We start from the raw sequence: 112,037 nt of genomic DNA, 5'->3' as shown, positions 1-112,037 counted from the left end.
GTGTGTTTACAGGAGATGGACAAACTGTGCGTGCGACCATGGAACGGGAGACTGGAGGAACCTATGGTGGCCAACCATGAGCCCGGTCCCTCCGGTACGAGCCATGAGCCAGCTGAGCCTGAGTGCAAAGATGGAGAGAGGGCCGATAGGAGTCACGACACAGCTCTAATGCTACATTTTCTGTAAAATTCGATGGACCACCAATTGGATAGTAAGAGCTGCCCAGCCTGGACTTACATTCTTTCAATTAATACATAAAACAAAAAGGGGGATATGCAGGGAGCCGAAGGCCCGTGGGACGTGACCAGCTCAGCATTTCGCTGGAGGCTATATGATCAAACAGCAAACTGTTTATCATGAATGCAGGATGTGGGCAAACTCACATTGTCCTGCCACCAAAACGTTTGCTGAGGGACATCATTCCCTGATGGCTCCTTGAAGTTATCTACGGAGAAAATTAGCGCCTATTGTTCAAAGCATGTAGTTCAAAGCCTGCTGTGAACCAAACAGCTGACTGACAATTACCCGACAATCACCGCCCCCAACCCCGCTTTTTCGCTATCTCTTTTGCCTAATAAATATGGAGGGCTGTGTAAACCAGGGCCCTTGTCCACTAGAGGCAAGGTTCCCCCTGACCCCTTCTTCCAAATATACTCTTTTGCCTCTTGTCTTTTATTCCTGCGTTCGCCCCCCTTTGTTCAATCCAAACGTGGAAGGCAAACTATTTATAGCTCAGTATATATGTGCTTAAGTCTGTGTGAACAGAGAAATGCCTCCCGCAGTGTTTGAAAGTGTTAAGCTGATAATGTAACTAACAATTGCAGAGAGAACAAACGTTCAACTTGCCATACACCTCAAATTTGGAGAAACAGAGTTAATTTGGGCAAATCTACAAGTTCTGTTTTCGTTCCTATATTATCATTGTTGTTTAATACTCACTGTACTTGTAGTTGAGACAAATAGGTGCTACTGAATTTTATACTCTATTTTCTTTTTCATTAAAACATTGGCATCTTAGTGATATAGAAATTTAAGGTATAAAATTAAATGTAAAAATTTCAGCTTCGTTTCATATATATATGTATATATATTTTTTGAGACGGAGTCTTGCCCTGTCGCCCAGGCTGGAGTGCAGTGGAACGATCTCAGCTCACTGCAAGCTCTGCCTCCCAGGTTCACGCCATTCTCCTGCCTCAGCCTCCTGAGTAGCTGGCACTACAGGCGCCTGCCACCATGCCCGGCTAATTTTTTGTATTTTTAGTAGAGACGGGGTTTCACCGTGTTAGCCAGGATAGTCTTGATCTCCTGACCTCGTGATCCACCCGCTTCGACCTGCCAAAGTGGTGGGATTACAGACGTGAGCCTCCGTGCCCGGCCTCATTTCATATTTTGAAGCAATCTAGACTGCTGTAATGAGTCTGAACCTATAAGTCTTAAAGATTTCTTAATCTTCTAGAAGAAAAAATCTCCAAAGATCTCTCTCTTCGTCCAGAATAGCTGGCCATTATGCTTCTTTGAAAGGACAGGGCAGTGGGACCAGGATGGTTTTTTGGAGTACCAAGCTATGGAAATGGAGCACTTTAAGGGTGCCTCTTAGTAACATGAATTAGGAAATCTGTGTTGAGTACCTCAGTCTAAACAGTAAAACAAGCTGCCTGGAGAACAGCTGTACCTAATGTACATTAGGCAGGCTGGTCTCTTTAGCTCAAATGATCTGCCTGCCTCGGCCTCCTCAATTTCAGGCAGGTTCCTTTCTACCAGATTTAATTATTTTTATAGAAATATAAACTGCAGAAAGAAACTGCAGGTTCTTCTTAAAAAGTAATCTATACTTTTGAACTGATATTTGTTTTATACATGAATTTTTTTTAGATGTGATAAAGCTAAACTTGGCCAAAGTGTGTGCCTGAATTATGAGACTTTTTTATTAGTCTACCTATGAAGGCTGAAATGGGATATATTGGTTTTCAAGGGGATGGGGGTGGGGTTCCAGCATAGTATCAAATCTCAGGAAAAACTATGCTTTCATCTGTGATTCCGGGATTTCTAATCGTGTTGTCCACAATGAAGATAAATGCAGCAAATAAATCTAGCTTTCAGTATTCCTTAATTAAGTTTTACCTAAGCTAATTGCTCTAGGTTTTGATTACCTAAAATAAGCTTGGGTAAAACTGAACCGACTTCAAGAATGCAGCACTTCTTAATCTTTAGCTCTTTCTTGGGAGAAGCTATACTTTATTGTTCATTATATTGCTATCACAACTTTGCTCTTTCATAATACAGGATAAATTGTTTACATGTTTGGAGCCTCAGAGTCTGTTAACCAAGATTGCAGAGTGTGTCAAGGAAAAATACACTTTCTTAATGGCATTTGTGTTTTCTTTGTGAAAAATCAGTCACATAGTGTTAAGAAAGGGTCAAAGGTTTATAAGTTGCCCCCAATGGCCATACTTAGAATTATGATTCTCATGGGTTTAAAGATGTAATTTTTTAAAGTCAGTGTTTTACCACCTAGTTATTTGATCTTGTCCAATTTTGTGTTTTTTAAAAAGTGTAAAACTGGAAGGCAAAGAAAAAAGACTATTTTCAGTAAATATGTTGTTTTGTCATTATTAATAGAATGTAATGGGCCTTTGAGATCTTAAGTACTTATGTTACCTTTGTTATTCAAATGCTGAACTTAAGCAGTGAAATAATAGAAATTATTTGAAGGAAGTTATTAAGGGGTTTAACTATTTTAAGTCAATATTTAGCTTATTCATATTGGTTTCCTGAAGATGTCAGAATTTATTTTCAGTGTAAGACAAATATTCAAAAGTAATAGATCAAGTTTAAAATGTAAATCCACTGTACGTATTATATTGATACCATCATTTTCAGGATATACATAAGAGGACTGTGATACACAATTAGTAATCTCAGGGTTTTTCCCCATATATCTAAAAATTTAGACTGTACTTATTTCTCTTTTAGTTCATCAATTTCTCTTAGCAAAATAAATTTAGTTTGGTATTTGATGTTCTATTAAAAAAACTATTTCCAGGCTTGAGCCAGTTTAGAGACCTATAACACCTTGAATGAAGGGGAGACTGAGTCTTCCTTAAGAACTTCAGAAAACTATCTAAAATCTATACTGTATCTTTCAGCCTTCACCATAGGGACCTACAGCCTTTAACTAGAATAACTGCATTGAGGAAAAGGAAATATAGACCTTTTGGGAATTACTGGACACGGGCTTTGACATTTACTCCAGGAGACCCAAAATATCACTGTGATCATGTCAGAATAGTGGCTTATGGAGGTCACAGAATCAATGGAAATTTAGGTCATGTCCATTTCACAGTGGACCAAGTGGATACCCAAGCCCATGCTGTGGTTATTTCCCCAGTTCTAAATTGTGTAATTGAAATCGATATACTCAGCAGCTGACAGAATCCCACACTGGTTCTCTGACCTGTGGAGTGAGGGCTATTGTGGTGAGAAAGGCCAAGTGGAAGTCAATAGAACTGCCTCTACCTAGGAAAATCATATATCAAAAGCAATACCATGTTCCTAGGGGACTGCAGAAATTAGTACCAACATTAAGGACTTCAAAGATACAGGGGTGGTTGACAGAGCAAGAGTACTGCCATCTTGAACAACTACTGTCATTTTTAAATTCACCTTAATAAAAAACTGCCTAAATCCAAAGGGCATCAGTGTAATGGCTAAGGCAGCACGACTGTAAACCACAAACAACATCTCCAACCAGAAACATCCCGAACTCCTCCTCAACCAGAGACATGCTAGCCCTGAGATAAACCCCCTCTGGGTGGGAAGATGCCAGCCTCGAGATAAACCTCTTCTGGCCGGAAAGATGTCAGCCCCAAGATAACCTCCCCTCTGCCCAGAGACATTTTAACTCCACCGTAAAACTTCTCCCCCACAAAGAAACATTCCAAGCTTGTAATAAGCCCCTTCACCCTAAAACCAATATATACTCTTAGTCTGTAAGAGAAAGTGCTCCTGACTGAAATCGGCCAGAAGCCCCTCTCAGGTTTATTTTCTCTACAATAAATCTGTCTTTAACTGTTAAGCCACATTTTGTGTTTCTTTCCTCTTTAACTCTTACATTGGGGATTCCCACCACATCCCCATTGAACCATCCTGTTTGTCCTGTGCGGAAGACAGATGGATCTTGGAGGATGACACTAGATTAAGTTTAACCTGGTGGTGTCTCTAATTGCAGACATTGTGCCAGATGTGGTTTCACTGCTTGAGCTGTTGGTATACAGCTATTGATCCGGCAAATGCCTTTTTCTCCATCCCTGTCCATAAAACCCATCAGAAGTAGTTTGCTTTCATTTGGAAAGGCCAGAAATACACCATCCCTGCCTACATTAGGGGTACATCAACTCTCCAACACTATGTCATAATTTAGTTCACAGGGATCTTTTTTTTTTTTTTTTTTTTTTTTTTTTTTTTTTTTTTTTTGAGACAGGGTCTCATTCTCTTGCCCAGGCTGAAGTGCAGTGGCACGATCAGAGCACATTGCAGCCCCAACGTCCCACGCTCAAACAATCTTCCCACTTCAGCTTCCCGAGTAGCTAGGACTCCAGGCATGTATCACCACATGTGGCTAATTTTTAAAAATTTTTTTGTAGAAACAGGGTCTCAATACATTACCCAGGCTGGTTTTAAACTCCTGGGCTCAAGCAATCCTCCCGCACTGGCCTCCCAAAGTGCTGGGATTACAGGCATGAGCCACTGCACCCAGTGGGATCTTGATCATTTTTCCCTTTCAAGAGATATCACACTGGTCCATGACATCAATGAGATTATGGTGATTGGATTTAGTGAGAGAGAAATAGTACCTACTGTAGACATTGGTAAGATAGTTGCATGACAGAAAGTGGAGAATAAATCCGAAAAAAACTCCAGGGGCCTTCTACCTCAGTGAAATTTCTAGGGCATATTGAGATACTCCTTCTATTTGATATTTTTTTTGTTGTTTGCTTTTTTTGAGATGGAGTCTCACTCTTGTCGCCCAGGCTGGAGTGCAGTGGCACAATCTAGGCTCACTGCAACCTCTGCCTCTCGGGTTCAAGTGATTCTCCTGCCTCAGCCTCCCAAGTAGCTGGAACTACAGGTGCATACCACCATTGCCCAGATAATTTTTGTATTTTTAGTAGAGACAGGGTTTCACCATGTTGGTCAGGCTGATCTCGAACTCCTGACCTCAAGTGATCTGCCTGCCTCGGCCTCCCAAAGTGCTGGGATTACAGGCATGAGCCACCATGCCCAGCCTCAATTTTTAATTTTTTTGAGACAGAGTCTCAGTATGTTGTGCAGGCTGGTCTCAAACTCTTAAGGTCAAGTGATCTGCCTGACTTGGCCTCCCAAAGTGCTAAGATTACCGGCATGAACCACTGTGCCTGGCCAGAGATATTCCCTCTAAAATGAAGGGTAAGTTGTTGCATCTGGGCCCTCCTAAAACCAAAAAATGAGGCACAACACCTAGTAGGGTAACATGGTTTGGCTGTGTCCCCATCCAAATCTCACTTTGAATTGTAATCATCCCCACGTGTAAAGGATGGGGCTAGGTGGAGCTAACTGAATCATGGGGGCAGTTTCCCCCATACTGTTCTGTGGTAGCAAATAAGTCTCACGAGATCTGATGGTTTTATCAATGGGAGTTCTCCTGCAGAAGCTCTCTTGCCTGCCACTATGTAAGATGTGACTTTGCTCCTCATTCTCCTTTCACTGTGATTGTGAGGCCTCCCCAGCCATGTGGAACTGGGAGTCAATTAAATCTCTTTTCTTTATAAATTACCCAGTCTCAGGTATATCTTCATTAGCAGTGTGAGAACAGACTAATACATAGGACCTCCTTGGATTTTGGAGGCAACATATTCCTCATATGGCTTTGTTACTCTGGCCTATTTATGAAGCGACCTGAGAAGCTGCTAGTTTTGAGTGGGGTCCAGAATAAGAAAATGCTCTGCAACAGCTCCAGGCTGCTCTGCAAGCTGCTCTGCCACTTGGGGCATATGATCCAGCAGATCCAATGACAGTGGTGCTTGAAATGACAGTGGCATTTAGGGATGTTGTTTGGAGCTCTTGGCAGGCTCCCATAGGTGAACCACAGCTCAGGCCCTTAGGATTTTAGAGCAAAGACTTGCCATCTCCTGCAGATAACCACTCTCCTATTGAGAACAGCTCTTGATCTGCTACTGGGTTTTAGTAGAAACAACACTTGACCATAGGCCACCAAGTTACCATTTGACCTGAGCTGCCCATCATGATCTGGGTGTTATCTGACCCACCAAGCCATAAAGTTGGGTGTGCACACCAGTGCTCCATCACCAAATGGAAGTGGTAAATATGTGATGGGGCCTGAGCAGGCCCTGAAGGCACAAGCTACATGAAGAAGTGGCCCAAATGCTCATGGTCTCCACTCCTGATACACAGTCTTCTCTCTCCCAGTCTGCACCTGTGGCCTCATGGGGAGTTCCCTACAGTCAGCTGACAGAGGAAGAGAAGACTTGGGCCTGGTTTACAGATGGTTCTGCATGGTATGTAGGCACCACCCCAAAGTGGACAGCTGCAGCACTATCACCTCTTCCTAGGACATCCCTGAAGGACAGTGAAAGGAAATCCTCCCAGTGGGTAGAACTCCCAAGCAGTGCACCTAGTTGTTCACTTTGCTTGGGAGGAGAAATGGATAGATATGCAATCATATACTGATTTGTGGGGTGTGATGAATGGTTTGGTTAGATGGTCAGGAACTTGGGAGGAACATGTTAGAAAACTAGTGACAAGGAAATTTGAGGAAAAGGTAGATGGATAGACTTCCTTATGTGGGTCAAAAAAAGTGAAGACATTTATGTCCTGTGTGAATCCTCACCAAAGGTGACCTCAGCAGAGGAGGATTTTAATAGTCAAGTGGACAGAATAATAGTTTCTGTGGATACCAGTTAGCCTCTTTCCCCAGCTATCCTCTCATTGCCCAATGGGTTCATGAACAAAGTGGCCATGGTACCAGGGATGGAGGTTATGCATGGGAACAGCAACATGCACCCCCACTCACAAAAGCCAACCTGACTATGACCACTGCCGAGTGTCTAATCTACAACCAGCAGAGACTATCACTGAGTTTCCAATATGGCATCATTCCCGGGGAGATCAGTTATCTGGTTGATTACTCTGGATTGCTTCCATCAGGGAAGAAGCAATGTTTTGTCCTTACTGGAACAGACACTCTAGATACTGGTCTGGCTTCCATGCACACAAAGCTTCCGCCTAAACTACCATCCATGGTCTTACAGAATTCCTTATCCACCATCATAATATTCCATATAGCATTGCTTCTGGTTAAGGAACTAACGTTACAGCCAAAGAAGTGCAGCAATGGGCCCATGCTCATGGAATTCACTGCTCTCACCATGTTCCCCACCACCCTGAAATAGCTGGCTTGAAAGAATGGTGGAATGGCCTTTGGAAGATTCAGTTACAGTGCCAACTAGGTTACAATACCTTGCAGGGCTAGGGTAAGATTCTCCAGGAGTCTGTATATACTCTGAATCTGTATCTAATATATGGTGCTGTTTCTCCCACAGCCAGGATTCACAGATCCATGAATCAATGGGTGGAAATCAATGGGTCCCTATCAACCCTAGTGACCCACTAGCAAAATTTCTCCTCCTGTTACAGAGATCTTTTGGTCTGCTAGCCTAGAGGTTTCAGTTCCAAAGGGAGGAATGCTTCCGCCAGGAGACACAACGATTCCATTGAGCTAGAAGTTAAGGCAAAGAAGGGAGTTGTGGTGTTGGTTGGAGTGATTGATCCTGTCTACCAAGAGGAAACTGGAATACTACTCTACAATGGAGGGAAGGAAGAGTATTCTAGAATACAGGAAATACTCTAGAGAATCTCTTAGTGTTACCATCCCTTATGATTAAGGTCAATGGAAAACGACAACAACCCAACCCAGGCAGGACTACTAATGGCCCAGATTCTACAACAATGAAGCTTTGGGTTACCCTACCAGTAAAGAACTATGACTAGTTGAGTTGCTTGCTGAAGGCAAACAGAATATGGAATGGGTAGTGGAAGAAGGTAGTTATAAATATCAGTTATCATGTGACCAGTTAGAGAAACAAGGGCTGTAATTGTCATATTTCCTGCTTATTTTGTTATGAATATATTTGTTTGTATGTATCAAATACTTTTGTTTTCTTCCCTCTCTTATCCCCTTATCATGTAACATAAGATGTATTGGCTTTAAATAATAGTATTTAAGAATTGTTAACTTTACATCATAGTATTTAAGTTACAGGATATCAAAGAAAAGAGTTAACATCAGTGAAGGACTTTACCTCTTTTTCTGGGGAAAAGGTTAGTGCGTTTTCGGTTGTAGGTAGAACAGTTGTATCATGTTAGATGGAATTATGACCTTGTTATGGTCTTCATTTGAAGATTAAATGTGGTTTAAGGAGGTGTATATGGGTGCCAAGTTCACAAGGCATGGATTTGTGATGGTTAATTGTGTCAACTTGACTGGGTCTTGGGGTACCCAGATATTTAGTCAAACATTATTCTGGGGTTTCTTTGGGGGTGTTCCTGGGTGGCAGGAACATTGAAATTGGTAGACTGAGTAAAGCAGATTGCCCTTCCTGATGTGGGTAGGCCTCACCCAATCAGTTGAAGGCCTGAATAGAACAAAAAGGATTACCCTCCCCGAAGTAAGAGTGAATTATCCTGCCTGACTGCCTTCAAACTAGAACATCAGCTTTTTCTTCCCTTCAGACTTAAACGGAAACATCAGCTCTTCCTGGGTCTTGAGTCTGCCAGCCTTTAAACTGGAACTACACCATTGGTACTCCTGGGTCTTCCTCCTGACAACTCAACTAGCAGATATTAAGACTTGTCAACCTACACAATCATGTGAGCCGACTCCCTACAATGAATCTTTGTCTTTCTTGCTCTCTGTCTCATATATATCCTATTGATTCTGTTTCCCTGGAGAAACCTAATACAGATTTGAAAATAAATATTTGTATAAATTAAATCTATTTACATGTTAGGTTCTAAAAAATTATTATTACTTAGAGATGGGGTCTAGTTATATTGCCCGGGCTTGAGTACAATGGCTATTCATAGGCACAATCATCGTATGCCACAAACTCAAACTCCTGGGCTCAAGCAATCCTCTTGCCTCAGCCTCCTGAGTAACTGGGACTACAGGTGTGGGCCACTGTGTTGGGCTCAAAAATTAATTTTGGCCAGGCATAGTGGCTTGTGCCTGTATCCCAGCACTTTGGGAGGCTGAGGCGGGAGGATCTCTTGAGGCCAGGAGTTCAAGACTAGCTCTGGCAACATAGACACAGTATCTACCAAACAGAAAAATTAATTTTAATTGTTAAAAAATTAATGTTTTAAATGTTAAAAAATTTAAATTTTAATGCATTTAAAAATAAAATTTAAATGCATTAAGAGTGCTTTAAAATAAATTGCACTGAAACATTAAAAAAAAACCCAGGTGTAATCCTGAAATCTATAAATTCACCTATAGATCTTTTTTTTTTCACTTTTTTAAAAATTATACTTTAAGTTTTAGGGTACATGTGCACAATGTGCAGGTTAGTTACGTATGTATACATGTGCCATGCTGGTGTGCTGCACCCATTAACTCGTCATTTAACATTAGGTATATCTCCTAATGCTATCCCTCCCACCTCCCCCCACCCCACAACAGGCCCCGGTGTGTGATGTTCCCCTTCCTGTGTCCATGTGTTCTCATTGTTCAGTTCCCACCTATGAGTGAGAACATGCGGTGTTTGGTTTTTTGTCCTTGTGATAGTTTGCTGAGAATGATGGTTTCCAGCTTCATCCATGTCCCTACAAAGGACATGAACTCATCATTTTTTATGGCTGCATAATATTCCATGGTGTATATGTGCCACATTTTCTTAATCCAGTCTATCATTGTTGGACATTTGGCTTGGTTCCAAGTCTTTGCTATTGTGAATAGTGCTGCAATAAACATATGTGTGCATGTGTCTTTATAGCAGCATGATTTATATAATCCTTTGGGTATATATATACCCAGTAATGGGATTGCTGGGTCAAATGGTATTTCTACTTCTAGATCCCTGAGGAATCGCCACACTGACTTCCACAATGGTTGAACTAGTTTACAGTCCCACCAACAGTGTAAAAGTGTTCCTATTTCTCCACATCCTCTCCAACACCTGTTGTTTCCTGACTTTTTCATGATCGCCGTTCTAACTGGTGTGAGATGGTATCTCATTGTGGTTTTGATTTGCATTTCTCTGATGGCCAGTGATGATGAGCATTTTTTCATGTGTCTTTTGGCTGCATAAATGTCTTCTTTTGAGAAGTGTCTGTTCATATCCTTTGCCCACTTTTTGATGGGGTTGTTTTTTTCTTGTAAATTTGTTGGAGTTCCTTGTAGATTCTGGATATTAGCCCTTTATCAGATGAGTAGATTGTGAAAATTGTCTCCCATTCTGTAGGTTTCCTGTTCACTCTGATGGTAGTTTCTTTTGCTGTGCAGAAGCTCTTTAGTTTAATTAGATCCCATTTGTCAATTTTGGCTTTTGTTGCCATTGCTTTTGGTGTTTTAGACATGAAGTCCTTGCCCATGCCTATGTCCTGAATGGTATTGCCTAGGTTTTCTTCTAGGGTTTTTATGGTTTTAGGTCTAACATTTAAGTCTTTCATCCATCTTGAATTAATTTTTGTATAAGGTGTAAGGAAGGGATCCAGTTTCAGCTTTCTGCATATGGCTAGCCAGTTTTCCCAGCACCATTTATTCAATAGGGAATCCTTTCCTCATTGCTTGTTTTTCTCAGGTTTGTCAAAGATCAGATGGTTGTAGATACGTGGCATTATTTCTGAGGGCTCTGTTCTGTTCCATTGGTCTATATCTCTGTTTTGGTACCAGTACCATGCTGTTTTGGTTACTATAGCCTTGTAGTATAGTTTGAAGTCAGGTAGCGTGATGCCTCCAGCTTTGTTCTTTTGGCTTAGGATTGACTTGGCCATGCAGGCTCTTTTTTGGTTCCATATGAACTTTAAAGAAGTTTTTTCCAATTCTGTGAAGAAAGTCATTGGTAGCTTGATGGGGATGGCATTGAATCTATAAATTACCTTGGGCAGTATGGCATTTTCACGATATTGACTCTTCCTATCCATGAGCATGGAATGTTCTTCCATTTGTTTGCATCCTCTTTTATTTTGTTGAGCAGTGGTTTGTAGTTCTCCTTGAAGAGGTCCTTCACATCCCTTGTAAGTTGGATTCCTAGGTATTTTATTCTCTTTGAAGCGTCATCCTGCATTTAATTATTGCCTCAATTTCAGAGCCTGTTATTGGTCTATTCAGAAATTCAACTTCTTCCTGGTTTAGTCTTGGGAGAGTGTATGTGTCGAGGAATTCATCCATTTCTTCTCGATTTTCTAGTTTATTTGCATAGAGGTGTTTATAGTATTCTCTGATGGTAGTTTGTATTTCTGTGGGATCGGTGGTGATATCCCCTTTATCATTTTTTATTGCGTCTATTTGATTCTTCTCTCTTTTCTTCTTTATTAGTCTTGCTAGCGGTCTATCAATTTTGTTGATCTTTTCAAAAAACCAGCTCCTGGATTCATTGATTTTTTGAAGGGTTTTTTGTGTCTCTATTTCCTTCAGTTCTGCTCTGATCTTAGTTATTTCTTGCCTTCTGATAGCTTTTGAATGTGTTTGCTCTTGCTTCTCTAGTTCTTTTCATTGTGATGTTAGGGTGTCAATTTTAGAACTTTCCTGCTTTCTCTTGTGGGCATTTAGTGCTATAAATTTCCCTCTACACACTGCTTTGAATGTGTCCCAGAGATTCTGGTATGTTATGTCTTTGTTCTCGTTGGTTTCAAAGAACATCTTTATTTCTGCCTTCATTTCGTTATGTACCCAGTAGTCTTTCAGGAGCCAGTTGTTCAGTTTCCATGTAGTTGAGCGGTTTTGAGTGAGTTTCTTAATCCTGAGTTCTAGTTTGATTGCACTGTGGTCTGAGAGACAGTTTGTTATAATTTCTGTTCTTTTACATTTGCTGAGGAGTGCTTTACTTCCAACTATGTGGTCAATTTTGGAATAGGTGTGGTGTGGTGCTGAAAAGAATGTATATTCTGTTGATTTGGGGTGGAGAGTTCTGTAGATGTCTATTAGGTACACTTGGTGCAGAGCTGAGTTCAATTCCTGGATATCCTTGTTAACTTCTGTCTCGTTGATCTGTCTAATGTTGACAGTGGGGTGTTAAAGTCTCCCATTATTATTGTGTGGGAGTCTAAGTCTCTTTGTAGGTCTCTAAGGACTTGCTTTATGAATCTAGGTGCTCTTGTATTGGGTGCATATATATTTAGGATAGTTAGCTCTTCTTGTTGAACTGATCCCTTCACCATTATGTAATGGCCTTCTTTGTCTCCTTTGATCTTTGTTCGTTTAAAGTCTGTTTTATATGAGACTAGGATTGCAACCCCTGCCTTTTTTTGTTTTCCATTTGCTTCGTAGGTCTTCCTCCATCCCTTTATTTTGAGCCTATGTGTGTCTCTGCAGGTGAGATGGGTTTCCTGAATACAGCACACTGATGGGTCTTGACTCTTTATCCAATTTGCCAGTCTGTGTCTTTTAATTGGAGCATTTAGCCCAGTTACATTTAAGGTTAGTATTGTTATGTGTGAATTCGATCCTGTCATTATGATGTTAGCTGGTTATTTTGCTCGTTGGTTGATGCAGGTTCTTCCTAGCCTCAATGGTCTTTACAATTTGGCATGTTTTTGCAGTGGCTGGTACCAGTTGTTCCTTTCCATGTTTAGTGCTTCCTTCAGGAGCTCTTTTAGGGCAGGCTTGGTGGTGACAAAATCTCTCAGCATTTGCTTGTCTGTAAAGGATTTTATTTCTCCTTCACTTCTGAAGCTTAGTTTGGCTGAATATGAAATTCTGGGTTGAAAATTCTTTTAAGAATGTTGAATGTTGGCCCCCACTCTCTTCTGGCTTGTAGAGTTTCTGCCAAGAGATCAGCTGTTAGTCTGATGGGCTTCCCTTTGTGGGTAACCCGACCTTTCTCTCTGGCTGCCCTTAACATCTTTTCCTTCATTTCAACTTTGGTGAATCTGACAATTATGTGTCTTGGAGTTGCTCTTCTCGAGGAGTACCTTTGTGGTGTTTGAATGTTGGCCTGCCTTGCTAGATTGGGGAAGTTCTCCTGGATAATATCCTGCAGAGTGTTTTCCAACTTGGTTCCATTCTCCCCGTCACTTTCAGGTACACCAATCAGACGTAGATTTGGTCTTTTCACATAGTCCCATATTTCTTGGAGGCTTTGTTTCTTTTTATTCTTTTTTCTCTAAACTTCTCTTCTCGCTTCATTTCATTCATTTGATCTTCCATCACTGATACCCTTTCTTCCAGTTGATCGAATCGGCTACTGAGGCTTGTGCATTCATCAGATAGTTCTTGTGCTGTGGTTTTCAGCTCCATCAGGTCCTTTAAGGACTTCTCTGCATTGGTTATTCTAGTTAGTGATTTGTCTAATCTTTTTTCAAGGTTTTTAACTTCTTTGCCATTGGTTCGAACTTCCTCCTTTAGCTTGGAGTAGTTTGATTGTCTGAAGCCTTCTTCTCTCAACTCGTCATTCTCCATCCAGCTTTGTTCCATTGCTGGTGAGGAGCTGTGTTCCTTTGGAGGAGGATAGGCACTCTGATTTTTAGAATTTCCGTTTTTTCTGCTCTGTTTTTTCCCCATCTTTGTGGTTTTATCTACCTTTGGTCTTTGATGATGGTGACATACAGATGGGGTTTTGGTGTGGATGTCCTTTCTGTTTGTTAGTTTTCCTTCTAACAATCAGGACCCTCAGCTGTAGGAATGTTGGAGTTTGCTGGAGGTCCACTCCAGACCCTGTTTGCCTGGGTATCAGCAGCAGAGGCTGCAGAACAGCAGATATTGGTGAACAGCAAATGTTGCTGCCTGATCATTCCTCTGGAAGTTTTGTCTCAGAGAAGTACCCGGCCGTGTGAGGTGTCTGTCTGCCCCTACTGGGGGGTGCCTCCCAGTTAGGCTACTCGGGGGTCAGGGACCCACTTGAGGAGGCAGTCTGTCCATTCTCAGATCTCCAGCTGCGTGCTGGGAGAACCACTACTCTCTTCAAAGCTGTCAGACAGGGACATTTAAGTCTGCAGAGGATTCTGCTGCCTTTTGTTTGGCAATGCCCTGCCCCCAGAGGTGGAGTCTACAGAGACAGGCAGGCCTCCTTGAGCTGCAGTGGGCTCCACCCAGTTCGAGCTTCCGGGCCGCTTTACCTACTCAAGCCTCAGCAATGGCGGGTGCCCCTCCCCCAGCCTCGCTGCCACCTTGCAGTTTGAGCTCAGACTGCTGTGCTAGCAATGAGCGAGAATCTGTGGGCGTAGGACCCTCCGAGCCAGGGGCGGGATATAATCTCCTGGTGAGCTATTTGCTAAGACTGTTGGAAAAGCGCAGTATTAGGGTGGGAGTGACCCGATTTTCCAGATGCCATCTGTCACCCCTTTCTTTGACTAGGAAAGGGAATTCCCTGACCCCTTGTGCTTCCCGAGTGAGGCAATGCCTCGCCCTGCTTTGGCTCACGCTCAGTGCACTGTACCCACTGTCCTGCACCCACTGTCAGACACTCCCCAGTGAGATGAACCTGGTACCTCAGTTGGAAGTTCAGAAATCACCCGTCTTCTGCATCGCTCATGCTGGGAGCTGCAGACTGGAGCTGTTCCTATTCGGCCATCTTGGCTCCACCCCAAATTCACCTATAGATCTATAGAATTTATAGATCTTGAAATCTATAAATTCACCTTACTGTACAATATGGATTAAAAGTACTTGAGACACAGAACGACTAAGGCAGCTGCCTGGAGACTTGGATCCACTAAGTGGCTGAACTGAGATTTACATGGGAAAGATGAAAATTACATGAAATAAATTGTGTAAGGGACACTGGCTGATCATATGCAAAACGGTCTACTTATTTCAGAATAAGAACAGTATTCTTTAAAAAACACCCAGGTGTAGTAAATATTCTCTGGTGGTTAATAAAAAGTCTAAAAATTCACAAAGTATTCCCTACACTCATGTATGGACTTTTTTTTTTCTTTTCTTTACAGTGGTGCAATCTAAGCTGACTGCGACCTCCGCCTCTCAGGTTCAAGCCACTCTCCTGCCTCAGCCTCCCAAGTAGCTGGGATTATAGGCATGTACCACCATGCCCGGCTAATTTTTGTATTTTTAGGAGAGACGGGGTTTCACCATGTTGGCCAGGTTGGTCTCAAACTCCTGACCTCTGGTGATCCACTTGCCTCAGCCTCCCAAAGTGCTGGGATTACAAGCGTGAGCCACCATGCCCAGCCTAGACAGATTTTTTGTTTTTGAGACAGGGTCTGGTTCTACTGCCAGGCTGGAGTGCAGTGGCACAATCTCGGCTCACTGCAATCTCTGCCTCCTAAGCTCAGGCAATTCTCATGCCTCAGCCTCCTGGGTAGCTGGGACTACAGGCACGCACCACCATGCTTGGCTGATTTTTGAATTTTTAGTAGAAATGGGGTTTCGCCATGTTTCCCAAGCTGGTCTCGAACTCCTGGCCTCAACTAATCCACCCTCCTCGGCCTCATAAAGTGCTAGGATTACAGGCGTAGCCACCCAGCCAAGGAATCAATTTAATTAAGTAATTCTATTGTTATATGTTTTCCTATTTTTTTCTAAAAGAAAATAATTAAGAATAAATTTCCATCAAAAATCAGTATTTGGCTAATTGTTAACTTCAAAATCCAGTAATACAGTCACTTGCTGCCACCAGCCCCCACACCGTGTCTTCCCATGGCTCCACCGCCCTGCTCTTCCACAGGTTGCAATGGAAATAGAGATCGCCGCGCTCATCATTGACAATGGCTCTGGCATGTGCAAAGCTGGCTTTGCTGGGGATGGATGGCCCCTGAGCTGTGTTCCCCTCCATCATCAGGTGACCCCGGCACCAGGGTGTGATGGTGGGCATGGGCCAGAAGGACTCCTACATGGGCCATGAGGCCCAGAGCAAGCACGACATCCTGACCCTGAAGTACCCTATCGAGCATGGCATCATCACCATCTGGGATGACATGGAGAAGATCTGGCACCACACCTTCTACAACGAGCTGTGCATGACCCCAGAGAAGCACCCGGTGCTGTTGGCCGAGGCCCCTCGAACCCCAAGGCCAACAGAGAAAAGATGACTCAGATCATGTTTGAGACCTTCAACACCCCAGCCATGTATGTGGCCATCCAGGCCGTGTTGTCCCTCTAAGCCTCTGGGCGCATCACTGGCACTGTCATGGACTCTGGAGACAGGGCCACCTACATGGTACCCATCTACGAGGGCCATGCCCTCCCACCACGCCATCCTGCGTCTGGACCTGGCTGGCCAGGACCTGACCAACTACCTCATGAAGATCCTCACCAAGCTTCACCATCACGGCCAAGCAGGAGATTGTGCGCGACATCAACGAGAAGGTGTGCTACATCGCCCTGGACTTCGAGCAGGAGATGGCCACTGCCACATCCTCCTCCTCCCTGGAGAAGAGCTATGAGCTGCCTGATGGCCAGGTCAGGTCATCACCATCGGCAACAAGTGGTTCTGGTGTCTGCAGGTGCTGTTCCAGCCTTCCTTCTTGGGCATGGAATCCTGCGGCATCCACAAGACCACCTTCAACTCCATCATGAAGTGTGACGTGGACATCCGCAAAGACCTGTACGCCAACACAGTGCTGTCCAGCAGCACCACCATGTGCCCTGGCATCACCACGCTGGCATCCAGCACCATGAAGATCAAGTTCATCATGCCCCCAGAGCACAAGTACTCGGTGTGGATTGGTGGTTCCATCCTGGCCTCACTGTCCACCTTCCAGCAGATGTGGATTAGCAATTAGGTATGTGGCCCCTCCATCATCCACTGCAAATGCCTCTAAATGGACTGCAAGCATGTGGGTTAGCCATCAGGTATGTATGATGAGTCTGGCCCCTCCATTGTCTACCGCAAATGCCTCTAAATGGACTGCGAGCAGATGTGCAGCATTTGTTGCATGGGTTAATTCAGCAGTATAAATTTGCCCCTGGCAAATGCATACACCTCATGCTAGCCTCACAAAACTGGAATAAGCCTTCAAAAAGAAATTTGTGGCCAGAAGTGGTGGCTCACGCCTATAATCCCAGCACTTTGGGAGGCCGAGACGGGTGGATCACAAGGTCAGGAGTTTGAGACCGGCCTGGCCAACATGCTGAAACCCCGTCTCTACTAAAAATACAAAAATTAGCCAGGCATGGTGGCATTCGCCTATAATCCCAGCTACTGGGGAGGCTGAGGCAGGAGAATCACTTGAACCTGGGAGGCAGAGGTTGTGGTGAGCCGAGATTGCACCACTGCACTCCAGCCTGGGCAACAGGGCGAGACTACGTCTCAAAAAAAAAAAAAAAAACATACACAGAAAGTTGTCCTTGAAGCTTGTATCTGATATCAGCACTGGATTGTAGACTTGTTGCTGATTTTGACTTTCTATTCAAGCTATATTCAAGTTAACTGTTCCCCTTGGTATCTGTTTAATACCCTGTACATGTCTCTGATTTCAACCTTTAGTACATGTGGCTTGGGCACTTTGTGGCTGAGGTAAGAACGTGCTTGTGGAAGACAAGTCTGTGGCTTGGTGAGTATGCGTGGTCAGCAGTCTCCAATATGTGCAGGGTATTAATGTGTCATCAGGGCTGAGTGTTCTGGGATTTCTCTAGAGGCTGGCAAGGGCTCCTGAACCAGTTGTTTCTGTCCTGCCGGTCTGTCAGAGTTGGAAAGTCCAAGCCATAGGACCCAGTTTCCTTTCTTAGCTGATGTTTTCCTGCCAGAACACCGTGGGCTGTTACTTGCCTTGAGTTGGAAGCGGTTTGGATTTACACCTGTAAATATATTCATCCTTTTAATTTATGTAAGGTTTTTTTCTACATAATTCTAAATTCTTTAAAGAGATGACAACAAATTTTGGTTTTCTACCGTCATGTGAGAACATTAGGCCCCAGCAACACGTCATTGTGTAAGGAAAAATAAAAGTGCTGCCGTTAAAAAAAAATCCAATAATAGAGAGTGGGAGAAGGAGCAACTGGAGAGGGAGAGTGAGAGCAAGAAAGAATGAGGGACAGAGAGAAAGAAAAAAGGAAAGAGGAAGGGAGGGAGGGAAGGTAAAACAATGGGGGAATAACAACTAAGAAAATGAAATCAGTTATGTTCCTTTAAAGCAGCACCTAATAATAGATGCTGATTCTGATAATAAAAGATATAGCTTCCATGTTACCAGAAAAAATTGTGAAAAGAGCAGATTGAATCTAATAAAGTATTTAAATACTACACATATGCACACCAACAAAGTATCATGATGAGCAGGAGGAAGGCAAAAATCAGGTTAAGTCGAATGATTCCCACAGAAGGTCAGAGAAGTGCTGTATACTGCAGCCCCCACACAGCCCCTCTCTGGTAGTAGGAGCCATGCACTAGATCTTGCACTGGACCAAGACGTTCAAAGAGGGAACTGTGTGAAACACCACACTGTTCAAATATAATTTCAAAATAATTTTATTTTACTTATTTTGAGATGGAGTTTCGCTTTTGTTGCCCAGGCTAGAGTGCAATGGCACGATCTCGGCTCACTGCAACCTCTGGCTCCTGGGTTCGAGTGATTCTCCTGCCTCAGCTTCCTGAGTAGCTAGGATTATAGGCATGCACTACCACATCTGGCTAATTTCGTATTTTTAGTAGAGACGGGGCTTCATCATGTTGGTCAGGCTGGTCTCGAACTCCTAACCTCAAGTGATCCACCTGCCTCAGCCTCCCAAAGCACTGGGATTACAGGCGTGAGCCACCACGCCTGGCCTTCAAAATAATTTTAAACTAGAAAAACACAGTTACAAATGTTAGAGATACTTTAAAAACATTTATCATTATTTTAAAAATTATAACTATTGATAACTCTCACCCCTGGAACTGAAATGCAGCACTGTCAGGTACCTGGGCACACAGACTAGGAATCTCTACTTTAATGAGAGAAGGCTTGCACTTTTTTTGCCCTTGGAAACTTCTAATTTGGAGGGACATACATTTTGTTTTTGGCCTTTTTGTGCTTAATGTGTGATGAACACCCTTGCATATGGCCCCTTATATATCTGTGTACTTCCCTGGGATTTATTGTACCCAGGAACAGAATTGTTGGGTCATACAGTAAATGCATATACTTTTTTTTTTTTTTTTTTTTTGAGACAGAGTCTCACTCCGTTACCCAGGCTGGAGGGCAGTAGTGTGATCTTGGCTCACTGCAACCTCTGCCTCCTGGGTTCAAGCGATTCTCCTGCCTCAGCCTCCTGAGTAGCTGGGATTACAGAAGTCCACCACCACATCCAGCTAAGTTTTGCATTTTTGGTAGGGACGGGGTTTCGCCATGATGGCCAGGCTGGTCTGGAACTCCTGAGTGACCTCAGGTGCTCCACTTGCCTCGGCCTTCCAAAGTGCTGGGATTGCAGGCGTGAGCCACCGCACCTGGCCCAGTAAATGCATATCTAATTTGACAAGGTACTTCCAGACAGCTCTTCGGAACAGCTGCCCTAGTCCACACTCCCATCAGCCATGCAGGAGGGTTTGTAGGTCCTTACACCCCCACCGCCACTTGGCATTATCCTGCTTCTTAAATTTGTCGGGCTGATAAACTGGTATCTCACTGTTATTTTAATTCCTCATACTTGCAATGATCTTGAACACCTCATCATATACTGCTGGCTTTTCAAATTTCTTCCTCTGCAAATTGACTATTGTATGCTTTGGCTAATTTTCTATTGGCGTTGCTGTCTTCTTTTTCTTTCTTCCTTCTTCTTTTGTCCTTCCCCTTCCTCCTCCCCCTTCCTCCTGCCTCCTCCTCCTTCTTTTGTTTTGTTTTTAAAAACAGGGTCTTGCTTGTCACCCAGGCTGCAGTGCAGTGGCATGACCACAGCTCACTGTAACCTCAAACTACTGGGCTCATGTGATCCTCCCACCTTAGCCTCCCAAAGTAGCTAGGATGACTGGCATGTGCCACCACAACCAGGTAATTTAAAAAAAAATTATTTTTTCTAGAGACAGGGTCATGTTGTATTGTCTGGCTGGTCTCAAACTCCTGGCCTCAAGCAATCCTCCTGCTTCAGCCTCCCAAAGTACTGGGATTACAGGTATAAATCACTACACCCAACCTCTCTTCTTGATGATTCACAGGAAATCTTTTTATATTCTAGGTATCAAATCCCTTGTTGGTTTATGCATTGCAAATATCCTCTCCCAATCTGCACATTATCTCTTACTTTTGTCCATAGTGTCTTTCATTGAGCACAAATCCTTAATTTTGCTATAATCCAATCATCTCTTCAGCATATGGATTATAGTCTTGAAGTTTTGTCCAAGCCCCTAGGTCACAGACATCTCCCTACAATTTCTATTAACATTACAGTTTTATTTTCACATTTAGGTCCTCAATCTACCTAGAATTCCTTTTTTTTTTTTTTTTTTTTTTGAGACGGAGTCTCGCTCTGTCACCCAGGCTGGAGAGCAGTGGCACCATCTTGGCTCACTGCAACCTCTGCCTTCCGAGTTCAAGCGATTCTTCTGCCTCAGCCTCCTGAGTAGCTGGGACTACAGGCACACACCACCACACCCGGCTAATTTTTTGTATTTTTAGTAGACATGGTGTTTCACCATGTCTGGTTGACCAGGCCAGTCTTGAACTCCTGACCTCAAGTGATCCGCCCACCACAACCTCCCAAAGCGCTGAGATTACAGGCGTTGAGACACTGTGCCTGGCCCCTAGAATCCATTTTTGTACATGTCATGAGGAAGGGATCCAGTTTTATTGTTCTCTGTCATGAGCCAGTTTTCTCAACACCTTTAACTAAGCAACTGTCCTTTCTCCCTTGATTTGTTATACAATAGGTTTTTATATACAGGTGTCTGTATCTATGCTGTTGTATTGGTCTACTTGTCTGTTTCTGTGCCAATGACACATTGTTTATATTTCTTTTTTTTTTTTTTAAGACAGAATTTCGCTCTTGTTGCCCAAGCTGGAGTGCAATGGCGCAATCTTAGCTCACCGCAACCTCCACCTCCTGGGTTCAAGCGATTCTCCTGCCTCAGCCTCCCGAGGAGCTGGGATTACAGGCATGCGCCACCACACCCAGCTAATTTTGTACTTTTAATACAGGCATGTGCCACCACGCCCAGCTAATTCTGTATTTTTAGTAGAGATGGGGTTTCTCCATGTTGGTCAGGCTGGTCTTGAACTCTCGACCTCAGGTGATCCACCCGCCTCAGCCTCCCAAAGTGCTGGGATTACAGGCGTGAACCACAGCGCCCAGCCTATATTTCTAAATTCAAAGAAACAAAGGCCGGGCGTGGTGACTCGCGCCTGTTGGGAGGCTGAGGCGGGCGGATCACCTGAGGTCGGGATTTCAAGACCAGCCTGACCAACGTGGAGAAACCTTGTCTCTACTAAAAATACAAAATTAGCTGTGCGTCGTGGCGCATGCCTGTAATCCCAGCTACTCGGGAGGCTGAGGCAGGAGAATCACTTGAACCTGGGAGGCGGAGGTTGTGGTTAGCCGAGATCACGCTGTTGAACTAAAGCCTGGGCAACAAGAGTGAAACTCCATCTCAAAAAAATAAATAAATAAAAATAAATTCAAAGAAACAAGAAAGAAATAAGGCAGAAATAAATAAAATAGAGAACAAAAGATAACAGTGAAAATTAAGCAAACCAAAGCAGATTCTTTGAAAAGACCAATAAAAGAGACAGACTTCTGACCAGTGATCAAGAAAAAAACAAAAAGAAAATTAAAAAACCAAGATATAGGCCAGGCACGGTGGCGAAACTCTGTCAAAACAAAAAAACAAAAAAACAAAACAAAAAACAAGATATAGAATGATAAGGGGGGCAATAACTAGGGAAAAACAGATTTTTTTTTTTTTTTTGAGATGGAGTTTCGCTCTTGTTGCCCAGGCTGGAGTGCAATGGCACGATCTCAGCTCACCGCAACCTCCGCCTCCAGGGTTCAAGTGATTCTCCTGCCTCAGCCTCCCGAGTAGCTGGGATTACAGGCATGTGCCACCATGTCTGGCTAATTTTGTATTTTTTTTTTAGTAGAGACGGGCTTTCTCCATGTTGGTTAGGCTGGTCTCGAACTCCCAGCCTCGGGTGATCTGCTCGCCTCAGCCTCCCAAAGTGCCGGGATTACAGGCGTGAGCCACTGATCAGCCTCCCAAAGTGCTGGGATTACAGGCGTGAGCCACTGAGCCTGACCAGAAAAATAGATTTTTTAACAGTGAAGAATTATGAATGACATGCCAATGAATTAAAAAACCTAGATGAAAATAAATGATACATTCTTAGAAAAATACACCATGCTAAAAATGGCACAAATAGAAAGGCCTTGAATAGTCCAGTAAGTATTAAAGAAGTAAAAATGGTAGTCAAAGAACTGTTCTCTCTCAAAACCCCAGTGGGTTTTGTAGGTGAGCTGCAGCAAACCTTCAAGGTATAGTTAATTCCAATCATATGCACAATAACAAAAGTAAAACCTATTTATTCCACTTTTTGAGGTTAGTATAACCTAAATTATAAAACTGGATGGGAGAACCCAAGAAAAGAAAATCCTAGGGCCACTTAGAATGTTATGGTTCAACATCAACAGTATACTAATGTGGCCAGGTGCAGTGGCTCATGTTTATAATCCCAACAATTTGGAAGGCTGAAGCAGGAGGATTGCTGGAGCCCAGGAGTTTGAGACCAGCCTGGGCAACATAGTGAGATGTCTCTACTAAAAATACAAAATTAGCCGGGTGTGGTGGCACATGCCTGTAATCCTAGCTACTCGGGAGGCTGAGCCAGGAGAATTGTTTGAACCTAGGAGAGGGAGGTTGCGGTAAGCCGAGATTGTGCCATTGCACTCCAGCCTGGGCAACAAGAGCAAAACTCCATCTCAAAGACAAACAAACAAACAAACAAACAAAATATATATATATATATATATATATATATATATATATATGCCGGGCGTGGTAGATCTTGCCTGTAATCCCAGCTACTCGGGAGGCTGAGCCTCAAGCCCAGGAGTCTGAGGCTGCAGTGAGCCATGATCACGCCACTGCACTCCAGCCTGAGTGACAGAGTGAGACCCTGCCTAAAAATGAAAAAAAAAAAAAAAAGCCGGGAACGGTGGTTCACGCCTGTAATCCCAGCACTTTGGGAGGCCGAGGCAGGCAGGTCACCTGAGGTGAGGAGTTCAAGACCAGCCTGGCCAACATGGTGAAACCCCATCTCTAGTAAAAATACAAAATCAGCCAGGCGTGGTAGTTTACACCTGTAGTCCTAGCTACTCGGGAGGCTGAGGCAGGAGAACCGCTTGAACCCAGGAGGTGGAGGTTGCAGTGAGCTGAGATCGCATCATTGCACTCCAGCCTGGGCGACAAGAGCAAAGACTCCGTCTCAAACAAACAAACAAACAAAAAGAAACAAACTCTCTGTTGCTGATGGTGGGTGAAAACAGAGTTTTAGGGAATTGGGATGTCCTGAGACAGAGAAATAGTGTTGGTTAGGTCAACCCCAAAGAAGCCTGAACTGGATTCACAGAGAGGATGATGGTGGATTCAGAAGTCTGGGATGAACAGGGGTGACATATGTTCGCTAATGTGGTGTGGGTCCTGATCATGATGACAGACCCATCTGCTCTCAGACATAAATTTTGCTGACTTTCTTACCAGGAGGATAGGGCTGTTGTATAGACTGTGGTTGGCATTAAGACACCCAGTTTGAGGAGGACATTGATGATAGGCTCATTTCCCTCTTCTGCCAGTATGGAAAGTGGACACTAGGGCTAGAAGATGGCAACAGGTGCTGTGTGATTTTGATTTTAATGGGAGCATCCTAAGCAGCTGCCCTCCCTTGTTAAAGTCAGCTGTCCACAAGTTGGCTGGGACTTCTGCAAGGGCTCAACTCATAAAGACAGTTATTGTGGGTCAGACCCAGGTGATACAAATGGCATGGGGAGGTCTGGTTATACTCCAACTGGCCTGCAGCGCATTACTATGTTTAGTTTGCAAGGAACATGTCTACCTGATATGTCAGTAGACGTACAAGGTTAGGCAGGAAGGCACATACCTCAATGAAGCATCCTATGGTAACAGAAAGCCATTTCATACAATAAGAGCTAACTAACATGATCTCAACTAAAACTGCAGCCCACAGCAGATCTGGCAAGGCAACCTGAGTGCAGAGACAAGGCAGAATTCGTGACCTCAGTGTTGAGGGGAAATGTCCATTTGTCCATCAGTGGAGATAGGGACACTAGGACTGGGGGACAAAAGGAGGGAGAGTGTGGCTAGGGGTGATCCAAGCAGACTCAATATAACCCCCACGATTCTTTTCTAGTCTAAGGATGGCTGAGGTTAAATCAAGCACACATTTTTCCAACAGCCAGGTTTTTGTTTGTGTTGAAGCTACAGAGGCAATTTCCAAGACATGGTTCAACATGGGACTGTACTTCCAAGGTATGAAGGTTTGGTCTTTTGCTCTTGTAGGGACATGAGTTCAGCCCCCTGCTTTCTCCACTAGCTTTTGAGTTTTACTGTGAAATGGGCTAATGAACCGAGGGATGCATCTGAATCCTTTAGGAATGCTGGGAAGCAATCCCGACAAAACTTTGGAGAAATGACCAACTTTTGAAGGAGCTTTCAAAATCCTTCACCTCAGAAAACTCTCTGTTGCAATGATTTACTTGATTATAATAATCTTTTGAGTACTCAGGTGATTTAAGTTTGTACCTGTTGGTTTGGATCAATCAGATTTATTAGGGACCAGTTTCTTGATCACGCTCAGTATTTATTTTTCCTTTGAATCTCAGGTGCAGGTGGAGGAAGCTATACTCCACTGGTCATGTTACATTATTATCTTTGATCAGTAAAATGCTTACCTTTTTATTTACTTATTCATTTATTGACTCCACTTTACCTTCATTCCTCACTCCCGTTTCCAACACCCACCCCCTCATAGGCAGATATTCCAATGTGATTATTGTCATTCTCTTTTATTCTATGTGTTCTGATAAATGCAAATGTTATCGGGTTTGAAATCTCTTTGTGTTCCTTTCAAACTTTTAAATGTATTCAACATAGAGAAAAGTTTTGAAAACTTCCATGTACAGTTGAAAGACATGTAAGAAGACACCCATCTACCCACCAGCTGGCTTAAGAACTAGAACATTATAGAGTTTGAGAAGCCAACTGTGGATCCCTCATCTCCTTCCCCTGCCCAGAAGAAACCACTACCTTGACCTTTATGTTCTCATTTCCTCGATTTTTGCGGAAAAATTTTTTTTTTTTTTGAGACAGAGTTTCACTTTTGTTGCCCAGGCTGGAGTGCAGTGGCACGATCTCAGCTCATTGCAACCCCCACCTCCTGGGTTCAAGTGATTCTCCTGCCTCAGTCTCCCGAGCAGCTGACATTACAGGCACATGCCACCACGTCCGGCTAATTTTTGTATTTTTAGTAGATACGGGATTTCTCCATGTTGGCCAGGCTGGTCTCGAACTCCTGACCTCAGGTGATCCACTCACCTCGGCCTCCCAAAGTGCTGGGATTATAGGCGTGAGTCACTGTGCCTGGCCTGCTTTTGAGAAAATTTCACCTCCCATGTATGTATCACTGAACAAGGTATTGTTTTGTTTTGCTGGTTATGGAAGCTAAGCTGGTTATGGAAGGAGCAGTATTGCTACAATTAGGTGAAGAGTTCCAGGAGAGGATAAGCTGGAGAGAATCTCTCAGTCATAGTGAGTCTGGCTTCAGTTTCCCTAAGAGTTTACAAGAGCTGCTTCTGGGGAAGTCAGAGGGTACGGTTATAAATGAGGCCAGGAAAATACACCCATGTCTCAGCATAGTCAGGGCACTGGCAGGGCTGTTATGTGGACCAGAAATTAGTTACCATATGGTCTGGTTACCATATGGTTTGACAGGGAATGGGCCGCTCTAACTCTTCACTTCCAAACTCTGTGACCAGCCCCCACCCTCAATAGTAGATCACAGCAGGCAACTTCTGTGTGGTGAAATGCATGTCCACACCTGCTCCAGGCAGCTGCAGTGCTGGTGAGAGGGTGTGCAGGAGCCGCACCAGCACATACTCAAAACCAGCCAAGTACAGACCGTCTGCGCCAGGCTCACCTGGGCATTCTGGCCTCAGGTTAGCAGAGTGTAGGTGTGGCTGTTTCCTCCTCAGTGAAGAGCAGACTCTAAAGGATGATGCCATGGGGAGTGGGTGACTAGGCCAAGGGAACAGACACTTTCTGCTTGTTTTTTCTCCTCCCCCTTTCTTTCTTTTTTTTTTTTGACAAGGTCTCACTCTGTCACCCAGGCTGGAGTGCAGCGGTACAATCTCGGTTCACTGCAGTCTCAGACTCCTGGGCTCAAGCAATCCTCCCACCTCAGCCTCTCTGGTAGCTGGGACCACAGGCACACACCACCACATTTGGCTAATTTTGTATTTCTTGTAGAGATGAGGACTCACTATGTTGCTCGGGCTGGAACTGAACTCCTAGGCTCAAGCAATCTTCCCGCCTCGGCCTTTCGAAGTGCTGGGATTACAGGTGTGAGCCACCGTGACTGGCAATTCCACCGCTTTCTTGTTTTATGTATTCCCTGTCATCCATGCTCCCATTCCTCCCGACTCCCCGACACAGGCATTTTTCAAATGTGTTTAACTTACATCCTTTTGTGTGCATTTCTGTAAGGTGTGTATTTGGTGTATATGTGCATATATTTGTAACTTGTGAGTAGTATTGTTATACAGTTCATTCTTTTTCACTCAGTGCTACGTGTTGAAGATCATCGTGTTGCCCTGTGTACATCTAACTCACTGGTCTAAAGGTTAAGAGGTCCTCTGTGGAGTGCACCCATCACTATTTCCCTGTGTATGCCCCTGGTGATGGACACCCAGCATGCCTTCAACTTCCCACTGTTGCAAACTACACCATAATGCACATTCTTCTACATGACCCTTTATGGACCTGTATGAGAATTTCTTTGGAGGGCCCATGGGGATAGTGCCACATTCATCTCTGGGATGGCGGCCAAAGTCCCCAATCCCAATGCAAGAGGGTCCCTATGCCCCCATATCCCCACTAAAGGACTTGGCATGATCCAGCTTTTTAAAATTTTGTCTGTTTGTGAAACCTAAAGTAAAATCTCACTGTAGTTTTATTTTAGACTTTTCTGTTAATACATCTGAACATCTTTTATTAGGCCTGTTAGCTTTTTGGGTTTTCCACTTCAGGAAATTGCTTGTTCATATTCTTTGTAGACCTGTTTGCAACTGGAGGCCCTGTCACTGTTTTTCCTCTCTACATGTGCTCCACTGATAGTCCTAATCCTGTGGGAAAGCTGAACCCTACCCAGGGTTTCTACACACTGTACCAGGCTCTGTAGTGCCTTTCCATATGAATTTTAGGATCAGTTTGTAAATTTCGGCAAAAAGCCTGCTGAGATTTTTATAGGAATTACATTTAATCTATGGATCAATTTGGGGAGAATTGACATCATAACAATACTAAGTTTTCCAACCTATGAATGTTTTTCATTGATTTGGCTCCTCTTTCTCTCAGCAATACAAGTGTATAGGTCTTCCACATCTTTTGTCAGATTTATTCCTAAGTCATATTTTTAGATGTTATTGTAAATGGTATTTTAAAACTTTCTGTATCCAATTGTTCATTGCTAGTATATAGATATACAACTAATTTTTGTATATTGATCTTATAACCTGCAACTTGTTAGACTCACTTATTAGTTCTAGTAGGGTTTTATTTTTGGTGGACTCAGTTGGATTTTCTATATAGATGATCACATTTTCTGTAAATACAGTTTTACTTCTTCCTTTCCAATTTGGATGCCTTTTGCTTCTTTTTCTTGCCTGACTGCACTGCCTAGAACCTTCAGTATAATGCTGAATAGAAGTGGTGAGAGTGGACATCTCTGTTTGATTTCTGATCTTGTGGGGGAAAGCACTCAGTTTTCACCACTAAATATAATGTTAGCTGTGGGTTATTTTGCAGATGCCCTATATCAGGTTGAAGAAGTTCCCTTCTACTTCTAGTTTGCCAAGAGGTTTTTGTTTTTTAAACTCAGGAATGGATGTTAGATGTTGTCAAATGCTTTTTCTGCATTTATTGCAATAATCATATGGGTTTTCCTTTTTGGTTTGTTAATATGTTGAACTGCATGATTGATTTTCTAATGCCAAGCCAATCCTGCATTCCTGGGATAAAATCCATTTTGTTATGATTCATTATCCTTTTAATACATTATTGGATTTGATTTGATAAAGTTTTGTTTATAATTTTTGTATCTCTTGAACTTTCCATTTTAATACTAATGGCTCCTCAAATTGGCCTCCCCACCACGCGCCTGTTTTCCACATGACCCACTCTGCCTGTTCATATCCTCTAGACTGTGTCTGGGATGGTTACTGAGGTGGTTACTGAGGCTGGGACTTTCCCCAAACTTACGGAGGGTCAAAGAAAATTTAGAACAAAGACTTGAAAGCATTTTTTTTGTGTGGTCAATCCTACCTCTGAGTATGTGAATCAACTCCTGGCAGCAGTCTTGCCCCTTAATAAAGGTGTGTCCCCAACCTGAAGAGCCATCTTCAAAGCCTCTCAGTACCTGACAGGTTAGTTCCTAAGAGAAAAAGCATTATTAACTGCTTAAGAAATCCCCTGACCCTAGATTATCCCTCTGTCACTGTTCCCCCATATGGTACTGCTCTGCTCCAAAAAGGAAATATCCAATACTTCCCACTGAAGAATTCTATCCCATTCTGACTGCCTACTTGATATCCCACACTCTAAGATGCCCAAATAACACCTTCAAATTCCTGACCCTGTGTTTTTTGTGGATGGCTTTTATATCCAAGATATTAGGGGAACACACAGGGCAGGATATACTCCTTTCCCCATTGCAGCATAGAAGCTCTTCTTCCTTCAATCCCCTCGTCGCAAAAGTAATAATGGTAGTAACAGCAAACACATATACAGTGCTTACTACATGCCATGTATTATTCTAAATACTTTATGTAGATTAACTCATTTAATACCCTCAATAATCCTATGAAGTGCATATTACTACTATCCCCAGTTTTGTTTTATTTATTTTTAAGGGGGCTTTCAGCAAAAACCAGAATGCCTGCTAGACAAATTCTAAAACAGCTGTAACACTACTATCCCCATTTTTACGAAGAAACTACAGAAAATTGAGGTCAAGTGACTTGACCAGCTCTGGGATTTGAATCCAGGCAGTCTGTCTCAAGTCCACTGCACTACCATACTCGCAAGTGACAGAACTGTGGCACTGACCCATGTTTGCACACAGTAGAGGGCCCCCCTGGCCCACTATTCATACAAATTCTTTCTAAGGCTTCAGAATATGTCATGCCTGTGTTATCTGTGGTGCCTTTGGCCAAATCTGGTGTCAGTGAGTTTCTCACTACTGCTGACAACGAAATATATATGTTTGGAAACAAAAATTATGTAGGGTCAGGCGCGGTGGCTCACGCCTGTAATCCCAGCACTTTGGGAGGCCAAGGTGTATGGATCACTTCAGGCCCGGAGCTTGAGACCAGCCTGACCGACATGGTGAAATCCTGTCTCTACTAAAAATACAAAAATTATCCGTGTGTGACGGTGGGCACCTGTAATCCCAGCTACTTGGGAGGCTGAGGCAGAAGAATCACTTAAACCCAGGAGGCGAAGGTTGAAGTGAGATGAGATCGCGCCACTGCACTCCAGCCTGGGTGACAGAGTGAGCCTCTGTCTCAGTAAATAAATAAATAAATAAATAAATAAATAAATTTGTAAGGAGAACACTTTTTAAAAAGACATTATTATTTAATGTCATCAGAGCGACAAGAAGAAAACACTGCATTCATAGGGAAAGATTAGGAAGCTATAAAAAGGAACATTTGCAAGACAACACCAACTAAAAAGATCTTATAGAGTCAAGCAATAATTAAAGGACCTTCAAAGCAGCCAGAGAAAAAGAACACCTACGAAAAAAATTAGAGTGACAGTAGACTTTGCAACAGTAATAATAGAAACCAGACGAGTGTCCTAATGTCCTCTTAGTGTCAGTGTTTAATATCCTTCTAAAAAAGGCAATTTAGAAGTAGGTACCTAGCAAACCTATCTTTTAAGAAGAATAAAGGGAAAAAAAGGCATTTATAGATAAACACAGACTAAGAGTTTCCAATTAAGTGATCTATGCTAAAGGATTTTCTAAAGTTCTGTATGTATTTCAAGAAGAAGAAAAATCAGGCTGGGCGCAGTGGCTCATGCCTGTTATCCCAGCACTTTGGGAGGTCAAGGCAGGCGGATCACGAGGTCAGGAGATCGAGACCATCCTGGCTAACACAGTGAAACCCCGTCTCTACTAAACACACACACACACACACACACACACACACACAAATAGCCAGGCATGGTGACAGGCGCCTGTAGTCCCAGCTACTTGGGAGGCGGAGGCAGGAGAATGGTGTGAACCCAGGAGGCAGAGCTTGCAGTGAGCCCAGATAGCGCCACTGCACTCCAGCCTGGGTGACAGAGTGAGACTCCATCTCAAAAAAAAAAAAAAAAAAAAGAAGAAGAAGAAAAATCATCCCAAAAACGACATCTGAGGTAAAAGAAGAAAGATGGGCAAATAAAAGGTAAATGAGTATTTAAGCAAACAATGTTTGCATAAAATGATATTGTTAGTGTCATCCTTAATAAGGGAGGAACAAAAATAGTAGACATAATAACATGTAAATTGGGAGACATTAAAGATTTATAAAGTCTGAATTCTTTGGGTGGGGAGTATGTTTAACTTTGGACTTTAGGTTAAATATGTATGGTAAGCTTTCAAGGCCAATCGCTAAAAAAAAATCTTTGGAGAGACTAACAAGAAAAAATAGAAAAGGCACAAATAATATGAACAACATAAAAGATATAGTAAAAATTTAAAAATAAGAGAATATAATTAATTTGAAAACTTACATGAATTGGACCAATTCCTAGAAAACTGATTTATTTATTGGATAAGATCACTATAACCTTAACCAGACAAATACAGATGGCTAAAGATGCAAAAATCCTAAACAGTTTATTAGCAAACCACATCCAGAATGAGTAAGATTTAATACAACACAAAAATGTTGAGTTTAATCCCAGAAATGCAAGAGCAGTTTAACATTAGAAAGTTAAACTAAATCTTTTAAGATTTAGTTCATATGCCATCTCTTCCAAGAAAGCTTCCTTGGTCCCCTGAGCTGGGTTGTGTATTCCTTAGGGGCTCTCACAGTCTATTCTTCCTACCAGTGTTACTGCACTGACCACACTGCCCTGAAATTACGGTTCTGTGTCTAGGAACACACCTCGTTCATCTCTGTGTCTTCAGTGTACAGCAGGAGGCCTGACACACAGTAAGTGGTCAAATTTTGCTCAACTGAACTTATAGATGGCATTCTGTATAATTCTGATGGCATGCTGATGAAATTAGTGGGTGACCAAAACAGGAGAGTAGGTCACACATTAGACAACAGAATTAGTATCCGGAGTCATGGGCAGGCAGAAACACTGGAGCCAGACTAGGCCCCAGTAGGGTTAGGGGCAAAGTCAGGACTAAAACCCCACACAGCCTGTTCTCACTTTGACAATGAAATAAACTCTTTTTGAGCTGTAACTTACCCTCCTATGGGTATCTCCCATTATAATAACACTTACTATGAGCCCAGCATCATGCCAGCTTCCACGCTATCCCCTGCAGCCCCCCTACCACCACCAAGTACCACAGGTAAAGTATAATGAGAGTGGTCTGCTTGGCCTGGGGACCAGGAAACAGTTCCTCACCGTGCAAGAGAAAGGGGGATGATAGCTGGGATCAGAAAGCCCAATGAGAGTTGGGGTTTTGTTTTTCACCAGGTAACAGGCAGCACGACAACACAGCAGTTTGAGGGCTATTTGAGTAAGAGGCAGGCCTGCCTTCAGGAGCCCTAGGGCGTACAGCCAGTCAGAAAATATGGGGCTTTGCCACAACCCTACCAACTGAGAACTTGCTTCCCAAAAGAACCCAGGAGCTATCCTCACTGCTTCTTCACAGCCCCCACCCTTATGAAAAATGATATCCAAGTTCCTTAGCATGGCATTAAAGGCCTTTGTGCCTAGCCTACTCCTCAAGGCCTTTATTTCTCTATCCTCCACATTAATCAATTAAGTCATTCATCCATTCATTCAGTTTATTCCACAAATATTTATTGAGTATCTACTATGCACTGTTGTTTTTGGCACTGGGGATACAGCAGTGAACAAAACAGAAGTCCCTGCTTTATGGAGCTTACAGTCTACTGAAGAGAGACGAACACTAACCACAATAAATAAATATAAAATATACCAGGTGGTGATCAGTGCTTTGTAGAAAAACATACATAAAATAGGATAAAGGGATATAAAATGCATGTGATGGGGCGATTTTAGATATGTTGATCAGGAAACACTTCTCTAGGGAGGTGACATTTGAGCACACTGGAAGTACTAGGGCAACTCATCAGATTATTTAGGAGGAAGGGTGTTTCAGGCAGTGAGAAGAACAAGTACAAAGGCCCTGAAAAGGAAGGGTATCTAGCACACTTGGGGAACAGCAAGGAGGCCAGTGTAGCTGGAGAAGAGTGAGTGATATTGAGAGTGATAGGAGACAAGGTAAGAGAGGTAAAGGGAACCAGATTATGTAGGGACTTTGGGCCATGGTGAGGGCTTTGGCTTTTGTTGAGGGAGGTGGGAGCCATGGGAGAATTCTGAATAGTGGAAGGACATGATCTGATTTGGATTGTATAAAGAATTTCAGAGAAGAATAGTATAGGTACTAGAACACTAAGCAAAAGAAAACAAAATACACAATTATTAGCTCCAAGGAAAACGAAAGGGTATACAACGAAGGATATGTAATCAGAATATACTATGTAGTTTTGATGTGAACAATATTTACAATGTCATACTCATGCAAACAGTGACTACTGGTTGAACAAAAATTATATAAAATGTTTTAAAGAAGTAATAACAGATGTAATCACTAAGATGACCAAGCAATAAGAGACTATTAGGGATGACTAGGCAGATTAGCAAGTAAAATATATGAGGTTTGTACAAATGAAAAATATAACTTTTGAAATAAAAAACTCAATGGGCAGATTAGAGCAGATTAAACATAGTTGAAAAGAGAATCAGTAAGCTGAAAGATATACCTAAAGAAATTATCCAGAATGAAGTGCAGAAAGACAAGGAGATAGAAAATCTCAGAGATGTTATGAGATACGGAAGATAGAATGAGGAGGTCCAAAATATGACTAACTGTATTCCAAGAAAGAAAAACTAGAAAAAATGAAAGGCAATATTTGAAGAGATAATGGTTGAGAATTTCCCAGAAATTATGAAAAGCATGAATTCACTGAGCCACGAAGCATGACATTCCCAAAGTAGAATTAAAAAAAAATACATATGTAAACATGTTAGAGTAAAACTGCAGGACCCCCTGCACATTCCACTACTACTACTACCACTACTACCACTACTACTACTACTACTACACACACACACAAAACCAGCAATTAGTCTGATAGTCGACTTCTTAATAGCAACAGACATCTCAAAGCCAAAAGAGAATGGAACCATATATTCTAAGTGTTGAGTAAAAATACCTGTAACAAACTATCTTTTAAGAATGAGGATAAAATAAAGACATTTACATATAAGAAAGACTGGAAGAATTTAACATCAAGAGACCTGTACTAAAAAAAAAAAAAACTCACTTAAACACTATATTCATAATGAAAGAAAATGATCCCAAAGGATGATGTGTGATACAAGAATGTATGCATGTAAGTCCAAACAAACACTGTCTATATAAAATAACACTGACAATGATGTAAAATTGTGAGGTTTATAAAAAGGAACAAACTAACATATTTGAAAACAACAGTATGTGATCAGGAGAGGAATGACTAGAGTTGAAGGTTTCTAAGCTTCCTGCATTCTTTAAGAAGGGGGCTAAAATATTGTTTAACTTTAGACTTTATAAGTTAAACACATATGGAAAACATCAAGGATAACCACAGAAAGAATAGAAAAAAATTTAAAAATAGGGAGGAAAAAAATTGAATAAGAAAACAAATCTCAAAACTAAAAAAGCAGGCGAGAAAAGAGAAAATGAAGCACAGAAAAGGTAGTGATGGTAAACAGAAATAAAAAAGTATGATGGTAGAAACAAGCCCAAATACATCACAGTAAATGTAAACAGACTAAACTTGCCAACCAAAAGAGATAATCAGATTAGATTTTTTAAAAGGTCCAGTTATATGTTGTTTCCAAGAGATATAATTAAACATAATGGCATGAAAATGCTCAAAAGTAAAAGGATGGAAAATTATATACCACACAAATCCCAACAAGAAAAGTTTGTGTTACTACATTAATATAAGATAAAATAGGTTTCAAAGAAAAATGCATTATCAGGAATAGAGAGGGTCATTACATATTTATCAGGAATATATAACAATTTTTAATTTGAATATTCCTAATGAACACCCTCAAAATATATAAAGCAAGAAACGAGATAGAATTACAAGGAGAAATTGCCAAATCCACCATTACAGTTGAACATTAACGCACCTCTTTCAATTATCAGTAGATAATGACCAAAAAAATCAGTATAGGTAAGTAAAAATTGAACAATAGTTCACAAACTTGATAATAGACATATGTAGATCTCTGTATTCAACAATTAGAGAACACACATTCTTATAAATTAGCACACAGGAAGCATTCAAAAATATTGGTCACATACTAAGCCATAAAACAAGTCTAAAAAATTTCAGAGTTGTTGTCACACAAACCACATCCTCTGACCATAATGCAATTAAGACAGATTTCAATAACAAAGAGATAAAATTTTAAATCCCCAAACATTTGGAAATCTAAAAACACATTTCTATATAACTTACAGGTCAAAGAAGTAACCTTGATAGAAATGAAGTACTTATAACTGAGCAATAATGAAAATACTACATATCTAAACTTATGGAGAAGCAGGAGTTAGAGGGAAATTATATCCTTAAATGCACAAATTAGAAAATGGGAAAGAATGAAAACTAATGAGCTCAATGTCCAGTTAAATTAGAAAAAGAACAACAGAATAAACCCAAAAAATGTGGAAGGAAGGAGATCAAAAAAGATAAGAGCAGAAATTAAAGAAATAGAAAACAAAGATACAATAGAGAGGAGCAACAAAGCCAAAAGTTGGTTCTTTGAAAAGACTAATAAAATAGATAAACCTCTGGTGAGATTGATCAAGAAAAAAAGTGAGAAGGCACAAATAACCAATATCAGTAATGAAAAAGGAGACATTGTTACAGTTCATACACAGCACAGAATAAAAAGGAAACTTTATGCCAATGAATTTGAAAATGCAGACAAAATGGACCAACTCCTAGAAAACTGTTATCTTACCAAAATCGACTCAAGAAGAAAAAGAAATCCTCAACAGTTCCATAGCTACTAAAGGAGTTACAGCAGTAGTTAAAACTCTTCCCGCCAAAACAAACAAACAAACAAAAAATAGCAGGCAGATTCTTCCACTTGGTATGTGGATTACAGGCAGGTGAAGAGATACTGATCCCCTCAGCCCTAGAGGTGTCCGGGTAGGACCTGAGGAAGTGGAGACCCTAGGCAGGCCACTTCTCTCTATGGGCAGCCTCTTCTGGAGATCCTTAGAGGGTGGCCCTTAGTGAAGTAGGGTCTGACAAATCTCTCTGCAGTCCCTGAAGGTGGTGAGCACAAATAAGTAGCATCCAGCTCTGCAGTAAATGTGCTAAGCAGGGCCAAGAAGGTGCTCTATTACTTGGACAGCCTCTTCAGTAGCCAGCTCCTGTAGTCTTCTGCTCATTGAGGACAAGGGACCTGTGGAGCTGCTGGAGGAGTCTGTGTTCCAGTTTCCAAGAAACACCACGCACAGCCCAAGATGTGACTGGTTGGGATGGGACTGGGTGCAGGGAGGCCAAGGAGGGGCTTCCTGAGGGTGTAGCTCCAGGTAGAAACCCTGAAACTCTGTCTTCCCGAGTATCAGATACTTTAATCCGTTTGCAGCTGATGAGCCCTTTTAATGGTATCCAAGCTAGCTGCAGGGTGATGGTTCTAATAATGATGCATGTTCTGCAAATAAGAGCTTCATCATTATTTTGAAATTGTTAATATGAAAGCGTTCAACTGGATTTGAAATCTACTCACATCATCATGAGAAGTTTTAACAATATACTTGTCAGTGAAACAAAAAGAAAAGCTGTTAGATATAATTCCAATTGTTAAATATCTTTGAAACATTTAAAAATTGGCTTTAAATATTTTATCACCTACTTGTACAAAAAAAGACATTTATGGATGGCGACTGTTAAGAATTTGAAGAATGCATCATTAAAAAGTCTTGCTCAGAAAAAAAAAAAAAAGTCTTGCTCAGGATTTGTGTGTAGCCATTTCAAGCATAAAGCTTATAAAATAAACATGGAAGCAAATTTCAACCTTCTTATTTACAATTTTGAAAATATTTTAATTTATAAGTTTAACACTAATTCAATATTAAAAAGGAAAACACTAGACAAGATGGTTTTGCAGAAGTTCTACCAAACCAATCATTCCAAACTTATACAGCATCTTCCAGAATATTATAAAAGAGGGAACACTCTGAGTCATTCTATACCAGCAGAACCTTACTGCCAAAAGCCAATAAGAACAGCCTGAGAAAGGAAAAGACCAATTTTACTCATGGACACAGTTGCAAAATTCCAAACTTTTGTTCACCAACCTGTATAAAAAATGAAAGACCATGACCAAGTTGTGTTTATACAAGAAATGCAAAGATGGTCTAACATGAGGAAAATCTATAAATGTCATTTACCACATATCAGATTATTGGAGAAAAAACATATAATTATCATAAGAAACAGAAAAGGCATTTGGTAAAAATTCAACACCCTTTCATTATTAAAAAAATAAAAGCCTCTTAGTATAGAGTAATAGGATGGAACTTGCTTAACCTGATAAAACCCGTAGGAAATCTATAGCAAATACAGTATCATTCTTAATAGGGAAAAGTTAGTGGTGTTTCCTCTAAAATACACAACAAGACACAGATGCATGCTGTCATCATTGTACTAGATGTCCTGGTCATCTCAGTACGACAAGAAAAATAAAGGCATAAAGATTGGAAAGGAAAAGACAAAACTGTCATTATTTATAGCTGATATGGTTGTCACCATAGAAAACATAAAAGAATATACAGACACCTTAAAAGGAACCAGGGTTCCTTGGAGAAATGGCTGATTCCAGGACTAAGAGAGGAAAATACAAGACGAGTCTGGAGCATTTCCTAGTGCTGGCAAGTAAAGCAGTGCTCAAAACCAAAGGATGGGAGCATGTGAAAGGGACACAGGAGCCAACTGGCAAGAGTCCCCAGTGGCCAAAACTGGACTGATTTGACCAACAAAACAAAGAACACAGTATTAGATTTATAACTCAAATTATTAAATAAAAATGCATGAGTTCATACTGATATAAGTGACTGAATAAATAAATAAGGGATAAGAGACAAATCTTTACAGAAGAATTTCAAATGATATACAGAGATACACCCTCTCCTTCCAGGAGCTATAGCTCAATTCTTCCCACCTACTTGAGGGTGGGCTAGAGTCTTCCAAAGAACAGACTATGAAAAGGGAAAGGCAGCAACTTGCCAGGGGGAAAACCTGGCAAACATCACCTTAACCAAGGGATGAAGGTTCACAAAACCAGGGATGCCAATGGATACCAGGTACCTCTGATATGATCTGATAAGAAAGGCATTTAAACTCTGGTGTTCTTTCCAAAAACAACTCCACTCTAAATATAAGCAAAACTTCAGACAAATACAAACTGAGGAACATTCAACAGTATTCCTTAAAACTGTTAGGTCATAAAAAACAAGGTCATTCTCGGCTTAATGGACTTCTGGGAAAAAAAAACCAAAAACAAACAAACAAAAAAAAAAAACAAGAACAGACTGAGAAACTGTCATAGACCAGAGGACACTATGGAGACACGACAACTGAATGAAATGCGATATTTTGAATTGGATCCTGGAACAAAAAAAGGACACCAGTGAAAAAAACTGATAAAGCCATGTAAAGTCTGATGTTTAGGTAGTAGTAATATAGCAATGTTGCTTTCTTATTTTTGATAAATGTACTACAGTGAGGAATATACAGAAACTCTCTGTACTATCTCTTAACTAACTTTTCTGTAAATCTAAAACTATTCCAGAATAAAAACCTATTTAAAAATAAGTTTAGGGCCGGGCATGGTGGCTCACTCCTATAATCCCAGCACTTTGGGAGGCCGAGGCAGGCAGATCACCTGAGGTCAGGAGTTCGAGAGACCAGCCTGGCCAACATGGTGAAACCCCGTCTTTACTAAAAATACAAAAACTACCTGGGCATGGTGGTGGGAGCCTGTAATCCCAACTACTCAGGAGGCTGAGGCAGGAGAATTGCTTGAACCTGGGAGGTGGGGGTGGCAGTGAGCCGAGATGGCGCCACTGCACTCCAGACTAGGAGACAGAGCGAGACTCCATCTCAAAAAACAAAAACAAACAAAAAAAAACAACACCTTGGGAGGCTGAAGCGGGTGGATCATTTGAGGTCAGGAGTTCAAGATCAGCCTGGCCAACATGGTGAAACCCCATCTCTACTAAAAATACAAAAAATTAGCTGAGCGTGGTGGCACACGCTTGTAATCCCAGCTACTGGGAAGGCTGAGTAGGAGAATTGCTTGAACCTGGGAGGCGGAGGTTGCAGTGAGCCGAGATCACGCCACTGCACTCCAGCCTGGGCAACTGAGCGAGATGCGAACTCAAAAATAAATAAATAATAAATAAATAAAATAAATAATAAAAAGTGTAATAAGGCAAATGGTTATAATACTAATATACAAAAGCCAACTTCATTTCTATATACCTGCAAAAGAGATAAAAAATACAATAAAAGATCCCACTTATAATAGCAGAAAACCCATAAAGTACCAATAAATAAATCGAACACAAGATATGTAGACCTTATGCAGAAAAACATAAAGCTCTGCCAGAAGACATTCAATAATTTATTTACAATAGAGAGCTATGTCAGGCTCTTAGGGAGGGAGGCTCAACACCATAAACATCAATTCTCTTCAAAATGATCTACAGATTCACTGCAATTCCAACATTTTTACAGAACATGACAAGCTGATTCTGAAATGTGTTTAAAAAAACACAAAGGGGGGCCGAGCGTGGTAACCCCCACCTGTAATCCCAGCACTTTGGGAGGCCAAGGCAGGAGGATCACTTGAGGCCAAGAGTTCGAGACCAGCTGGGGGAACATGGCGAAACCCTGTCTCTACAAAAAAATACCAACATTAGCTGGGTGTGGTGGCATGCCCCTGTAGTCCCAGCTACTTGAAAGGCTGAGGTGGGAGAACTGCTTGAGCCCTGGAGGTTGAGGCTGCAGTGAACTTACTGTACCACTGCACTCCAGCCTGCATGACACAGCAAGACCCTGTCTCAAATAACTAAATTAATACAATAAAATAACAAAGGGGGGCTGGTCAAGGTAGCTCATGCCTGTCATCTCAGCACTTTGGGAGGCCAAGGTGGGTGGATTGCTTGAGCGCAGGCGTTCGAGAACAGCCTGGTTAACATGGGGGGAACCCTGTCTCTACAAAAAATACAAAAATTAGCTGGGCATTATGGCATGATGGTAGTCTCAGCTACCCAGGAAGCTGAGGTGGGAGGACCGCTTGAGCCCAGAAGGTCAAGGCTGCTATGAGCCAAGATCACACCACTGCACTCCAGCCTGGGTGACAGAGCAAGAACCTATCTCAAAATAAATAAATAAATAAATAAAATAACAAAGGGCTAAAAATACATGATACTTCTGAAGAAAAATAAGATGGGAAGATTTTGCTTTATCAAATATCAAGATTTATTATGAAGGCAAGGTAATTAAGGCAGTGTAGTACTGGTTCAGGGACAAAAAGCTAACCAACAGCAAAGAGAGGCCAGAAACAGATCTATATGGATATGGAATGTTGATGCTCCAGCCAGAGGTGGTTTCTCAGATTATTATGTTATTCATATGGAAAATAATGAAACCAGCTCCCTACCTTATACCACACAAAAACCAATTCCATTTGGACTTAAATGTGAAAGGTAAACTTTTAAAACTTTTATTGGAAGAAAATAAAGAAAATGTTTATAACTATAGGTTAGAGAAGACAAGACAAAAAATTGCTGGCTATAATACAGAAAAGATGGATTTGTTCAACTCAAAAATAAGACTAGCCTGGGCAACAGGGAGACCCTGTCTCTACAAAAAATAAAAAATAACAATTAGCCAGGTATGGCTAATTTACAGGCATGGCACACGCCTGTAGTCCCAGCTACTCAGTAAGCTGAGGTGGGAGGATCACCTGAGCCCAGGGAGGTCAAGGCTGCAGTGAGCTGTGATCCCACCACTGCACTCCAGCCTGGGTGAAAGAGTGAGACCCCGTCTCACAAAAAAAAAAAAAAAAAAGAAAGAAAAATAAGAATTTCTACTCATGCAAAGATACCATTAAAAAAGCTTCAAAATTACAGAAGCTATTCAACACATACAACTGACCAATGATGAGGATCCACATAAAGAACACCTACAAATCAATAAAAAATGATTTAGCCAGGCATGGTGATGCACATCTATAATTCTAGCTACTTGGGAAATGGAGGTAGGAGGATCCTTTGAGCACAGGAGTTCACGACCAGTCTTGACAACGTAGTGAGAACCCATCTAAACAAAAAAGATCTTTTTTTTTTTTTTTTGAGACAGAGTCTAGTTCTGCCGCCTAGGCTCAAATGCAGTAGTGTGATCTCAGCTCACTGTAGCCACCGCCTCCCAGGCTCAAGCCATCCTCCCACCTCAGCCTCCCAAGTAGCTGGGGCCACAGGCATGCACCACCACACCCGGGTAATTTTTGTATTTTTTGTAGAGATGCGGTTTCATCATGTTGCCCAGTCTGGTCTCGAACTCCTGGGCTCAAGTGATCTGCCTTCCTTGGCCTCCCTAAGTGCTGAGATTACAGGCATGAGCCATTGTACCCAGAAAAATTTTAATGGGCTAAAGATATTAACAGTCCTTTCACAGAAGAGGAAACATGTGGCTAAGGACCATGAAAAGATGCTTGATCACATTAATGACTAAGAAAATGCTAATATGTCCCCAGTGAAATACCATTTTACACTCAGTGTAATAACAAAAAATAAGAAGGAGGACAATATCAAGTGTATGAGGATGTGGATCAACGGGATCTCATACATTTCTGAAAGTAGTGTAAATTGGTTACCACCAGTTTGGCATAATCCTGTCAAGCCGAACTTTTGGATGACCTATTAATCAACAATCACATTCCTAGGTCTATATACCTTAGAAAAATGGGTGTGCATATGTTCCAGGAGATACACCTAAGAATGCTCATGGTAGCACTGTCCATAAGAGCAAAAAGCTGGAAATGACCCAAATGTCCAACAACGGATGAATGGATAATTTGTCTTATGGTCACCCAAGGGAATATTGTAAACAAACTCTAGCTACATGTAACAACATAGGTGAATCTTAGAAACATAATATTGAATGAAAAAAGTTAAGTCTCAGAAGACCACACAGGGCCGGGCATGGTGGCTCACGCCTGTAATCCCAGCACTTTGGGAGGCCGAAGCAGGTGGATCACCTGAGGTCAGGAGTTCAAGACCAGCCTGGCCAACACGGTGAAACCCCAACTCTACTAAAAATACAAAATTAGCTGGGTGTGGTGGTGCACACCTGTAATCCCAGCTACTCGGGAGGCTGAGGCAGAAGAATCACTTGAACCCAGGAGGCGGAGGTTACAGTGAGCCGAGATCACACCATTGCACTGCACTACAGCCTGGGCGACAAGTGAAACTCCGTCTCAAAAAAAAAAAAAAAAAAAAAAAAACACACACACACACACACACAGTATGATACTATTTTTACAAGGCTCACAACTGAGTCAAATAAACAATGTATTGGTTAAGCATCCCCACAAATATGAAAAAAAATCCCATATATCAAAAAGGGCAAGTGAATGTTAAGCACAAGACTTAGCAGAGCAGGAATTTCAGGAGTGGAGTGGTGGGGAGGGTGAGGAATGGGATAGAAAATGACACACAGGTAGATGATATCATTAATGTTCTTGGGTGGGGTTGTGAGTTCTTGGGTTTTCATATTATTATACTTATAACTTGTGTATATAATGTATATATTGTTTTTTTGTTTGTTTGTTTTTTGAGATGGAATCTCGCTCTGTCCCCCAAGCTGGAGTGCAGTGGCGTGACCTTGGCTCCCTGCAACCTCCTCTTGGGTTCAAGCGATTCTCCTACCTCAGCCTTCCAAGTAGCTGGGATTACAGGCACATGCCGTCACACCCAGCTAATTTTTATATTTTTAGTAGAGACGGGATTTCACCATGTTGGCCAGGCTGGTCTTCAACTCCTGACCTCAAGTGATTCACCCGCCTCAGCCTCCCAAAGTGCTGGGATTACAGGTGTGAGCCGCCGCGCCCAGCCTATTCTTTTATCATATATCTAATATATGTTATATGAACAGCATATAGGAGAAGAGTAGAGAACGTGAGGAAGGAAAACTCTTTGAAGAGTTTTGCTGTTAGGGGAATTGAGAAATGAAGTCATAACTGCAAAGGCATGTGAGATGAAGAGGATTTAAAGTTTTTTTCAAAGACAGGAGTAATAGTAGATAGATGGAATGGCAGAGCGAGGACTTTGATGAACTCACTTTCCCTCTAAAACAATGAAAAGATGGTCAAACCAACTCAAATCAACCATTTTAGAACTCTGGCAATTAACCAAAGCCACAGAATGAAGTGAAAATCATCATCCAAAGAAACTACTGAATGTTGGCAAGACAGTGAGGTCTACGACATTTCACTTGTGGTGATCCCCATCCTCCCTCCCTAACCCTCCCTATCTCCGTGGTACAGGATCCAAAAGGTGACCAAATTCCAGACAACAGAGAAATCTGACCACTTAGAGAATTTTACAGGAAATCCTAGAGAATGAGACAACCATAGGAAACTTTGAAAAGCTCTGACATATTCCTAGGGATCTAAAGGGCTGTGCATATACTCAAGGCTATATGCACGCCAAGGAAAGAGCTGGGATAGGAGAGGATCCAAGCCACTCACTTCTGGCTGACTGCGAGGCCCTGTGCAAGTACAAAGTGAAAGCAAAGGCTGTCTCATACACTGGCTGGACTTTGAAGGCAATGCTTTCTTACGCAGATCCTCTTGGCAAGGGTTGGAAGATGTACAGGCAAGGCATTTAAGGATACATTCTGACCAATCACTGGCTGACCACCAAATTATATTTATTCACCAGGTGTGACCCCTAGGAATCCAGGCTTAAAAAGAAAAACAAGAACTGAAAAGAAAAAAGGCTGCTAGCAGGAACTCAGAGGCCACATAATGCAGGGGGAGACCAAATCCACAAAATGAGTTCAGAAAAGTCACTGAACAAACAAACAGCAACAAGAAAAAGAACTATGACAGCAACAAAAACAAAAACAGACCAACAACAAACCTTGGGAGTCCAGATGGCAGCAAGATGGCAGAGCAGGACTTTCCAGTGCTCATTCCCCAACAGAAACATCAATTTGAAAAACAATCCATACACGAAAATACTTCACCAGAGCTAAGGAAACCAGGTGAGAGTTGACAGCACCTGGGTGTAGCACGGAAATAAGAAAAGATACATTGAAGAGGGTAGGAAAAAAAGTTACACACTATCCATGCCACCCCTCCCCCAACCCCAGGCAGTGCAGTGGGAAAAGAGATACTTTTTTCAGGGAAGAGAAAGGAAGTAAGCACTGGGCTTTCCCTTGGACTCCAACACTAGGGCTGCCCCAGTCAAACCCAGCACTGGGCAGGCACCCACAGCCCAAGCCTCTAGGCTGGTACCTGCAGACCGAGCCTCCAGGCCTGCCCCAGCACCAGACCAGATTCCACTGCCTCGCACTCCAGGCCTGCCTGGCAGTCTCAGTCTCCAGACCCACCCCAGTGCCAGGCTAGCCCCCATAGACTCAGGTACCAGGCTTGTTCCAGGGCCAGGCCAGCCCAGGTGGCCGTGGGTCCCAGACCATCCCCAGCATGGGGCTGGCCCCCCCGGCCCCAGGTTTCAGGCCCACCCCAGCACCAGGCCAGCCTCCACAGCACTAGTCATTAGGCCAGCACCTGCAGACCAGCATCCAGCAAGACCTTGTGGACACAGGCTCCAGGCCCACCCAGTGCCAGGCCAGGCCATGTGGTCCCAGGCTCCAGGCCCACCTTAGGTTCCAGCCCAGCCCAGAACCAGGTTGACCTACACAGCCCTAGGCCGCAGGCCTGCCCCGACACCAGGAGAGCACTTCTAGATTCAAGTACCAGGCTGGCACACACAGACACAGACTCTAGGCCTGCCCAGTGGTGGGCTGATCTCTGTGGCCCCACCCTTCAGGCTGGTCCCTGCAGCCCCATGCTCCAACAGACCCAGGGTCCAGGCCCATCCCAGTAGATCCCAGTACTGGGCTGGGCCTAGAGAATCCAGGCTCCACACCGGCCCCAGCACCACACAGTTCCCAGGCTCCAGGGTGGTCCTCATGGCCAAAGGCTCTAGCTGACCCAGGGTTCAGGCCCACCCTAGTAAGCTTTGGTGCCAAACCAACTCCTGTGGACTGAGGCTCCAGGACCACCCTTGCAGACCCAGGATCCAGGCCAGCCCCCATGGACCCAGAACCCAGGCTTGACATGCAGATTTAGGCTTCAGGTCCACCTCAGCACCATGTCAGCCCCTGTAGACCCAGACATGAAGTTGGCTCCCGCAGATCCAGGAACCAGCTGTGCTTTTGTGGACCCAGGCTCCAGGCCCACCTTCACATACCCAATCAACAGGCCCATCTGTTTGGATCCAGGCTCCAGGCCAAACCCCATGGACCCAGACATCGGGTCCACCTACCTGCTGACCCAGACACCAGACCAGCCTGCCTGAGGACTCCAGCAGCAAGCCTGCCCACAGAACATGCCAGATGGCCAGTCCAGAATCTCTGGACAGGCTGACTGGTGAGGGGCTTTCCCAGACAAAGGCAGTCTGCAAAGACTAGAATGAGTTTTCACGTCTTCAGATGTGCAGACACCAATGCACAGCCACAAGGATCAAGAACAATCAGGGAGGCCAAGCACGGTGGCTCAGGCCTATAATCCCGAGCACTCTGGGAGGCCGAGGCGGGCAGACTGCTTGAGCCGAGGAGTTTGAGAACAGCCTGGGCAACATAGCCAGACCCTGTCTCTATTTTTTAAGGAAAAAATTTTTTTAACCTGGTGCGGTGGCTCACGCCTGTAATCCCAACACCTTGGGAGGCCGAGGCAGGCAGGTGGATTGCTTGAGCTCAGGAGTTTGAGACCAGCCTGGGCAACATGGCGAAACCCCGTCTCTACAAAAAATACAAAAAAATTAGCTGGATGTAGTGGCACATGTCTGTGGTCCCAGTTACTTGGAAGGCTGAGGCAGGAGGGTCACTTGAGACTGGGAGGCAGAGGTTGCAGTGAGCTGAGATCATGCCACTGCACTCCAGCCTGGGTGACAGAGTGAGACTCTGTCTCAAAATAAATTTTGTTTTGTTTTTAAAAAGTACAATCGACTGGGTGCAGTGGCTCACATCTGTAATCCCAGCACTTTGGGAGGCTGAGGCAGGCAGATCACTTGAGGTCAGGAGTTCGAGACCAGCCTGATCAACATGGTGAAACCCCCATCTCTACTAAAAATACAAAAATTAGCTGGGCATGGTGGCATGCGCCTGTAATCCCAGCTACTCGGGAGGCTGAGGCATGAGAATAGCTTCAACCCAGGAGCCAGAGGTTGCAGTGAGCCGAGATCGCGCCACTGCACTCCAGCCTGGAGTGGGTGGGTGACAGAGCGAGACTCCACCTCAAAAAAAAAAAAAAAAAAAAAAGAACAATCAGGGAAAGGGAAACACACCACCACCAAAGGAACAAAAGAAAGCACCAGTAACTGACCCTACAAAGAAGAGACGTATGAAGTGGCTTACAAAGAATTCAAAGTAATTATATAAAGGAAGCTCAGAACTTCAAGAAAATATGCAGGGACAATTCAATGATATCATGAAAAAATGAATAAAATGAAACATTTAACAGAGAGATTGAAATTATTTTAAAAATTAGGGTTTTTTTTTGTGTGTGTGTTTTCTGCTATAGGCTTGGTTGGTTGCTATAGGCTTGGGCAAGTTCATGAAACCTGGGAAAGTGGTGCTGGTCCTGGCTGAATGCTACTCTGGACACAAAGCTGTCACCATGAAGAACGTTGATAAGGGCACCTCAATCTTCCCCTACAGCCACGCTCTGATGGCTGGAATTGACTGCTATCCCCGCAAATGACAGCTGCCCATGGGCAAGAAGAAGATCGCCAAAAGGTCAAAGATAAAGTCTTGTTAAAGTTCATAATTATAATCATCTCATGCTCACAAGGTACTCTGTTGATATCCCCTGAGTGGGATATCCCACTCAGAACTGATCAAGCAGAAAAAAGAATCTGTGAACCTGAAGACAGATTTGAAAATATACAGTCATAGGGGGAAAAATGAAAAAGAAATAAGACAGCTTATGGGATTTACAGGATAGCTTCAAAAGAGCAAATTTTTGAATTACAGAGTTCATGAAGGAGAAGAAAAAGACAAAGGAACAGAAAGCTTACTTTAAAAAGTAATAGCAGAAAGCTTTCCAAGTTTGGAGAAAGATACAAAATATCCAGGCATAGGTCAAAGTTCTCCAATCAAATTGAATGCAAACAAGACTATACAGAAACATAGAATCAAACTGTCAAAAATCAAGGACAAGCAGAGGATCCTTGAAAGCAGGAAGAGAAAAGAAGCAAATAACAGGTACAGGAGTTCTAATAAGGCTAGCAGCAGATTTCTCAGCAGAGACCTTACAGGCCATGAAAAAGTGAAATGATCTATTCAGTGTGCTGAAGGAAAAAACCTTCCAATCAAAAAGACTGTACCAGCAAAGCTGCCCTTTAGAAATGGAGAGGAAAAGTCATTATACGAAAAAGACACTTGCACACGCATGTTTATAGCAGCACAATTCACACCTGCAAAAACATGGCACCAGCCCAAATGCCCATCAGTTAACGAGTGGATAAGGAAACTGTGGTAATATATACACCATGGAATACTACTCAGCCATAAAAAGGAATGAAATAATGGCATTCGCAGCAACCTGGATGGAATCGGAGACCATTATTTTAAGTGAAGTAACTCAGGAATGGAAAACCAAACATTGTATGTTCTCAATCATAAGTGGGAGCTAAGCTATGAGGATGCAAAGGCAATAAGAATGACACAATGGACTTTGGGGACTTGGGGGAACGGGTGGGAGGGGGTGAGGGATAAAAGACTACACATTGGGTATAGTGTATACTGCTTGGGTGATGGGTACACCAAAATCTCAGAATTCACCACTAAAGAATTTACCCATGTAACCAACCACCACCTGTTCCCCAAAAACCAACTGAAATTAAAAAAAAATAATTAAAAAACAAGAAATGAAGGAGAGACAAGAGACTTTCCAAGACAAACAAAAGCTGAGGGAGTTCATTGCCACCAGATCTGTCTTACAAGAAATGCTGAAGTTAGCTTGTCTAACCCGCCTTATTTTGTTGTTGTTGTTCTGTTTTGTTTTAAGTTTTTAGCAGCCTGAAGCCACGGTTTTTAGTTTCTGTATCTAGTGATAAGCAGAAAAGAGGGATGAGGAAGGGGCTTAACTGGCTCAACCAGAAACAGAAACTAAGAACTCATGACTGTATTCGTTCCCTTGGACACCTCTGTGCTAAAGAGAGTTTTTCAAGCTGCAAGAAAAGAATGCTAATTAGTAACACGAAAACATATGAAAGTATAAAACTCACTGGTAAAAGTAAGTATACAGTCAAATTCAGAATACTATAATACTGTAATGGTGGTGTGTAGATTGCTTATACATGTAGTATAAAGGTTAAGAGGTAAAATTATTAAAATAATATCTACAATAATTTGTTAACAGATAACACATTATAAAAAGAAATAAATTATACCATCAAAACCATAAAATGTGGTGAGGGGGTGGAGCCAAAGTGTAGAGTTTTTTAATGCACTCAAAGTTAAGTTGTTACCAGCTTAAAATAGCCAGTTACAAGATGTTTTAGGCTGGGTGTGGTGGCTCAGGCCTGTACTCCTAGCACTTTAGGAGGCCGAGGCAGGAGGACTGCTTGAGTTCAAGGCAGGAGTTTGAGACCAGCCTGGGCAACATAGCAAGACCCCATCTCTACAAAAAAAAATTTTAAACTTAGCCGGGTGTGGTCGTTGCATGCCTCTAGTTGCAGCTATTCAGGAGGCTGAGGTGGTAGGACTGCTTAAGCCCAGGAGGTTGAGGCGGTGGGCTGTGATTGCACCACTGCACTCCAGCCTAGGTGACAGAGCAAGACTCTGTCTCAAAAATAAATAAATAAATAAAATTTATAAAATAAAGAAGTAATATCAGTCATTCTCAAACTCTTCCAAAAAACTGAAGAAGAAGGCATACTTCCAAACTCTTTTTTTTTTTGAGACAGAGTCTCGCTCTGTCACTCAGGCTGGAGTGCAGTGGCGCAATCTCGGCTCATTGCAATCTCCGCCTCCTGGATTCAAGCAATTCTCCTGCCTCAGCCTCCTGAGTAGCTGGGATTACAGGTGCATGCCACCACGCCCGGCTAATTTTTGTATTTTTAGTAGAGATGGGGTTTCACCATGTTGGTCAGGCTGGTCTCAAACTCCTGACCTTGTGATCCACCTGCCTTGGCCTCCCAAAGTGCTGGGATTACAGGCGTGAGCCACGGCGCCCGGCCCCAAACTCTTTATGAGGCCAGCATTACCCCGATACCAAAGCCAGACAATGACACTAGAGGAAAAGAAAATTACAAGCCAATATCCCTGATGAACAGAGAAGCAAAAATCCTCAACAAAGTACTGGAAACCATATTTAACAGTACATTAAATGGATCATTTACTATGATCGAGTAGGATTTATCACAAGGATGCAAGGTTGGTTCAACACATGCAAATTAGCAGAATGAAGGACAAAAACCATATGTCAATAGATGCAGAAAAAGCATTTGGCAAAATTCAACATCCCTTCATGATAAAAACTCAAAAAACTAGACATAGGAGAAATGTACCTCAACGTAATAAATACCATATATAACAAACCCACAGCTACCATCATACTCAATGGTGAAAAGTTGAAAGCCTTTCCTTTAAGATGAGGAACTCTATTCTACAGGATACTAGAAGTTCCAGCCAGAGGAATAAGTCAAGAGAAAGAAATAAAAGGCACCCAAATTGGACAGGAAGAAGTAAAATTGTTCCCATTTGCAGACGACACAATCTTATATATAGAAAATACTAAAGACTCCACCAAAAAACTGTTAGAACAAGCCTGCGTGCAGTGGCTCATGCCTGTAATCCCAGCACTTTGGGAGGCCGGGGCTGGCAGATGGCTTGAGGCCAGGAGTTCGAGACCACCCTGGCCAACATGGTGAAACCCCATCTCTACTAAAAAATATAAAACTTAGCCAGGCATGGTGGCACATGCCTATAGTCCCAGCTACTCGGGAGGCTGAGGCATGAGAATTGCTTGAACCCAGGAGACGGGGGTGCAGTGAGCTGAGAACATGCCACTGCACTCCCGCTTGGGCAATACAGTGAGACTCTGTCTCCAAAAAAAAAAAAAGAAAGAAAAAAGAAAACCGTTAGAACAAATAAATTCAGTAAAGTTACAGGATACAAAATCAACATACAAAAATCAGTAGCACTTCTATACACTAACAACAAAGTATCTGAAAAAGAAATCAAGAAAGCAATCCCATTTACAATAGCTACAGAAAAAAAGTAAAATACTTAGGAATAACCGGGTGTAGTGGCTCACGCCTGTAATCCCAGCACTTTGGGAGGCCGAGGCGGGTGGATCACCTGAGGTCAGGGGTTTGAAGCCAGGCTGGCCAACATGGCGAAACCCCATCTCTACTAAAAATACAAAATTAGCAGGGTGTGGTGGCACACATCTGTAATCCCAGCTACTCGGGAGGCTGAGGCAGGAGAATCGTTTGAAACTGGGAGGCGGAGGTTGCAGTGAGATGAGATCGCGCCACTGCATACTCCAGCCTGGGCAACAAGAGCGAAACTCCATCTCAAAACAAAAACAAAAACAAAACAACAAAAAACAAACTTAGGAATAAATTTAACCAAGGAGGTAAAAGACGTGTACCCTGAAAACAGTAAGACATTGATGAATGAAACTGAAGATGATACAAATACATGGAAAGATACCCTGTGGTCATGAATTGGAAAAATTAGTATTGTTTAAATGTCCACACTACTCAAAGTGATCTACAAATTTAATGCAATCTCTATAAAAGTTCCATGTCATTTTTTACAGAAAAATACTAAAATTTGTATAAACCACAAAAGACACCAAATAGCCAAAGTAATCTGGAGCAAAAAGAACAAAGCTGGTAATCCCAGCACTTTGGGAGGCTGAAGTGAAAGGACTGCTCGAATCTAGGAGTTTGAGACCAGCCTGGACAACATAGTGAGACCCTTGTCTCCACAAAAAAATTAAAAATCAGCTGGGTGTGGTGGTGTGCACCTGTAGTCCTACATACTTTGGAGGCTGAGATGGGAGGACTGCTTGAGCCCGAGAGTTCGAGGTTGCAGTGAGCTATGATCACACCGCTGCGCTGCAGCCTGGGTTACAGAGCGAGACCCTGCCTCAAAAAAAAAAAGGCATTCAGACAGGAAAGAAAAAAGTGAAACTATCTCTATTTAGAGATAACATGATCTTGTATATTTAAAAATCCCAAGGAATCCACCAAAAAACTATTTGAACTAATAAACAAGTTCAGCAATGTCATATGATAGAGGATCAATAAACAAAAATCTATTGTATTTCTATGCACTAGCAATGAACAATCAAAAAATGAAATTAAGGGCTGGGTGCAGTGGTTCATGCCTATAATCCCAGCACTTTGGGAGGCTGAGGTCGGGTGGATTACTTGAGGCCAGGAGTTCGAGACCAGCCTGGCCAACATGGCAAAACCCCATGGCTACTAAAAATACAAAAATTAGCTGGGTGTGGTAGTATGCACCTGTAGTCCCAGCTGCTTGGGAGGCTGAGGCACAAGAATTGCTTGAACCCGGGAGGTGGAGGTTGCAGTGAGCTGAGATCACGCCACTGCACTCCAGCCTGGGTGACAGAGTGGGACTCTGTCTCAAAAAAAAAAAAAATTAAGAAAAAATTTGAAGGCCAGGCACGGTGGCTCACGCCTGTAATCCTAGCACTTTGGGAGGCCGAGGCGGGCAGATCATGAGGTCAGGAGTTTGAGACCAGCCTGGCCAACATGGTGCAACCCCGTCTCTACTAAAAATACAAAAAATTAGCTGGGTGTAGTGGCTGGTGCCTATAATCCCAGCTACTCTGGAGGCTGAGGCAGGAGAATCGCTTGAACCCAGGAGGCGGAGGTTGCAATGAGCCAAGAGCGCCCCACTGCACTCCAGCCTGGGTGACAGAGTGAGACTCCGTCTCAGAAAAAAGAAAAAAAGAAAAAGTCCAGCTAGGTGCAGTGGTTCACACCTGTAATCCCATGAGTTCAAGGCTGCTGTGGGCTATGATGGAGCCATTGCACTCTAGTTTGAGCAACAGAGCAAGACCTTGTCTCTAGAAAACAAACCCCTGACTCTGAGATAAAAGCATGAGGAAATTAAAAATTATTTTAATTTAAAAATTTTTAAAAATTAAAAAACATCCCATTTTAAAGTAGTATCAAAAAGAATAAAATGCCTAGGAATAAATTTAACAAAGGAACTGCAAGACTTGTATACTGAAAACTATAAAACACTCCTGAAAGAAATTAAACATCTAAATAAATCCCAAGTTCACAGACTAGAAGACAATATTGTTAAATGGCAATACTCCCCAAGTTGATATATAGATTCAACATAATCTCTATGAGAATTTCAGCTGTTTTTTTTTTTAAAGAAATTGATAAACTGCTGAGTTTGGTAGATCATGCCTGTAATCCCAGCACTTTGGGAGGACGAGGCAGGAGGATTGGTTGAAGCCAGGAATTTGATATCAGCCTGGGCTACAAAGCAAGACCCTGTCTCTACAAAAAAAAAAAAAAAAAAAAAGCAAAGAGGATCACTTGAGCCCAGGAATTCAAGGCTGCAGTGAAGTATGATCACACCATTGCACTCCAGCCTGAGCAACAGAGAAAGATCCTATCTGTAAAAGAAAAAAAAAAAGAAAGAAATTGGAAAGCTGATCCTAAAATTCCTATGAAAATGCAAGGATAGCCAAAACAATCTTGAAAAAGAACAAAGTTGGAAGACTCTCACTTCTTGACTTCAAAACTTACTACAACTACAGTAATTAAGACAGTGTGGTCTAGCATAGTGACAGACCTGCAAATCAATGGAATAGAATTAAGAGTCCAGAAGTTAACCTTTATGTTTATGTTTTATGGTCAATTATTTTTTTCAGAGATGGGGTGTCACTATGTTGCCCAGGTTGGCCCTGAACTCCTGGGCTAAAGTGATCCTCCTGCTTCAGCCTCTCTAGTAGCTGGGACTACAGATGGGTGTCACTATGCCTGGTCTATGACAAGGTCGTCAAGACAATCCAATGGTAAAAAGAATATTTTTCAACAAAAGGTGCTCAGAAAACTAGATATCCATGTCAGAAGAATAAACCTGTACCCCTACTCTCACGCTATACACAAATATTAACTCAAAATGGGCTGGGTACAGTATGTCTGTAATCCCAGCACTTTGGGAGGCTGAGGTGAGAGGATCACTTGAGCCCAGGAGTTCGAGACCAGCATGGGCAATACACAGAGACCTCATCTCTACAAAAATATAAAAATTAGCTGGGTGTGATGGCTCACACTTGTAGTGTCAGCTACTCAGGAGGCTGAGGTGGGGGGATCACTTGAGCCTAAGAGGTCAAGGCTGCAGTGAGCTGTGATGGTGCCACTGCACTCCAGCCTGGGTGACAGAACGAGACCCTGTCTTGAAACAAAAATAACTCAAAATGGATCACTGTCCTAAATGTAAGAGCTAAAACGATAAAATTCCTAGAAGAAAACATAGGAATAAATCTTTGTCACCCTGATTTAGGCGATGATTTATTGGATATAACACCAAATGCCCAAGTGACAACAAAATAGGTAAGCTGGACATCACTGAAATTAAAACCTACTGTACATTAAAAGATACCATCAATAAAATGAAAAGAACCCACAGAATGGGAGAAAATATTTATAATTCATATTATCTGGCCAGGCGCGGTGGCTCACGCCTGTAATCCCAGCACTTTGGGAGGCCGAGGCGGGTGGATCACGAGGTCAGGAGATCGAGACCATCCTGGCTAACACGGTGAAACCCCGTCTCTACTAAAAATACAAAAAATTAGCTGGGCATGGTGGCGGGCGCCTGTAGTCCCAGCTACTTGGGAGGCTGAGGCAGGAGAATGGCGTGAACCCAGGAGGCGGAGCTTGCAGTGAGCCGAGATCGCGCCACTGCACTCCACCCTGGGCGACAGAGCGAGACTCTGTCTCAAAAAAAAAAAAAAAAAAAAAGAAAAAAACATATTATCTGACAAAGGACTTATATCCAGATACATAAAGAAGTTCTGGCCAGGTGCAGGGGCTCATGCCTGTAATCTTAGCACTTTGGGAGGCCGAGGCAGGTGGACTGCCTGAGCTCAGGAGTTCGAGATCAGCCTGGGCAACACAGGAAACCCCATCTCTACTAAAATACAAAAAAAAAAAAAAAAATTAACCAGGTGTGTCGTTGTGTGCCTGTAGTCCCAGCTATTCAGGAGGCTGAGGCAGGAGAATTGCTTGAACCCAGGAGGCAGAGGTTGAAGTAAGCCAAGATCACACCACTGCACTCCACCCTGGATGACAGAGTGAGACTCCGTCTCCAAAAAAAAAAAAAGAAGTCCTGCAACTCAATAATAAAAAGACACATAATCCAATTAAAAATGGGCTAAGAATTTGAATAGACATTTCTCCAAAGATATACAAGCATATAAAAGGACATTCAATATCATGAGTTATTAGGGAAATGAAAATCAAAACTACAATGAGACACCACTTTCATACTCACTAGGATGGCTATAATAAAAAAGACAAACGAAAAGTGTTGATGAGGATATGGAGAAACTGGAACCTTCATACACTGCTGATAGGACTGTAAAATGGCATAGCCACTTTTGCAAACAGTTTGATAGCTCCTCAAAACATAAGGCGGGGCACCATGGCTCATACCTATCATCTCAGCACTTTGGGAGGCGAGGAGGGCAGATCTCTTGAGCCCAGGAGTTCAAGACCAGCCTGGGCAACATGGCAAAACCCCATCTCTACAAAAAATACAAAAATTAGCCAGGTGTGGTGGCACATGCCCATGGTCCCAGCCACTCAGGAGGCTGAAGGGGGAGGACCACTTGAGCCCAGGAGGTGGAGGTTGCAGTGAGCCAAGATTGGGACACTGCATTCCAGTCTGGGTGACAGAGTGAGACCCTGTCTCAAAAAGAAAAAAAAAAAGTTAAACATAGAGCCACCATATGACAGCAATTCCACTCCACGTTCAGAGAAATATTAGTCATATTGGCCAACATGAAAGCAACTGAACTGACCAACTGAGGAACGGAGGTAGATCCATATGACAGAATATTATTTGACAATAGGAAGGAATGATACGTGCAACAGCATGGATGGACCTCAAAACATTATGCTCAGCGAAAGAAGCCAGCCAGCAAGACCAGTATCTTGTACGATCTAATTTATATGGAATATCTAGAATAGACAAATCTCTAGATACAGAAAGTATATTAGTGGGTGGCTAGGACTGGGGAGAATACTAATGGGAAGTGACTGCTAATGAGTATGAAGCTTCTTTGGTGGGGGTCGGGGGGTGAAAATGTTCTAAAATTGATCATGTTTGGGAGGCCGAGGCGGGTGGATCACTTGAGGTCAGGAGTTTGAGACCACCCTGGCCAACATGGCAAAACCCCGTCTCTACTAAAAATACAAAAATTAGTCAGGCATGGTGGTGTGCGCCTGTAATCCCAGTTACTCGGGAGGCTGAGGCAGGAGAATCACTTGAACCCGGGAGACAGAAGTTGCAGTGAGCCGAGATTGTACCACTGCACTCCAGCTTGGGTGACAGAGCGAGAGGCTGTCTCAAAAAATAAAGATAAATAAATAAAACTACTGAACAGTATACTTTTATTTATTTATTTATAATAATATTTATTATTATTTTAACAGTACCCTTTAAAAGGGTGAATTTACTCAGAAAGTTGAGGCCAGAGGATCACTTGAGCCCAGGAGTTCAAGTCCAGCCTGGGCAATACAGTAAGACCCTGTCTCAAAAATAAATAAATAAAAGGTGAATTAGATGGTATGCGACATGCATCTCAATGAAGTTGCAACGAAAAGATGGAAGAAGTAATAGAATGTCTGTGTGCTAATAAGAATGATCTTGTAGAGAGAGGGGAAAACTGGTGGAACCATGTCCTCAAGTAGGTGAGAGAGGATGGGATGGAGTGCCAAAGGGGAGAGACTGGATTTTGACGACAGTAGGAGCACCTTATGTAGTACAGAGAAGAAGGCAGAGTATGTGGATACAGATGCTGTGTGGTGGTTGGATGTGGTGGTGGGAATCTGCAGATGTTTTATTCCAATGGTTTCCATTTTTTCAGTCAAGTAGGAAGCCTGAGTGTAAGGACAGGGGAGGAAATGTTGAGGATTTCAGGAGAGAAGTAGGAAACAATCATCATCTAGGAGGGTAGGATAGAAAATGCAATGGAGCAAGTAGAGAGCTGGATTTAACTGGGCTGAGGCAGTGCCCGATAAAGTGGATGGTAAGTACGCTGAAGTGGCAGAGGGCGAAGGGAAGTGAGACTGTCCGCCCAGGAATGATTGTAACAGTGGGTCATGGAATCTAAGCTGATTAAAGGAGGGACATAGGAGCATGGGGGAAGTGAAAGGGAGTGAAAATGTTCAGTCCCAGTGGGATTGAGGGATTGCTGGAGTTGGAGTACTAGTAGGCGTGAGCTAGAAAAATAGGAGGTACTGGCTAGAGAACAGGATGCCTGAAACTGAGAATATGAAAACAATGCAGTCACAGGTACTGACAAGGACAAGGGTCAGGCTTGGCACAGTGGGTCACACCTGTAATCCCAGCACTTTGGGAGGCCCAGGCGGGTAGATCACTTGAGGTCAGGAGTTCGAGACCAGCCTGGCCAACATGGTGAAACGCTGTCTCTACAAAAATTAGCTGAGCGTGGTGGCAGGCGCCTGTAATCTCAGCTACTCTGGAGGCTGAGGCAGGAAAATCACTTGAACCCAGGAGGCGGAGGCTGCAGTGAGCTGAGATCGCACCACTGCACTCCAGCCTGGGTGACAGAGTAAGACTCCATCTCAAAAAAAAAAAAAAAAAACAAACAAAACAAGGGTCAGACTATTGGAGTAGGTAGCTGAGGTGGGGTTAAAAGGCAGGATCATTGTAGGGTGGCAAATCACAGAACTGACAGATGAAAATATTGGAAGGATCAGCTACAAAGATATTAAAATCACCAAGAATTAGGACTGGACCAGTGTTAAAGAGAATGACAGTGAGATCACAGCTAAATTCATTTAGAAATGGTAATGATGGGCAGATATGGGTGTATGTCTGTATATGATGATACAGAGTGGTAGCTGATGGTATATTCTGATGATATGAGATTTACAACAAGGTTGTTGATATTTATATAATCCCAACATATTTCATGAAAGAAAAAAGGGGAACTATAGTGGAAAAACCTGACAGACACCACCTTAAACAAGGAATCAAAGTCAACAAAACTGGTATCAGGACAAAATGACATCACATGCCTCCTGATAGGAAGCACTGAAGACATAACTTCTCTTCTGCGGTATTCTCACCAAAATTACATAACTTGAATATAATCACAGTGAAACTTGAGACAAACCCAAATTCTATGAAATAACTGTCCAGGAGTCTTCTAAATGATCAAAATCATAAAAGACAAAGAAAGACTCAAGAACTGTTCCATATTGGAAGAGCCTAAGGAGGCATGATAACTAAATGTAATGTGGGAGCCTGAACTGAATCCTTGAAAAGAAAAGTGGCACTAGTGAAAAACTGATGTAATCTAAATAAACCCTGTAGTTTCGTTAAGAGTACAGGCAATACCTCATTTTATTGTGCTGCACTTTACTGCACTTCACAGATACTGTGTCTTTTACTAATTGAAGGTTTGTGGCAAAGTTGTATTGAGTAAATCTATTAGTGCCATTTTTCCAACAGTATGTGCTCACTTAGTGTCTCTGTCTTACATTTTGGTAATTTTCACATTTCAAAACTTTTCTTATATCTGTTATGGTGATCTGTGATCAGTGATCTTTTTTTTTTTTTTTTTGAGACAGGGTTTCACTCCTGTCACCCAGGCTAGAGTGCAGTGGCGTGATCTCAGCTCACTGCAGCCTTTGCCTCCTGGGCTCAAGCGATTCTCCTGCCTCAGCCTCCCTGAGTAGCTGGGACTAGCGGCGCACGCCACAGCACCCAGCTTAATTTTTGTATTTTTTGTAGAGATGGAGTTTCACCATCTTGCCCACGCTGGTCTTGAACTCCTGAGGTCAAGCAATCCACCCACCTCGGCCTCCCAAAGTGCTGGGATTACAGGCGTGAGCTACCGCACCCCGCCTAGATCAGTGATCTTTGGTGTAACTATTTGTAATTGTTTTAGGGCACCATGAACTGTACCCATGTAAGATGGCAAACTGAACTGACAAATATGTATGTTCTGACTGCTCGACTGACTGGCTATTCCTCTGTCTCTCTCCCTCTCCTCAGGCCTCCCTATCCAAGACATAACAAATTGAAATTAGGCCAATTAATAACCCCACAATGGCTTCTAAGTATTCGAGTCAAAGGAAGTATCTCAACATCTATCACTTTATTTTTTATTTTTATTTTTTTGGAGACAGGGTCTTGCCATGTTGCCCAGGCTGGTCTCAAACTCCTCGGCTCACACAGTCCTCCCGCCTCAGCCTCCCAAAGTGCTGGGATTACAGTCGTGGGCCATTGCGCCCGGCCTTCAACATCTCTCACTTTAAATCAAAGGCTGGAAATGATTAAGCTTTGTGAGGAAGGCATGTTGAAAGGTGAGAGAGGCCGAAGGCTAGGCTTCTTGCGCCGAACAGTTAGCCAAGTTGTGAATGCAAAGGAAAAGTTTTTGAAGGAAATTAAAAGTGCTACTCCAGCGAACACATGAGTGATAAGACAGTGAAACAGTGTTATTGTGGATATGGAGAAAGTTTGGGTGGTCTGGCTAGACAATCAAATCAGCCACAACATTTCCTTAAGCCAAAGCCTAATTCAGAGCAAGGCCCTAACTCTCTTCAATTCTATGAAGGCTGAGAAAGGTGAGGAAGCTGCAGAAGAAAAGTTGGAAGCTAGCAAAAGTCGGTTCATGAGGTTTAAGGAAAGAAGCCATCTCCGTAACATAAAAGTGCAAGGTGAAACTGCAAGTGCTGATGTAGAAGCTGCAAGGAAGTTATCTAGAAAAATCTACATAAGATAGTTGGTGAACAACAGATTTTCTTTTTCTTTTTGTTTTTTGAGATGGAGTTTTGCTCTTGTTGCCCAGGCTGGAATGCAGTGGTGCGATCTCGGCTCACTGCAACCTCTGCCTTTGGGTTTCAACCGATTCTCCTGACTCAGCCTCTTGAGTAGCTGGGATTACAGGTGCCCGCCACCACGCCCAGCCAATTTTTGTACTTTTAGTAGAGACGGGGTTTCACTATGTTGGCCAGACTGGTCTCAAACTCCTGACCTTGTGACCCGCCCGCCTCTGCCTCCCAAAGTGCTGGGATTACAGGCGTGAGCCACCGCACCCGGCCAACAGATTTTCTTTTTTTTCTTTTCTTTTTTTTTTTTGAGACGGAGTTTCACTCTTATTGCCCAGGCTGGAATGCAATGGCATCATCTCAGCTCACTGCAACCTCTGCCTCCCAGGTTCAAGTGATTCTCCTGCCTCAGCCTCCCGAGTAGCTGGGGTTATAGGCATGCGCCACTACACCCAGCCAATTTTGTATTTTTAGTAGAGGCAGGGTTTCTCCATGTTGGTCAGCCTGGTCTCGAACTCCCAACCTCAGGTGATCCGTCCGCCTCAGCCTCCCAAAGTGCTGAGATTACAGGCGTGAGCCACCGCACCTGGCCAACAGATTTTCAGTGTAGCTGAAACAGCGTTATATGGGGAGAAGATGCCATCTAGGACTTTTATAGCTAGAAAGAAGTCAATGCCTGGCTTCAAAGCTTCAAAAGACAGGATGACTCTCTTGTTAGAGGCTCAGGCAGCTGGTGACTTTTAACTTGAAGCCAGTGTTCATTTTACCATTCTGAAAATCCTAGGATCCTTAAGAACTATGCTAAATATACTCTGTGCTCTATAAATGGAGCAACAAAGCCTGGATGATAGCAAATCTGTTTATAGCATAGTTTATTAAATATTTTAAGCCCACTGTTGAGACCTGCTACTCAGATAAAAAGATTCCATTCAAAATATTACTGCTCATTGAAAATGCACCTGATCACCTAAGAGCTCTGATGGAGATGTACAAGGAGATTCATGCTGTTTTCATGCCTGCTAACACAACATCCATTCTGCAGCCCATGGATCAAGGAGTAATATTGACTTTCAGGTCTTATTATTTAGGAAATACATTTCATAAGGCTATAGCCGCCATAGACAGTGATTCCTCTGATGGATCCGGGAAAAGTAAATTGAAAATCTTCTGGAAAGGACTCACCATTCTAGATGCCATTAAGAACATTTGTGATTCATGGAAGGAGGTCAAAATATCAACATTAACAGGGTGTAGAAGAAGTTAACTTCAAACCTCAGGGATGACTTTCAGGGGTTTCAAGACTTCAGTAGAGGAAGCAACTGCAGAGATGGCAGAAATAACGAGAGAATCAGAATTAGAATGTGAGGCTGAAGAAGTGACTGAATTGCTGCCATCTCATGATCAAACTTTTTTTTTTTGAGATGGAGTCTCGCTCTGTTGCTCAGGCTGGAGTGCAGTGGCGCGAGCTCAGCTCACTGCAACCTCCGTCTCCCAGGTTCAAGGGATTCTCCTGCCTCAGTCTCCTGAATAGCTGGGACTACAGGTGTCCGCCACCATGCCTGGCTAATTTTTCTGTATATTTAGTAGAGACAAGGTTTCACCATGCTGGCCAGGCTGGTCTCAAACTCCTGACCTTAGGCAATTCACCCGCCTTGGCTTCCCAAAGTGCTGGGATTACAGGCATAAGCCACTGTGCCAGGCCCTCCTTTAATGGAGCCTGGGCAACAAAGTGAGACCCTGTCTCCACAAAAATTAAAAAAAAAAATAGCTGGGCATGGTGGCACATGCCTGTGGTCCCAGCTACTCCGGAGGCTGAGGCAGGAGGATTACTTGAGGCCAGGAGTTTGAGACTAGCCTGGACAACACAACAAGACCCCACCTTTGCAAAATTTTAAAAATTGGCTGGGCGTGGTGGCATGCACCTATAGTCCCAGCTACTTGGGAGGCTGAGGTGGGAAGATTGCTTGAGCCTGGGAGGTCGAGGCCGCAGTGAGCCGTGATCGCGCCACTACACTCTAGCCTGGGTGACAGAGCAAGACCCTGTCTCAGAAAAAAAAAGAAAAAAAGTTAGTGGATGAGGAGTTACTTCTTATGGATGAGCAAAATAGTGATTTCCTGGGATGAAATCTACTCCTGGTGAAGATGCTGTGAACACTGGAAACAACAACAAAGGATTTAGAATATTACATAAACTTAGTTAACAAAGTAGTAGCAGGGTTTGAGAGAACTGACTCCAGTTTTGAAACAAGTTCTACTGCGGGTAAAATGCTATTAAACAGCATCACATGCTACAGAGAAACCCTTTGTGAAAGGAAGAGTCGACGTGCCAAACTTCATTGATATCTTATTTTAAGAATTTGCCACAGCCACCCCAACCAGCAACTACCACCCTGCTCAGTCAGCAACCATCAACATCGAGGTAAGACCCTCCACCAGCAAAAAATTACAACTTGCTGAAGGCTGGGATGATCTTTAGCATTTTTTAGCAATATAGTATTTTTAAATTAAGGTAAATACTTTTTTTGATACAATGCTATTGTACACTTAATAGACTATGGTACAGTGTAAACATAACTTTTATATGCACTGGGAAACCAAAAAATTCATCTGACTTGCTTTATTGTGTTGGTCTGGAACTGAACCTGTGATATGCCTGTATGTATCAATGTTAATTTTCTAGTTTTGATAGTTACACTGTAATTATATAATTTCTTTCTTTCTTTTTTTTTTTTTTTTTTTTGAGACAGAGTCTCGCTGTGTCACCCAGGATGGAGTGCAGTGGCATGATCTCAGCTCACTGCAACGTCTGCCTCCTGTGTTCAAGCAATTCTCCTGCCTCAGCCTCCCAAGTAGCTGGGACTACAGGCACAAGCCACCACACCCAGCTAATTTTTGTATTTTTAGTAGAGACAGGGTTTCACTATGTTGCCCAGGCTGGTCTCGAACTCCCGACCTCAGGTGATCTGCCCACCTTGGCCTCCCAAAGTGCTGGGATTACAGGCGTGAGCCACTGCGCCCAGTCTGTAATTATATAATTTCTTAACATGTGGGGAATCTAAGTGAAGAATATATGAGAATTCTTGTATAATTTTTGAAGCTTTTTAAAAGTTTGAAATTATTTTAAGTTTAAAAATTCTTGGCTGGGCCTGGTGGCTCACACCTGTAATCCCAGCACTTTGGGAGGCCAAGGCGGGTGGATCACTTGAGGTTAGGAGTTCAAGACCAGCCTGGCCAACATGGTGAAACCCTGTCTCTGCTAAAAATACAAAAATTAGCCAGGCGTGGTGGTGCATGCCTGTAGTCCCAGCTACTCTGGAAGCTGAGGCAGGAGAATCACTTGAACCTGGGAGGCGGAGGCTTCAGTGAGCCAAGACTGTGCCACTGCATTCTAGCCTGGGTGACAGAGTGAGATTCTGTCTCAAAAAAAAAAAAAAAAAAAACTTAAAACAAATGAAAAAAGGGTTGTTTGAGGAGGAAGAATGTCTGGAAAGGGTAACTAGGAGCAAGCATACCCACCCTCACCCTCACCACCCAGTTTCCCGGTAAGAGGGGTATGAGAGGGCTGCCGGGAGGACAGAGTGTTCAGGGAAAGCCAGGCTGCTACTTAAGCAATGGTTCTCACTGAGAGGTGGGGGCTGGACAATTAAAGGGTGTTTCAGGGCATTTTTTCTTTTTTTTGAGACGAAGTTTCGCTCTTGTTGCCCAGGCTGGCTCACTGCAACCCCTGCCTCCTGGGTTCAAGCGATTCTCCTGCCTCAGCCTTCCGAGTAGCTGGGATTACAGGCATGTGCCACCATGTGGGCCTGGCTAATTTTTGTATTATTAGTAGAGACGGGGTTTTACCATGTTGGCCAGGCTGGTCTTGAACTCCTGACCTCAGGTGATCCACCCACCTCGGCCTCCCAAAGTGCTGGGATTACAGGTGTGAGCCACAGTGCCCGACCCATTTTTTACTGCTTTTTTTTTTGAGACAGGGTCTCGCTGTCACCCAGGCTGGAGTGCAGTGGTGCAATCCTGGCTCACTGTAACCTCTGCCTCCTGGGCTCAAGCAATCCTCCCATCTCAGCCTCCTAAGTAGCTGGGACCACAGGCGTGCACCACAACACCCGGCTAATTTTTGTATTTTTTGTAGAGACGGGGTTTCATCATGTTGGCCAGGCTGGTCTCGAACTCCTGGACTCAAGCGATCTGCCCACCTTGGCCTCCCAAAGTGCTGGGATTACAGGCGTGAGCCATCACACCCGGCCCTGTTTGGGGGGCATTTTTGACTGTGACAATAATTGGAGATCATCAGTGACAACCCTAGCTATGGACCAGGGATGCTCAGCCCTCTGCAGTGTACAGGACAGCTCCACACCACAAAGAATCATACCACATTCCATACAACTTTAGAATATCTCACCAGTAATGTAGGTGAAAAACCTGTTCATTTGTTCTTTTATTCATTCAACAAACATTCATTGAGAAAGTCTACTAGGTGTCAAGCACTATTTTAGGTAATAGGAATGTATCATAGAACAAAAAAGACAAAAATCCCTGCCCTTCTGGAGCTTATAATTGAGTGGGAGAGTCAGACAATAAACAGCAAACATACTAAGCAGTTAATGCTACACTGTGAAAAAGGTGTAGAATACCATGGAACAGACAGAGCAGGGGCATATTAGGGGAGAGCTGCAATTTTAAACAGGATGGTTGGGGGGCCCTCTGAGAAAGTGACAGCTGAGTAGAGGCCTGAAGGAAGCAAGGGCCTGAGCCTTGTGGGTATTTGAGGAAAGAGCATTCCAGATACACGGAATGCAAAACCCCTGAGGCGGAAGTGTGCCTAAGGTGTTCAAGTAATAGTAAGGTGGCCAGCATGGGTAGATAGAGTGAGCAAGGGGGGAGAGTGGTGGGAGATAAGGTCAGGGAGATTAAGAGGGTCTCATCATGGATATTAATATATACTGATTTTTCCAGAAATTTAACGACCATATAAACTGAGAAACTCTTCCACATTGTTTTGTTTAGAACTTTGTGAAGAATTGTTCATTATTTAGGAAAACTGTGTCACTCTACCTGTGGCTTCTGAATCACCAATCAACACACATGTAGCTGTCACTATCATTAAGTGTAAGACCATTTCATCATGTCTTCTAATGGAGTCATATCCCAGTCTTTGCATATATATGTGCGATATATGTATAATATAATATTATATATTACTCTTCCTTTACTACTCTCTATATTACAATTAGGGCATTATATTGGTTTTCAGGGAATTATGGGTGTAGACAGATTCTATTTTCTATCCATTTCATTTTAGAATAGTGAAGCATTTCAAAATACACCTTATTAAAAAAAAAAAGCAATGTTGGGTCCAACAGGTATGAGAACGACCAAAGCATAGCAAGAAAATAAAGGGAGTATTCAGAAGCCAGGATGAGAATGGAGGGAATTTTGCTGATAACTGAAGGTGAGTTCCTTAAGGCCTGGTCAAAGGATTTCAGGATGGAAATAGAAAATAGGATGTCCAGGGCTGTATGGAGACATAACCAGGAGATCTGTGGGCTTCCTGTGGTGACTAACATTATATAGGATAAGGGGCTATTAAAAAGTGGTTTTTAATCTAAGTTGCTCCCAACTTTGGGTGTCTCTACCTGTTTAACAGAGTAGGCTGGGGAGCAAAGAGAGTTCTCTCTTCAATGACACCAGAAGCAACCCAAAGCCAGGCTCCATTTTTTACCCACAGAACAGGTCGGAGCCCCAGGCTAAGCTCATGTCCTCGGGGGTAAAACTTATTGCTATAAACTATGCACCTCTAACCTCTTTAGGGTTGAGAAAGAGACGGGTAAAAAGAGGAAAAACAGTAACAGAGAAAGACAGAAGCATTCAGAAAGATCCAATGGAGGAAGGGTCAGAGACAGAGAAAAGACAGAAACCAAGAGAGACAATATTCTTTTCAGTCAAGATAGTCATTATTTATTGAAAATTTTCTAAGGACCGGGTGCAGGGCAAAGTAATGCACATGCATTGTCTCAGGTACACATTATCAGACCCCCATTTGGCAGATGAGGAAACTGAGGCCCAGGCTGGTGAAGGAGATAGCTCAAGGTTTCATAGCTAGTTTAAACTGGTCAGGATTCAGCATCTTATATCTACTACGTCTCAAAAAGTGGGACAGAGACAGAGATGGGAGAGGGGATGCAAAGACAGACACGCACGCAGACGATCACGTGAGCGGCAGACCTGCATGGAACCGTTTCGAAAGACACTGAGGGTGGGAGGTGGGGCCGCGGGAGGGCAGCAACGGGCACCGACCGCTCCGCAGGGTACTCACCTGGTTGCAGTCTGGGAGCCGCAGGAGCACTCGGCTTCCCTTTGCGACCCGCACGATCCTCCGCAACCCGCTGACCTAGGGTTGAGAGGCCGCCCCAGTAAAAGCTCGCGCAGGCCCCACCCCTCGCGCGCTTCGGCCGGCCTCTTCCCGCTGCCACTCCCCCCACCGCCCCGTCTTTATGGCTTCTCACCGTACACCTCCGGCCGTCGCCGCCGCCGCCCCTGCCGCGCGCGCACAGACACCAGAGGCCTACAGCAAGATCTGAAGGATACGCTGGACGGAACCCTTCCACGGGCTGCAGCGCGAGCAGGGGCACGGGCCTACGCCGCTACCGACGGCTCCCCGGCTCCCATTGGAGGAGTGCCCTTCTGCCTTTCCAGGGATTGGCTGGGGATGGAAACATTTTATTTTTACCCCCGAGGCTTAGAGCCAAACCGAGGAAAACTCCGCCCCTTCGGGGGACTTTGATTGGTTAAAGAGCCAAGCCCACCCTTTAATAGGATTGGCCAGGAAAGGAGTGCTTGTCATGGCCCTTTGCCTGTCTATTCGACAGGTCTTCAGGCGGCTACTTGGGAATACGCAGGCGGGAAGCCGGAAGCCACGCCAGGCGCCGAGTCACTGCACAATCGAGATGCCTGGCTTCTTTGACGTTTTACTCTCCATAAGCCACCTTGCACTGCCACCGCTCTGCTAAGAGACGCGATTCTGCCCCTAGTTTCTCACAGTTCCACACCCACCTGCAGAGATTCCTAAGCCAGGTTTCTCTCGCTCAAAGTGAGCAGAGTTCCTTATTCCATGCATGGAGGATGAGGTGGCTATGGGGATGTGGCGTGTCACCTACCAGTCCCTGATACCTGCTGAGACATTGGTCAAGTGACAACCTCGCTAGGAGCCTCAGTTTAACCATCTGGAAATGGAAAGATGTTTTAAAATTTTCCTCACAATGTGTGAGGATTAAATGAGAGGGCAAATATAGATCAGTTGCCTGGGGCATAAATAATTAAGTTCTCTCCTCCCAATTCTTTCCCAGTATTCAGGCGGACAGAACTTATGGCCCAGAGAGGCAAACTGACTGGCTTGAAGTCACACAGCCAGGCCCCACCCCTCGCGCGCTCCGGCCCTGCCTCTTCCCGCTACCACTCCCCACCACCGCCCCGTCTTTGCGTCTTCTTACCGTACACCGCCGGCAGTCGGCGCAGTAAGACCCAGAATAAAACCCAGGCTTCCAAAGGAAAACTGTTTAAGAAGGAAGGAGAGATGGGAAGGACCCTCCTATTTGCAAGGGTTCTTAATTTGTATTCTGCAGACCTCTAATCGAGGCTGGGGACAGGGTTTGGAGAGGTCCATGAATTTGGATGGGAACAAATTTACACCTTTATGGCCGGGCGCAGTGACTCATGCCTGTAATCCCAGCACTTTGGGAGGCCGAGGCGGGCGGATCACCTGAGGTCGGAGTTCGAGACCAGCCTGACCAACATGGAGAAACCCCATCTCTACTAAAAATACAAAATTAGCCGGGCGTGGTGGCACATGCCTGTAATCCCAGCTACTAGGGAGGCTGAGGCAGGAGAATCGCTTGAACCTGGGAGGCGAAGGTTGCCGTGAGCTGAGATCGTACCATTGCACTCCAGCCTGGGCAACAAGATTGAAACTCCGTCTCAAAAAAATAAAACAAAATTACATCTTTATTTTCCCTCTCCTCTAACTGAAATTTAGCATTTTTCAATAAAGAATGTAACTAGGCATAGTAGCAGCAGTAGTAGCAGTACTGATTGTCACTAATAGAAATCAGAGATTTTCATATCACATTATAGATGTTGCAGATCTCTTGAAAATCATATAATTTCAATCATTATTTTAAAATCATGATAGTCATTAGACCCTCCATTAAATCTTATGATTTAATGGATTAATGGGGAGTACATATACGATTATACTATAGCACATATTTGCTTTTTCCATATTTTAATAACTATATTTCAATGTAATCAATTTCTTTTGTAATTCTAGATATTTTATTTTATGAATTTAAACAATTTTTTTTTTCTGAGAAAAGGTCTGGTGGGGCATGGTGGCTCATGCCTGTAATCCCAGAACTTTGGGAGGTCGGAGGCGGGTGAATCACCTGAGGTCAGGAGTTCCCGACCAGCCTGGCCAACATGGTGAAACCCTGTCTCTACTAAAAATACAAAAATTAGCCGGGCGTGGTGGCGGGCGCCTGTAATCCCAGCTACTCGGGAGGCTGAGGCAGGAGAATTGCTTGAACCCAGGAGGTGGAGGTTGCAGTGAGCCGAGATCGCACCATTGCACTCCAGCCTGAGCAACAAGAGTGAGACTCCATCTAAAAAAAAAAAAAAAAAAGAAAAGAAAAGAAAAAGAAAGGTCCCATTAGGCTTCACTAGATCACCAAAGGGGTCCATGGCACAAAAAATATTAAGAATATTTGTCTTGAACTCTAGGCTCCAGGAGGAAAAAGACTTGCTCTATTGGCTGGGTGCGGTGGCTCACGCCTGTAATCCCAGGACTTTGGGAGGCCGAGGCGGGCTGATCATGAGGTCAGGAGATCGAGACCATCCTGGCTAACATGGTGAAACCCCGTCTCTATTAAAAATACAAAAAATTAGCCGGGCGTGGTGGCAGGCGCCTGTAGTCCCAGCTACTCGGGAGGCTGAGGCAGGAGAATGGCGTGAACCCGGCAGGCGGAGCTTGCAGTGAGCGGAGATTGTGCCACTGCACTCCAGGCTGGGCAACAAAGAAAAAAAAAAAAAGACTTGCTCTATCTTGTTTCCCTGCTGTATCCCTATCACCCAGTTCAGTACTTCAGGCACACAGTAAGTACTCATAAGTGTTTACTGAATGAATAATAGGATTCCTTCCCAACCATCCTGCACACCCCCAACTGGGGGAGCCAGTGCCAGCCCTTTGGGTCACCTAAGGAGGGACATTCTTGAATCTAGTTTTGTCCCTGCCAATCCGATTCTACTCACAGAAGTAGGTGGCACTTTAAAGGTCTGGTCCCAGGAAATCCCAGGAACCTCCCACCCAGGAGCAGGGCCCTCTGCTGCAAAGGAGCGAGGGCAAGCTAGGAAGCATATGAAGACAAGTAGTTTCAACATGGGAACAGGCCCTAGGGCACATTGGGCCCATGACTCTTCATCCTCCTGGTTTCTGTTTAAGGTCTCAGCCAATGGGGCCTGTCTTCTCTGGCCTTCAGCGAAGACAGTATCTTGGAGCTAGATGTGACCTTAAAGACCTAGAACAGCCCTCTCTTTCGGAGGTCCAGACTGAAGAGTGAGGGCACAGGGAACAAGATGTTACTCTGGGCAAAGAACATCCTGTCCTCACATGGCTCAGCCGAGGACATGAGCACCCTGGCCAACTATACTAGAATACTATGATTGACTCTTAAGAGCATCACTGAAGATGAAGACCAGAGGCCCTCTCTAACAGGGTGGGTGAAGAAGAGTCTCAAATGCCAGGATGAGGGGCTGGGGATTTGATTGGGGGGACAGAGAGGAATCAGGGAAGAGCACAGTGAAGGCCAGACTTCAGAGACCTGCTTCAAGGCTAGACTCTGTCTTGAGACCTTAGGCAGGTTGCTTCTCCTGGACTGATCCCCCTGCACGATAAGCCTCAGTTTATAGATAGGAAAACTGAGGCCCTCTAGAGAGGACAAGGAGAGTCATGTTGTGAGGTAGGGCAGACTGAGGCAAGAGTAACCAGACTGGCTACTCTGGCTCTGATTGGCTGGGATCCTTTGGCAGGCTGACCTCTTTCTGGCCTACTCCGGCCTACTCCATTGCCTTTGCCCCTGCTGCTTTCCCCTCCCCTCCTCTTCACCGCATACTCATTGGGGTTGGCTCCAGATATTGCATGTAGATGTCTCTTTTCTCTGGGATCCTGCACTCTCAGCTCTGGCCTCGAGGTATTGTGTTACTTTGGGCAAGACATTCCCCTTTCTGGGCCTCAGTCCTCCCTGCCCACCTCTGACAGCACATCAAAGCCTCCATCCTGTCCCCCCCAAAACATTTATCAGAATCATTGGAGAGACATGTCAAGGATCTGGTATTCCAACCATCTCACAGAGGAGGCCCAGAGAGGGAAGGGGCCTTGCCAAAGGTCTCACACCAACCTGGCAGTCATCTTGACTCCTCTGAATCCCTCTCCTTCCATATCTAAAGCCTGTGGAGTCCAACATCTTAAAAGCTCTCATAGAATAGACAAATTGCTCTTGCAGAAGAATTCCAATTAATTTATGTACATACTTCCCTCTCAAGGAAATGGAGCATAACTCCTCATTCCCTAAGCACGGGCTGCGCTTACTTGGCTTCCTTCCAAAGAGTACAGCATGGAAAAAGAGAAAGAGGAGTAGCTTTACAGTGGAGAAACCTGACAGACACTACCTCAGCCAGGTGATCAAAGTTAACATCAACAGTGATAAATCACATTGATAGTACATGCCCTTGATATGATCTAGTGAGAATGACATTTGTCTTCTGTGGTCTTCCTTCCCCAAACTCATATCCTCAGTTTAATCATGAGAGAAAACATCAGACAAATCCTGATTAAGGGACATTCTATAAAATATCTGACCAGTACTCCTCAAATGACTCCAGGTCATCAAAAACAAGGAAAGCCTGAGAGAGTGTCATAGCCAAGAGGAGCTTAAGGACACAAGATGACTAAATGTAGTGTGCTATTCTGGATGGAATCCTGGAACAGAAAAAGGACATTAAGTTAAAACTAAGGAAACTGGAATAAAGTATGGACCTTAGTTAATAATAATGTACTGATATTGGTTCATTAATTGTGACGAATGTATCACAGAAATGTAAACTGTTAATAAGGAAAACTGGCTGTGGGACATACGGGACTTCTCTGTTATCTTCACAATAATTCTGTAAATTTAAAACTGTTCTGAAATTAAGTTTATTTTAAAAACCTCTCATATCCGCCCCCATCTTGCCAATCCCACCTGAGGTCTAGCGTCTATTTCCTTACTGCTGTCCTTCCTTCCAGTCAGTTCTCCTGGCAGCCAGCAGAGGGCATTCTCTAAAACGCAAATCTAACCATATCTGAAGCCTTCCAGCAAAATAAAGGCGTTGGATGGAAAGTTCGGGAGATATGTTATAAAAGACCGACTCGGATGTCTGAATAAAAGTTATTGTGATCCAGAACAAATCTGGGAAATATTCCTGGCGCCCACCGAGATAAAATTTATGTATCTAAATTTAATATAACTCAGCCTTTCCAAGGTCTCCCGGATAAAGCCTGTTTTTCAGATGTCCAACTCCCTACGTTTCCACCCCTTCGCACAGTTACATAGTTAATTCCCCTTTGTTTTTCCTTTATCTCTACGGATACTTCTCTGCTTGAGCTATCTTTTCTGCCTTCTCCCCCAAGCCCAGCTCTAGGGACTCTGCACCCCTTCCCAAAGGCAAGAGAGCGCTCCTGCATAATTGGGTTGTGATATCCGGACCGAAGTCGTGTTTTATTTTTACTAAATGCGAATGAGGAAAATGAATTCCTTTGGCTCCCCACGCCCCGCTCACTCTAGGCCCGAGGAAAGGTTTGACGCACTATAAATTAAAAGATGAATCACTGATAAATGGATGTTCTAGGACGCAGGATGTCTCTACACGCATGCGCCAGAGGGGAAGGCGTGGGAAGCCCTTCGCTACCTGGCTGGGTCCGCTGCGGGCGCCAGGAGAAGGAGGGGCTTCCTCAGCCTCGCACTGCCATTGGCCAGGATGATCCGCATTGGTCTGACGCAACGCCTCTGCGGCCTGGCGGAGCTCGCCCCCCACCCGCCAAACCCCCGCAACTAGCATGTTGCAGGATACTGCGTAGGCCAGGCGGCTACGTGTGGGCCTGGGGGAAACTGACCGCTGGGGCCGGGGCACCAGGCTAAACAAAAGACTCGAAGCGGCACTCTGAACTTGCTCAGAATTTTATTGGGATTAACAGGGTCCACGGGGAGAGGCGAGCCTTCTGGGGGACGGGGACAAGAATACCGCAAAGAATACCGCAATGGCGAAGCGGCCTTGCATAGACACCGAGGCGGGCTAGCGGCGCGGCGGGAAGAGGAGAGGGATGGAGAAAGAACTTGGGAGAGGAAGGTGGCAGCAGCGCCTCCATGGGCACTGCGCGGCTGTGACGAAGGCCACAGCGGCCCTCCCCGCTTCGGGGGTCAGGGTGTCCACTCCACACAGCACAGGGAGAGGGGCTGGGGCCACAACTGACTGGGAGAAGTGGGTAGAGGGGCCCTGACCAAGGCATCACAATAAATACAGTTAGCAGCACACAGAAGCCTGCGGGGGCGGAGGGCCAAAAGAAGGGGACTAGCCCCCTTTCCCTCCCCCCAAAATAAGAACTCTGCAATGACTAAACCATAAAAATAAACTTTAAACCCGTGTACGAAGTCGGTCACCCCCCAGAAGTGCAATGTGGGGCCGCGTGGCCCTAGCTGAGGAGGAGGGCAAATGGGATAGTGGGTGGGGGATACAGAGAGGTGATCCCCAAAAGGGGAAAACCCTTATCCGGTTTTCCCCCTCTTCCCCGGATTGGCCCAACCGTTTGGGACCTGAAGCACATCCTCTAGGTCAGAGTCGTCCGAATCTTCCCCTTCTTCCCAGACATCTTCACTTCCTTCCTCCTCATAGTTTCCTTCCTCATAGATGTCCTCATCTTGCTGGATGCCTGCATAGGGGAGAAGCAAGGAAGGGGAAATGGAGGAAGGCAGTTAGATGAGCAGATAGGTGTCACTCTAAAAGGGAACAGAGACCATAGCCAGGGTTTTTAGCGGCCTGGGACAACTTGTCAGCGCCTCTGCTTGGAACAAACAGCCAAGAGTGTGTGTGGGTGTACTCAAGCAAGCCCACAGAATGAGAGGGAGATGGAGGGAGGCAGGAAGGCAGTGTGGGATCCCTGCCTCTGTCAAAACTGATACATCTCTGATAGTAGCTTTTTCTCCCCCTTGTACTCCTCAATGTGTGTCTCTTCCTGAGCTCTGACCTCAGCTGAATAAACCTATTCATCTCCAGGCAGCTTCCTCGCTTTCTCCCCCAGTCTGATCCAAAGAGGCCCTAGTTTGTGTTCTGCAACCCAATTCCCCACCCCCACTCCCACCCTCAGGGCTGGGCAGATAGCTCTGCCTCCCCTTCTGAGAAAAGAGATGCCATCAGGTGGGAGGGGAAGAGAACTGAGAATCCCTGTTTCTCTCTCCTACCTGAACATGTCTAGATTGAGGCTCCACATTCATTCCTCTTCCCTTAGTGCCCTGGCCTTGCCCTCAATGGAAGTTTGCCAGGGACCCCATAGCCAAAAAAACCCGAAGAGTAGTTGATTTTCCTGCCCCTTCCACCTCCCATCTGAGTACTTCTCAGCACCTTTATAATTCTCGTGTTATTCTCAGAGCCTTTAAGGTGCTAATGTGACTCTACAAGAGGGTATTACTATATGCAGTACTTGTCCAACATATACGACCACTGAAACCTTTTGTGGGAAGCAGCTTTCAGATCTGGTGAGTGATCCTCAGGACATAATTTTGGAAACCCTGCCCAACCTACGATGCATTTTCACCCTTCCAGGTCCTTGTTCAGATGATCCACTCCACGGAGAATGCTCCATAAAGCTCCTCAGTGTGAATGCATCCTCCAGTTCAAATGTCACCTTTTTCCTCTAGCTCTTCCCCCGCCACCCCCCCCACCCCGATTCTTGAGGTAGAACTGGCTGCACCCTTTTCTGGACTCAGAGAGCACACTGTTCACTTCATGCTCTGCTCCCAACACAAGCCTGGAAATGCGCCAAAGGCCAAGGCCGGGTACAGACTGTGCTGAAATGCACTGTGTTTTGCCACTCCCCCACCTCGATGTGAAGTGTCCTTTTCAGTTTTCCACCCACTGTCTCCTATCTCTGTGTACTCTTCATCTTCTGCTGTTACAACCATCTATCCATCACCTAGAACTAAAATGATTTTTTGGGGTTTTGTTACATTTTTAAGTTAAATGTTCACTGGACTTCCTTTGTTTAAAAAGTTGCTCAGAATGCTTTTTCTTTCCTCCATAAAAGCAGATTGTGTTCATGCCTTGATACCCTGTCCTTGGCCAGGCTTGCTCTGAGAAAAGAAAAGAGGGAAGACAAGGGTGGGGGGGGATTAGCTCACCTTCCTCAATGCCCTCTTCTTCCACTGATTCGTCTGAGATGATCTCTATCACGTCCTCGTAGTCAGCCTGATCCTTGTCAAAGTCTTCAATAACTTTCTCATAGTACTCAATGTCTCTGTCGTCATCATCGCTGCCTTCATTGTCACCTTCATTGCCATCATCATCACTGCCCTCATTGTCACCTTCGTTGCCATCATTATCTTCATCATCACTGGCCTCATCTGCTTCATTGTCACTGTCGCTGCTGTCCTGGTTGTTGCCATGGCTGCCCCAGAAGCCACCTTTGAAGAAGTTGTTGCCGTAAGTGTTCTCGTTGTTGTTAGGGTTCTCTTCGTTGTCATCAGTGTTCTTGTTATTGTCTTCAGGATTCTCGTTGTTGTCATCTGCACTCTCATTGTTGTCAGTGGTTTCGTGGTCATCAGCACTCTCGTTGTTATCAGTGGTCTCGTTGTTGGGGACCTCATTGTGGTCAGGATTCTCGCTGTCGCAGATGTTCTCATTGATGTCAGTTATCTCATTGTCAGTGGTCTCGAAGTAGTCGGTGGTCTCCATGAAGTCAGAGATCTTGATGTCATGAATTGTCTCATCAATGTCTGAGATCTCGCTGAAAATGTCTTCCACTGCATAATAGTCAGGGGCGTCTTCCATGATCACCACCTCACATCTGCCCCTGGTTTTACTGTAAGGAAGGCTGTGGCTGAGTATAGGGTTGGTGGGAGGTGGTGTACTCATAGCACTCAAAGGTGGGAAGTAACTGGGGAAGCAGTAGGCTATAAGGGATCCCAGGAATGGGGCTAGGGTGGGTAAAGTCCCACTTCTGCCCCTGACTGTGTAACCTCAAGCCATTTCTGGGCATGATTTCCCACTTGTAAAACATATTCCACTGGGATTATCTCAAAGGTCCCTTTTTGGCTCCATAAATCCTGTGTTACACTAGTCTTTTCCCCATCCCCAACAAACCACCTCTCAGCGACCAAACTCCCATTACCGTTTCTTCATTTCTTGCTTCTTTCTCTTTATCCTGGAGCCCCTTTCTCTCAGGTAGTAGCGTAGAGGGTTAACCCACAGATCATTCTTGATAATCTGTTGAAAAAGGGGAGAAGGAATAAGACAGCCATTAGTACAAGCTCCAGATCCTCCTCTTAATTCCCCACGCACCCAGGAACAAGCCTAGCAAGGCCTTCTCTGGTGATGCCAGGAAGGGCCCCACCTCAGCAATCCTGTCAGCCTCTGGGAGGCTATGGTTTGAGAACCAGCTGAAAAAGCTGTGGCTCGCATCCTGGTTCCCGTGACGACGGGCCTGGGGTTCCTGGCCCCGGTGCCAGCGGATTGGGGTTGAGTGAGACACCAGCCGGCCTAGGGAGAGAGAAGGCTATGGAGATGGGACAAAACAAGGACAGATTGAGGGGGGGAACATGGATTTACTCTGGTACTGCCACTTACCTGAGCGGTTGCGCTGGAACTCCTTGACAATCACCATGTTTGTGAAGTAGGGGTTAGTCTGGAAGTACAGCTTCATTTTGTAGCCCATGGAGATATGTCTGAGATCCTGTACCTGCTCCAGGTGGGGGTGATGGTGGAATCTGTCCCCCCCCCAACACACCACGGCCCTTCCCACCCACCTCCCGTCACCTCCAAGAACCAGATTCGTGCCCGATCCTACTAAAAAATGTCTCTCTGGCCTGACCTGCAGATTGGTCAAGTAGCGGAAAATGTCTTCATCACGTCGGTTGATCAAAATTGAAATTCTGGGGTGGTTGAGGAACTGATGAGTGGAGCAGTTTAGGTCAAGGATTGACTATTCCGTGAAAGGGAGGGAGGGAAGGCCAGGAAGGGCACAGTAAGAGAGGCTGGAGCATGAGGATTCCTTCTGTGCTTATGTGGTGTGTATAAAGCAAGTGAGTCATGGGACATAACCCATACTTATTCCCATGATAAACCTCTATGTTAGGTGGCCCTACAGGGTGTCGACAATCCATGTGCATGTGGTATATGTCACTGGGTGCTGAAAGCTTGTGTTCACAAAATGCACGTCTGGGGGCTTAAGGGCCATGTCCAAGTGATGCTGTAACTGATTGCTGAGGGCCTGTGGTCACGTTATTGTATGTATGGGTGTTGAAGGTCCATGTCCACATGATGTGTGAATGGCTCTGATGGCTTGTGGTCAAGTTATGCCATGTGTCTACATGCTGAGGACCTGTGGTCACATAATACTGTGTCTAGGAGCTGAGGTCCTATGTCTAAATGATATTGTATGCCTGGGTGCTAAGGGCCTCTTACCATGTGCTGTTTCATATGAGGGCTAAGGGTCTGTATCCACATAATTCTATTAGGATGTTCGACTCATGTTCCTAACATGTTACATGTATGTGTATGTGTCTACTCTCCCCTTTCCTTCATTTAACTCCTTTTTCTCTATACCTAGACACTCCCTCTCTTGATCTTTCAGGGGCTCCAGCCCCCCTCCCTCCAATGCAAGGCACTCCAGCCAGGATTGGGGTCTCCTAGTATCTTAAGCAAAAATCTAGGTTTACAGAGCCTTGTATGGCTCAAGCACCCTTTCTGGGCAGTTTCTCTGCTGTGTGCCATTCCCCTCCCTCTTCAAGGTCTCTGAGTCAGTTCATCTTCTACGTGCCCCTCCCCTCCTCCTTTCACCATCTCTGGTCCAATTTTTTTGCTGTGTGCCCCTTTACTACCCTCCCCCTTTTTATCATCTGTGATCCTTTTTTTAATGCTATGTTCCTCCTCTTCCCCCTTTCCCATCTGTGGTCCAGTTTTTATGTCCGCCCCCCCTCCACCACCCTTCATCATCTCCAGTCCAGCTTCTCTGCTGTTTTGCCCTCCTCCTTCCATCCCTCTTCCACCCAGTCTAGTCCGTCTTCCGATAGGGGGATCATGCCCACCTCTGGCTCTCCTCCACCCGCTTTACCTTTTCTGTCCCTCCCCCACCTTCCCCTTTCCTGTCACGGGCTTCTGACCTACGGAGTATCGATTAGAAGGATACTGCTTTGACCCAGAAGCCTGGGATATGCTGGATGATGAGGTCTCTGCGCTCCAGGAAGGGTCTTCGCATCTGGATGAACTTGCGCTTGAGACGCAGGAAGGCTTTGCCTGCCTTGATGTTCACTGCCTCCAGATCCAGCTGAATATCCTCCAGTGCCTGCAGGATGCTCTCCATCCTCTCGGCATTTCTCTCTCTGCTTTCCCTCTTCACCTTCCTCTGCTTCCTCCTCCGCCGCCGCCGCCGCCTCCTGCTGCTCCTCATACTCTCCCGCTCATCCTCATCCTCATCCTCCACTATGATGATCGCCTCTTCCTTGCTCTTCGGGTCAACTAACCTCTGGGGCGCCCACCCCACTGCGCTACAGGTTTCTAGGGCCCCCTCTCCACCAAAACTGCTCGACTGTACAACCTGAAAATCGATTTCCAGGCTCCCCCCCGAGGCCTCAGGAGTGGGGAGTGCTTCCAGGCTCTCCGTGGGCGGGGGCGCCTCCCCATACCCCGACTCGATGGTAGAATCCCAGCCGGGACACTCAGCACCGAGCGTGAAGTATGCGCGGATCCCCCCCTCCTCGAGAATGACATAGGGAGGCGGCGGGGGCAGCGCGGGGCCCAGTCCCACCCCCCTCATATCGGCCAGCACCTGTGCCGCCTCCGTTTCCTCCTGGAGCCTCGGGCGCTGCTGGGGTGGAGGCAGCGGCAGTCGGAGGAGCGGCGGCGGCGGCGGCGGCGGGGGCGGGTCGCGCTGTGGAGACTCGGAGCTGCTCAGGCGGCGGGTCTTGGCCGGAGGCCCCTCATCTGGGCGGTCCATGGCGACCGCGTTCGTACAGCTCAGGGGACTCGCACTCGCCCCTTCGCTTTTAGCCGCGTCGCTGCCGCTAGTCGCACCGGTAAGCAGAGCTGAGGAGACTCACGCAACCAGCTCTCCTCACCACCTCGCTCTGGCGTTCCCTCCCACAGCGCCCGCTCTACTCCCTCCGCGCCAATCGCCGAAGCCCCGCCCACTCCTGACGCAGGGGTCCGCTCGGCCTGGCCATTGGCTGCCGGCCGCCGCGGCGGCGATCGCGCTCCCGCGACCCCTGCCCGCTCTCACGCAATCCGCTTGCCAACACCACACATCATCAGTTTCCGATTGGCTCCCCTCGGGCCCGCCAATCAACGGGCTGACTCCCTCAGCGACGGGAGGGAAACTGCAGGGCGATTGGCTGCGAGGAAAGCTGGGGAAGAAGCCCCTCTCCCTCACCCTCTCAGCGTTTTATCCAATGGGAAAAGTACCAGTGGTTCTGAAGACCAAAAAACGAGACGAAAAACAAACGCAGGCGCTGAGCAGGATGTGCTCACATGAAATTGGAAGAGCCTCGTTATCGTTCCCCCCGCCCCCCTCCCCTCAGCAACTACGCACTTTTAAAATCTGCCCCTTCCCCCATTTCCTTCAGCTCCTTCCCCCACCCCCGCTTCTGCCCCTTCCCCCATCCCGGGTCCTGCCCCTTCCCCCATCCCAGCTCCTGCCCCTTCTCCCACCCCCGCTTCTGCCCCTTCTCCCATCCCCCACTGCTGCCCCTTTTTCCATCCCCGCTTCTGCCCCTTCCTCCACTCCCCGTTTCTGTCCCTTCCCCCACCCCCCGTTTCTGCCCCTTCCCCCATCCCCCGCTTCGGCCCCTTCCCCCACCCCACCCCCGCTTCTGCCCCTTCACCCCCCGCTTCTGCCCCTTCCTCCCCCGCTTCTGCCCCTTCCCTCACCCCCCCTTCTGCCCCTTCCCGCATTCCCTGCTTCTGACCCCCATCCCCCAACTGTCTCTTCCCTCACCCCCACTTCTGCCCCTTCCCCTATCCCCCAACTTCTGCCCCTTCCTTCACCCCCCAACCCCACTTCTGCCCCTTCCCTCACCCTCCCGCCCTCCGCTTCTGCCCTTCCCCTATCCCCCAACTTCTGCCCCTTCCCTCACACAACCCCTGCCCCCCGCCCCCCCGCTTCTGCCTCTTTTCCTACCTTCCACTTCTGCCCCTTCCCCCACCCCCCACGTTTGCCCCCTGGGTGAACTCTGCTGTAGCTCCTCGGGGGCTCGGGCTGCCCTACCGCCTGCGCCTGCAATTTAGGCACCCAGGGTGTTTGGTTTGGGGGCCAGGTTTTGACGTGGCGTTTTCCATCTCCGCAAAATGGCTCTACAAATAATAATCACACACACAAAAAAGTAACTTCCTCTGCGTCATAAAAATGATTGTGATTCAGCTCATCTGCTAGAATTTTCTAGCACTTTCTGTCTCTTCATTTCTCCCCCTTTCCATCCTTTCCTCTCCCTTTCCCCAGTGTATGCTGTATTTTAAGATTTTTCTTTTTAAACCAGAGATGGATGGTCTTTTGTGAGGCATGGTGGTGGAGGGCTGGCTTTGGTGCTGGGATTCACATCATGGGTGTGCCCCTCATTTTGTAACCTTAACCAAATCACTGCCCCTCTCTGAGCTTCAGTTTTCTCTCCCCTAAATTAGGCATCCCTCAAGAGAGGTGTAGGTAACTGCCCATTGCAGCCTTGTCGCGGAGCAGAGAGGAGACCTAGGGATCCATCATCAGGGGAGTGGATAAGAAAAATGTGATATATGTTTTAGATGGACCACTAGAATGAATTAGATCTATATACGGCAACATGGCTGGATCTCTCAAAGACAGAATGTTGAGTGAAAAAAGAAACAACAAGATTTATAGTACAATACTGTTTATGTAAATTAAAACACACAGCAATACCATACATTTTTCACAGATACACATATATGTAAATAAACACATGAACGGTGGATTGGAAGGACGTACGTTAAATACACGAGAGTGGGTGCCTGTGTAGGGGGCGGGGAGGATGGGATCAGGAATGGGTGATGAAGGGGACAAAACTGAAGAAAAAAAAATAAAAGGGCCTCACATGGACCAATGATGATATAGTGTGCCAAGAACTGAGGAGTATGGTCAACTCAATTCTGTGCACCTGAGAGAATAACCAGATAGTAAATTAACTGTCTAGGGAGCAGGCTGGCTGGGTAGACTCCTGGGCTTGGGTTTTTTTTCCCCATGACATCCCTCCCTCTAAATTTGGTCAAAGCTGACCAAAGTCCCAGCTGCATACAGTGGCCCCTAGGAAGGGCTCCCATCCCAGACTGAGCAGTCCCTCCAGAAGCCATTACTTTGTGGGGGGCATTTCCTAACCTCATCAGTTTCCCTCACATTTGATCCTCAATTCCCAGTCCCCATTCTCCATGGTGGTCCAATTTTAGGAACACCTTGTTTGAGTTTGGGAAGGAGACTGAGACGGGGTTGAGATGGGGCTACAGGCTTTGTGAGGAGATGAGGTTTTCAAGTTCCCTGGCGGCCCCAGCCCTCCCGTGCTCAGGGCCTGGGCCAAGGGAGGCCCATCTTGTGAGATGGGAGTCTACCCTCTTGCTACCGACCTATGTAGTTTCCAAGATCCATCTCTTGACCACTCGACTTCCTACCACGGGCACATACTCTAGTTTGTCTCCTCTCAACTGTGGTGTGTGTGTGTGTGTGTGTATGCATGCACGTGCTGTATCTGTCCCCATATACAGGCATTTTACGTGTGTGCACCGGGCAAGTTTTCTTCAGGAGTGCCTCCCCACACAAAGTCACACAGACACACACTATCACTCAATCATGTCTCTCCACATGTGGTCAGACAGGGCACATGCACGCACGCACGCACACACACACACACAGTCAGAAAGAGAAAACATCCAGTATAGCATTGTTCATTTCAGTTTTTCCATTTACAAAATCCAATGGTGAATCCAGGCAGTTAGAAAAAAGAAATGGAGGAAAACCCTCCTAAATGTACCCTATCTACCCCCCACCCCCTTGGTCTTCCCACCCCACCCCCTCGGAAAGGCACCCCCATCACTATCGCTGAGAGAACAGGCTCCCCTACTCCCAGCCTCTCAGCCACTCTGGCCTGCCTTTCCAGGGCCACTCTGCAGCCAGGCTCATTAATGTCTCTCCTGCCTAGAGTGCCCTCCCCATTCTGTATGGGTCAGGCTTCCCCAGTTCTGGGGCTCTCTTGGGCTAGGGAGGGAGTTTAGGACAGGGACTTCTATAAAGAAGGGAAAGGGGGATGGATAAATACAGATTCCGGCCCCACAGGAAGTGAGAGGGGGACAGAGAGCCTGGGTAAGACCAGGGCAAGGAGTGCCAGCTTGGCTCACCAATCCACAGAACAGGCCTCAAAGTAAGCCCAGAGTGGACTCCACCCCTGGGAGGAGGCTTGGATCTCCCTCCTGGAGAATCTGACTGCAGTGTGCTCCACTTTGGGTGTAGGTAAGGGTGGGGGAAGGATGGGGAAGGAGGGTTGTTGGGAAAGAAGGATGCTTGGGGCTCAGGGCCCAGTCAGCCAAGGGCTACTAAGGAGGGGCTTGAGGCCCCTGAGGCTTGAGGGGGACAAAAAGAGGTCAGATAGGAATGGACTCAAGTCCACAGTGCCTTGGAGTTTGTACCGCTATCGGTTACCAAGGCCCCAAACAAATTTTCATCTTCAGAAGAGTAGGGTGAACCCGAGAGACAATTCTGGGGTTGAAATCAGCTCTGACCCAAGTCTCTGTGGTCCAGCTACTCTGGGGAGTTCAGCTCCCTCCTTACACTTTCCTGGTGGGCTGCTCCTGCCTGTATGGCACCCACATCAGTCCTAGTGGGGCTGGAGTGGATTTCCATCCTCAGGAAGAAGAGTTGGGGGCTGGGGATCCTGAAGGCAGCGTGAGAGAATGTGACCAAGTGTGGGTCTCTTCAGTTCGAGGAGTTCAGCTCACATCTTACTCTTCACCTAACCTGGGCCCATCCTTGGGGCCCTTCTCCCTACTCCCTTGACTTCTCCAACAGATGCACAAGAACCATTTGGGAGGTCTGGACATGGTGGGGAGGGAGAAGAGACTGGGCTTGGGGCAAGGGTTGGCCTAAAACAACATTGCACATGACATAGTAATTAAACATCCCTGCTCCCTGGGAACCCAGCACCCCCTTTGGTCCCTCTTGTCAGCAGCCTTGGACCACTTTCTCCCTAAACATCCAGGCCTTGCTAAAGGACTTGGAAGGGGAGGGTGCATGGGAGCAGAGGGGGCAAAAGAGCTCTGGAAGTCTATTTTACAGGACAAATTCCCCCTTCTGGACAGTGTCAGAAGGAGAGACATTAAAGTAAGAAAGCCTGTCTCCTCAGCTGTTAGTAGAAAAACCTGCATTCTCAGTGTTCTTTTCTTTTTCTGAATTGTCACTTCTGAGAGAGAGAGAGAGAGAGAGAGAGAGACAGAGAGAGAGAGAGAGAGAATGAGATTGTAGAAGTGGAGAAGGAGGCAGCGGAGACAGGCCCCACAAAACTAAATATGCCTCTTTCCCAGTCCCTCGCCCAGTCCTCCATCCTTGGGAGGTGTTGGCAAAGGTGCCTAGATTACAGGTGGTTCGAGGGGCTGGGGCTGGAGCTCAGAAAGGAGGACTCCTGTATGGGCCCCTACCCCTCCCTTGCTGTTGGCCCCATCACGGTGGCCATGACCTTCTCTCTGCCTGTCTGCCTACCAGCCTGCTTCACATGACACAGTAGGGTTCTCTGGGAGCCGGGGCACCTCCTGTGCCCCAGCAGGGGGCGTGAGTCCTCAGGCACTTCTTGAGGTCCTTGTTGAGCAGGAAGCAGACAATTGGGTTGACGGCAGCCTGGGCGAAGCTCATCCAAACAGCAGTGGCCAGGTAGCGGTGGGGCACAGCACAGGCTTTCACAAACACTCGCCAGTAGCAGGCCACGATGTAGGGTGACCAGAGGAGCAGAAAGAGCAGTGTGATCGCGTAGAACATGCGGCCCAGCTGCTTTTCACCCTTGACCTCGTCCATGCCCAGTAGCCGCCGGCTGGCTGCATGCCCATTCTGCCGGATACCCAGCAGGGTTGGTGGCATGGGCCCACGGCCAAAGCCGGCGATCCAGTTGGCAGCAGCCTGGCCGGTGGCCCCGGGACCATGGAATGTCCAGTTCTGGCTGATGGCTGGCACCATCTGCACTGGCTTCATCTTGCGGTGACGATACTCGAAGAGGAGCAGCTTGCCGTAGACAGCATGGGTAGCTGCCATGAGCACAGCCAACATAAGCATGAAGCCCAGCGTGTCATTGGCCTTGAAGTAGCGATGCTCAAAGATGCACTGGTCCTCCTCCCGAATAAACTTGTAGGTGCCCACGTCAAAGACAGGTGGGAAGGCCATGGCCACAGACAGGGTCCAGGCCATGCAGATGACAGCCGCGCATGTCCAGAGTGTCATGCGCTTGGCGTAGAAGCGGTGGTGGGCGATGGCCATGTAGCGGGTGACGCTGATGCAGAACAGCATGAAGGCCGCATGGAAGCAAAAGAGCACGGCCATAAAGGCCACAATCTTGCAGCTGAGTGCACTGAAGGTCCATGAAGAGCCGTGGCGCACAGAAGCCAGCACAAAGGGGAAGCAGACGGCAGAGCGTATGCCATCGGCCAGGCACAGGTCCAGCAGGAAGTAGTAAGGAGCCTTGTGCAGGGCACGCTCCTTGAGCACCAGCAGGGACAAGATGGCGTTACCCGCCAGGCTCACGCACATAATCAGTCCCAGCAGTACCAGCTTCACATAAGCTGATGCGGACGGTGGGGACAGAGCGCCGCTCACCTCCTCAGGCTCTCCGGTAGTGTTGGCCATACTGAGGGTCAGGGGCTACTGCCAACCCTAGGGGGTCAGCCAGTCCGGTACTCGATGGGCCCGGGGGGGCTCCATGAGTTGTCCTGCTACATTGCACCTGCAAATGGGAATGAGCGGGGGAGACACAGACACAGAGAGACAGAGAGATGAGGGCAAGAGAGAGACAGAGAGATGAGGGCAAGAGAGAGACAGGCAGAAAAACACAACAGGCGTGCAGAGACAAAGTGGGAAAGAGAGAGAGAGAGAGATAGAACAAAGAGATAGAAAAGTGGCCACCGATATAAATGGATTGAGATTGACACAGAAATGGAGGGGATGAGAAAGAGCGAGGAGAGAGAAAGAGGGGAGAGAGAGAGAGACAGACAGGAGACCATGAGAAACAGATGGAAAGGAAAGATGAGGAAGAAACAGAAAGGGTAGGGTTAGTGTGTCTACGAGCCCTCCCCAATTATGCCCTGGCTGGTGCCAGGCCCTGCCCCTGGGCCACTCCTGCTCCTACCCGCTCCTTGTCAGGTGAGGATGCTGCATTTCTTTGGATGTCTTTGGTTACCTGTTTCCTCCACTGGTGGATCTGTGGGGCAGGGATGTTGGTGCAGCTCTTCTCCCCTTTTGCAAAGCTCTAAGGTTGTGTTCAGACTTTTTTTTACTGCCACCCACAGTAAAAAAATACATTTTACATCACAACCCGCTACACATACATGCACGCACACACACAGCTCAACCAAAAGTTTCACAAAACAGTACTGAACCTGTATGCAATGTACCCCATTCATTTTTATTCTCTTTCATGTGTTCTTAAAATGCTGGTACCACTCACTTAATAGATTTCTTTATTCATGATGAGGAATGTGTTTAGTGTGCTTGAGGAACAGCAGGAAGACGAGTGAGGCAGGAACGGTGAGAGCAAGGGAGACAGTGGTGGAAGGTGAAGTCGCAGAGATGCCTTGGGGCCAGATTGTGTAGGGTTGTGGGCCACGATGAGGACTTTGGTTTTTATTTTAGGTGAGGAGGCAAGTATGTGTGAATATAAACATGTAGGGATGCTTGTGCATATTCATTCATACACTGAAAAAATATTTATCAAGCATCTGTGTGCCAGGCACTGTTCTAGGTATTGGGGATACAGCTGTGAACTACACAGATAAAGATCCCGGCCCTTGTGGAACCGACATTCTAGATAACAAAGAAGAGACACGGGTGAAGTATAGTATGTCAGATGATGACAAGTTCCTAAGAATAAACATAAAGGAGGGAAGGAAGATAGGAAGTGCTAGGGGTGGGGAAGATGCTGCAGTTTTAGATGAGGTGGACAGGGGAGGCTTCACGGAGGAAGTGTCATCTGAGCACAGACCTAAGGGAGGTGAGAGAGTGAGTCATGCGGATATCTCGGGGAAGAGAAGTCCAGGCAGGGGGAACGGCCAGAGCAAAGGCCCTGAGGTGGGACTCTACATGGCATATTTGAGGAAGAGCAAGGAAGCCACTGTGGGTGGAACACAGTGAGTCAGGGGAATGTGGTGGCAGGTGAGGTCAGAAAGGTGGTGAGGTCAGATCAGGGAGGCCGTGGCGAGAACTTTTTCCTCTGAATGAGATGGGAGTCACGGGAGGATTCTGAGCAGAGGCCAGATGTGGTATGATCTAGGATGGAACAGAATCCCGCTTGCCGTTGTGAAGAGCAGGGGTCATGTGGGGTGTATTAAAAGTAGGGAGACTACTCAGAGGCCCCTGCAGCAATCCAGGTGACAGATAATGCCCCCTCCATGCCACTCTCCCTATTTTGCCTCCTAGAATTTCTCTCTTCTAACACACTATATATTTATATATATATAATTTTATAATATAAAAATTTATATATAAATTATATATATTTATATATAATTATATTTATATATAAATACAAATAAATAAATATAAATATATATTTATATATTTATTTATAATATTTATAAATAAATATATATAAATCTATATTTATAGTTATTTATAAATAAATATATATAAATCTATATTTATAGTTATTTATAAATAAATATATATAAATCTATATTTATAGTTATTTATAAATAAATATATATAAATCTATATTTATAGTTATTTATAAATAAATATATATAAATCTATATTTATAGTTATTTATAAATAAATATATATAAATCTATATTTATAGTTATTTATAAATAAATATATATAAATCTATATAGTTATTTATATATAAATATAAATATATATTTATATATATTTATATATTTATTTATAAATAAATATAAATATATATAAATATATATAAATATACATTTATATATAAATATATATGAATGTATATTTATATATATTTATATGTAAATGTATATTTATATATGAATAAATATAAATGTATATTTATATATATTTCTATATGAATAAATATAAATGTATATTTATATATATTTCTATATGAATAAATATACATGTATATTTATATATATTTCTATATGAATAAATATACATGTATATTTATATATATTTATATAAATGTATATTTATATATTTATATATAAATAAATATACATGTATATTTATATATTTATAAATATATATTTATATTTATATATTTATATATAAATATATATTTATGTATAATATATATTTATGTATATTTATATATAAATATAAATATATATTTATATATAAATATACATAAATATATATTTATATTTATATATAAATATATATTTATATATATATAAATAAATATAAATATATATATAATTATATATAAAATATATAAATTTATATATATAAAATTATATATACAAACTTTTTTATATATATAAAATTTTTTAAATATATAAAAATTATATATATATAATTTTATATATATAATTTACTTTTAAATTTTAGTTTATTGCCTGCCTTGTCCTGTCAGAATGAAAGCTCCACAAAGGCAGGAGTTAAAGACTCACTGACTCTCCTCTGAAAGAACACTACATAGCACATCATGGTAGGCTCTCAGTGACAATATATCAAATGAATTGATTGAGGGATTAAATGGGCTGGGGCTGTGGGTCAGAGAGGGTGCCCTGGAGACATCCAGGCAGGATTAGCTACAACAGCAGCCTGGGGGGTACATCTGGTGGTGAGAGCAGCGCAGCAAAGCTGCAGGAAAGAGGAGAGCTCCGGGAGTGTGGGGATGTGACCAGGTAACAGCACAGGTCCCAGAGGGAAGGCAGTGAGGCAATTGGGCAGAAACTGGGGAAACTCAGGATGATTGTTGGGGCTGGGCTGGGATTAGGGGGTGGAACTTGAGTGGATGTCTTCCTACTCCCTCCCTCCCAGGAAAAGTCTCCCCTCTGCATGGTTTTCCAGCTCAATCCAGCCTGGCCTGCCACAGCCACCTGGTGCCCGGCCTTTTTTTTTTTTTTTTAGACAGTCTCCCTCTGTTGCCCAGGCTGGAGTGCAGTGGCAGAATCTCAGCTCACTGCAACCTCCGGCTACCGGATTCAAGTGATTCTTGTGCCTCAGCCTCCCGAGTAGCCGGAATTACAAGCACACGCACCACCACACCCGGCTAATTTTTGTATTTTTAGTAGAGACAGGGTTTTGTGATGCTAGCCAGGCTGGTCTCCAACTTGTAACCTCAAATGATTCGCCCGCCTTGGCCTCCCAAATTGTTGGGATTACAGGTATGAGCCACTGCGCCCGAGCCAGGCTTTTTAATGGCACCCTGAAATCTCAGAGCCCATGACAGGAGGCCAAACTAGTACTTAGAAAGTGCTAGGGCAGGGGCTGAGCAGAAATGGGGTTGGTGGGCTCCCTTTCAGCCCTTCAAGGCCTGACAGCCCCCTCAGACTGTGGAACAGCCCGCAGCTGGGTGAATGTAAACACACACACACTTACTCTCTTTCTCTCTCTCTCTTTCTCTTTCTCTCTCCTTTACCTTGAGGGGAGGCAGAGGGAAAGGGATAGAGACAGACAGAGACTGAATGTAAGAGAGAGGCCAGAGAGACACAGAGAGAGAGAAGGAGAGAGAGGTGTGTGTGACAGAGACAGACGGAGACACAGGAGGGAGAAAGAGACAGAGAGAGAAACAGAGAAAGGGGAGAGAGATCCTTACATACAGAGAGGAAGAGAGAGACAAAAAGGGGAAGAAGGGTGAAAATGAGAGTGAGAAAAAAGAGACAGAGGCACACACAGAAACCAGCATGCCAGACAGAGAAGGGAGAGAAATAGAGAGAGAGAGAGAGAGAGAGAGCAAGAGAGAGAAAAGGAGAGCAGGGAGAGGGAGAGGGCTAACGCCAGGAAAGAAAGAAAAATAGAGACGGGGTGGGGTGGGGCAGAGATAAGAGAGGGTAGCTGGAGAGAGATAGAGAGAGAGACAGAAATAAAGATGGAGATAGAGAGGGAGACACGGAGAGCCACGCTAAGACCGAGAAGGTGGATAATGCGTAGCCCTGAGTCTCAGTGAAAACAAAAGCTAAAGATAAAACAAAACCCCCCACATCCCCCCCAAACAATAGCAGCAAACAAACACAACCCTGGGAAAGCTCGGGACATTTTACAAACAAGTGAGGAGAGGGTTTTCCTCCGCAGACTGGCAGCTGCAGCCCGGGCCCAGCTGAGGCTCAAGACGCGTGCAAACACAGAACACACGCACACCTGCTCGAGCCCAGACACGTGCACACCCCATCCCCCCATAAACGGTCTACTGCTGTGGACACCCTCAGACAGCAACCCGCTCTTGCATGAGGAACGCGTGCGCACGCATGCAACACACATACACACACACACTCACACATACGCACACGCACTCACACACATATGCACACACGCACACGGAGGCAGAGGTACATCTTGTACTCTGCCGTGTTCACACAGGTACACAGTGTACCCTCTCCGAGCGCCAGCGCTTCGTCCTCAACAAAGGCGTTACTGCCCTCTAGGGGACATTTTGGAAATTTGTGTAGGAGCATTTTTGATGGCCACAGTGCTGGGGTGTAGGGTGTCCTTCTGACATTTAGGAGTCGGGGAGGATGTTGGCCATCCAGTAATATGGGGGAGAGTCCCACGCAGCCAACATGTCCCGCATCCTCTAGGACTTTGGACTTTTAAGTAAGTGAACTTAGAATCTATTTCACAGATAAACACCATTTTTTTTCTCTTGATTTTAACATACCCCGAATTATCCAGGAACGTGGCTGTCATGTAAGTAAAGAGGAGGCTGCACTTTGGTTTGGGATGAGCTTTCCTTAGAGTTGTTGACTATTTTAGAAAATCTCACCTCCAAGGCCTGTGCCTGTCATTTTCCTGCACGTCCTGCCTCTGATGTTTCCCCTTCTCCTAAATCCATAGTTACCCAGTATAAGACATTGGGGGCCGGGCACAGTGGCTCACGCCTGTAATCCCAGCACTTTCAGAAGCGGAGGTGGGCGGATCACCTGAGGCACGGAGTTCGAGACCAGCCTGACCAACATGGAGAAACCCCGTCTCCACTAAAAATAAAAAAATACAAAATTAACAGGGCGTGGTGGCACATGCCTGTAATCCCAGCTACTGGGGAGGCTGAGGCAGGAGAATCACTTGAACCCGGGAGGTGGAGGTTGTGGTGAGCTGAGATTGCGCCATTGCACTCCAGCCTGGACAACAAGAGCGAAACTCCATCTAAAAAAAAAAAAAAAAGACATTGGGAGCCTCTAATCACTTCCTTGAATCTCCTGGGGAGTGTCATGCCCAAGCATTTACATATTGAAATACAAATCGTTTTCTTATAAATCATTTTTCTTTTATTTCTTATTTGTATTATAGTTAATACAAAATGGATATTGTATAAAATATGGATTTTCTTTTTAAATTACATGTGCAGAGGGCCAGGCGTGGTGGCTCACACCAGTAATCCCAGCACTTTGGAAGACTGAGGCGGGTGGATCGCCTGAGGTCAGGGGTTTGAGACCAGCCTGGCCAACATGGTGAAACTCTGTCTCTACTAAAAATACAAAATTAGCTGGGCGTGGTGGCACGAACCTGTAATCCCAGCTACTCGGGAGGCTGAGGCAGGAGAATCACTTGAACCCAGAAGGTGGAGGTTGCAGTGAGCCGAGATAGTGCCATTGCACTCCAGCCTGGGTAACAAGAGTGAAACTCCATCTCAAAAAAAAATTACATATGCAGAGAGATTATATTCCTAAGAACTTCATTTCCAGACAGTAAAGGGGTGTTACAAAATATCTGTTATGTACAAGAGGGCACTGGATATGAGAGGGCTGAGAATTGTTCACATACACAGACACACTCAGATACACACTCACACACATGCAATGGTCCACAAAACCACCTTTGTAACTCCCCTAACACACACATGGATGAACGAGATCTCAAACACTGACAGATAGGTACACACAAGCAAACTTACCCACATATACTTTCATTCACACAGACATATATATACTCATTGACCCAATATAGCTGATGATTCAAATCCTCCCACATATTCAGACACAACACAGATATACACAAAGTTGTATATTAATATTGTCACATAGATAAACACTGTCACGATATTAACACTCAAAGTTACTTACATATGCCAGCAGGCTGACACGCACTTGAACCCTACCATGTGTGTGTATACACACACACATACACACACAGGTATAGTACATAGAATCCCCCTCAGAGACCTATAGATATATATGCACCCAGAAAAAAGCAGGCAAGTAAAAAACTGCCCACATATACACACACATGCTCTAACACAAAGAGACAGATTCAAACTCTCTCACATAGATTAGGTGTGCTCACCAACACAAATATGTATATCCTGGTATATGTACACACACACACCCATTCACATATACACTCCCACCCATGAACAGACTTATAACAGCTCCAACACACACACACAAAGGCACACTCATACACTTTAGCAATACGCAAACAAACACAAAGATAAAAATTGCATATTGTACATATACAGACACACACAAAGACAAGTACACATGGGCAAACATGTGTACACATATAAACTTGCTCACACACAGATACACTTAACTGACATACACATCCTGCAACAGGTATACCGCTGGAGCCAAACCTGCTCATGTGCAGAGACCAGCTAACTCTTGCACTTGTAAGTGGACAAACGAGCAGAGCTGCCCAGCTGGTAGGCTCCTACCACAGCAGAGGGCTAGAGCAAGAATGGCTCCAGAGCAACCATGTGCAAAGAGAGGTGGTAACTGTTTTCATCACTTCCCGTTGAAACATTCCAGATAGTATGATTATTACTTTGCTAGTTTATCATCAGTGAGGTTTTGGAGTTTGGCCTATACCTATGTGGACAATGTTTGTTTTTGTTTTCTTTTCTGTTTTTTTTTTTTTTTAAGAGAAAAGGTCGGCTGGGCACGGTGGCTCACGCCTGTAATCCTAACACTGTGGGAGGCTGAGGCGGGATGATCACTTGAGGCCAGGAGTTGGAGACCAGCCCGGCTAACATGGTGAAACCCTGTCTCTAGTAAAAATACAAAAATTAGCTGGGCGTAGTGGTGCATGCCTGTAATCCCAGCTACTCCGGAGGCTGAGGCAGGAGACTCGCTTGAACCTGAGAGGTGGAGATTGCAGTGAGTGAGCTGAGATCATGCCACTGCACTCCAGCTTGGGTGACAGAGTGAGACTCTGTCTCAAAAAAAAAAAAAAAAAAAAAGAGACAAGGTCTCGCTCAGTCACCCAGGCTGGAGTGCGGTGGTGTAATCATAGCTCACTGCAGCCTCAAACTCCTGAGCTCGAACAATCCTTCTGCCTCAGGCCCCGAAGATGCTGGGATTACAAGCCTGAGCCATCACGCCTAGCCTTCATTTATGAAAAATATTTATTTATTTATTTATTTATTTATACAGGGTCTCGCTCTGTTACCCAGGCTGGAGTGCAGTGGCATGAACCTCAACCTCCTAGGCTCAAGCAATCCTCCTACCTCAGCCTTCAGAGTAGCTGGGACTACAGGGATGTGCCACCATGCCTGGCTAATTTTTTAAGGTTTTTTTTTGGTAGAGATGCAGTCTCACTATGTTGCCCAGGCTAGTCTCAAATTCTTGGGCTCAAGAAGTCCTCCTGCCTCAGCCTCCCAAAGTCTTGGGATTACAGGCATGAACTATTGCACCCCGCCTATTTTTCTTTTAATTTGATTTTCTTCTTATTTTTCCTCAAGTTTCTTTCTTCTACAAAAATAGGAGGGCTGTCTTATCACCAAGAAACAGAGAAAAAATAGAAGCATTGTATGATTGTTGCTATGTGGACTATTATATAGTATAGTATTAGGTGTTTCTAAAGAGAACAGTATTATTTTATTTTTCTGATTGTTACTTTTTTATAAAAAAGTTTTATTATAGAGTATTTCAAACATTAAAAAGTAAAGAGAATACTGTAATGAATCTCAGTGGATCCATTGCCCAGACTTACCAATTACCAACTCATAGCTAGTCTCATTCTGCCTATAACCCTACCCACTTCCCTCACTCCCAGTATTCTGAAGCATATCTGTTATATCATTTCATCCTTAAGTATTTCAGTATCTACTCCTAAAAGGTCAAGACTCTTTTAAAAATATTACGACAATATCATTTTTATCATTTCTTGGTTTATTGATTGATTTACTTGTGATTGGTATTTGATACTAAAAATTAACCAAATCTGATTCCTGGTGGGATTTCATACTTACTATCTTTTGTTTTTACATAAAAATATTTGTCAATAAATGAATGAAGCCCAACAATAGTTTAATTGAGTTGCTTTATGACTTTGTTTCAGAGTGCTGCTTTCTTTTTTTTTTTTTTTTTGAGATGGAGTCTCGCTCTGTCGCCCAGGCGGGAGTGCAGTGGCACGATCTCGGCTCACTGCAAGCTCTGCCTCCCAGGTTCACGCCATTCTCCTGCCTCAGCCTCCCGAGTAGCTGGGACTACAGGCACCTGCCACCATGCCCGGCTAATTTTTTGTATTTTAGTAGAGACGGGGTTTCACTGTGTTAGCCAGGATGGTCTTGATCTCCTGACCTCGTGATCCGCCCGCCTCGACCTCCCAAAGTGCTGGGATTACAGGCGTGAGCCACCGCGCCCCGCCAGAGTGTTGCTTTCTTAAGAATGCAGAGAAAAATCAGTTTTCAGAACTCACAGAGGTCTGCTGACCCCTTCAATAGAAAGATTTGGAATTTTTAAAGCATCTGGCAGTGCAAATTGAGAAACTGGGATCTTTTATGAGATGGGTTAGAATATTTTTAGCTGGAGCTCAACCGGCTAGTGACAGGGTTGTATGATTAACAAGTAAAGCTAAGATGCCCCTCCCAGTAGAATCTCACAGGTTAGCGGTGTGCAGGGAAATTGTGTACACTATTTTTAAGACCAATGAGGTAAAGGGAATAGGAAAGGGGCCATGTTCAATTATTGCTGTTAGGAGATACACTGGTGACAGGTCAAAGGGCATTGAGATGACACTAACTTAGATGTTCAATCAGAAAGGTTTTCATTTTCTACCCATGCATCTATGGGTGTTGACATTGCATAGTTTACAGTACTAGTTAGAAACTTGAAGAGAAGTACAAGAAGCACCAACATAAACTAAGTTTGAAATATTCAAAGTGATACATGAATACTTTGAAATACTGTGGAAACTCCATAAGTCTGTGGACAGATGCTGCTGTTTACAACAGCAGTTTGTTTGGAAAACTCTGAGATTCATTTACTGAGGAGCCCTCACCTGTAAGTTTGTCTATAGGTCTCATTTCCACAGTAAATTATGCCAGATGAATGTAATTAAATCCAAGACATTTCCCACCTGCCTTTCAGCTTTCTGTAAGGAACTGGGATCAGTACACCCTTCCGTGTTGTTTTAAACCCAAATGTGTAGAGATTTGGTAAAAATAATAGTAATAATAATAATAATGAGGTAAAAGAAACATGGCAACATTTCTTTGTGAATGCTTCTCATTTTTCAGATTTTTTTTTTTTGAGTCTCGCTGTTGCCCAGGCTGGAGTGCAGTAGTGCAATCTCAGCTCACTGCAACCTCCGCCTCCTGGGTTCAAGCGATTCTCCTGCCTCTGCCTCCCAAGTAGCTGGGACTACAGGCGCACACTGCCATGCCCAGCTAATTTTTCTTTTTTTTGTATTTTTAGTAGAGACGGGGTTTTACCATGTTGCCCAGGCTGATTTCGAACTTCTGAGCTCAGGCACAGATTTTATGTTTACTGGCTTCAACAAATGGCTTTTTTTGCACACGAATAAAGTTACATAAAAAATGTTAAAGACACTAAAGAATAGCGTGAAGACTACTGACAGAGTTTATGGATTCGAAGCAAAACTTCAACTTAGGAAATGTGAAGTCAAGTATGGTTCCCTGGGTGATGTTTACTTGGTGTTGCAATTTGAATACTAAAGAAGACTTATTAGGGTAAGTAGAGCAATGTCTGCATTCACTTAGGGGAAAAGCTTCATCATTATTTTAAGATACACAAAATGAAAATTTTCTGTTGCATTCAATTTGTGAGCATTTATTTATTTATTTATTTTGGAAACAGGGTCTCACTCTGTCACCCAGGCTGGAGTGCAGTGAGGTGATCATGGCTCACTGCAGCCTCAACCTCCCAGGCTCAAGCAATCCTCCCACCTCAGCCTCCTGAATAGCTGGGATCACAGGCACGCGCCACCATGCCCGGCTAATTTTTGTATTTTTGGTAGAGACAGGGTTTCGTCACGTTGCCCAGGTTGGTCTCAAACTCCTGGGCTCAAGCAATCCTCCCACCTCAGCTTCCCAAAGTGCTGGTATTACAGGCATGAGCCACCGCACCTGGCCTGCATTTGTTACAAGAAATTTCATATTTGATTGAAAGAAAAGAAAGAGATGCTACATTTAAAAAAGAATCCTCCCTTTGAAGCACAAAATTCAAACACTACAAATTATCCAAATTCTGAATATTTGTCGAGAAACGAGTTTTAACCCACTAAAAAATACTCTTTGACCATTTGCTGCAACTTACTTAGGCTAGCAATTTCCTGTTGATGGTGACTACCAAAAGATAGAAAAGATCACGCAGCTATTTCAAGCACAAAACCTTAGTCTCTGCCTGGCCATGACAAGAACAAGAGAATTATAAAAGGGAGGTGGAAAAGGAAGGCACGAATAAGCAGTTGTTCCATTTCTTAAGAAAGGTGGGTATGGTGTGAAAGCACCAGCCATACTCAACACTAGTAACTGCACCTGATGCTTCTGAGAAACCAAAATGTTATCTGATGACCCCAAAGCTTGTGTTTTTGAGGTCAGCTCTGCTGACCTGTAGAATCATGCAGCTACATTTCATACATTCAAGCTAATTACTGAGGGCATTAGGTCAAACATTGGGTTGTGTGTGAGCAATCTCCATGGAATGTGTCTTACCTTCAACAACATGCTTTCCAAGATCAAAAACTGGCAGGCCACAATAGAAGTTTATATCTGTGTCAAAACTACCAATTGTTATTTACTTCATTTCCTTTGTTTGAGCTTTTACCAAGAAACACAATAACTTGATGTAGAAGATCTATGCTCAGCACCAGTGGATTTGCCAAGTCAAGATTAAAATGACCATAAATGAATCAAAGGACCATAAAATAAATCAAACCACTTATGACTTGATCAGAAGTGGGCATGGATGTTGACCACTACAAATTCACATTAGTGAATTTAAAAGTTATGGTCTGCTATGGTTTGAATGTGTCCCCTAAAGTTCATGTGTTAAAAACTTAATCCCCAATGCAACAGTGTTGACAGGTGGGACCTTTAAGAGGTAATGAGGTTATGAGGACTCTTCCCTCATAAATGGATTAATGCTGTTATCACAGGAGTGGGTTGGTTATCACAGAAACGGGTTCCTGATAAAAGGATGAGTTCTACCCACTTCCCTTCTCTCTTTGTCACGTGCACATGCTCTCTTGCCCTTTTGCCTTCCACCATGGGATGATGCAGCAAGAAGGCTCTCACCAGATGTAGCCACATGATCTTGGACAGCCCAGCCTCCAGAATGATAAGAAATAAAATAAAATCTCTGTTCCTTTTTTTTTTTGAGACAGAGTCTTGCTCTGTCACCCAGGCTGGAGTGCAGTGGCATGATCTAGGCTTGCTGCAACCTCTGCCTCCCGGTTTCAAGTGATTTTTGTGCCTCAGCCTCCCAAGTAGCTGGGACTACAGGGGCCTGCCACCAGGATGCCCAGCTAATTTTTGTATTTTTAGTAGAGATGCAGTTTCACCATGTTGGCCAGGCTAGTCTTGAACTCCTGACCTCAAGCAATCCTCCCGCCTTGGCCTACCAAAGCGCTGGGATTACATGTGTGAGCCACTGCGCCTAGCCTAAAATCTCTGTTCTTTACAAATTACCCAGTCTCAAATATTGTTATAGTAGCGCGAAATGGACTAAGAAGATTGGTGCCAAGAATGGGGTTGTTGCTATAATGCCTGAAAATGTGGAAGTGGCTTTGGAACTGGGTAATGGGTAGAGGTTGAAAGAATATGGAGGAGCAGGCTAGAAAAAGCCTGTAAAGCCATAAATAGAGGGTTAAGGGTGATTTTGTGTGAGGCCTCAGAAGAAGACAAGTGCTATAGGGAGAGCCTAAACCTCCTTAGGGATTACTTAAGTGGCCATGATCAGTTCTGATTTCATGTGTTAAAAATGTAATTGCCAAGTGGTTCTGATCATGACCACTTAAGTAATCCCTAAGGAGATTTAGGCTCCTTAGCTTTGTTTCTAATCCCATGATCAGAAATATGGATGGTAAAGGCCATTTTGATGAGGTCTCCGATGGAAATGAGAAATAAGGTATTGGAAACTGGAATAAAAGCCACCTTTGTTATATGCGTGCAAAGATTTGGCAGAATCGTGTTCATGTCCTAGGACTTAGTGGAAGGCAGAATTTAAGAGTCATAAACTAGCATATATAGCAGAAAAAATATCTAAGCAGCAAAATGTTTGAGATGCCACATGACTACTTTTGGCTATGTACAGCAAAATGAGAGAAAAACGATTTAAAGACAGAATTTATAATTAAAAGAGAAGCAGAACAGAAAGATTTGGAAAACTCTCAGCTTGACCATGTAAAAAATACAAAAGCATGTTGGGGAGAGAATACTAAGGGTGTGACCAAGAGACTGCTAAAGAGACTAATATGGGTAGAAGGAAGCCAGATTCTATTCAGAGGCCTTTGAGGCAAGCTAGGATCTTGAGGGCAAGGTTTCTAGAGAGGTACCCCTAGGACTTGAGCATTTGCTGCCCTGTGCCACCTTGGGACTCTGCTCCTTCAATTCTGGAGCAGTACCCCTTGGCTGCCCCTGCTGTGGCTCAAGCAGGCCCAAGTGCAGCTCGACTTGCTGCTCCAGAAAGTATAACCTGTAAACCTTGATGGTGTCCACATGGTGCTAATTCTGTAGGCACACAGAATGCACGAGTTGTGGAACCATGGCTTCCTTTGTCTAGATTTCAAAGAATTTCATGGACAGCCTGGGGAACCAAGCAGAGACTTGTCATAGGGATGGAGCCACTGCAGAGGGCTCCCACTAAGGCAACACTTAGTGGAACTGTGGGAGTGGGGCTGTCCCAAGACCACAGAACTACAGGACCACGAATGTGCAACTCCAGCCTGCGAAGGCTGGAGGCATGAGACTTCAACCCATGAGAGCTGCTGGGTGGACTGAGCCCAGCAAAGCCATAGGGGCAGGGCTGCTCAAGACCTTGGGGGCCCAGCCCAGCTCTAGTGTGCCCAAGATGCAGGACGCAGAGTCAAAGATCATTCTCCAGCTTTAAGACTTAATGTTGGCTGGGCACGGTAATCCCAGCAGTTCGAGAGGCTGAGGTGGGTGGATCGCTTGAGCCCAGGAGTTCAAGACCAGCCTGGGCAACATGGCCAAATCCCATCTCTACAAAAACTCGGGGAGCTGAGGTGAGAGGATCGCTTGAGCCCAGGAGGTTGAAGCTGCAGTGAGCTGTGACACTGTGATCCCATCACTGTACTCCAGCCTGGGTGACAGAGAGGGAGACCTTAACTCAAAAAAAAAAAAAAAAAAAAAAAAAAGAAGAAGACAATGTTTTTTTTTTTTCTGTTGGATTTTGGACTTACTTGGGACCAGTTACCCCTTTCTTCTTGCTTATTTCTCCCTTTTGGAATGGGAATGTCTATCCTATGCCTGTCCCACCATTGTATTTTGGAAGAAAGTAATTTGCTATTTTCATAGGCTAACATCTGGAGAGAAATTTGCCTCAGGATGAATTGCACCTGGAGTCTCTCCTGTCTGATTCAAATGGGACTCTGGACTTTGGAATTTTGAGTTGGTGCTGGAACGAGTCAAGACTTTGGGGCTATTGGGATGGAATTAATCTATTTTAGACATGAGAAGGACATGGATTTTGGGAGTCAAGGAAGAATGCTACGGCTTGAATGTGTCCTCCGAAGTTCATGTGTTGGAAACCTAATCCCCAATGCAGCAGTACTGAGAAGTGAGACCTTTAAGAAGTGATGAGGTAATGAGGACTCTGTCCTCATAAACAGATTAATCCTGTTTTCATGGGAGTGGGTTTCTATCATAAGAAGGGTTCCTGATAAATAGATGAGTTTGGCTCCCTTTTCTTCTCTTCTCTTCTCTTCTCTTCTCTTCTTTCTCTTCCCTTCCCTTCTCTTCTCTCTCTTTCTCTCTCTCATGCAAAAGCGTGTTCTCTTGCCTTTCTGCCCTTCACTATGGGATGACGCAGGAAGGAGGCCCTTGCTAGATGCATGCCCCTCAACCTTGGACTTCCTAGCCTCCAGAACTGTAAGAAAGAAATCTCTGCTTGTTAAAAATTACCCAGTCTCAAGTATTCTGTTAGAGCAGCACAAAACAGACTAAGACATGTTTCTAGAAGTGAGCTCAAGTGTGTCATAAAAAACTGAAAAGATTTCATTTGAAAGTTGTACACAAATTCAATATTTAATAACTCCCCTAAAATTCTGCATTTTAATTTTCTTCCCATAATTGTATAATATGAGGAAAATGTAAGAAATTCCTTTTCACTCAACTCTAGTACCCCTAACCCTCTTCAGTTTACTCCAGTGTGCCATAAAATATTTCACTTTCTCTGTGTCCCAGGTTGTGAATGCCCTAACACATTTACATCTAGTCACATTACATAGAAACACTAGCACATACAGACAGATATGTGCACACGGGGACATGTGTACATGGAAATTCAAATTTGCACTCACATTCAGACCAGCCGATAAGCACAATGAGACACTCATATACAGACACACAAACATTCCCCGTTAACTGCACAGAAGCAGCTAGGCATGCATGTAGATACCCACACACCAGCAAATAGCTCAAAGATACACACGCATACAATATACAGATATAACTATATAACTGCCTTTCTTTCTTTTTTTTTTTTTGAGATGGAGTCTCGCTCTGTCACCCAGGCTGGAGTGCAGTGGCGCAATCTCGGCTCACTACAAACTCTGCCTCCTGGGTCCACGCCATTCTCCTGCCTCAGCCTCCCCAGTAGCTGGGACTACAGGCACCTGCCATCACGCCCGGCTAATTTTTGTTGTGTTTTTTAGTAGAGACAGGGTTTCACCATGTTAGCCAGGATGGTCTCGATCTCCTGACCTGATGTACAAAATGGTATACAGTTAGCCTCAAAAAGGGAGTAAAAATGTCACCATCCTCCTCTGGAAGTGTCTGTACAGTCTGAGACTGTAGGCCTGTATAACTGCCTTTCTATAGAAATACAGGCCTGTATAACTGCCTTTCTATAGAAATACAGGCCTGTATAACTGCCTTTCTATAGAAATACAGGCCTACAGTCTCAGAATGTACAGACACTTCCAGAGGAGGATGGTGACATTTTTACTCCCTTTTTGAGGCTAACCGTATACCATTTTGTACATCAGCTATGCACAACCAGAGACGGGTAAGGGGCGCGGGGCAGGGGTGAAGGGCTGTAGGGGTGCCCCAACAAGAAATTTCTAACTTTTTGTTAATAATTAATCCCCTTCCCACTGTGGTTTCTGTTGTCTTTTTTTTTTTTTTTTGAGACGGAGTCTCGCTCTTGTTGCTCAGGCTGGATTGCAATGGTGCGACCTTGGCTCACTGCATCCTCTGCCTCCTGGGTTCAAGAAATTCTCCTACCTCAGCCTCCCGAGTAGCTGGGATTACAGGCACCCGCCACCATGCCTGGCTAATTTTTGTATTTTTAGTAGAGACGGGATTTCTCCATGTTGGCCAGGCTGATCTCGAACTCCTGGCCTCAGGTGATTCACCCGCCTCGGCCTCCCAAAGTGCTAGGATTACAGGCATGAGCCACTGCGACCGGCCGTCATTTTTTTAATTAAATTTTTTTTTGGTTGAGGCACGAGAATCGCTTGAACCCGGGAGGCAGAGGTTGCAGTGAGGTAAGATGGTGCCGCTGCACTCCAGCCTGGGCGACAAGAGCAAGGCTGTGTCTCAAAAAATTTTTTTGTTTCACTTTTTACCTCTTGTGTATATGTAGAGAGTTTACAGGGAAATGTGTACTTTATGGAATAAATTTTAAGAACTATATATATATATGTGTGTGTGCGTGTGTGTATGTGTGTGTGTGTATATATATATATATATAATATACACTTTGTTTTGTTTTTTTTTTGAGACAGGGTCTCGCTCTGTCGCCCAGGCTGGAGTGCGATGGCGAGATCTTGGTTCTCTGCAGCCTTGAACTCCGGGCTCAAGGGATCCTCTCACCTCAGCCTCCCAAGTCGCTGGGACTACAGGCATGTGCCACCATGCCCGGCTAATTTTTCTATTTTTTGTAGAGACAGGTTCTGGGTTTTTTTTTTTTTTTTGAGACATGGTCTCACTCTGTCACCCAGGCTGGATTATAGTGCCATGATCATGGCTCACTGCAGCCTCGAACTCCTGGGCTCCAGTGATCCTCCCACCTCAGCCTCCTGAGTAGCTGGGACTATAGGTGCACACCACTACACCTGGCTAATTTTTATATTTTTTGTAGAGGTGGGGTTTCGCCATGTTGCTCAGGCTGGTCTCAAACTCCTGGGCTCAAGCAATCCGCCCACCTTGACCTCCCAAAGTGCTAGGATTACAGGTGTGAGTCACCACACCTGGCCTAAAACATATTTTATTTAAGATAAAGTAATGGATCTTTAATCTTATACAGCTAAATTGCTGATTATATATTTGTTGAGCTGATTTAAGGTTAAAAAATTGTATTTAACAAAAATTAGCCCGGCATGGAGGCGGAGGTTGCAGTGAGCTGAGACCGGGCCACTGCACTCCAGCCTGGGCGACAGAGTGAGACCCTGTGTCACACACAAAAATTGTATTGAGAGTTTTATTTTTATTTTATTTTATTTTATTTTTTATTTTTTGAGACGGAGTCTTGCTCTGTTGCCCAGGCTGGAGTGCAGTTGCGCGATCTCAGCTCACTGCAAGCTCTGCCTCCCAGGTTCACGCCATTCTCCTGCCTTAGCCTCCCGAGTAGCTGGGACTACAGGCGCCTGCCACCACGCCCGGCTAATTTGTTGTATTTTTAGTAGAGACGGGGTTTCACCATGTTAGCCAGGATGGTCTTGATCTCCTGACCTCGTGATCCGCCCGCCTCGGCCTCCCAAAGTGCTGGGATTACAGGCGTCAGCCACCGCGCTCGGCCTAGAGTTTTATTTTTTAACTTCAAAGCCTTCTTAATAGTCTTTCTTCTACGAAAAAAAAAAAAGGAATACAGGTCTAGGCGAAATGCGTTCGCCATTTACATAGGCACTTACATACATACATACATATGAACCAAACTACATGAACCTACACACTTACAGATACAGTGTTACATGCGCAGACATAAGAAGACATAGGTCAAGTCCTGCTCACATCCTATATAGATCCAGGCCCTCCCGTGCCCCACCCCACTGGTTCTTACACTAAGAGATTAAAACCCACTCTATTATTATACAAAGCCACTCTCACAAATCTGCCCTGGAACACATCCATATACACATAGTACAGACCTGCTCACGCATACAAGCACATGGCTCAGCCTCACTGCTACACACACACAAAGGCAAGCAGGCATGTAGAGCAATGCAGACTCAATCATACACACCCACATAGCCACTGAGGTTTATAAATACAGAGAGACCCTCAGATGCACACTAGCCCTTTACATACACACACACACACACACACACACACACACACACACGTGCACCTGGATCATCGCATATAAACCTGGATACCAACCTTTTGACATTTATAGGCTCTCACAACAGAGATTCACATACATACGTTTACATATTGACCCCTACAAACCTGTTTACATAGGCAGATAAAAATACACTGGCATGCACACACCCAGATAGAAGCATGCTCACATGTGCAGACACACCAGCAGTGCAGGTCACACCCACACTCACAGACATTACACTACCACAGATACAGGCATGTGCACTCATACACCCAGATGTGTGTGCACTGGTAAATATACACACGGGGCCAACCCCCTCCATTCACGCCCGGGACACATGCTTCCTTTCTCACATGCTCGTGGTTTTATATGCACACTGGGATACACAGAAGTACAAACCCACTTTCATGTACAAACATAGATACACATAGGATATGCTCATTCTGTCACACAGACGTATAGATACAGATAACAGGGCAAATATGCACATAGAAACCCCATTCACACTTGCAGATGGACACATACTATTACACACTGGCATGGCTAATAATTATGGTAGTACGTAATGGCTTATATGGTGCAGAGGACTCATTACATGCCAGGCACTGTTTGAAGTGCTTTTCTTTTCTTTTCTCTTTCTTTCTTTTCCTTCTGTTTCTTTTTCTTTTCTTTTCTTTTTCTCTTTTTTGAGACGGAGTTTCACTCTTGTTGCCCAGGCTGGAGTGCAATGGCACGATCTCAGCTCACTGCAACCTCCACCTCCCGGGTTCAAGTGACACTCCTGCCTCAGCTTCCTGAGTAGCTGGTATTACAGGCATGCGCCACCACGCCTGGCTAATTTTGTGTGTGTGGTTTTTTTTTTTTTTTAGTAGAGATGGGGTTTCTCCATGTTGGTCAGGCTGGTCTCGAACTCCCGAACTCAGGTGATCCGCCCACCTCGGCTCCCAAAGTGCTGGGATTACAGGTGTGAGCCACCATGCCCAGCCACTTTTTTTCTTTTTCTTTCTTTCTTTTTTTTTTTTTTTGAGATGGAGTTTCACTCTTGTTGCCTAGGCTGGAGTGCAATGGCATGATCTCAGCTCACTGCAACCTCCACCTCCCGGGTTCAAGTGATTCTCCTGCCTCAGCCTCCCGAGTAGCTGGGATTACAGGCGTGTGCCACCATACCCGGCTAATTTTTGTATTTTTAGTAGAGACAGGGTTTCACCACATTGGTCAGGCTGGTCTCGAACTCCTGACCTCAAGTGATCTGCCTGCCTCAGCCTCCCAAAGTGCTGAGATTACAGGCGTGAGCCAACGCGTCCAGCCTCTAAGTGCTTTTCATATAACTCACCCAATCCTCATCCTATGAGATAGGTAATAGTACTCCCACTTTTACAGATAAGACAATGGGGCTTTGTTGAGCTTAGGTGACTTGCCCAAAGCCATACAGCTAATAAATGGCAGAACTAGGATTCGAACACAAAGGCTGCCTCCAGAGACCTTGCAGATCCAACTTACATGTAGAAATACACTCACCTCATGCACAAGTACAGATACATACCACTTTAGCACAAGTATGTGCACACCCAATCCAGCTGATACACTAAGGTATAAATGGCCACACGCACCTAGTCACATACATAAACAAACATGGACACGTTCACATTTACAGACATTCCAGCAGAGATATATATGCCCCGGGAAATATATACACATTCATACACATGCCCACAATCACACACCCTACCCAGAAAAAACCACATTATTGAACACACAAAACCTCCAGATATACCACCTACACACTCACACACAGATACACTCACATTCTCAGATATATTCCTCACCCAAATACTCACACATGCTATCCTCATACTCACATGCTGGCCACATACTCACACATGTGGCCGGATGCAGCCACATGCACACCCCCCAGATTCACTCACACTCACACACACACCCACACACTCTCACACCACCCAGAGATGACACATCCTATTTAGATATACACATCCTGATTCATAGCCATGTAGACGTTCAGACATAGGCTGAGCCCTGCTCACATCCTATAGGTCTTCGCGGTCTTAGATATACCCCACGCTCTCACATACTCCAACTCAGATGTGCCCACATTCTCCTCAAATACACCTACTTTCATACATATACCCAACACTGATACACCCACACCCTCTCACACAAATCCCATCTAAATACTCCCGTTCTCATATACACGCATCTCAAATGCACTTACACGCACAGGCCCTCCACACTTATGCAAACTCCCAATTCAGTACACCCACACTCTCACAAACATCACACAGATACATTCAAACTTGTACCCCACCCCAACTCAGAGCCCTCATACCTGAACCAGGCACACCTACAATCTCTCTCTCTCTCACACACAGTATTAAGACACACCCACAATGACACACATACCTTCCAAAGGCACTACACTTACCCACACCCCATCCAATTACTCACACTCACAAATTCCCAAGCCAAATACATCCACACACACAGACACACACATCATTCTCATACCCATACACACACACACACACACACACACACTCCAAATACAGCCCCACTCTTACAGCACACGCACACTCCAAATACAGCCCCACTCTCACAGCCCCATGCAGACACATCCACCCTCTCATATATCATCATCCAGATTCATCCCATATAGACCATGGAGATCCACTCAAAGCCACATGCACCACCCAGGTATAACTACATCCACACACAACCCACCTGGACATATCCAACTCTCACACATGCCATCCAGTGCACCTCTGCACACGCCCCACTCCCCAGATCCACCCATGCTCTCATCTCCTCCACACCACCCACAAGCACCCACACTCCATACACACACTTCCCACTCAGCTGTGCCCCCAACTCTCTTTTACACAACCCATCCAGTTATACACATTCACATCCACACCCAAGTACGTATACGCCTGCACTCTCCACCCAGATACAACCAAAGCTCTCACCACACGCCATCCAGACATACCTTACTACACACTCCATCACCCAAATATATCCGTGCTCTCACTCACCTACCATCCAGATACACCCACATTCAAACCCACTCCACCCCCAATACATCCACACACTGTCTCACACACAGCCCAAACGTACCTACACACTTTCTCTTTCACACACCATCTGGATACATCCACACTCTCCTCCAACCCAGTTAAACCCAAACTCTCACACCTCATCCAGATACACATACATGCTCTTCCCACAGGAGACATGCGTGCTCACACCCCTACCACACTCAGAAACACCCCCACTCTCACACACAAACACAATCTCGACCCCCAATTCTCTCTTAATCACCATCAGCCAGATCTACTCACACTGCACACACACAATGCAGATACATCCATACTGTCTCACACACACCACCCATACACACACTCCATAGACACCCCCAATTATATACACCCCCACCCTCACCCAGATGTGCCCAAATTCTCTTTCTCATGCACACCATCACAATACACCCTATCACACACTTCCATTGCCTAGATACACTTGTGCTCTCACCTACTGACATATCATCCACATATAACCACACTTGGATCTCCCTGACCCCAATATACCCATACTCCCTCATATACATACTCCACCCAGGAAACACCCACACTCTCTTACACACACAGTACAGACACAGCCACACCAGCAAACACATACGCCACCCAGGTATCCCCCACCCTATCTCACCATCCAGATAAACCCATACTCACACACCCCTCAAATACACACATCCTCACCCATATCCCCAACCCAACTCTCACTCATACCATCCTCCACACACACAGGCCACTTTACATACAACCACACTCACCCCCCCAATCCCAAACACACCCAAATGCCTCACACGCACACCCTACCCAGAAACACCCATACACCCATGTGCTCTCTCTCTCTTTTTTTTTTTTTTAGATGGAGTCTCGCTCTGTCGCCCAGGCTGGAGTGCAGTGGCATGATCTGGGCTCACTGCAACCTCCACCTCCTGGGTTCAAGCAATTCTCCTGTCTCAGCCTCCCAAGTAGCTGGGACTACAGGCATGCACCACCACGCCCAGTTGTATTTTTAGTAGAGATGGGGTTTCACCATACTGGTCAGGCTGGTCTCAAACTCCTGACCTTAGGAGATCCACCCGCCTTGGCCTCCCAAAGTGCTGGGATTACAGGCATGAGCCACCGCACCCGGCCCATGCTCTCTCTTACACACATGCAGACCACATCCTTTCTCTCTCACCAGATATACCAGTCTACACACACACACACACACATACACACACACTCTATTAAGATACTTTCACTTTTATATATACACACTCACATCTAGATTTCTGCCTGGATGGCATAATTTGGGTCCTCTCAGTGAAAACTATTTACCAACCCTAGATATCATACAATGCCACTCTACTCTGGGCCTTTGATGGTTGGGGGGATGAGAAGGGAGGTCTTTGTGTTTCAAGGAATCTTTTTCTAAATAGGCCTCTTTTCCCCAGTAGGACATCAGCCATGATTGGTGCCCACTTCTTGAGTGTGAATAATGACAGGAATTATCCTGAGACCCCCACAAAAGCCCAGTACATGGTCAAGGCCAGAGAAGCCCCAGAATGGGGGTCACAGGCATCAGGTGTCATAGTTTGCCAATCTGCAGGATGTCTACACACTTACAGACAGACATAGTCTCGCAGGGCACCACTGACTCTCAGTCATACACACAAATACATACTGAGGTACACAGACTTGTAAGTATTCTCCCTTTCCATCCCCTTGTCAATAAGGCCCAATCCGCACAGGCCCAAGGCCAAGTATCTCTCTCTCACATCGACTGACAGACACATGCACAAATACCTACACTCATCCTTACACATGGACACACTCACACTGTACTTAGTCATACGTGTACATCCATTTACTCTTAAACATAGGCACGCATGCGTGACATACATTCACATGACATAATGCCCATGAATGACGTACATTCACTCACAAACACAGGGGTACATACAGGCATACCTTCACATGTCCACAGACAGACAGACTTTGTATCACACCCAAGGAGATGATGAACAAACATGGACACAGACAGGGAAGCTCCCAAATGTGTGCACACACACACCCAGACATGACCACATATATTTACACACTCACACACATAAACACCTAGATATGCACATGCTTGTAAATGACATGAAGTATAGATATGCAGACATTCCTAACACAGACTTGTACACACAACTGGGCATGTTCACATGCACATAGACTTGTTCATTAATTCATTCCCATATGCTTACACTCAGACATGGAAATACAAATGTACTCACAAAACATGCCCACACTATCACAGCCAGATATGTACACCATGTACATTCCTACAAGTTCATACACCCATATGAGAAGCTACACAATAAAGAGGAATCATTTACACCTACATTCTCACAGATGGACTTGGACACAAAGGTATATTCACACACATGTACACATGGAAGTACACTCACATGCACACAACTGTACATCCATACAAGAAGGACTGATCCACACTCATCACAGACACACACACATCCTCACACACATCCTCACACACACACACTTAAACACACTTGTAGGCTGAGAGTGACATGCATGGACGTTACCTTACATTGTGTTCTACAACATATGCTCCAGAACAAAGATGCATAAACACAAACACATACATGCAAATAATTAGAACTGTACAAACTGGCACATTCACACATATGAATATACCTCTGTGTATGCCTGTCTGAATGTACAGGCATACACACAGGCATATTCACACACACACACACACACACACACACACACGTGTGTGTGTGGACAGATGTGTGTGGACATATGTGTATGGACAGGCAGGCATATACAGACATGTTCAATGAAACACACACAGCCAGATGTTCACACCTACTAGCATATACACCCACATATACACTCACAATCACAGGCATATTCAAATACACATTCACACTCACATACTCAGAAATTCAGACAAAACACATAATGAGACATGCACACCCAAGTACCTACTCATGCACGCCACAGACATGTACTCACACATAACAGTGTACACACAAACACAATTAGACATATAGACAATGCATCATTTCACCTATGCACACAGCATTTTGCGTGTGTGTGTGTTTTTGTGTGCAGACAGGCATACACCCCCACACACAGCCATACTCACATACATAATCAAATGTGCACATGTAGGCATACCCACAAAATAGATTTTCATTCACACACTCTCCCCTACCCATAAAATTAGTTCTCCTTATATTAGTGTGCCCACCTATATTAACATTTCTCTAATCGGATGTGGACATAAAGGTTTGTCTACAGGTGATATACACTGGAACATGCACACACGGACATCTATATAATTTAAAATGCTGGAGAACCCACATACAGACATTCACAGAAAGTCAAAAGCCTGCTTACACAAATGCAGGACAGATACACTCATATATACACACACACATATACACCCTCTCATACATGCATGGACATGCACATATATGCCCTTAACACTCACAAGCACACCCTTTAGATGCACCTACACTCATGAGCACACACCAATATGCACAAGCAGATACAACTAGGCATTCATCTAATTGGGCATGCACACCCAGGCATTCTGAAACCCACACACTCATACACATACAACCAGACACGTACACTCAAAGAAAAACTGATGCCACACACATATACAACTAGACATTCAACAGGCCTGATGGCTCAGAGAAAACACACCCACACTCAGGCTCAAAATCAAACATGTCCATTTGATCACCCAGACAGACATGCAAAGTCATGCCCACCCCACAGTACACACACAAGCCTACCCAGATACCCACACACTCACACACATGCCATCACACGGCCTGCTTACACACACAGGTTCATACACAGCCACACTGCCCATGAACAGACATGCACACACAGACTACACACTCAGCCACACATTTTCAGTAGCATATATACAACCACGCTCGGGCCCAGAGGCCTCCAGACCACAGACCAGGTCCTCTCCCACACCAAATGCTTCTTCAGAAAAGTCTACTTTATGCCTCAAAGCCCCCCTCCCTGCCCCCACAGAGATGGTCTTCTGGGCCTCAGTCTTTCCCCATTCCTCCTCTTCCCTTGGCCACCGACCCCACACTCTGTGTCCCATCACATCTCCATGCCCTGAAATCAGCCAGCAGACCCCGTTCTTCCCCCACCCCAGGCTCTAGGTGAGCAGCTCCCTGGGACGCGTCCCTCACAGGTCTGGCTGCTGCATGGGCCACACCCCAGCTCTACCCGAAGCCCCGTGATCTCAGGAGCTTCAGCCTCATCTCCAGGCCCTGCCAACCACTGACCACAGGCCAAACTCTTGCCAAGTCTCCCCTCAACAGGGAGACACATACATCACCAGGGCCAGAAAGGCTGCAGGCTGCAAGCCAGGCCTCTGCTGGCTCATGGGGGCTCAAGGTTCTGTGTGTGTGTGTGCGCACAAACAGGGACAAGTGCAGGGAAAGAAGACTGGAGTGGGGTGGGGGAGGGAGGCTCTGCCCATAACCACTTATCATTCTCTACAAATGAGAAGTATTAACACAGGGCTTCTCCTGCCTCCCTTCCACTACCCTCCATTTGCCCACTTGCTGCCCTCCCCAGATCTCTGCTGAGACCCTGGAGAAGAAGGACCTGTCCCTCCTCCAAGTAATCGATAACACTATTAATCATGAATAATCAGCAACAATATTGACTGTGAGCTTTGCTGACATTGCTTCAGTGCCACCTCGATGCACATCTCTTACTTACATGCACCAACTCATTCAATCCCTACACACACCCATCAGGGAAGGGTTACCAGTCTCTTTGACAGATGGGAAAACTGAGGTTCGGTAAGTGGCATGCTTCCACTAAAGTTGCAGAGCTAGTAGTTGGGGGAAGTGTCCCTGGGAGGATCCATGTTCTCCATGTACCAGGCTTTCCTGCCCTTCCAGATATATGGACCTCCGGCTACTGGGCACAAGGCCACAAGATCCGGGGGGTCTCAGACACAACATGGACATCTGAAACAGAGACAGAGAGCCTTGTGGTGGAGGCTGGGTCCCACACTGTAGGGACAACCATGTTGTTCCTGGCCCCTGCAGGTTGTCATGGGATTGGTCTTTGCCCCCACAGAACCATCAGGCAGCCTAGGGCCTGGAAGTGCTCCCCACCACCACTTCACTGTCCTTTAGCCCTACAGTGACTTCCTCCCCCTAGCTGGGAATCGGCAACATCTTCAGTGGTGAGTGAGCAAAACTCTGCTACCTGTAGGGAGAGATGGGGAGGTGGGGAGGGTGGAAGGAAGGAAGGAAGGAAAGGAGGAAAGAAGGAGTGGGGGATGGTCTGGGCTGGGAGCAGCTTCTCTGTCATGTCTACCCACCTGCTTGCTACCCAGGTGCACACACACACACACACACACACACACACACACACACACACCCGGCCAGCAGGCCAGGGATCCTGGAGGAGAGTGGAGGAGGAGGGAGAGGGAGAGGAGCAGCCGCAAGAGGCTGAGCCTGCCCAGGGTGCAGGCATTGTGAAGGGAACACGGCCGCCGGGCTCCCAGGCATCCCTTCCACAGCCAGCACACAAGGAAAGATTAACACAGCCTCATGCCCAAACGCAACCATGATGATAAAAACAGACCCTGTGAGGGGAAACAGGTGGTGGTTCCCTTTCTCATGGGACATTTGGGATTGGGGAAGATGGGGGGAAGATGAGGAGTCCCCAGGCTTGGGTACCAAGGAGCCCCTTGATGGAGCAGAAAGAGACTAACAGAGTCAGACAGAGACAGAGAGCATGGCAGTGATGGAGACTCTGAAGTATGTGTGGGGAGACAGAACAGAAGTCCCAGCCCCCCATCCTTGGTGGAGGGATGCTGACTGCTTACCTTGGCTCTCTCAGCAGGGATGTCTTGGAATCCACGATGGGGCTCAAGCTGTCTCACCCAGGTAAATCACAGCCCGGGCCACATTGTGGGACCCTCAGTGATCTGGCGGCCAGTGACACTCCTGCTTCTGTTGCCGTGGATACAGCCGGGCTGGTCTAAATCGCAGGCATCAGGGAAAGCAGGCACCGGAGGGGTGCACTGGGTAGGGCTGGGGGTGTTGGGGAACACCAGGTGGGCAGCACACAGCCTTGGGGTGTCCAACTAGCTGGCAGGTGGGGGTCCCGGCAGGTGCTTCCTCCACTATACACTCCCACTCCCATCTTCATGCCACTGCCAAGCTGGGAGGGGGGCCAGTGCTGGCCCCTGCTACCCGTCTGCCTGCCTGGCTGCCGGTCCCCCTACCCCCCCCACCCCCCACCCCCCCCCTCCGTCTGCCTGCTGGCCGCCGCCTTTTGTCCTCAGAAGACACGGTCCCCGCGGGGCCTCTGCCAAGCCTCCAGCAGATGCTCAGGGTCCGGGGCTCCTCCCTGGGAGCACACGGGCCATGGCCTGGGAGAGCCCCAGGTTGGGGGGGCTCTCATCCAGGCTCACCCCGCTCCCCGGGCCTGGCGGGGATGGGGAAGAGGTGCAGGTCCACAGCCAGAGGCAGCAGCAGAGGTGGTGTTGGGGAGGGGATGGACGCCAGAAAGAGGGGGTGGGGTGGAGAGAGAGGCTGGCCTGATAGCCGTGTCCCGGGTTTTAGATCCGGGTTGAGGAGGGTGGCTCAGAGCATCCGAGGGGGGTCCTCATGCAAAACGAGGGCACCAAGGGCCTGCCAGAGGGACCCTCCTGGCCTGGGAACCACCCCGGTGCACACAAATCCAGGTCCCACGATGCTGGGGACACCCAGCCTGGATAGAGCATCAGTGGGGAGTCCGGGGCCCTAAGCTGGACCCCATCAGGCCTGTCCGTCCCCCCTCTCCTCGATTTGCACGGTCCCTGCCTCAGGGGCGGGCGGAGGAGGAGGGAGGCAGGGAGGGAGAGGGAGGGAAGGAGGAAGGCTGAGCAGGCAGGGAGACTCCCAGCTGCCAGCCTGGTCCTCCCTGGGGCGGGGCGGGGAGCGGGGGGGGGGGCGGGGGGTGCTGGCGAGGCCAGGGAGCAGCCGGCTGGCTGACTGGGTGGGGACGCTGGCGTGGCGGCTGTGCTGCCAGGACAATAGCTGGCTGGGGAAGTCAGGCTCGGGCCTTTCTGAGATGCTCGAGAGAGGCATGAGTGGAGGTGGGGAGAGATGGCCAAGAGGCTGCTGAGAGAGCAACTCACATGGGCTACAAGTGCAGAGGAGGCAGGGCATAGAGGACGCTAGGATCTGGGTCGGGACAAAGGTCCGGCGAAAGTTTCTCAAAAGCTTTGGGCTGGGAGGCATGCTTAGGGCCCGGAGAGGTGGGATTCATAAACTGATTTAGAATGGGGTTCTATGGGCATTTTCCCTGCAAGGCCTGGAGGTTGGCTGGGGGGTTGGGGTGGGAAAGGAGCGCTGCCCAACTCTGAACAGCCCCTCTCAGGATATCTCCTGTGCCATCCCCACTTTCTCGGGGCCAGCAGACAGGCAGAACCCATACTTAAAGCCATGTCCCAGGACAACAGAATAGGAGAGGTGAGGAGAACGCTTGGTAGGCAGAGATATGAAGACAAGGAAAAAAATATTTGTTTCAAATATGATTAAA

At 45.1% G+C, this 112,037-nt stretch overlaps 3 protein-coding genes and 2 pseudogenes across 16 annotated transcripts, besides 9 other annotated features; 1 reads left to right on the top strand and 4 right to left on the bottom strand.

The window, feature by feature from the left end:
• Positions 11,898-65,677, bottom strand: KANTR (KANTR integral membrane protein). 9 transcript variants are annotated; one of them, NM_001397450.1, is made up of 5 exons: positions 65,535-65,677; positions 65,345-65,419; positions 60,951-61,068; positions 60,211-60,347; positions 32,381-36,350 (listed from the first exon to the last, which is right to left on the bottom strand). In NM_001397450.1, the coding sequence occupies exon 5, from the start codon at positions 35,544-35,546 to the stop codon at positions 35,316-35,318; it is 231 nt and encodes a 76-aa protein (NP_001384379.1). In that variant the 5' UTR covers positions 35,547-36,350; positions 60,211-60,347; positions 60,951-61,068; positions 65,345-65,419; positions 65,535-65,677; the 3' UTR covers positions 32,381-35,315. The 9 variants fall into 9 exon arrangements, 5 of the variants coding, with proteins under 5 accessions (NP_001384379.1, NP_001384382.1, NP_001384380.1 ...); NR_145973.2 differs by lacking the exons at positions 32,381-36,350; positions 60,211-60,347; positions 60,951-61,068 and adding exons at positions 11,898-17,971; positions 28,692-28,800; NM_001397453.1 differs by lacking the exon at positions 60,951-61,068.
• ACTG1P10 (actin gamma 1 pseudogene 10) lies at positions 15,835-18,131 on the top strand (annotated as a pseudogene).
• RNU7-37P (RNA, U7 small nuclear 37 pseudogene) lies at positions 29,279-29,337 on the bottom strand (annotated as a pseudogene).
• Positions 65,349-65,498: a silencer, noted in NCBI's record as "silent region_20855". NCBI's record gives its function as "represses an Ori minimal core promoter by ATAC-STARR-seq in GM12878 lymphoblastoid cells {active_cell/tissue: GM12878}" and the evidence as "EXISTENCE:reporter gene assay evidence [ECO:0000049][PMID:35858748]".
• Positions 65,559-65,678: an enhancer, noted in NCBI's record as "active region_29653". NCBI's record gives its function as "activates an Ori minimal core promoter by ATAC-STARR-seq in GM12878 lymphoblastoid cells {active_cell/tissue: GM12878}" and the evidence as "EXISTENCE:reporter gene assay evidence [ECO:0000049][PMID:35858748]".
• Positions 65,761-66,585: an enhancer, noted in NCBI's record as "H3K27ac hESC enhancer chrX:53122416-53123240 (GRCh37/hg19 assembly coordinates)". NCBI's record gives its function as "activates a minimal SCP1, AML or CMV promoter by ChIP-STARR-seq in primed H9 embryonic stem cells {active_cell/tissue: H9 hESC(primed)}" and the evidence as "EXISTENCE:reporter gene assay evidence [ECO:0000049][PMID:30033119]".
• Positions 65,989-66,048: an enhancer, noted in NCBI's record as "active region_29652". NCBI's record gives its function as "activates an Ori minimal core promoter by ATAC-STARR-seq in GM12878 lymphoblastoid cells {active_cell/tissue: GM12878}" and the evidence as "EXISTENCE:reporter gene assay evidence [ECO:0000049][PMID:35858748]".
• TSPYL2 (TSPY like 2) lies at positions 71,279-77,452 on the bottom strand. Of its 5 annotated transcripts, NM_022117.4 has the most exons (7): positions 76,514-77,452; positions 75,197-75,274; positions 74,953-75,064; positions 74,720-74,865; positions 74,498-74,592; positions 73,509-74,188; positions 71,279-72,043 (listed from the first exon to the last, which is right to left on the bottom strand). In NM_022117.4, the coding sequence occupies exons 1-7, from the start codon at positions 77,318-77,320 to the stop codon at positions 71,880-71,882; spliced, it is 2,082 nt and encodes a 693-aa protein (NP_071400.1). In that variant the 5' UTR covers positions 77,321-77,452; the 3' UTR covers positions 71,279-71,879. The 5 variants fall into 5 exon arrangements, with proteins under 5 accessions (NP_071400.1, XP_016885216.1, XP_016885215.1 ...); XM_017029727.2 differs by having other exon boundaries at positions 74,953-75,274; XM_006724592.5 differs by lacking the exon at positions 71,279-72,043 and having other exon boundaries at positions 72,053-74,188.
• Positions 77,078-77,127: a silencer, noted in NCBI's record as "silent region_20854". NCBI's record gives its function as "represses an Ori minimal core promoter by ATAC-STARR-seq in GM12878 lymphoblastoid cells {active_cell/tissue: GM12878}" and the evidence as "EXISTENCE:reporter gene assay evidence [ECO:0000049][PMID:35858748]".
• Positions 77,158-77,207: a silencer, noted in NCBI's record as "silent region_20853". NCBI's record gives its function as "represses an Ori minimal core promoter by ATAC-STARR-seq in GM12878 lymphoblastoid cells {active_cell/tissue: GM12878}" and the evidence as "EXISTENCE:reporter gene assay evidence [ECO:0000049][PMID:35858748]".
• Positions 77,478-77,587: a silencer, noted in NCBI's record as "silent region_20852". NCBI's record gives its function as "represses an Ori minimal core promoter by ATAC-STARR-seq in GM12878 lymphoblastoid cells {active_cell/tissue: GM12878}" and the evidence as "EXISTENCE:reporter gene assay evidence [ECO:0000049][PMID:35858748]".
• GPR173 (G protein-coupled receptor 173) lies at positions 79,204-111,030 on the bottom strand. Of its 2 annotated transcripts, XM_047442184.1 has the most exons (3): positions 110,335-111,030; positions 88,452-88,831; positions 79,204-83,294 (listed from the first exon to the last, which is right to left on the bottom strand). In XM_047442184.1, exon 3 carries the CDS (start codon positions 83,195-83,197, stop codon positions 82,076-82,078), a length of 1,122 nt encoding a protein of 373 aa, XP_047298140.1. In that variant the 5' UTR covers positions 83,198-83,294; positions 88,452-88,831; positions 110,335-111,030; the 3' UTR covers positions 79,204-82,075. The 2 variants fall into 2 exon arrangements, with proteins under 2 accessions (XP_047298140.1, NP_061842.1); NM_018969.6 differs by lacking the exon at positions 88,452-88,831.
• Positions 82,170-82,229: an enhancer, noted in NCBI's record as "active region_29651". NCBI's record gives its function as "activates an Ori minimal core promoter by ATAC-STARR-seq in GM12878 lymphoblastoid cells {active_cell/tissue: GM12878}" and the evidence as "EXISTENCE:reporter gene assay evidence [ECO:0000049][PMID:35858748]".
• Positions 87,833-88,334: an enhancer, noted in NCBI's record as "H3K4me1 hESC enhancer chrX:53100667-53101168 (GRCh37/hg19 assembly coordinates)". NCBI's record gives its function as "activates a minimal SCP1, AML or CMV promoter by ChIP-STARR-seq in primed H9 embryonic stem cells {active_cell/tissue: H9 hESC(primed)}" and the evidence as "EXISTENCE:reporter gene assay evidence [ECO:0000049][PMID:30033119]".

The sequence above is a fragment of the Homo sapiens genome, chromosome X (genome assembly GCF_000001405.40).
Source record: "Homo sapiens chromosome X, GRCh38.p14 Primary Assembly".
Taxonomy (NCBI): domain Eukaryota; kingdom Metazoa; phylum Chordata; class Mammalia; order Primates; family Hominidae; genus Homo; species Homo sapiens.
Note: the sequence above shows the minus strand (reverse complement) of the source record. Positions and strands in the feature narration are given on the sequence as shown.

What these genes read in the sequence shown, in the direction of transcription:
- KANTR (NM_001397450.1), bottom strand. Translation starts at nt 35,546, where the DNA reads ATGTCTCCTTTTTCATTACTGATATTGGTTATTTGTGCCTTCTCACTT.
- TSPYL2 (XM_017029726.2), bottom strand. Translation starts at nt 77,320, where the DNA reads ATGGACCGCCCAGATGAGGGGCCTCCGGCCAAGACCCGCCGCCTGAGC. An exon ending in GTTCCAGCGCAACCGCTCAG is followed by an intron (nt 74,866 to 74,952) that starts GTAAGTGGCAGT and finishes CTCTCTCCCTAG; the next exon opens with GCCGGCTGGTGTCTCACTCA. An exon ending in AGGCTGACAGGATTGCTGAG is followed by an intron (nt 74,593 to 74,719) that starts GTGGGGCCCTTC and finishes CTTTTTCAACAG; the next exon opens with ATTATCAAGAATGATCTGTG.
- GPR173 (XM_047442184.1), bottom strand. Translation starts at nt 83,197, where the DNA reads ATGGCCAACACTACCGGAGAGCCTGAGGAGGTGAGCGGCGCTCTGTCC.